At 36.1% G+C, this 121,120-nt stretch overlaps 9 protein-coding genes and 1 long non-coding RNA gene across 12 annotated transcripts; 5 read left to right on the top strand and 5 right to left on the bottom strand.

Moving 5' to 3' along the window:
- Window positions 1–3,832: 3,832 nt before the first annotated feature.
- Window positions 3,833–8,362, top strand: LOC136812356 (F-box and WD repeat domain-containing 11-B-like). Its single transcript, XM_067068851.1, has 6 exons — window positions 3,833–3,844; window positions 4,723–4,841; window positions 5,486–5,759; window positions 6,802–6,983; window positions 7,681–7,807; window positions 8,195–8,362. Exons 1-6 carry the CDS (start codon window positions 3,833–3,835, stop codon window positions 8,360–8,362), a joined length of 882 nt encoding a protein of 293 aa, XP_066924952.1.
- Window positions 8,363–13,771: 5,409 nt separating this feature from the next.
- On the bottom strand, window positions 13,772–14,629 carry LOC136812386 (uncharacterized). The gene is made up of 3 exons (XR_010847344.1): window positions 14,524–14,629; window positions 14,198–14,311; window positions 13,772–13,954 (listed from the first exon to the last, which is right to left on the bottom strand). It is a non-coding gene; the product is annotated as an uncharacterized lncRNA (long non-coding RNA).
- A 2,496-nt stretch (window positions 14,630–17,125) lies between these two features.
- LOC136812354 (uncharacterized) lies at window positions 17,126–17,926 on the bottom strand. Its single transcript, XM_067068850.1, has one exon. It carries the CDS (start codon window positions 17,924–17,926, stop codon window positions 17,126–17,128), a length of 801 nt encoding a protein of 266 aa, XP_066924951.1.
- Window positions 17,927–25,947: 8,021 nt separating this feature from the next.
- On the top strand, window positions 25,948–26,944 carry LOC136812353 (uncharacterized). Its single transcript, XM_067068849.1, has 2 exons — window positions 25,948–26,052; window positions 26,481–26,944. The coding sequence occupies exons 1-2, from the start codon at window positions 26,019–26,021 to the stop codon at window positions 26,942–26,944; spliced, it is 498 nt and encodes a 165-aa protein (XP_066924950.1). The 5' UTR covers window positions 25,948–26,018.
- An 8,650-nt stretch (window positions 26,945–35,594) lies between these two features.
- LOC136812403 (putative diacyglycerol O-acyltransferase MT1809) lies at window positions 35,595–39,040 on the top strand. Its single transcript, XM_067068896.1, has 2 exons — window positions 35,595–36,503; window positions 36,811–39,040. Exons 1-2 carry the CDS (start codon window positions 35,627–35,629, stop codon window positions 37,419–37,421), a joined length of 1,488 nt encoding a protein of 495 aa, XP_066924997.1. The 5' UTR covers window positions 35,595–35,626; the 3' UTR covers window positions 37,422–39,040.
- Window positions 39,041–39,948: 908 nt separating this feature from the next.
- On the bottom strand, window positions 39,949–44,814 carry LOC136812352 (dimethylaniline monooxygenase [N-oxide-forming] 2-like). Its single transcript, XM_067068848.1, has 4 exons — window positions 44,310–44,814; window positions 43,789–43,897; window positions 42,185–42,342; window positions 39,949–41,088 (listed from the first exon to the last, which is right to left on the bottom strand). The coding sequence occupies exons 1-4, from the start codon at window positions 44,791–44,793 to the stop codon at window positions 40,154–40,156; spliced, it is 1,686 nt and encodes a 561-aa protein (XP_066924949.1). The 5' UTR covers window positions 44,794–44,814; the 3' UTR covers window positions 39,949–40,153.
- Window positions 44,815–52,082: 7,268 nt separating this feature from the next.
- LOC136812351 (capping protein inhibiting regulator of actin dynamics-like) lies at window positions 52,083–59,945 on the top strand. The gene is made up of 7 exons (XM_067068847.1): window positions 52,083–53,804; window positions 54,300–54,506; window positions 55,304–55,561; window positions 55,757–56,318; window positions 57,140–57,376; window positions 58,136–58,401; window positions 59,051–59,945. Exons 1-7 carry the CDS (start codon window positions 52,276–52,278, stop codon window positions 59,943–59,945), a joined length of 3,954 nt encoding a protein of 1,317 aa, XP_066924948.1. The 5' UTR covers window positions 52,083–52,275.
- Window positions 59,946–70,007: 10,062 nt separating this feature from the next.
- Window positions 70,008–71,608, top strand: LOC136812350 (lipid droplet-associated hydrolase-like). The gene is made up of 2 exons (XM_067068846.1): window positions 70,008–70,431; window positions 70,724–71,608. The coding sequence occupies exons 1-2, from the start codon at window positions 70,272–70,274 to the stop codon at window positions 71,605–71,607; spliced, it is 1,044 nt and encodes a 347-aa protein (XP_066924947.1). The 5' UTR covers window positions 70,008–70,271; the 3' UTR covers window position 71,608.
- A 1,143-nt stretch (window positions 71,609–72,751) lies between these two features.
- On the bottom strand, window positions 72,752–81,180 carry LOC136812402 (uncharacterized). 3 transcript variants are annotated; one of them, XM_067068894.1, is made up of 12 exons: window positions 81,060–81,180; window positions 80,324–80,389; window positions 79,926–80,000; window positions 79,273–79,359; window positions 78,696–78,899; window positions 78,091–78,222; window positions 77,417–77,548; window positions 76,878–76,979; window positions 76,068–76,190; window positions 74,443–74,574; window positions 73,949–74,035; window positions 72,752–73,030 (listed from the first exon to the last, which is right to left on the bottom strand). In XM_067068894.1, the coding sequence occupies exons 1-12, from the start codon at window positions 81,109–81,111 to the stop codon at window positions 72,900–72,902; spliced, it is 1,323 nt and encodes a 440-aa protein (XP_066924995.1). In that variant the 5' UTR covers window positions 81,112–81,180; the 3' UTR covers window positions 72,752–72,899. The 3 variants fall into 3 exon arrangements, with proteins under 3 accessions (XP_066924995.1, XP_066924996.1, XP_066924994.1); XM_067068895.1 differs by having other exon boundaries at window positions 72,753–73,030; window positions 78,091–78,225; window positions 79,926–79,982; XM_067068893.1 differs by having other exon boundaries at window positions 72,754–73,030; window positions 78,091–78,225.
- Window positions 81,181–84,241: 3,061 nt separating this feature from the next.
- On the bottom strand, window positions 84,242–103,500 carry LOC136812401 (nitric oxide synthase, inducible-like). The gene is made up of 26 exons (XM_067068892.1): window positions 103,395–103,500; window positions 103,006–103,160; window positions 102,610–102,699; window positions 101,964–102,126; window positions 101,288–101,379; window positions 100,659–100,800; window positions 99,883–100,022; window positions 99,279–99,389; window positions 98,909–98,972; window positions 98,219–98,320; window positions 97,361–97,487; window positions 96,619–96,751; window positions 96,157–96,409; window positions 95,229–95,341; window positions 94,726–94,900; window positions 94,310–94,502; window positions 94,112–94,190; window positions 93,542–93,732; window positions 92,660–92,790; window positions 91,825–91,869; window positions 91,278–91,403; window positions 90,844–90,928; window positions 90,252–90,339; window positions 89,788–90,061; window positions 85,378–85,569; window positions 84,242–84,822 (listed from the first exon to the last, which is right to left on the bottom strand). The coding sequence occupies exons 1-26, from the start codon at window positions 103,464–103,466 to the stop codon at window positions 84,658–84,660; spliced, it is 3,501 nt and encodes a 1,166-aa protein (XP_066924993.1). The 5' UTR covers window positions 103,467–103,500; the 3' UTR covers window positions 84,242–84,657.
- Between the last annotated feature and the right edge of the window lie 17,620 nt (window positions 103,501–121,120).

The raw sequence follows: 121,120 nt of genomic DNA, 5'->3' as shown, positions 1-121,120 counted from the left end.
AACTCCATGGTCTGCACGCCCGAATAAATCAACTCTATGGGGGTGTTATCAAATGAACTCCTAGAGTCAACTCCATGGTCTGTACGCCCGAATAAATCAACTCTATGGGGGTGCTATCAAATGAACTAATGCTCCTGTCCCAGTGGTGCGCTACCGAGCAAGAAAATAAGGGTGCCGTGTGACAGGAATCGTCTATATACGAGCTCATCGGCCATTCTGCGGAAACATCAACCATGATTTGAAAATGCCCGTATTGACCAACTCCATGGGTACTATCAAATAGGCAACAATGTGTTGTAACATGTGTAACAGTTGTCTTGTCCAAGTACTATCCAGTAAGAAGAGGAGTATGAAGTAACCCACTCTTCCCTCTGGAATCGTCATTAATCTCATCAAAGCCTATCACTCCATGTCGTGAAAGCAACAGCCTAATAAATGTATTTATTCATCTTGCAGTAGCAACTTCCTCAACATCGTTCTGTTTTGTCCCCCAGCAACAACAATAGGAGACCATGACAAGGCAGGGGAGATATTCAGCCATGTTCCAAATGAAGGAAAACATTCCAAGATTTGTTGTCATTCTTTCCCAAAGAGTAACTTCAACTGTTGTCATTTTTGGAGAAAAAGAAATTATTATTTTTTACTGCGTGAATCTTTTTTCTCTATGGATGGGATTATGTTGCCTTATCACTTTCAAATTATCAAATTAAAAAAGTTACTTTCAACTGATGCGAAATTTTGATTGTGCTTGTCACGCTAGTTGGGAGCATCGATTCACTTTGAGGCGTTGAAAATTATTTCTGTCATTTTTTTTCGTTGGGCAGAAAACTACATTACGGTTACAGAAATTGGTTGCTGGGATCGATGTTGACCAATCTTCCGTTTAATTTTTATTTGGAATATTATTAAAAATTTATATTTCAAAATTCAATGTGCCAAAGGTATATTATTATTTTTCTACCTTTTTGATATAACTAATATAAACTTATTTTGTGCCTTTTTTGCGTAACATTTCAAATTACAATAGTATTTATGTAAGTTTTAGTCCCGCTACGTGGCATGATATCCAGTTACCCCCTGCGAAATTCCCCCACCGAAAAATAATAAAAATCTTGCACTACTTAGTTTTCTACAAGGGGGGGGGTCGATTTATTCTTTAGAGAAAATCTTGACTGCTAAACATTTCATCATACAGTCAACTTTCTCTAATTCGAACCTCTCCTATTCGAATCCTTCTCTAATTCGAAGAAAATTCTTGGACCCTTGAATATCGAATTAGAGAGAGAGACAACTGTACGTTTATTTTACAGTGGTCATAACAAAACCGAAAGTGATAATTAATAAAGAAGATCATTCTACTTTGCAAATTTTTAGAATGTTTGGAGTCTAGGTTTTCTGGTTCCCGGTTTTTGGTGAGAAACTCGCTTTTGAGTCCAGCCCCGTCCAAGCCTTTGAGTCTTGCTTGTTTTTCTTTTACTTTAAAAATCACATATGATGGGGGGGGTGGGGGTTAGAAGTGTGCCGTTCTTTTCCGTGCCTTTTGTAAGACTCCCTCAAAATTGGAAATTGCCCTTGTGGTAATCGTCCGGGGGAAATTTTCCTGAGCGGTATTTGAGCGGGGGGATTGTCCAGGGTAAATTTCCTAAAAAGTTAACACTTCATAACCTAACACTGTCTCACTATATTTTTATGTTCTCTTTTAAAAGATTTGAATGTGAAAAAAATGCAGGATACAATTGATAAGCCAATCAAAAACATGAAAGATGAAATTGATGTTGGATCTTTGAAAACAAAGAAAACTCGTGCTAGTGCAGAAGGTATCACTATTCTTTTAGCATTATGTTGGATTAGAATAATTCTCAATTTTGAATTTTTAATCAATTTCGACTCTTAAGGCTTGGGGACACAAGACGTTTTTTCGCATTGGTGCAATGCAACATGCTCCACCCCACCAACCTGAAACGCTTTCTCGTGTCTCCACCCCATTTTTATTTCTCCAATAAAAGTGAAAAACACGTTCAATAACATTTGCGTGTCTCTCACTTTTGTCCCTGGGACAAAATCGACGTGTCTGTTGGGTATTTCCTTCACTTTTTGTCCCATGAAACAATAAAAAAACCCTGGGACATGCACTTTTTTCTTGTGCTGGTGGGATGGGGCATTGCACCACGCGAAAAAAAACTTCTCGTGTCCTCAAGCTTTTACCAGCAGCATTTCTTTCTTTCCTAGATCTTGGCCCTGTACTGGAATTAATTTTCAAATATTTGGATGCAATTTCTTTACGAGCTGCTGAGAAAGTTTGCAAGAAATGGTTGAACTGCATTATAAATAGTAGACTTTGGAAAAATCAGATCAAGGAAAAAGCTCACCGAGAGATTGTATGGAAAGGTCTCGGTAAACGCCGTGGTTGGATGGATTCATTGAACACTTTATCTGAAGAATTCGATCACAAATATTTTCGTGCTCTGTATTCGAAGACTGAGAAAGATATTAAGGTTTGTATTATAATCAATTAAATATAACCGAAGGCTTGAGTAAGTGATGCACGTTCCAAGGCACAAGAAAAGTTGCTGTTCGCCGGTCTAAAAATTCCAGCTAACTGAAGCTCAAGTACATATTCACGCTAATAAACCTTTTCATAAATTACGAGTGAACGTAATTGGTAATTTGTTGGTCTAGAATCTAGAAATGCCGGAGTTACTTTTTCATTCGCCAGCCTATCAAGATAAAAAACCCTGTCAGCTTTAAGATTTGTGCTGCATATCAGACGAGACAGTCCTTCTAATCGGGCATTTATAAATCGCCGTGTTAATTTAAGACAGACTTATGTCCAATTTTTTGAAAATTAACTTAAGACTATAACCCCCTATTTCAGCATGCACGCTTTCCAAAAACGGCCTTAAGTCCACATAATTCTAATGGGAAAGAGGTGTATTTTGCAATTCAAAAAAAGAAAAAGAATTTAGAATGTTCCATAATATATGAACCATAAACAGCCTTAAGTCCTAAATTTTAGGGCAAATTTTATTTTCTATGAAGCATTACCATGAAATGTGTAGCCTTAAGTCCAGCACATCTCAACCTTTAAAGTCAATTATCTCAAAATGTAAAAAATGGACTTAAGGCTGTCTTGAATTGACACGGCGAAATGTTATAAAATACGGTTCATTTTTAGAGATTGGTTTGTAATTGGAGAAAAGGGAGATACCACGTGGACAGATTAGATAGTGGAGGTCTGGGTGTTAATTGGTTACAATATGATGACCAAAAAATCGTCACTGGTCAACAAAATGGAGAAATAAAGGTATGATCGGTTAGGCAAATTGCATAGAATAGCAGGGCTGCAAAATCCCACAGCTTTAGCGTTCCGAATCCGTAACGTTGTCAATTATCGCAGCTTATCTGCTGTGAAATTTGAAAACGCTTGTCATTGAACCAAGAACGGGATCGTAGGGTGACGGACGGGGTCTCCAAATCATGTGCATTTTTAGAGCAATTTCGTTGCGGAATTTTGCATTGCTGTCATTCCATGCAACTTGCCGAAATGTGATGGAAGATTCTAATAGCCTTAAGTATTCATAGTTGCTTGATTGTTCAAAAATCTTGGTATAGTTTTATAAGGTGTCGGCGAAAGTAACCAACGTTTACCGGTTCAAGCCCCCCGTTTCTCTGGTTCCAATCAGTTTGATAGATTTGCTGAACCAGTTAAACGAATGACCTTCTTATAGATCGATAGAATCGATATCTTACGTGAAAAGCCCAGTAATCTAGGACTTTTAGGCAGTCTTTCGATTGCTTTTACGGGGTCCACGACCAGCTGGCTCGGCTATCTATGAACTCTCGGGTAAGTTATGGCATGACCTAAACTTACCATAATTTTTAGATCGCATTAGCCGACAGAAAACAACCAAACTAATGACTGAACTTTAAAGGTACTATGATGTAGTTTCTAACCTGATGTGTAGCCTAATTGTTTTTTCGCTGATTTTTGCGAAAAACCGCAAAAACTGACTATGACGTCATAATCGATGACGTCATAAAAATTAAAAACTGAATTTCTCAAGAATGGTTTATCTAATTGTCTTAAAACTTTCACCAGAGATGTATTGCACTCAAGTCGATCATTTGAAAAAAGAATTTTTTCGAAATTTTGATGACGTCAGCAGAAATTAGTAGAAAACGAAAAATCCTTATATTTTTTTATGGTAATTTTAAGTTTTTGAGACATGCCATAACTTACCCGAGCTGAATGAAAAATTTTAAGGAGCGGAGATCCGAAACGTGAACCCCTGGTTTAAGACATTGATACCTTTTGACCACTTGGCTATCGATCTCTAAATTACGCTACTTATCCCACTTATCCTACTGGCCAATATACTTATAGTAGTGGTATATTCAGTCGGCGGACTGTCGGCGGAGCCGGAGTGTGGGAGTCATTCACTATTCACTTTTCTATTTGCACTAGACCTGCGAGGTCTGAGGTGGTCACTCAGTAACTTACCGCCTAGATCAGATTACCCAATTTCACATTCGTGGAGTTGGCAGTGAATGGGAATTGAAACCACATCCCTTAGATTGTAAGGCGAATGCTCTACTGACTGAGCTACCTGGCCACACTTTTCCTTCCTTCCTCTATTCGGATTAGCATTTCACCAATTTTTCAGCGTGATGAAAAATTACTTAAGTGGTTTATGATTATATTTGTATCATTTTATTTACAAGGTTTGGGACCGACACACTTTGGCATGTAATAAAGTTTTGGATGGACATACAAAAGGTGTTCTTTGTTTACAATATGATGGAGATATACTTATCACTGGTTCAATTGATGGTACAGTAAAGTAAGAAATTTCCTTTCTGAGAGTATACACTTGCCAACCCTTAACGGCGCGGTCGATTTTTTAGGGGACTGGTAATGGATTTTCTAAGGAGATTTATTCTCGGCTCACGGCATATTTAGGCAACAACTGAATCAAACCAATCAAATTCCCACCAAAACTGTAGACATATTTTTCCGAGTCTCAGCAATGTAGTGCAAACTATTTTTAGCATTCCAGCCATTCTAATTCGCGTCGGCATTCGGCTATTGCCGACACAAATACCGACGTAATTTGTATTTTGCCGACGTAAGAGTGCTTATTGTACTAAAAAACACAGGATTTTTACCGACGCAAAGAAATCTGAATCAGAAAAGTTGTCGGATAGCTTAACACTTATCAACCTTTAACGACGCGGTCGGCTTTTTAAGGGACTGGTAATGACTTTACAAGGAAGGTTTACCAATGCATTTCTAGGCTACAACTAAATCAAATCCAAGCAAGTCTAGCCAAAAATCTAGAGACATTTTCCTGAGTTTTGCGGTAGAGGTAAAAAACGCTTCACTATTCGGTACGCTCCCTTATTCGATAAAAATCTAACCCCCTTTGAAAATCAAATTAGAGGGCACGTCAACTTTAATTCTTTTAATTTGACTATTTTTTTTTAGAGTTTGGGGTCTAACTAGTGGTGAATTAATGAACACTCTTGAACATCACACAAAACCAGTTGCCATTTTAGTATACAAACATGGCGTTCTAGTTACGAGCGCTGCTCTTGAAAATGTCATATATGTATTCACTGTTCATTCGTCCAAAGATATTAAGCTGCGTTCGAAGCTACTTGGATACCGCACGGATTGTCTCGCGTTAGATCTAGATGAAAGATATATAGTTACCGCTGCAAGAGATTTTCCACAACGCTGTGGAGATACAGATATCAAAGTACGTATATCCTGGTATATCTTTGACATTTTTTATGACTTAAAATTTATGGTGCAGTAGTGTAGTGGTCATCGTTCTTGACTTCCGTGATGGAGGTCAGGGTTCGATTCCCACTCGGTGCTGCGATTCACTTGGCAAGTGAATGTACCGTAGCCCGGGTCAACCCATACCATGTGAGGGGAATAGGGTACCATCACTCTGATATAAGAGTATGGGGAGATATGCTGAAAATTGAATGTGATATGGTGGTGGTACTCATATGTTCAGTACCTGCGAGAACGCAAGGTTCTCCCGTATTGTGTGAGTACCATCATCGATACAGCACGGCTCTGATGTGTCGCGAGCACAGAGTACAGTGTCTGGTAAGCGCTGTGATTTCCCTATCTAGGGGTAGGAAACTATCCTGGGATAGGGTCCGGTCTGATGATATCAGAGGGTTTGCTTCTCTTCTCTCTTCTCTTAAAATTTATGTATGAGTTTATCATGTTCGACGTAAAGATTTTTCATGTAATTTCGAGCACTAGATACTTCATCTACAGTGTGTCTTAAAAAAGTGGACAAATTTCATCATAACAGTAAAATCCTCAAAAATCACTATCTAAAGTGTGCCCTGCCTATTTTATTTGTTAGAGTAAGAAACAAGTTGACAGTAAGTTAAAATCTTTGCTTAAAAAAGATAAAAAAAAGCCATTGCATTGGCGTCAGAAACTTCTGGATTTTTCTAGATCTTGACTCACTGAGAACGATTGTAAACCAACACTTTTACCGTACTCAATGTTCCAGGCTAGAGTCGCGGGTTTTTCCAAATCGCTTCAGTCACTTTACCGTTCTCAAAAATGAAAATACATGAACTCGCTACAATTACAGGACAAGGCAAAAATTTGGCCGTCTAAACCACAGCTACCCTGTACCAAACTCTTCTTCACTAAGTGAAAAGATAACACGAAGAACACCTTCAAAATATAAAAAACGCCCGTGGGTAGGGTGGTACAGGTTAAACTACAGCTATAGCTAACAGATCATTTTCTCTATTTTCTCAAAGGTTTGGAACACCAAGACATGCGAGCACGTTCGCGACATTACTGGAAGTGAAGAAGGCACTATCACTTTACAATATCGATATCCTTTAATCGTCACCTGTTGTTTCTCTTTTGATATGAAAGTTTGGGACGTCGAAAATGGCACCTGTTTGCGAACTTTCAAAGGACATCCTAAGCTTTTAGGGTATGTATGATTGCTTTATTGTATTAGAGTTTTAGTTTTATTGTCTAATTGTGAAGAAATCATGTTCTTTACTATCTTCTATTACTGAGGTTAAGCATACAAGGATAATCACGACGACGGACGAAAAATGTAATAGGCTAGTGAAAATACGAAATTTGATTGGTTGAAACTCACTAGTCTGTTAAATTTTCGTTCGTCGTCGTGATTTTGCCGATTTACTTAACCTCACTATTAAAAACACCTACACGGTGGCTGGATGCTTTTTTAAATTGTAACTTTTAAATGGATAGAGTCGATAGTTTAAGAGGATAGCCCAGAGTCTTTCGATTATTTTCATGCGTTTTAGCGACAAGTTGGCTAAGCGGTATGAACTGAACAGAACATTGGAAGTAGCGGGGATTCGAATCGAGGAACCCAGTACTTACGAAATTTGTAAACAAACTGTATGCTACGGATATAAAATCAAAACAAATGTCACATGTCAAAATAAAAAATAAAACCAAATATGGCTAATTTTGATTGTTCAATTGTTTTACAAGTTTGTTTTGGACACGTGATTTTAATTGTTCTCTTTAATAACACGTGGTTCGCGCAATGTTTACATTTTACTACTTTTATGTCCCTTTAACGTTATGTGGACGTTGTGAATGTTAGATAAACGCTGAAACAATGTTGTGTTCTAGCTTTTCATTTTCAGGTTTTTACGTTTCAACAACAAATACATGGTGAGTGCTGATGGTGACGGAGTTTGTAAAATCTGGGATATGGAAGCCATTTTGGATCAGCAAAGAAAGGAGGAAGATCTTCTTTTGGCATCCTTTCAGGTTTGTTTACATAAAATGCTTTGGAACTTTTCAGAATCTTTCTCTAATTCGAAGAAAATTCTGAGACCCTTGAAAATCGACTGGGGTGAGCTGACTCTACTTTGTTTTAGCGAGGCAAATTTTACACGTTTTTTTTTAAGAACAAACTATATAAGAACACAAGGCTTCGCTTGCAAAATTCTAAGAACAAGTTAAGAACACTTTAAGCTTTGTGGTCTCAAAAACACTATATTTTTTAGGAAAATGGTCAAAAGTGTTCACAAAATGGTCAAAATAAGAACGTGTTAAAAACATCTCTAGGCTTAAAACTCGAAAAGTTAAGAATATCCGAAGGCTTCAAAAAATTTGGGTGTTCTTATAAAAAATGTGTATATTGTCATACCTTAGGAATATCACAGCGATGGTAGCATACTTGCAAATACTTTCGCAAACACCAATCACTTACAATTTGACGACTTCATTATAATGACTGGGAATAGTGATGGCACGATTATGATATATGATTTCGATGAAGAAAAGATAAGTCAACATCAAGGCCGTAAAAATAGCAAATAGAGTCTTCATGGTTCCACACATTGTTAAGAAAAGACTTTTGGCGTTCGATTCCTGCCACCGCTTGAAGCTGAACACCTTTTTCAAAAGATGGAACATTTTTTTGACAGCCATTTTTTACACATATAGTTTACATTGATTATGAACACTTTCTTATGTTTTTTATATCTTAAGATTTTTGAATTAAATATTTGATACAGAAAACTTTCAGACGAGAGGGTCTGGTCCCTGGTGGGGCTTTGCCTCCAATAACCTTTCGATAGCCATTTTATACACATATTATAGTTTGTATTGATTTTCGTAATTTCTTATGTTTTTATATCTTTAGATTTTTGTAGCTGTAAATAGTTTGATACAAAAATTACCAAAAGGTACTGGGGGTGCCATAGAGTGCGAAGGGACTTGATGATGTTTTGCCTCCAATTATTTTTTTGAGAGATGTTTTTTTAAGGATTTTCTGATAAATACATATTTTTCCTTCTGTTTCTCCTAATGAAATTTAGTTTTATGTGCTTTTTCCGCCATCTTGAACTTTTCAAATTTTCGCCCCTCAGTCCAAACCATGGTTGTTCAATTAAACCTAAACAAACCCTCGCTCCCAATATCAAAGCTTCCTACGACATTTTATTGGATGTCATTGGTGGGTTTTTCCATAAAAGCTTATTGCATATTTCAACCCCCTTCTCGTACCGGGTATTGTAGGTTTTTTTCAGCCAGCGGGGGGGAGGGGTAAAAATAACGAACCAAAACTCAATGGGATTGATACTCCCATGTTTTTATGTCTGGGGATTTGAGTTCCATTATTTCCTGGCCAGAAAATTCAGTGAGGATGGAAAAATAGCACAATATTTTGAAGTGAGGATTATTTTCAGCGGGGACAAAAATTAGAGTATAATTTTCCAATCGGACGATATTTTGGCCAATTTGTCCAGGTGGAACGGTGTATATTTAATTCAACAACTTTTTAGCATAGATCAAGATAGAACAACTTTTTTTGTTTTTTCAGAACTAGATACAAATATAAAAAGAAACATTTAAAAAGCTAATTAATGTGTAACAAATGCAATTGATGTCGGACCAATTTTAAAGACAATGAAAGTTATATTTACAAGGTATCTCATGCTTTTTACATTTATAGTAAGCTTGTGTTTGTTTGTTTCTTAGCATTTTTAATAGGATTTGTGCCCAAGATAAATCCTTAATAAATAATTTCAGTTTGAAGTTAGAATTTTTTCGTCTCCTATGTGAATCTAACCTTCAATTTTTTTATTCCAAAATTTTTGAAGATTTCTCGGATGTTCGTAACTTTTTCGAGTTTTAAGCATAAAAATGTTCTTGTCATGTTCTTATTTCACCATGAGTATTAAAATTAAAGTTTTGAATTCCGCAAAGCTTTAAAATTTATTCTTAACTTGTTCTTAATATTATGGACATTGAAATGAAAATTTAAAGTTCTTATATAGTTTGTTATTATAAAAAAAACGTGTACCAACTTTTAATGTGCTATCTGACCTCCTACGTTTAAAGTGTATTCCATCTCTCCGATCTTAATTTTCACTGTTTTCCCTCAGATCTATGCCATTGGAATTAGTTTTCAAATATTTGAGTACAACTACCCTAAGAACTGCCAAAAAAATCTTCCTGGAACGTTTCAACTGCATCATAAAAAGTTCGCTTTAGAAAAATAAGATTGGGCTTTTCCAGAAAAAAACTGTATACCCCCTGTTGAGGAGGTCCATCATTTTGTGGCTGGAAAGATGCAACCCCCTGGAATTCCAGGCAATTTCAGGCTTAAATTCCTTTGCAATTCTGAATTTTAGTAGGATTTAAAAGGCCACCCAGTTGACACACAACGTTGTTTTAACGTTCATCTAACGTTATATGGACGTTGTGAACATAAGATGAACGTTGAAACAACGTTGCGTGCCAGCTGGGTACCCCCATAGAATTCCAGTTATTTTTGACAGATTTTTGTATTTCCCTATGGAATTCCACCACATATCAATTTTTCTGGAAAAGCCCAATAAAGAGAGTCAAAGAACACAGCATTTCATAAGAAAATGGATAGAAATACTCAGAAAATTGCGAAAATAAGAACATGTTAAGAACATTTTTAAACTTAAAACCCAAAAAGTTAAGAATATCCCAAGGCTTCGAAAATTTCGGATGTTCTTATAAAAAACGCTATATTCTACATTTTTCCAGACATTGCATTGTAATTGGAGAAGCGGGAAATATCACGTGCACAGATTAGATAGTGGAGGTCTTGGTGTTAATTGGTTACAATATGATGACCAACAAATCATCACTGGTCAACAAAATTGGAAAAATAAAGGTATGATGGAAGTTTTGTTTCTAATGGCCTCAGACATTTTTTTCTTGATTGTTCAAAAATGGTGGCATAGTTTTATAAAGCGTCGGCACTGCTAACCAGCGTTTACCGGTTCAAGTATCGCGTTCCTCTGCTCTGGCTCCAATAAGTTGAATGGTTTTTAATCGCCTCTACGTATGGACAAAATGGACAAATAATAAAGGTACCCTGGAACCCATGTGGCGGTCGGTGCTGTGGTAAGGCTTATGTTTTGTTATATTTTTTATTTTATTGTTCAAAGTTCACTCATTTTTTTTATCCTTTGAAGATTGAACTAGAGAGAAAGTCAACTGCGTATATATATATTTATTTTTCTATTCACCAATCACCCGGACACCTCTAGTCTACAAAATAGAAAGCACCAGGCTTTAAGGCCTTACTCTCGAGTAAAAGTTTTACGCTCGTTACTTACAGCTTCAGTCAACTCTCTCTAATTCGAATCTTTCTCTAATTCGAATAATATTTTTTGGCTCCTCGAAGATCGAACTAGAGAGAGTCAACTGTATACCTTTATCTTTTTAGTTACCAGTCTTCCAGAGCCTCGCATGTCAGACGTGAAAGAAATCTTTGTTGAAAAGGATTAAATGTTTACAGTACAATGGAGATGTTTCGGTCAATAGCACATCTACTGTAATAACGGTAAGTTTTTTAATTTAGTCATTTTTTTATTGTTACTTTATGAAATAGCTACGAACTTCAATCCCAAACCTTCGAAAATTCTTATTATTCAAGCACCGTAATGTTAAGTATATGGCATGTCAACCTTGTTCCTTGTGTATTACAGGGAACTCCAGTTTTTCATGGTTACTTATAGCGCCAGATTACACCCTGGTACTGTCTGTTTTCGAATGCGAAAGATTACATAATTTTCTACACGGGGACGAGGCTGATGGCACGTTCGACGTTTGAAATAATGTCGTGTTCTCTGCAATTTCTTGACATCAGCTCTGAGTGAAAACACTTTTAGCACTATGGTTTATATATTACGTTTTATAACTCATGCCGAATTAACTTACTCACTTGTGCCAGAAACTGTGTGTCAGCATCACAAGCTGACAGGCAGTATAAATCGTGTCGAAGATTGTTGTCTGGAGACTACTCTTAGAACCCAAGGGTCTTAATCAGGCCTGGTGAACGGCGAATTTCGCCGGTCCAAAGCACGAACAAAAATTAGAATTCGCCGTTCGAAAAGTTCGGTTCGCCACCTTAAGTACATATTTACGCTAATCAATACACTGTGCTTTCTAAGAATTCGCCGGCTTAGAATCTAGAAATCGCCAACTGTTAAAGTTTTTATCAGAACGTAAACGTCTCTTCAGGAAGAAAACACAACAAGAACTACTCTACAAGAGAAAAAAGATAGTATCGAGCGTAAAAAATGCTCTAAAAAATAATAGCGCATATTACGCATACTATGGTCGCGACAGTGAACTCATTAATTATTTAACACTCCCACTTGACAATATGATAGTGACATGTCATCATTGTCACCAAGTCCAAATATCCCTTAAATGGGTTAACAGTATAAAGTTTCTACTTTTGTACTCCAAGTAATGTTCGCAACTGTTCAAATTTTACTTTCGACAAACTTTTCGTGAAAATGTCAGCAACCATGTCGTTAGTTGGACAATACTTCACTTGAACAACTTTCTCATCAACAGCTTGTCTGACATAGTGATACTTTATGTCAATATGCTTCGTTCTGGAATTAAGTTTCGGATTCTCGCTAAGTCCGATAGCACCTTGGTTATCCTCATATAACGTTGTTGGTTTTGTTTGTTTAAAACCAATATCACTTAACAATTGACGTAGCCATACGGCTTATACAAAAAACGTGTACTCGTTTACTAATGATAGATTCTTTTAATGAGTTATCCGCTCGAAAGGATTGAATCATATTGGTTTTAAATGAGGCCCCCAAGAAGTTTTTGTGATGACGTGATAGGGAATTTTTTCTAGCGTTATTATACGTGATTTGGAATTTTTTTCGTGATTGCGTGATTAGACTAGAGGTCAAAACGCGATCGTGATTTGAAAGATTTTTGAGCCGTGATGCGTGATTCGGGCTTTTGTGATTATCCAAATTGTTTTCTGATTTAGGTGATCGCGATTTAAGACAGAAAATTATCGTGATCAGACTTACCACTTGGGGGGGGGCTCTTAAATCTTATTACATGACTTCTCGTTAAGAAAACACGCATGATCGAACAATATGCTTTTTCAACATAACTATTTTATCTTGATTCTTTGACGAATTTGACTCAGTTTAACCATAGATCTATAAAGCCCGAAGAGCTAGATGTCGGGCTTTAAGCCATTACAGGCAAAAAAAAGTGATCAACATAAAAGGGGTTGCGGAACGAGCGTTCTGTTTTCGCAAAGCGAAGAAAGAGAATTCTGAGAACCGATTTTCCGTGCTTGTCGGGTTCAACTGCCAATTTTTTTAGGCTACCACAAGCAGAGCAGTTGAGACCGACTGGTGAGGCAGCACATCAAAGGACGACTACCATCCCTCTCCGATGGGATATTGGCCCGCCCCTTTAGAGCTACAGCGTGGGCGGCCGCCAATACGCCATCGGAATAACAGATAAAGAATTTTGGTACTTTTATTTCTAAATTGTGAGAAAGGTATTTCGATGTATTTAATTTGATTTAAATTGACAATTAAATGAGAAATCTTCCCTTTTCTGTTTACTACTCTAGGGTATAAGCGTCCCCGCTAATTAATTTTTCGAAAATTTTCCACCCAGGACATTCTTATTCCACCCCCCTGTCTATTAGGTACCCGATAATATGCATTTTATTGAAATAAGGTGTGATTTGGAAAAATTCCTAATAATGGAAATTAATTTTAATTTACCTTGCCTCTATTCGCCACAATAGGCATTCGAATATATCATTTGGTCTAATAAAATGCCTTTTTACTTGGATTCGATAATAAGTGAAGAACAACGAAGTTAAATTTTATTAATAGAAAAGTAAAAGATAATCTTTATACTGCACAATAAACTTTACAATTACATGATAAATTTACTGTGTAGTTAATAATCTCAAAAAATGATTTGTTCACAATAATTGAATTAAATTGTAGACAATAGCTTCCAATCGTTTATTTGAGATGTTGCGTATTAAATGATCCAAGTCATAGATTCAAGAAAAGGGAACAATTTGACCATTAAAACACCAATCTTTCTATCTCAAGCCATCCGTTGAAACAACAAAACCTGAAATGTTATTAATTCATTGTTATTGAATCAGATATAAATTTAAAGTAATATTGAAAGTTTTGATGTACAAACACATTTCAGAGAACTTTTACAAGGTCATGATTCTATTATGCCCCAGGGTTAATTATTGCACTTATCTTGGATAAGAGAATGTACAAAAATTATCTAAAAAAAGAAAAGACAAAGACTTAAATAATAGTGAGTGTGCTTAGCTATATAAAGGAACGTAGATAGACTTACTAGTACTGTATATGGAGATATCGAAACCATTGTAAAATTTATGTTCGATTTCTTGATAATTCGATACATGGGTACTCTTGGATAATCTTTCAGACAATATTCAACCAAACCAATCTGAAATAGGTAAAAGTTATTATAAGAAAGGGAAAATAAGCAATATGGTTACAAAAAGTTCACTAAAGTACAAAGGTTGCTCTTGGTAACTTTTTTACTCTTTAATAAGCTTGTTTACCTTGGTAAAGTGAAAAACCTGTCATTGTGAAAATGACGTATATTGGACTATATTGTTCTTTCGTCAGACGATAAAGTGAAATTTCTATGCTTACTGTTTGAAATTATTGCATGATCTTGCAGTTAGAAATGCTGATTTCTATTTCCTGAATGTACAGTATTTGATTGATGTGTTATTCGTTATTTGTTATTCTTGTTATTAATGCTGAAATGAAATGAAAGTAACAATACAATTGTATTCACTTAAATAATGTGACTAGAAAAGTTCCAGATTATATTCCAAATCATATAATATTCATACCAATGTTTATTAAAAAAGGGAGAAGGAAAAACAATGCTGAAATTTTTTTATGTTTGATTATGATAAAATTTGATATTTAGATAAATTAAAAAATGCATTAAATGCTTAAAATTCAACACTGGAAAAAATACATAAATATTCCTTTTTTTTGTTCATGATTTAAATCAAAATTAGTTTATAATTTGATAATAATGATAACAATTTGATATTTAAATAAATAAAAAATGCTTTAAATTCAACACTGGAGAAAGTAAATGGATTAATTTACATTGTATCTAGAAAGGTTTACACTCCTTGTGAATCGGAAGATGCGATGTATCCCCAAAATTTGGTAGGTGAACCCAACTCAACTAGTACCAGTGCCACTTTTTTTTTTAAATATGATTTTTCTAAATTATTGAATATCTTTTTCAAATCTTAATGTTTCCCCAGACGTGCATGATAATTTGGGGACATGTTTGTAGAATCAGCCCTTAAAATTTTGAAAATTCAATTCCCCATAGATATTTAAAGGGGTTTAGTTTAGCCTCCCTTCCCCGTTAGGGATGCTCTGAACAAGTTTCAAGAGTTAATTAATAACGGAAATTCATCATATAGAGCTAAACTATACACAACTATACGCAACTAAAAGTTATATACTATTAAAACTCCATTATATAAACAATATGTACACTATTCAACACGTTCAACGTTATCTAAACTCAAAGTTTTCCAGTATGGAGAGAAAACTGTATTATAAATTTTAGTAATAAATTCTTTTCAACAGTGAGATTCAAACTGTTGTATGTTTTTGAGACCCAATTATTGCTACGTGCCATGATGACATTTTCATGTTATCATAGCTATAGCTGAACACCTACAGAGTTCTCTCCATACAGGTTTACATTGAAAACTTTTTGTAAAGTCACCGACTCTCTTCTGACTACTACTGCCTTTTTGACCTCTATTGTTTCTTTCTTTGTTGTTGTTGTTCTCTTTACTTTTGTCGTTTTTGAGCCAAGAATCTAAGAAACCTGGCTCATCTTTACACCCATTGGCCGTCCAAAATTTAAATGAGGAAAAAGATCTAGGCCCCCCATTTGCCCTTCTCATTTTTTTGTATTGTTTGTAAGCATTAAATTTCTTTTTATTATTATTATCATTTTGATCTTTTTTCTTTTCATCGTTACTTTTATCATTAGTTTCCTGCTTTTTAGTTTTTTTGGATTGTTTGAGCTCGGTCTTTGAAGCAAATCTTTTCTCTCTTTGCTCCTCGGCTGCAAGTTCATCAGAAAACGAATCGTTGGATTCCACCTCCATTAACTCATCCTGCAAGCTCATATTGTGTGTTTTTTTTAAGATTTTACACTAAGAAAGAAAAGTCTCTATGTTACCATCAAGTATGATAGCAGCTGATCTATCCAAAAGGAGATAAAATTATAATGACCGTTTAAATTTAGCTACCACTGTTGTTTGAGTAAAAATTTCAAAGATCTTATCACCTTTTGGATAGCCTTGGCTTTTTAGTTGACATTTTCAAATTACACTTTTACTGCTTTGAAAATGTGGAACAGGGTACACCACGTGAAGGTAAGCCATAGGATTTTGTACCCCATCCTAAAAATACTAATTACAAAAATAAAACAATTTCTTTAGGGTACAAGGCTGTTCAGCTGCTTTTGACTTTAGACAAAAGTTGATGTACCCCCTGAAACAAACAACTATCAGCATGTTCCAGGGTGGCATGGATAAGACCACACCACTATGAAAACAACTATCAACATTCATAGGTAAAAACTCTGTATGTGACAGACAACTATCAACATGTCACCAGAGGGTGGAAACAACTTTCAACATCCACTATTGATGGAAACAACTATCAACATCCATCAATCATCAACTTAAAGTCATTTGCAGCTTGACAGACAGAACAGCCTTGATTTAAACTAATGATAGTGAGACAAATTCAATTACATGTTTTAACAGTTCCTTTTCAAAAGAAGAAAAATTGAGCTTAGATGTTTATTATTCAAAAAACATTTCAAGCTTAGATGATTCATAGCCTTCAAAATACTGCCGAATTAACGTTTGTTTGAGTTGATTTAGAGCCTTCATTTTCCCATGTTTAATTGTTTTAATAGTTCCTTGATTGAAATACTCAGAATTCTATCTTTGAGCTTCTGTTCCATTCATAACAGTAACATTTGAAAATGTCATGCATTGTTAAAAGGTCTTACATCTCTGTTTTAATGTAGAATAAATTAAGTTATAATTGTTGTCTTAACTTTTTAAGGTTTTATCAGTCTTATTTATAAAACATGTAATTGAAAACGCCTTTCTATGCTAAGCAGAAAATTTAACAATTGCATATAAAAAAAGCATTACGATGCCCTGAAACGATGTTGAGGCAATGTGATTCAAGGGTCTTCAAAACATGTTAGACCATCATTGACAAAGCGATCAAATTCACATAATAGTTCTCTGTAGGTATTCAAATCGCTGTAATGGCCATATGTTTGAAGAGTCTCGCCACTCAAAATTTTCAATCTTTCTTCTTCTTCCCTTCTTCGTGGCATCCATGGATGGTTATTGATATAATTTAGCCTATCATATGGCACTTTTTCAACCAAAGCAACATTTTCTAGCTTAGATGCCCTACTGAGGGCTGTATAAGTTATGCCAAGGTTAAGTTTCTCCATAAAAATCTCTTTATTTAACTTTATCCGAATATGAGTACATGGCTCATTAGGACCTATTGTCATACCTTGGCTTTTTGATATAGGTATACAATAACCAGGCATCAAGGGAAACCCCCTTCTAGAGCAACAGTTAGTATCACAACGTGCTTCATTGACAGGTATAGGAACCCATGTTGGGTGTTCTGGAAGCCAGCTTGGGCCTTTGTATCTTGGAAAATCTACAAAACAACTGCTTCTGGGAAATGATGGAGGTGCTTCTCCCTCAGCATATAATATTGCAATCACTTTCCCAATTGCTCCTCCATTATTCAATCCAAGAGGTGTTAAGCTGAGCTGATTTTTAGTCAAAAGCACACGACTTCCAACAGCAATGTGAGAGGTTGCAGGAATTTGACCCATCTGATTAACAGATTGAGTGTGATGACGTCCTTTTCCTTTGCTTGGTATAGTAGCAACAGGGATCCCCAAATCAGCTAGTTTGTTGTGGTTCTCAACATTTACCTCTTGCCACGTTTCCATAACGGTCAAACATGTGTCTGATCTAAATCCCTCTTTGGCACTTTCAGGAAGCTCACCTTCATATCTTGAATTTTATTGTCTTCCAGTCATTCAAATTGAGTTTGCCCTCTCTGATTCTCAGCAACATTTCCAAAAAAGACAACTGATCTGGGCCTTGTCGCATAGTTTCATTTAACAGAATACAATGTGAAAATGTACGATAGATTCCATAACCGGCAAGCTTATCTGGGGCGTCTGAGGATAATGGCTCAACATGCAAATCATGAGAATCAACTGGACCTAGCTGCCCTAAATCTATCCAAAAAAATTGACAGTTGGTATTGCACCAAAGTTGTTGAAAAAAAATCACATGTTGCCTCCTTAAAACGTTGGCTACACCATGCTAACATACGATGACTATACATACCTCTTTCATCTAAATTCAAGGTCATCAATTTCATAGAATTACCTTCCAGAGTGCTACCAGTTAGTTCACGTAAGGCAGTGAGAGATATGCTATTCAATGGCTTATCAGTTAACTGCAATGTTTTGGATTCTTTTCTCTTCACTCTTGGGATGTTTGTTGTTGAGTGAACAGTTCGTCCTAAGGGTAGGAGAATAGATGCTGCTCCAGTAGGTGCTAAATTCATTACAGCATTGTTTCGATTGCAAATTCTTCGCGACAAATAGGTCAAGGCAACAATTGTAAATGTTTTACCACTTCCAGCCGTCCCCTGCACTAAGAGACGCACTTTATTTTGGTGTTCATTATTCACAACAGACATAATATTAAGAATGTTAATAGCTATTATTACTCTTTGAAGAGCATTAGCCTTCAATAAATCAATATTTGGTGGCAAATCACAATTCTGATTTCGAGCCTGTTGCTGTGCAGCTGCCACCTTTGAGATGTTTTCTAGCCAATCTGAAGCATTATCAGGCCAAGCACCTCCAAAAGATTCAATTGCATACTGATGCCAATCAAAAACCTTCTCCACCATCAGGCAGATCTCTAAAAGCATTCAAATCTTCAAAATCTTGGGGTCTATTTTCAGCCAAGTATCTTAAAAATTCATGTTCGTTTCTGATTTCATTCTCAAACTCATCTTCAGATCCAGATTCGTGGTCAATAGAGCTATCATCAACATCAAGGTTTTTCCTCTTTTTGCTCTTTGACGATCCCTTTCTAGTTTTTTGTCATGCTCTAATTTTGCTTTTTTGACAAGTTCTTTCACAATCATAGGACATAGGTCACTTTCTAAACTCCATGAATGATTCTAAATAAGAGTCTTTTCCGTTCTTAAGGTCATTTACATTTTCCCATGTTCCCAACGAGTGAATCATTAATTGACCCTTACAATAGTCCTCTTCTAGTGGCCATATGGGAAGAGTTGGAATTCCAGTAAAAACAGGAACATGGTTTTTAGCACACTTAGGGGTGCAAACACAAATTTGAGCCCAATTATACAAAGTCATATTGGGATAACGTATTCGACGTTTTTCACTCAAAAACTTTTCTAGAGGTGTTTCTTTTGTTGCATCCCCATCGGAAAACTTTGAATTTATTGCACGAAAACCACTAAGACCAATTCTCCTGAACTGTCGAGTGCAATGAAACAAACGACCCCCACAATTCAGAAAATCAACAGCAGCTGCTGGCATATCAATCAATCCTATAATTTTCAAAATTAGTTGTTGGGCAATACTTCTTACAGATGCAACATCACTATTAACATCTAATAAATGTTTATATAGACGAATGAAATCGTCTGTAGATTTGGCACCCTTGCAGGCATACTGAGTGATGTATCTTAACAGAGCCATTAAGTCTTGATCAATGATGGCTTGCGTGTCTGAGTTGGCTAACCATGTTAACAGGCGTGTTTTGACATGAGATATCAGAAAAGAATGATCTCTGTTGCCTTCAAAACGTGGATGTTCTCCTGGTGTTATTAGTGAATGGAAAGGATGAGTTTCTTTCCTTCTGAAGTTCTATTTTCGATATCAAAACTTACCAAAATGGAAACGACAATATTTTGTTTTAGCACCATCAGACTTCACATTTAAGCAAGTATTATTACACTTATGCAAGCCCACCTTATTTGTCAAGCATATGAAAATCTCTCATGGATTCTTGGCTTGAGTGGTCAGAGAGTTTTCTGACAATGGATTATAATCTGGAGGTTCATAATCTCCATCAGGTTTGGGCCATTCAGATTTGTTGGGATCCAGACCCTTTTGCCATTCTCGTCAATTTCTTCATGGCCACCTGCAGGGTGCATAGATACAAAATTAGGAGAGTGAAAATCTTCTGTATTTTGTAAATCAGTCGGAAGTAAACTATGAAGTTCAAATGCTGCATCAGATGTATTTACATTACCTTTTCCATCATCGGTAATCAGAGCCATTGCATTTTCTATTTTTCTTTGCGTGTGATTCACTAAAAACAATAGCGTGACTATGAATCTCACCACGACCTTTTGCAAACTCATACCTAATCCACATGTCAGATGTTTGAAAAGTTCTTTCCCGACAGTTTTGTAATAATTAAGGGTCCTTCTCTCAAAGTACTTGGTGACAATATGGAGATTTGACAAAACTAATTTACGATGGTATGAAAAATCATTATTAATGCACTCAAGGACGGTCTCGCGGGTACCCCTTTAACAACAGATTCATACTTGGCAAGCAATTGCTTAAGGGGATCCCAGTGGTATTCAGCCATAGAGTTTGTGTCAAAGTAGGCTGGAAGGTCCCCATATCCAATCTTTCTAAACAAAGCAAGGTTGTCAAGTTCAATTTTCCTGTCTCGCAAATATGGATCACTATTAGCAAACTTAGCACCAACACTTATCAATTTTCTTGGTACAGAAGTATCATTATTCTCTAAATTTTCACGTAATTCTTCAACAGAAAGATGTGCGTCATGAAGTTGTTGTGCAACAATAAATGAACCTTGGTTTAAAGCCCTTTCCCTTAGGCCAAGATTTAAAAGAAAAAATCGAAGTGTTGGATGGGAGCTCACACGGTTGTCACCGCAGTGGTAGATATGATCCACCACTCTTGATAATCAGGGGTTGTTAGTTGAGGAATGGTGATGTCTGCTGAACCATTGATAAATATTGTTGGAAAAGCCATTGCAAAAAAACCACATGTTTTCCTTTCGGGCACAAGTTCACGTTTTTCACTTGTTATTTCGGCCACCCCAACTCTTTGAAGGCGTACAAGATCTTGTACAGTCTCTTCATCATCTACAATTTTCTGTAAAAGTTTCTCAAGATTCTTATCAACATCATTAGGTTCAAGTGGTGAGACAACACCTGAATGTGTATTTTCCAAATCTGAGGATCCTGGTTGACCTTCAGATAAATTCTTATTCAAGTTGGGAACCTTTGTTTTGTATTCAAGATTTGGAACACCTGGACAAATTTGTCGGCCATCATTAGGCAAATTCTCTAATCTTACATGGTCAATTATAACATCAAAATAAAAAGGGTTGGGAAGCCATAGAAAAAACCTGCCTTTTAGAGGTGTGTTAATATGATCTGGTCCATCATAAACTTTAGAACTAGGAAAGGCAGTACCCATTCCACCATGTGGAAAACCAAAGACGAGCCCTTTCAAAGCCTGTTCAACATTATCTCGTTTGACAATAAAGTCTTTCAAAACTTCCCCATTCTCGCCTTTCTTTCGAACCAATATAATTCCTACTTCTTGGGGGAGGCTTGGCAAAGTCTTTGCAATTTTCATGTCATGTGGAACTGCAATAGAATGGCCGCGTCCTTTCAGCATGCCGTATTTAAGGATGGTAATATTAGTTATTATGTTGATTTTTGAAATCATGGCTGTTTCCAGAATACTCAGATTTTTCAGGTATGGGGGAATTTCTTCAAAATGCATATTATTATGTAATGTCCCATCTCCATGACTACTACTATCATCATTCCCGTACATGGAAAAAATACCAGAAAATTTGGGGGCGGCAGGTGGATTTTTTTCTTTTACGATTATTTTTTTCTTCTTGGCGACATCTAATGCACTTACCATCCTCCCCTACCGACCATGAAGCTGGGGAAAACAAATCATTGTTGTTCAATTCAGGCTCAACATGAACAGTTTCATGAAAAACAGGTCTAACTTCATTACAAATTTTACATCGATCGATGTTGTGTTTTAACTCCCCTTCCTCAAAAATGCTCGCTGCTTCAACTACCCTAGGATTAGAATGTAAACAACTGTTATTACTGAGAGGTCTTTCTTCAGCATTATGAACAGATTCTGCTGCTTCAACAACCCTAGGATTTGAATGTAAACAACTGTTGTTACTATCAGACCTTTCTTCAGCATTATGAATAGATTTTTCTCTCATAACACGATTCATTCTATTTCTACGATTTCTTTTTTGTTCGCGAACAGTTTCATTATTAGAAGGTGCAATGTATGCGATACCATCACGAGCACATAATAATTTAAGTTCTTCTTCTACATTGCTCTTTTTTTCTTTGCACTTGTTATCTTACTTCTAAGAGATCTTCTTCTTTTCCGCTTGTCTGAAACAGACTCTTCAGCAGAAGGCTCAATATATTTCAAACCATAAAGGGTACACTTTGCCTGTATTTCTATTTCAGGGTCAACAGACACCTTTTGTAAAGGAGGTTTTCGTATTTTATTTTTTTTGCTGGGAGGAGCTGCTTGATCTTTCTCACCTTGAGACTCTCGTTTTCTTATTATCTCTACATTTTCAATCGAGAAGTCAACAGTTTCTTGCTGGTTAAAATTGGCTAAAATCCCCCCATCACCAGGTAACAATGATTGGAAATGATTATTGTTAATTCCGGCCAAAAGAAAGTAAGAGCTGACCGGCATTTCTACATGAAATTCTAAGTGAGGAGAATCCCGGAAACAACTTGTAACTTTTAGGGGATTATTTACGCTGCAGCTTTCAGAATTGATGCATATATTTCTACCAAGCAAGATAGCTGCAGCATTGATAAAGACCTCTGTGGTGTACACAGTATCACACAACTGCTGGGTTAAAAACTGCTCCCAAGAAAATCCTTCAGCCCTGCGAATATCAATTGCCCCCTGTTCAAAGAAAGTTCTATATCCAACAATGTATGGAGACTCCTCTACAGTTAGACGACTTTGATCGCGCACAAAATTGACGACTGCCTGGCGTAAGATAAGATGGTTTGGATACTGTAACCTTAAGGCTGAAACATCACCAAAATCTGTACGATCGTTAAGTTGTTCTACAATGGCGTGATAAAAGCAATTACCATCTCCGGGGGTTTCACTCACACAAAAAACATTTAAGCCATGGCTACGGGCAGTTCTTAAAATCTGGGGAACACAACTATACCTGGGCCAGACTGTTCTTGGAAGTTTTCTAAAATTCCCAACAAGAGTTCTTCTGGTACTCCCAATTAAGTTTCTAATATTATCAACATTAAGGCTGGGGATAAACATTTCAAAATTATATGTATATATCTTTGAGACGAAAATAATAATACTTATCTAAATCTTGTAATGTTCAAATGATTACACTTCTGCATACACTTTTTTACACTTCTGCATACACTTTTCTTCTTGAAATACTTTTCAACATTCAAAATTGTGATTTGTTTGTGAAATTACAAACTGGAGGGTTGGATCTAACATAATCTCGCTAATTTGGACCGGCGGGAAAAAATGAAACAATTTACATCACAAAAAGTCGCACTTGATTGGATAGTCAAACTCGATATAACTTTTATTTTATAAGATAATGAAAAGTCTACTTTGCTCGGGTTTTTTTCGTGAACCAAATCGGTAGCATTTCTTGAACATATACAAATTTACGTCCCGCGTACGCAGATCTTGCCAAAGGATGCGGAACGCGCGTTTGAGCGCGCTGCGCGCGCTCAAACGCACGTTCCGCAAATATCGGAAAAAAATATTGTTGCTTTTGTTTTCGAGCTTCAAGCTTCTGATTGGTCTATCGCTGAAATTCTATATAGTAATGTCACGTAAATTAGGTAGGATTTCCTACCTAACCACAGTACACTTTTTAGCAAAAGCTTTACATCTAGCCCTTCGGCCTTTATAAATCTATGAGTATTAAAATATCCCCTTCTCACAGACAGACGATTTTTTCAGCCAGTGCGGATAAAAATAATGCACTGAAACTCGATGGGGATTGATGTTCCCATATTTTTTATGGCCGGGGATTTAAATTCTTTTGTTTTCAAGTCCGAAAATTGACTGATGATGGGAAAAATAACACAATATTTTGAAGTGAGGATTGGTTTATTTGATTATTTTCAATGGGAACATAAATTATAATATGTAAGTATAATAATTCTTCAAAAATGGTTGAAATTTAGCAAAATCAAAAACATGAACGAAAAAACCGACAAAAAGCAAGAAAAACAACCATTTGAAGAAGCTAAACAAAACCAAACATGCACTCCCACCTCCTGCTCAGATGATGATGACCAAAACCTTCTAAAATGCCGAAAATGCCACCGCATGGTACACTACGAGTGCACACAATTACCGCTTTATCAGCTGCAAATTTTTGCCAACACTTATAACGAACAATATCTATGTCAGAATTGCGTGCGGATAACACGATCTCTAATGAGTAAAATAGGTGAGAACTCGTATCATATGATGCAGAGGGAGATTGAGAAGAAGGACGACGTCATTAAAAAGCTCAAAAACCAGCTAGCCAAGAACCGCAGCCTTAAGAACGATATCGAAAACATCTTAACCAATAAGATGGCTGACTTTGAAATAAAAACCAAGCAGATTATAAAAGAAGAAATAAAGCAAACGACGATTACATAGAAAAAACATCAGAAAAAACATACGCTGAAATAACTAAGAAACACAAGGATAATTTCAAATCAGCAGTGAGAGAACACCAACAAGAAAACAAGAATGAAGAAAGAGACATCGAATCAAGAAAACGAAATATTATTATACATGGAATGGTGGAATTAGAGGTAGACAACAAAGAAGAACAACAGGAACAAGACAAAATAGATATTGAAGGTATACTAGGTAACATTGGCGTCCAAGATATCAAACCGTCCCACCATCATCGCATTGGACAAAGCCGAAAAGGGCTACATTGGCGTCCAATCAAGTTGATCTTAAAAAGTATAGAGGAAAAAGAACGGATAATGCAAAATCTGCATAAGCTGAAACGATTCAATGAAATTGGTGGCTTTAGCATCACAGACGACTTCACCATCAACGAAAGAAAAATTATTAAAGATATGTGCCAAAAGGCGAATAAAATGAATTTAAAAAATGATGATTTCGTTTGGCATGTAAGAGGAAGCCCTAGAACAAACCTTCGCCTAGTTCGAAAACCTAGGACAAAGACCAAAACAACGTCTTCTCTTCTGTCCATATCTTCTGACGACTGGACGACAGATGAAGAATTAGACAATTTATAAATCTAAAATTATTTCGTAGAGGTCGATAGACCTGTGAAATATAATTCTATGAATAATAAAATAAGGAACATTTTCCACCCAGGACGATATTTTGGCCACTTTTTTTCAGTGGAAAGGGGTCCCAGTGGGGCTGTGAGAAGGGAGTGTATTTAAGGGCTAAATGGTAAAGTCAATTTAGTTTTAATCAAAAACTAACTTAAAGTCCAAGTTTGAAATAGCTAGTATCTGAAACGATATAGCCGGTTGCTAGGTGGCTCTTAGCAACGGTCTAAAAGGGATGATAGTTAAGTGGAAATTGAAAGAAATATTACAAATATAGAATAAACGGAGGACGGATATGACGCCGTGATTCAAGCAAGTTACAAACAAACTAATTATGTTCATCAAAAATATTGTAATGTCTGTAAACTGCCTCCTGTATGTCTCCCATTAAAGTAATTTTCTTTGTTCCGGCCTATATTTCATCTTCGAACGCGAGAAATCAGAAATATTATCATGTAAGGATGTTTCATTAATTATCTCCATGGACATATATTATCTCCTTACGAAATGTGATTATCTCATCTTGGTATAAAAACGTTGTTTCTTCGGGAATCAAAATCATCATCAAACTCAAACAACAACACTAACAAGCAAACACTGAAGAACAACCAAAAAAACCGAAAATGAAGACCATCATTGCTCTTGCTCTTATCGCTGGTAAGTTTATTTCACATTGATTTTACTGGATATGTCTTTTAAAATGTGTTTATTTTTTATTTTATGTTCTTTTAGATTATCATTTTTTCTCGAAATAGGTATTTGATGTTCATTAGGTATTGACGCAAGCTAGTAAAGTTCAGTGGCATTGACTTTCTTATATTCAGTTGACGCTCTCTAATTCGATATTTTCAATAGAAATTAAATTGTTTCATCGAATAAGGGAGAGTAGCGAATTCATGATATGGCATCACTACATTTTTCTGACATTACACTATAGGCCGCCAACAGCTCATTGGTTGCAAGTGACATATTGACGGGTTTTTTATGAGAGCTTCTTGTTGACGGTGGCTTTCAATATTATCGAATAAACGGAGCGCATACCAAGGCACCGGGTAATAACCATTAGTTTTATTTTATTTTTTCAGCTGCTTCAGCCATCACCAACCCACCCATCACTGGAACAACACCACCAGCTATTGAATGTCCTAATTCATTATGTAACGGAAAATATGATGGCAATTTTGCTCTTGATTACTACACAAACTACTTCGTCCAATGTGTCGGTGGATTAGCTTACTGTCAAGCTTGCTTCCCTCTCTCTTTGGAATTCAGTCAAACTTGCAACCAATGTTTGTACAGCAAACACGACGACTGTGTCACCACACAAAAATGGCACCCAGCCACCACCTTTGAATGTCCAGACAAATGCCCCCATTATGGACCAGAATTCAGTGGAAACATTGAAGACCCAGCTCAACCAAGACAATACGTTGCTTGTTGGAAGGGAGTCACTGTTGGATGTGTTGCTTGTCCAGGAAACTTGAAATTCAACCAACAAGAAAACGCTTGCTTGTACGAAGGCAAATACCTCACCGAACCATCCCACTAAATAATTTTATTTCAAACTTTATAAATTGTTAAACAAATTTTCTACTTAAAATGAAAGAGATTAAGTTATTTACAGTACTAAATTTTGGAAAAAAAACAATTCATTCAACACCCTTTCTATACTACTGTTTGCAAAAGCGTGAGGATAAATGCTGTGCCATTCAACTTTTTTCCTTAATATAGTTCAACGTCAAAGATGGAGTATTTTCGATTATTTTCATCTAGCTGGTGCTTGGTTTATTGATTTGAAACGTTCCCATTGGATAAAATATTCTGATTGATAAAACTTGCCTTAGTGATTCTTTTAAGTTGTAGCATGTATACCAGTCAGCTAGCACACACACAACGTCGTTTCGACGTTTATCTAATGTTCACAACGTTCATATAACATTAGATGAACGTTGAAACAACGTTATGTGCCAGTTGGGGTACCAGTCATCATTGACTTGTATCATCCAATCCATCAAAAGTCAATTCTCACATTACTGCCAAACAACGTCCAAATAACGTTCTCTTAACATAAATAATATCCAGATGGCGCTTGAACCGCTTGTTCAACGCTGTGTACCGGCTGGGAGATGTGGATCAGGAAGAGCTCAAAATAATCAAGGGTCCAATATTAAACTTATTTTGGCTGTCAAACTCCCTTGAAAAGTCTTTGTAGTCTTAGAATAAACATTAAACGATTGTTATTGATGTTTCTTTCTCCAACTCCAAGTAGTTTTATTGTTATTTGGATTTGTAACATTTTCTCTCAAAATGGTGACCTCTCCAAACGCTCCTAGTCAAAAACTGGAACTGGAACTAAAACTAAACACTGGACTATCAGCGTCATAAAAAATGATCAAAAAGCAAAGTTCTGCCAAAAGTAAACTCTAGTCTAACTTGTCCCTTCCCAGCTGGCACACAACGTTGTTTCAATTAACGTTATATGGACGTTGTGAACGTTAAATAAACGTTGAAACTACGTTGTGTGCCAGGTGGGTTGAAAGGGTTTTTAAAACGTCTTTGTTGCCATCAGATTAAGCATGCAATCCCATCTACACTGATGACATAATCTATTTACACATTAAGAGGTATTTGAACTCGTAACGCGAGATTGTGTTATTATCGCTTGCTCCTATTTACTGCCACCCAAAATTTTTTCTCAATTCTTTGAGTTGTTTCAGACAAAAATATTTTCTTCTCATAAATCATTTTTACCAATAAGATCTTTTCAAACAACAACTTTCTTTTCTATACATATGACTCCACAATTTAATTCCAAACACAATAAATAGAATAGGAACTTCGATCATAGTTGTGATTTTTTGTTTCTGTGTGTTTCCGCATACGTAGTACACCCCTGTATCACAGCCCACTGGAAAATTTGCCAGAAATGTCGTCCCCGGTGGGAAAATATCCTGGAATGGCAACCCCACTGGAAAATTAACTATGATCATAGAGGTATAAAGAAAGACAGGAGATGAATTTGTCGGTAATTGGTCGTTAAAGTCTTTTGATTTCTTTTATGTAATAAATCAAAAGAAATTCTAGGCTCGCCCGAAGAAATACGACTTTTTAGTAGAACTCAAGTTTGCTCTGAACATTCTTACTATCAGCATCGAAGATTTCTAGCCTTCTAATATACGAGAATAAAATAAAATTTAGCTCCACGAAATAAGTTTGCGTTTAATTTTGTCATCCATTAAATTTTGTTTTGAAAAGATATTTTCTCCAGCCAGAAAATTAAAAGTTATGTATAAGCACACACAATTTCAGACCCAATTTGTAGACAAAAAGTCGCTGGAGAATTTTGGAGGAAAGTATTAAGCAATAGAGTTCACCTTGAAGAAAATGTTGATCGAAAAATCTTGTCATTTGATGAAGGATTACAAAGTTTACAGGCCTTTTTTAATCCAAATATTTTCTTACACCAATGTCAGAAACAATGAATCTCGTCTCATCTTATTTCCAACACTTAAGTTAGCCAATAAGATTTCACCTATCAACAAAAGAGCTCATTAAAAATGCACGATATATGAGATTATGAGCATGCATACCTCGTAATTTTTTTAATCGTAGGGCGAGCATGGTTACAATAGCATACTTCTCCTGTTTCTTTATACCTCCATGCTATGATTTCAACCCCGTTTGAAATTCAATGTTCAAAAATTGCACTCTAAAACCATTCCAACTGGAATTTTTAACCATGGAGCAATAAAACTTCTATGCCCATTGGGATTTAAATAAGATTTTTTAACCCTACTGAGGAAAAAGGTTCCACTGGGGTCGTGGTGTTTAGTCATTAGGTCTGAGTGACACGTTAATTAATGACGCGTGCAATGAGCCTGTGTATGACGACGATATCTGTTTTCAGACCATAAAGGTAAAGTGATCAAATTAAATATTTTCTGAGATTTTTGAAAAGAAGTCAGTCTACTAAAAACATCATGAAATCGTCTTAAAACCTTTTCAATTTAGTCTCACAAAAGAGCTGATTTTAGATATTATCCTCACACTTTTCAAGTAAAATACTCCTCGGGATTCCGTTATTCCTTTAGTTTCTTTTAGTTTTAGTTCAACCTGCACGCTACGCGACTATATTTTGTATTTTAACTCAAAAAACATTATATGATTACGTCACATGGGATCATGTGAGAGGCCTGTTCAAAAGATTGGGTTTATATTACAGACGCACCAAATCTGTGTTTTGTTTAGTAGAGTTTATAAGCACTGTTGCTAATCAAAAGTAACCAAATTTATATTTAAGAGCTCTTGATCTGGAGCTTCAAGTGGTCTTAAAAGATTTTGACACCTAACTTCAAGCAACTTTTTTTGTTATTTGGATTTTAAACATTTTTTTCAAAATGGCAACCTCGTCGAATGCTTCTAGTCTACTTCACTCGTCACATCGTCATCAAAAATTATCAGAAAGCAAATTTCAATCAGAAGTAGACTCAAGTCTAGATATCTACTGATGTTATGTCGGAAAGAGTGGTCCAATTTAGAGCACCCATCGGCTTGGAATTCATTTTAAGAAATCACGTGACTCTCAGCCATCATTTAGTTAAAATAGTGACCTTAGTACAGTGGTAAAGCATCCGGCTACGGTTCGCAAGGTTTTGGGCTCAACCCCCAGCCGGGTCATACCAAAGATTCTCAAAATTTTACTTCACGCCTCTTTGTTTGATGCTCAGCAATTAAAAGAAGGATCAAGGGTAAGTGGTAAAATCAAGGGAGAAAGAGTGGCGCCCTCCCCTACCTTCGGGTAGATAGCTATCGAAAGAGGAGCCTTCGGATCGCCTCTGACTGCGGTCACAGACTTATTTACTTATTTACTTTAACGGTGACTTCAATGCTTCATACTACTTTGTTTGAATCTTCTAAATTAGAACACATAAATAATAAATATTGAATTGTATGTTCTTATAAGCAAATTGTCGCGTCAACTTGTTCAAAAAGAATCTTGTCCCTGAGTTTTGATTGATGTCAACAATTTTGTATGAGGATTTCAATGATGACAAGTTGTATGAGATCAAAGTTCAAATATCTTTTTTGCGTTTTTTATTTGAAAAGGCCAGCAGAATGCACTTCCCTGTTTAGTTCACTCAAATAGTTTAGTGTTGTGCGTTTGAGCTTGGTGGGATGATTTTCGTATAAATAATGTATGGAGAGCTTGTATGTTAAGTTCCTAATATACGCTGTACATAACTTAACGTTTTAGTGGTTTGGATTTTGTATAGATCTTAAAGGCCGATCTCCACTTGTGTACGCTGTGGTCGCACTTTTTGGCTTCAATCCTTTTTGCTTAGAAAAAAGATTACGTCATAAAAATGTAGCGCGCGCTCGAAAAAAAAAGTTGAACACATTTCAACTTTTTTCAATCGTTACGTCAGATCGCGCCAATGGAGTTGCTTCATTTTTCTTTTGACCAATAGGTTGGAAGGTTTGTTCGAAAAAGTGCCACCGAAGTGCGCACAAGTGGAGACCGACCTTGGAATAACGTGGTCGTTTTAACGTCGATTTAAAAGGGTTTTTTTTATCCTTTTTCATTATTTTATCAAATATTGTAATGTATCGGAAACATAATTGAATATTTTTGAAGGGTATTTTTTCTGCTTTGAGGTTTTAAAACGTGCCATTGAAGGTCAAAAGATCCTGAGATTTTTCTTTTTGAACGGACGTTTTCTGCTATCAGGCACGGAGAATGAGGCTTAGTATTATGGCAGGAGATATGGTGATAAGTTTAACCTCGAGCCCAGGTTAATGTTTATTTAAGAGTTTAAATTAGAGTTTAATAGCTTCCGCCCGACGTGGTCCACCTGGTCCCGTCATTTTAGTGCTATTCTTCTTTGGTTCTTTGGCTATACTCTGAAAGCACTTCCAAGATCCGAAATAGAGGCGTACGAGTCAAGTCGAAAGTTATTACCACCCTCCCGCCCTACGGATATTGGTTGCCGCCAACCCTTTTCTAGTTTATGTTAGTTTATCACTAGCAGGGGGGATTAATTTTCACCAAAACTGATTATGGGTTGACCAAATATTTCAATGTCAAAACTTAAACATACTTGTCTCAGTCTACTTTGCTTCCCCCATACCAAGTTGTATGATTTGGAAGTTAAAGCCCAATTTTTGTTTAAATGTTATTTAATGATAGTTATTGGCTTGTTTTCTCGGAGAGGCGGGTTAATATTACTTGCGAGGATGAGCTATTGTGCGAAGTTTTAATTTGTCGGGACTCTTCCCTAGGCGGTTTGCGTGAATGCGTAAATGGACTTTTTCACTTGCATGAAGATTTTGTGAATGCGTGAATCTTGAAAAAGAATTGCGTGATTTAACGTGGAACGCCTTGGGAGATCATTTTTCTTTCGAAAGAATTCCTGCGGATATGGTACTTTTCCTAGCCAAGAGAATAGACCTTTTCATAATTTACGTCACGAACATCGTTTGCCTCATTTTAGAGTTATTGCCATGGTAATTAACTCTAAGCGGGTTTTTATTAAAACTAAGTTTCTATTCATAAAAAATAATTTCATGTCTCAATTGTTTGAATACGAGGCAAGTGATGTTCATGACGTAGTTTATAAAAAGGCGTAGACGCTTTTTTTGTATAAGAATACACTTTATAAGAATGTCCATGATGAAAATGGCCAAAAAATTAAGAATATGCTAAAGAATATCACCATCGTGGAATTTTGCTACTCAAGCTAAGAATGCCATTTTAAGAGCATTTTCAATTATAAATTATGAATTATCCCCAAGTTAGGCTCACTCATTTTACAAAAGTGCCATTTTATGTTTGAGACGTATGTAATAAATGTTAAATCTAGTCTGAATTAGTATCCTAACCTAAGAATGTGCTGTAAGAATATTTTAGGATGATTTTCCCAAAAAAGTTAAGAATATCCATGATGAAATGGATTTACGCCATTCTTATAAAAAAAGCGTGTTTTCCTCTAACCGTTTCGGCGTTTCGTAACGGTTTAAATCACAATCCAATATGTGCGAACTTCAAAACAATCGCAACATTTATCCCTCCGCAAATACGACAAGACGACAAACAATGTCTTCATATCTTGTTGAAATGTAAGACCTCACATAGAGGAAGGTTACACAAATCAGAGATGCAATGCAGGCATTTTGTATCAAGTTGAAAAAAAATGTCAACATTAGAATATTGTTTTACATTAAACTTGGATTTTGTCATTATTTTTTGTTATCTTTGGGATAATTGAAAGTCCCACACAGAAAGGGTAGATGACGGCATACAAAAAAAAGGATTGAAAAAACTTTGAGGTTGCTACCGTTGAGTTTTAACCCGAAGAGGAATCTTTAAACCTCTTTCAAGCGAGAAAAAGTGAAGCCTTTAAAATGTCACGGTATTTAGAATAACGGATTAAATCTATCGCCTTCTTTGTTTCTACGCGGCACACTTTTCGAAATCTAGCGATGGGTTTTACTTTCAAGCCGGTGTTTGTGTGAAGAAAACAAAACACGCGGCGGCTTTATTTGCCATCCAAGAATTTCATTCCTAGGCCCTTGGGGATTTTAAACTTAATGTTATAACTCCTACTACCAAAGTTGATCCGAAACGGAGGAAATAGGCTATCCAGGAAAAAAACTAGCAGCGTTTAGCTCTAGTTTTATATTCAAGAAAAATGCAAAAATCTGAATACATAGTGGAAAGCGATCAAAGATTTGCGGTAAAACTGACCTTTGATTAGTACCTTAGTAAAAAATTTTATACTTTCGGCAAATAATTTTCCCCAGTGTACTCTGGAGAAAACCATCCATGTACTAAACATCACTTATAAACGTGAAATGACAAGATTTGATGACGTCATCAGAAATGTAAACATTCAAATCGCATGTCCCGTCAAAAAGTAAACCGCAGAAGAAAAATAAGGAAATAATTTCCCGTTCGTGCTCTTAGAACTGGATACTTTTTATTACACAACCCTTTTTACAATTATACTTACTTTCTAAGTTACTTTCAGTTGCATCTTTCCTAGCTACAAAGTTACATCGAGCTCTAAAGAGTCTGGAACACGCACAACTCCACAACTGTCTCTGTTACCACTGGATCACAGTTTCTAAGCAATCTTTCCGAGCTGAGTCAAAATTCACACACTCACGTGAATTCTTTACAGAATTCACACAAACTCGAATTTTGAGAACATCGGGGACTCGGGGAGAAAAACTCTGAGCGCGCTACAAGAACCAAAATCTATTGCCACTGGAGATAAATCCCATGCAGACAACTTGAACGGGAACGGGGTATTGTACAAAGCAGAGTAGCCTTAAAATCATTAAAACCTGCAGAAATCGGATACATTTGTATAAAATTGAGGAAAAAGGGAAATTCGCAAGGATAAACTTTAACGCGCAATCGAAAGTGAATTTTCAAGTTCATGCTATTTTTCACTCCGCCAATCACGCGACGAAAAATGCCCATTCACGCATCCACGCAAGTAAATATAACAAAACATTTACCAGCCAATAATGAGATTAGGCCCTGGCCTTGGTTAGGGAACATCACCATCTAGAATCTTATACCTGATTTCTGGAATATCAGTAAAAAAGTAAAAAGCAGCATTTTAACTTACTGTTTAAGTTGATTTAAAGGGTATCCTAGTTGAAAGAGACTTTTGAATGAATAAATATTTTTGTGACAGTGATTGGCCTGTGACATTAGAAACTTTTCGTCATTCCCAAAGTTCACCTGAAATAATAGATTTCCTTGGTGGGTATAAAAATTCCTATTGAAATCCCAATGGGGGAATAAATTCTATTGTTCAACGGTTAAAAAAAATTCCAGTGGGGATGGTTTTGGAGTACAATTTTTAAACATTGAATTTCAAATGGGGGGATAAAACCAAAGTCATTTTACCAGTGGGGCTAAATTTCAAGGGTATTTTCTCGGGACGGAATTTTCGCTTAAATTTCTAGTGGCGCTGTAGTACCAGCGGGTCTAATACTCCTAATAACCAGTAATACTCCTGTAACCAAAAAAAATACAAAAAAGTACACATCGCATGTAAAAAATTCTCTTACTTCAAAGGGGGGCCGTTCATGTATCAAAAATATTTATTTAACAAAAAAAGTGACACTATCCCCTTCTATTTGAGGACTATACGCAACAAAATGTATTGAAAGGAATGAAATGGTACGATCTACGACTAAAAAAGCAGAACACCCAAGGGTTCTATATAAAGAGTTGAAACTTTATACACATATTAACTGTGGTGAGTGATGCACTTTGATATATGTGGATAGTTTTGGTGATATAAAACTCACAGGTTGGCAGTACGGGTGACAGTTTCATAAAATTGTTATATTGATTGAATAGTGCTTCTGCACTCTTGATTTGATATCGTTGTATGCGGGTCGTCGGTTTTATGGATATGAAATACAGTCAACTCACTCTAATTGGAATCTTTGTTATTCGAATCTTTCTCTAATTCGAGGGAAATTTTTGATCCCATGAGTATCAAATTAGAGAGACTTAACTGTAAGTAGGTGATCCATATGGGTAGCTTTGAATCAGGAAAGGCCTTGGTTTGATACAATGCTGAAGGGGTTCATGTTTGTAGATATGAATAGTTGCGTTTTTTTGCTCAAGATTGTGACTAAATGTGACTGTCGACTGCGACTGACTGACTGACTTACTCTCGGGTACATAATAGCCGGGGGGATTGGAATAAGCGGGGGGGGGGGGGATTTTGGAAAAAATCTCAAAATTTAATAAGCAGGGGGGTTGGAATAAAAATGTCCTGGCTGGAAAACTTTTGAAAAGGAGGCTAATACAGCTGAATTAGGACAAATAAGAGGGAACTTTCAAAAACATTTTCCCAAAAATTAATAAGCGGGGGGGGGGGTGGAATAAGAATGTCCTAGGTGGAAAATTTTCGAAAGATTAATTAGCGGGGGGAGACGGCTATTAGGTAACCGAGAATATGTATAGAAACGAGATTGAAGATACATCTGCAGAAGGCTATAGGCAGTGTTAAGTATTCTACCGTCTCAGACGGTAAAATTTATATTTCACCAAAGTTTCAAAAATATGTGCTAATTTATTGTGTAAAATCCAATTTTCGTCTCAGACGAAAATCTTGCTTTGACCACTGTATAAAATAATTTGTTTTTTCGAAATTTATTTGTTCTGTTTCAGGTAGCATATTAATCCAAGAAATATTTGAAGATGTCAATGCTATATCTGAAATACATTGATTCTGGATTGCCCGTTCTCATTCATGCTATCTTATGTATCTTGGCTTATTTGGTTTGGTCTGTTGCCGCTCTCTTGATTGGCCCGGTGATTTGTCTTTTCCGGACTTTCAAGTTCTTCGAAACAAGCTTGATCAAATATAAACGGTTTGGCACCATTTTCAGTACTTATGACGTGCCGTTTCTACATGAAACTGAAAATAACCGGAATTATATAGTTGGGTTGATCCGAGTACAAGGTGAACCTAATATTACCGAATTACGGAAATGGGTTTTGTACCGATTATTTGAGAGTAAAAGTGAATTGGACGAGACTTATAAGAGACTTTCACAGCGAATAAGAAGACGATATCTTTCCTACGTTTGGGAAGATGAAGATTGTTTCAACATTAAACAACACATGAAGATGTTTAAAGGTGCCACACCACGAACTGAAGCAGAAGAACAAAAAATCTTCGAAAATCTTGCGACGGAAGATATCTCCAGGAATATCTCACCGTGGTTGTTTAAAATCATCCCAACAGCAAATAAAAAATCGTATCTCATTTTCGTTAAATTTCATCATACGATCGGCGACGGATTCGCAATGGTCGGTTTATTATCCCGACTCGTTGATAAACGTCCGGAATTTCTCAATTTCTCTAAATCGACACGAAAAACGAACTTCATGGCTAATCCAATCAAAAGAGCAATCACCGGAATTATCACCGGACCGTTAGCCATGTTGGTTTTAGTGTTCTCTTTCCGCATAAAGAACCCTTTCCGCGCCAAAACACCGCCCGTGAAAAAGATAGTTAGCTGGACACCGCCCATCAGTTTGGATTTAGTTCGAAGGATCAAGACTAAGACAGGTTAGTTTTAAATTTTCTTTAGCCCCATTAGCTAAATTTTGGAGCCGTGCGCAGCTTGTAGGGATAAAAACTACTTTCACTTTCGTTATGAGGCGGTATGCGTATTTTTTCTAAGTCTGAAAATTTAGACTCTTTTAATACTTTTGATACTGGATCAGTGACCACCCCCCTTCAGATCATAAGATTGTTACATATGAAGCTGTTGTCTCGGTATGGGCTAAGTCTTTGGCGTTATATTGTCGAAGCTCTTTTGCAAATTTAACTAGGATGCGAATGTATACATTTTCTATTCATTCTTTTATTCTAGAGTCGACAGTCAATGATGTCATGATGTCTTGTTTAGCAGGTGCCATCCGTCGCTATCTTTCAGAAGTTCGTCAAAAAAAGCCACAAGATTTCCCAATCGCTATGACCTTCAATGCTAGATCGAGTTCCGCAAAACTCGCTGACACAATCCCGCTCGGGAATAAATCAGGAGGATTATTCTTGAGTCTCCCGGTCTCAGTTGAGAATCCAATCGAAAGATTAGATATCACAAGAGCACGTTTAAACAAGCTAAAAACTCTTTCACATCCCCACTTATTCTCCTTCCTCTATTTCTCAGTCATCGGGGGACTCCCCGAACTCATCGGCCGAATCTCAACATACTCCATCAATCGCCATGCGTCTATGATCGTATCAAATGTCCCTGGACCTACCGAACCGATCTTTATCTTGGGATCACCGATAGAGTCGATTGTATTCACCCCACCATTACACGGTGATGTTGGAATGGCAGCATCGGTTTTCAGTTACAACAAAAAGATTAGAGTCACCTTAATGAGTGATAAAACCATTGTGAGGGATTTGCCTCGATTAACCAATTTTTTTACTCAAGAAGTTCAAAGACTGGAAGAGATTATTCTCTTAAACGATTGAGGCGATATAGCAAGATGCACTCATTTTTGTGATTAAGGAATTAGATTCTTGATGCATCGCTCTTGGGAGAAGAAGGAATGCATACATAGGTGCATAGTACAGTGTATTCTTAATATGTTTAAGTCAAGATGCCAAAACACCTTGGTGTCAAACCAATAAAATAACCATAGTCATCAATGGGCTCTTCCAGAAAATATCCGTACATGGGGATGGAGGATATAGTGTCCGGGGGTAGTAAAAAATCTACAAAATTTGCCTTTTCCGGTGGGTAAACTTGCTCTATTTGGGGGTAATCTTGCTCTGTTTGAGCGTAATTTTGATTGTCCATGGGGTCAACTAATGATATTCCGGGGGGGGCTAGACTTGCTGCCCGGGGGTCAAAAGTCACAATGTAAGGGGTAAATTTTCAAAGAATGTTATATCTTTCACCTCCCATATTTAATTTTTTTCTGGAGAAGCCCAATTTTAACCAACAACGCAAGGCTTTTCTCCAATTTCCACGTGATCTATTCAAATCACGTGAATATTAAGGAGATAAGCTTCGTGTTGTTGATTACAGTTGTTGGCTATATGACTTGGATTTGACAGCCAGGTTACACATGTAAATCAACAAAAATCGAGTCTAAAATGAAGTAATAGAAATTGAGCAGGATTATTGAAATAACATTTAATACATAAATATGTTTCAGTCTAGTCAGGTGAAATGTACATCAGATGTTTGTCGATGCTCGTAAAATATTTGGTCAACTCGATTGTCATATCAAGTGACGTTTCATCAACAAAATATTTAGATGTAGAAGCTACACTGTCAAAACACTTCGTCCTTTTTTGAAGTATTATCGATATGCAAACATGATGAACAAAAGACTCTTACATATGTGGGTTTGGTTACTGGCTTGAAAAGACAGGAATTTATTCATGTTTTGCACTGCCTTTCCATGAATCTGAAAGCACTTCAACTTTTGCTTTCAAAAAAATAAAAGTTGAGTCAAGTTTAGGACGAGGGCCTCTTATTGGCACAATAATGATACCCTTTGGTCGGTGGAGGAGAACCCTCTGTCCGGGGGGGGGGGAGGTACTAGGGCAAGATGGGGTACGGGGATGCTCCGCTGGTCAGGGTACCTTTTTTAACCTCCACGAGTCCCAGGTAGGGTCGCAAAAACACCAAAATTGAAAAATCAGTCCCTCGTAGGGTGCCTATTTTCGAAAATTTTTGGGAAAAAGTAGAAAATTTGAGAAAATTTTGGAATTTCACTCCCATTCAGGGTCACTTTTTTTCGCAAATTTCTTTCGAACCTCAGCGGAGTACCCCCGTCGGTCGACAAGGGTAGTACCCCCCGGGCCTCTGTCTGAGTCAACATCCATTTAAATACTAAACTCTTTTTTTACAAGAATCATAAAATTTTGGTCGACGCTCTGCTCTTCTTATTTTCGTGGCACTTTGAGCCTCATATTGTTCTTATCCTGTTCTTATTTTGGGAAAATTGAGATTTTTTAGGCTTTATACCCAATTTTTCACTAAAAAATTGACAAAATATCCAAATATTCTATGTGTGATTTAAAAATCTTAGGGGGGGGGGTCTAGATCTTTTTATAGCTTTTCTATCTTTGATATTATCATTTTAGGAATATCCAGCGTAGTCATCCCTTGTTGACCTTCCCACCTAGAATGTCTCAGTTTAATGAAAAATGCGCATAACAAGATTTGATATACAATATAAACAAAATTTTTGATGTTTTATATACATTTTACGTACAAAATTATATCTTAGATTCTATGAATTATGATAAAAGTATTTTTGACTTGAAATTTAATTTATAAAATTATTAAACTGTGTGTGTATAATAATTAGTGAATTTAAAAAAACAAAAAGAAATTAACATATTTTCTTGCAGTATAAATTTTCATCACTCTAAAACTACTTTTTTGCGTTCTTGATAATGTATACGGAAATGAGTGTAGAAAAAGGCTCGACCGATTTATAATCCAAATGATAAAATTCTTGGAAAATTTTGGGGTGCTTAAGTACAGACGGTAAAATTACCAATAGTCAAAACTGAACAACATTTTTACCAGATAAATCTTTTAAACAGTTAAAAGTTTTAATTTTACATAAGTGTTCCCGTTTCATATCAGACACATGTTTCATATCAGGACAGTGTCTCCCTATTTTTATATTGTGCTGATATAAGCAAAAAGATGTTTTTCTCTTCCTCTTTCTGACCAATCTTGCTCTACATCCGTGTCAATTCAATACACCTTTTCGACCGTAGTCGTGCGGTCATTTTTTTGTCCGCTTTATCCCATTAAAACCGCCCAGTCCTTTTTTCGCACCTATAGACAATAGAAAAATGCGTCAAAAAAGGACGGGAGAGAGTTTTGTGGGATAAAGCGGACAGATTAAAGTTGATGAGTAAGCTCTTATACTTAAAAACAAAACCTTTATATGATGCTCAAAAATAAGGTATTCTCCAAATTCACCCATACTGGAATCCCTTAGCCTGCATAAGACATAGCTTCATTCGTGTTATTCCTGGTTGGAGGAAGAACTCGTTGATTTCTAGAATCTGGAAATTCCGGTTGTAAAATTTATAATTGGAAAAGTCCCATTCAACCAGCTAGCACACAACGTTGTTTCAACATTCATTGAACGTTATATGGACGTTGTGAACATTAGATAAACGTTAAAACAACGTTGTGTGCCAGTTGAGTAAGGTATCATGCATGAATATTATCTAGAGACATTATCAAATAAGTACCGTTTTGGTGTACACCATACATAGTCTAAAAATTTCATGAGCCTCCATTCTCGAACGGTCTGCCATCTTGGGTTCGTTTGAATTCGATATTTGACAGCACCAAGTATATCACAAAACCAATCAAACAGAATTAATCGCAAAAACAAAATGAAAAACGGATTCCAAAAGTTCATTGTATCTTTCGAATGTCTTTTCAAAGTCTCCAAGGCTAGTTTCTCTTGTTGTGGCTCGTTTAGCCTGTAAGAGCAACCGTTATAAGGCGCAAAATAAGCGGTAATCGCCGCAGACGGGTTCCGTTTAAACAGTGACCAATAATCTGGGTAGCAGTGACTTAATTTAGCAATATCGTCCAAATAAGTGTAACCTTCCACTAAAGTTCCAATTCGATGTGACGTTTTATCAAAGTATTCTAACCAAAATTTTTGATCTTCATATATCACCCTATGGCGTTCAATTTTACACGCCATTGGAACACGCCCACTTATCGTCCGGCAAACCCAACGAGCATTCATTTCCGCTATACCGGGAATCGAGCCAACTATAGGCCGAACGAAACCGACAAACGAGAGTGTAGGATCTTCGGGATTGAAAACAAATTTGTATAACTCGGTGGGCTTGAGTTGTTGTGTTTTTGGTAGAAACGGAAATGAAACTTCGTATCCAGTACACTGTATGATAACATCCACATCAACTGATGACCCGTCTTTAAAGATCACGTGATTTCCTGTGACGCATTCGATTGGTCCTTTCGGGATGACTTTTTCATAATCGATATAATCTAACGCGTGTGCGTGTTTATTGATAAACGAATGAAAGAAAGGAGCCTCGTTTCGGAATTCGGGGATTCCATGACCTTGGTAGGCTGTGATTGATCCGTTTGTTGTCCATCTGCAAATCCAGGCTAGACCTAAATAAATTATGCAATTACAAAGATATAACAATCCTGTAAATATGTCGTGAAAAATCATTTTGGAGGAATTTTATCAAGTTCATAGTGCACTCTTATTTTGAAGGGACCGGTAATTTATTTTCAGTAAAATCACACATATTAATTTCCCTTTAAAACTGAAAACGTTAAGAACATCCAAAAGGCTTCAAAAATTTAGGGTGTTCTTATAAAGAAACGTGTACCTGGTTTGCTTCTAGTGTGGCAAAAATTTAAGCATATGCTAAACATTACCCCCGACATTTCCTTGAGCCTACATTTTCCGATTTTGGCTGTTTAGGACTGGAATTTTACAGATTTTGGGTTTGGGATAAAGCATCCTTATATTTTTCAGCCTTTTCAAGCCCTCGACCTAAGCATCTCCGAGCCCGTTTTCGAATTTTTGTATGTTTATAAAAAAAACATGTACATAAATTCCACAACCCTGCTCACCGTAGCTGGATGCTTTAACTCCACGCTACAACCGTATATTTTATCGGTGACTAAAATTAGGGCCGATTAAAATTTGGGCCGACTAAAAACTTGGGCCAAATTAAAAGTTTATTTTTTATTATTTTTTCCTTATTTTCCAGTATTTTAAGCTTTCTCCTATTTTTCATCTGCTTGTAAATTTAGAATGGCCCGAATTTTTAGTCGGTCTTAATTATTAGGGGGGGCAGCTGGGCAAAAGGACCGACGGGTATGTGCGGGTCCTAAGGGTACCTTTTCCAATATGTTTAAAATGCACTGTAAGGGTCGGAAAAACTAGAGATGCACTGTAAGGGTAGAAATTTCAGAAAATTCTTGAAAAATCTAGATATTTTGACCAAAAATGCTAGAATTTTGACCATTTTTTGCACGAAAGGGATAGAAAATTTGGGAGAAAATGCGCTCTAAGGGTATAATTTTCACTGATTTTTGCTGCACTGCAAGCCGTCAGTCGCAAACCCAGTGCCCCCCCCCCCCCGGGCGAGGTGACTAAAATTAGGGCTGACTGATAATTAAAGCCGACTAAAATTATAGCCGACTAACTTTTGGCAGACTAAGTTTTGGCCGATAAGGTATTGTCAAAACCTACCTGGTTTGCTTCTAGTGTGAGGTGATACAAGCTTCAATGCTCTTGATGATGCTTTATCCAAAGCTTGTGGTTTACGGTTCGGTAAAAGCTTAGCGTATTTACGGAAGAAATGTTGGCCACGTGGTATACACCAGATGATGGAATCCACGTTCGGGTACCTTGCAATGAAAAAATTGTAATTTTGAAAGTTTGTTTTTTGTTTCAAACTCGAACTCAGTCCCTTAGTTTGCTGTTTTTTATTATTTAATATTAAAATCAAAAAGTATTGCAAGTGGCTCTGCAGATTGAGATGAGATTGTTACATTGTTTGTTTACAAGACAAATGTGGGCACTCATATGCACTCATGGCATGTACCGCCCTTAAGCGTACATTCTGTCGATACCTCAGACACGTTTTTGGGGGGCTCCAGAAATATAAGATATGTAATCAAACTGCAATGTAATTGAGAAAAATTCGGTAAAATGCACCTTTTCACTGCTCAAGAGATGCAGTCAATTTTTTGCCGTTACATGAAAATTTTACTTTAAACATCAAATTTTACGTCCAGACAGGTGTTTCAGACAGCAAATTTCGGTACTGTTGGAGGGCTCTCTCTTATTAGCTTATTTTATTTTGGAATGAAGCGGTTCCAAGCGGTTACCTGTTTACGGAGACGTTTTCAGGACGTAAATATTTTTGTGTCAACTTTTAAAGTAAAGGTTAAAACACGAGGGAAATTTTGATGGTAAGGGGAAATAAAGCAAGGACGAATTGAAATTTTGGATTAGTAATTTTAATAACCATCAAATTTGTTCTTTCCCTTCTTTTTTCAGAGTTTTGTTGGCATTTGATGTCATCTAAAAGGTAAAGACTGTGCGAATCTTCCCGTGATAACACCAAGTGAAAACAATGAAGTAAAAAGGTATGCTACATATTTATCCTTACACCCATTGAGGGCTAAACGGGCTAGAGACCGCTAGAGAGGAATCTTCAGCCTTAAGAAGCCTTAAGATTCGCGCTGTTTGCTTTTAAAATGACGCTTCGTATCTTGCTTTATTTTTACGTGCTATATTTTTTAAAAAGACGGTCTATTTCATTTTCGATCTGGAGTTTGAGTGAAACCACGCGGGTCGCAATCCCCACCATTTTTATCTTCCTAAAACAACTAGAATCTGGCGGACTATTTTACGATGCAAAAGCTCAAATTGAGAACTACCATACTACTAAAGCACTCAAACGCACCATCCAGCTTATAAAAAGGCCTTTCATCGACCCCGGGGCTATGAAGTCTGAATTGCAGACCTCTACAAAACCCCAGGTAGTATAACAGAAAATTTAAACATTACGTAATGATATAGTTGTAAGCCCTCGCCATCTAAAAATGTCTTTAGCCGTATATCGGCTAAAGGCGACAAATCACTGGACAAAGAAAATATCTCTTATTAAGCATCCTCTGTAAGGAGCACGAATCCGTTAGCGGATGCAAGCTGCCTAAAAGCTATGCTGCCCAAATTCTGTCAATGAAATAACTTCTATTTACCCGGGAGGGCACATTGCTATACATTGTAACTTCTATTTAAAAAGTTGATAAAAGAAACTCTCTCCTCCATTAGGATTGTCTTACCATTCATCCATAATATCACTTGCAGTCTCTCCACCTCCGATGATCATTAATTTCTTACCGCGATGCTCCTCCGCAAACTCTTTCAGATTGCCTGAATGCCGTAAATCACCTAAAATATGTGAATAGATATTTTTGATTAGTCCAGGTGCAGTTTCGAGGAGGAAAATTGCTTGAAAATAAATCTCGAGCAGCTTTCTTCCGATACAACAAACAAATTAATAAACAAAAATTTTTTGAAGAACTAATATCCACAAAATAACATTCAAACAGCTGACACGCAACGTTGTTTCAACGTTTTTCTGACGTTCACAACGTCCATATAACGTTAGACGATCGTTAACACAACGTTGCGTGCCATATTTCTTTAACGGGTAGTTGCTTTTGGACATTTTGTCAATCTTCTCATGAAACCCTACATTCAGCTAGATTCACTAGCCTTTTCCCATTGGATCATGGGAAAAGGCTATTGTTATCCAAGATCTCAAAATCCGCAACGGATACTGAAATGCATTCAAACTTACCGGTAAAATTCTTCAACAACCCAGTCTCCAGATCTATGTTTGCTTTTTGATGGACACCAGAACACACAATGACGTTTTTGCCTCGATATTCTTTATGATTCTCAGTCTCGATGTTCCAGATTTCGTTGATTTTATACATGCGCTTGACTGTCGTTTTAAAATGGATATATCGTCGTAATTTATGCTCATCAGCAAAGTCATTCAAATATTGGTTTATATCCCAGTGTTTTGGAAATTCCCCAATGCTTTCTGGCATCGGAAAATCACTGATTTCCGTTACGGTGCTTGAGCTTGATGTGGTCGAGTTCCGCATTACGGTCGTGACATTAGGGTCGTCAGAGAATTTCCATACTCCGCCTATGTCTTCTCGTTTCTCGAGTACCCGGACTGAAAGTTTCTCTTCCAGAGCATATTTACATGATAAAAGACCGGACCAGCCGGCTCCTATTATGATGACGTCATTGACCTCTTCCACTGTTGCCATTTATAGCTTTAATATTAAATACTTTCTGAGAAAAAAAAGATATATCCATTAGTATGATTTCATTCCCAGCCGGCACATAGTGTCAAAACAACGTCCATGTGACATTCATAGCGTCCAATAGCGCACCGCGCTGAATTTTAAAAATAGATTCTATTTTTGACATACTGTAATCATTACTCTCGATGTGTTTGTACGAGTTCCAATCCCATCAACCTTTGCGTTAATCTCTTTTGCACGTTAATTGCATCGTTTGACGCGCAAAAGATATATAACAGCCTGCACGTATCTTTAATTGAGCCGCCTGGAATTGTAGGATTGCAACTCGTAAAAATGTCAAAAAAAGTGAAAAGTAATATTTATGACGTATGAGTTGCGGAGCGCTATCAATGTTACTTGAACGTTAAAACAACGTTGAGTGCCAGTTCTCACATTCCCAGGGAAACATTCTCGGTGCATTTTTAGCTTGTTCCGCTTTTCCCCCGGTAAAATACCTCATCAGGGAAAAAATATCGGGGCAAAGTGACAAAATTTTGAGGGGGTGACGAAATTTTTACTTGATTAATTATTCCCCGACATTTTTTTCCCCGATAAGGTATAATCTATTTTCTTCTTACAGATGCATGGACACCACGCAAAAACCCCTGCACTGACAATCCAACAGTTCAAGTTACTCTTGTACCTTTACAGAGTCTTAGTCTTGTTCTGTTGTAAAGTCTTTCCCGGAAATGAAAAAATTAATAGTTCAAAGATTCACAGAACAAACTCATCTTGGACATTGTGAAACATTGGCATTCTTGGGCTAACTCTAATATACAAAATCCTTTCTCCGTTCTAACAAATTTCTGCTACATGCTCATCATTGACAGGTGGGTACTAATAATTAAGCAAACACCTGTACTGATAAATGCTGCCTAGTCTCTGCAAAGTAGTATGACTATACTATAAAAGGAGAAACAATTCCGTACTCTGAGTTTTAACATTAGACTTAAACTTAGCACTTTAGGATCTCAGGATCTAATAACTCAAAAATGCTCCAATAAGACTGAGAGTATAGCCTGGAAGCCACTTAATCCCTCCTAAATTGAAAAATCCGATGAAACAAAGTGGAAGTACAGAAACTGCAATTCTCACCCGACCTTGAAAATACCCAAAATTGCCATTATATTTCGTCACCGATTGTAGCAGCCTAAATGCTGCCTTACTTTTCCCCTCAATACAACCTCGCACCTAAAAAATGATATCTGTCAGTGGAGCTGTCCTTTAGAAGCAAAAGTAAATCATGAATGGCTCATTTTTGGTCCTACTTTTCCTCTTAATCAAAAAGTAACACAATTTGTTTTGTGTTTTATTGCAAATCCAAGGAAAATGTAATGGATAAATCTTGACCAAATAAGACCAAAGCTTGTTGTAGATTTTTCTTAAGCTTTCAATTTATTTCTCATGGATTTGTAAGATTTCTTTTCAAGCACCTTATAAAATCTGAGTAATGAAATTGCTATGCCTTGAATTTTAAATACACGTTTTTTTTTTATTTTTGAACCCTTCAGATGTTCATAACTTTATGAACCCTTCAGATGTTCATAACTTTCTATATTTTAAGCCTAAAAATATTCTTAAAGTGTTCGTAACTATGTAACATCCCTGTCTCAATATAATCCGTTAAAATTTCTCCATCGGGATTGAATCCAATGCACCATTGCAATGTCTTCCACGGACCCAACAGCTGATTGGTTGAAAGTGACGCTTTGTCTGGTTTCACATCGCTTACAACCAATCAGCTATTGGGTATTATTTGGGTATTATTATAAGTTTTGGAAAAACATTCTCTTTTTTATATATTTTTGGGTATTTTTTTTTCACCTGAGCCTACTTTCAAGTTGGTAGGAGACCAAGCAACCTGGGTCAAACGTACGAGCGTGTTAAATTTGTTTGTTTTATCTGATTATATTTTCATTTTATATTTTCACTTCGTGGATATTTTATGGATCAATTTTTCAGAAGATATTGCTTCAGTGTAGTCTCCATAGCTCGAACACGCACGGGGAACACAAGTTTGTTCAAGTTAAGGAAGTTTCGAGTTATAAGGCATGAAAGGAACTAGAAAAGTGGTTTGAGTTCAGGAGACACTCGAGAGTTAAAAAAAACGTTTCGGGTTATAAAGCATGGTTAACTGAAGCGACCATAAAAGTGGTTCGAGTTAAGGAGACTTTCGAGTTATAGAGGTTCGAGTTGAAGAGACTCCACTCTAGAAACTTATTTAGAATTTTTTTATTATATATTTCCGAGACTGCTTATAACAACAAACATATTCATTATCCCGCATAATTGATTAAGTATAATTAACGTTTCGACTAATGTAATTAAAATTGTCCTCTATCTAAGTTACAAATTGTTCAAATAGCAGCTGTCTACTTGAACTTTGCCCTTATTGAATTAGCAGAATGTATGTATGTAGTATGTCCCGTAATAAGCTCCAACGGACTTTTGATACTTTTGATAGAATTCAAATCAGATAAGGGTTTTGTATGCGTTGAAAAGATTTTTATGAATGGGATATCATAAAAAAAAACATTTAAGAAATTTGAAAAATGAAGATGAAAAATGATTCCGAGCTATACTGCCTAACTAGTGAAAGTGAAACAAAACGTTAATGATTTCTGTAGGTTGCAAATCCGTCCCACTTTCCATTGACACGCTATACTTCACCATTCATTCATTCATGCTTTCATCATTGAGTTTAAAGCCCTGAAGGGGCTAGAGATGAATTTTTAACCTTTCTCAACCAAACAAGAAGCCTCAAGATTTGAGCCGCATTGAGAATGACGTATTGAATCTATCTCTTCCTTTGTTTTACGCGGCATATTTTTCGAAATCTGGCGACGGACTTTACTTTCAATCTGGCGTTTGTCTGGAAACCATGCGGGTCACGCGTTTTGAATGGGGAATAAATGGGCTCATTCCCCATCCAGGAGTTTCAAGTCCAGCACCTTCGGGGTTTTGAAGTCAAGGCTTCGATTCCGTCAGCCTTTTGGCAATAATAAAAAAATTTGTTACAGTACATTCTGAAACTTTTGTCATGAGCGATCGAGATAAAATACACCGTAAATCAATCTAAAAAACATCAACAAATAATACGTTCTGGATATCCAATGATACCATAGACTAGGAGCAATTGCGGAGGTTACCATTTTGAAATAAGAACAAACAAAATCCTACAGTAGTAACAAAAAGCAACTTGCAATACCCTATTTAAAACAAAGAACTTTCTTCGTCCATTGTTTACCTTTCAAAATTAAGTAAACTCTGGTGGACTGTTTCACACTCCGCTTCAGCAAAAGCCCAAAATTGAGAACTTCCATATATTACCCATAAATTTATAAAACCCGAATGACTAGATGTCGTGCTTTGGCTGAAAAGCGTGCCGAGGTTAGGTAGGAAATCCTATATAGGCCACGTCATTACAATAGAATTTCAGCGCTTGACCAATAAGAAGAGTCGTGGGTTTTCAAAAACAATAGCATCAATAATTTTTGCGATATTCACTTTTTTTTGCTCGGAAGAGCTTAAAGCACGACATCTAGCCCTTCGAGTTTTACATAAATTTGTGATAAAACCGGGCCACTTAATCGTGCCATCCGGGATATCAAAAAGCCTCAAGTGGACCCCAGGCTAATGACACGGAAAAATCGCTATACAACTTTCTCAATCACGAAAACAGACACCAACCGATCTTTTTCATTAAATGAACGACAAACGACGAAGAGAAAAAGCATCCAGAACATAATTTTGACTAAATGATTGTCATCATTGTCATTTTCTCTTTTATTCAGTTATTACCTCAAGCCATCATCATGCCTCGTATAGATAATGACTTTCTTTTACACGTTTTTTTACATAAGAATATCCAACATTTTTGAAACCTTGGGATGTTCTTAACTTTTTAGGTTTCGAACCTAAAAATGTTCTTAAAAAGTTCTTATTTTGACCATTTTGTGACCATTTTTACCCATTTTCCTAAGAAAACGGGCGCTTTTGAGTCCACAAAGCCTTAAAATGTTCTTAACATTTTGGCCATCGAAGACTTATGTTCCTGTATGTTCTTATATAATTTGTTCTTTTAAAAAACATGTATTAAAAGAGTAATCCCATGTTAATCCTTTGAAACATTTTGATGAGATGAAAAACAAAAAAGAATGGACATTAATTAATTGTAATTACTCCCTTGGTGATTTTATGATGATGCGTAACTTGCTTTATTATGAAAATGCCTCGAACTGGCTGGTGGCAAATATTTGGTTTTCTATAAGCATATTATCCAGGAAATCTAACTCGAGATATAAAGATTCATAGCTTGTCTTTAAAGACATAGATGGTTTTAGACCCTATCGAGCTTATCAGGGGAAGGGATTTGTAAATGTAATTTCATTGTCAATTAACTAGCGTTGTACTCCTTCGCATGTTTCCGACGTACTTGCTCTATTGTCTTAAATCCGCCAGTGAAAGAGACTCGACATCTACGGAAATTTCCGAATTTATTCCCGCGTAGACACATATACATTGCCGTACTACACTACGTATGTGCGTTACACTTAGATAAAAGGTAGTTCATAGCTGACCCTTTTATAGCCTGTGCCACCCCACCCACGGGCGTTTTTTATATTTTGAAAAAACTTGCCGTGTGTCGCTATATCTTTTCAGTCAGTGAAGAAGAGTTTGGTACAGGCTAGCTCTTTTAGAAATAATTAAGTCTCTCCCAATGTTTAGCCAGCATTCTACTATGAATCGAAACGAGTAAATGTTCTTAAATAGAAAATCTCTTTGATATATTTTCTAGAATTTACTTACTATGCATTATACACCAAAGAATTTACTCCTTTTTAAGATTTGAGGAAATAGAGAGAAGCTAGGTGGGACGAATTAAGATCATTTAAGGATTAAAAATTATTGCATTATTTATTTTAAACGGAAGTTTAATACCTTTTAAAAGGGGGAATACAGGAAATCGGCAAAATATTATACACGATCCTTTTTTGGTGATGTATTGAATAATGACTGTCTCATATCAAATGACTTTAAAATCTTAAAACGAGTGATACCTAAGAAATCAGGTTAGGCAAGTGAGGGTAGGAGTATGTGCCGGGTTGAAAAAGGGTTGAAAAATCAGAAAATGAAATTTGGAAGAATTAGTCCCAATGAGGATCATAAAATTCACAAGATTTTCGAATTTTTCCTCCCTTTTAGTCACGCTAATGATCCGAGGATTGAAAGCCGGGTGACATGTCCGTCATCCTGTAAAACCTAGTACCTCTTCCCCAGGAGAAAGCAACACTGATTTGTTAGAGTCTTGAGATATAATGGAACTAACACAAACGTTGGACGACATATAACTATGATCTTTTCCCGAATCCATTCCAGGGCAAAACTGCTTAGGGGTCCTGAGAACAGAGACAAGACAATTTTGGATATATGTTTCTTAAAAACTTGTGTTGTGAAAGGTATGATTTGGCAAGAAAAACACTTATCGAAGGTATTAAAAAACTAATCAAATTACGAGCCCAATTTGTTCCAATTTTTTGTCATGCGATTTTATCGAAGTCATCTTGTTAATTCAAAGGACTGTTGCTAAGTTTGGTCAGTAAAATACCATTACAACCACTGACCTTTATATATCCCTGGACCAAGCTATATTCGCCATCTTTGATCGTAGTTTTTTTGGAGAAACTCAGTCTCTCAAAGGATCGATTTTCAAATTTTTGCTCAGAAATACCCGTCGTCTCGCAAACCTATTACCCCACATCGGCCTAGTACTGAACTCGGTCCTTTCCTCTAGCAAGTAATTTAGTTTTTTCGGAGTCTATTGGCGCTTAAAGACCGCATAATGCGATTTCAGTGATTTTGAGTCGGCAAGGTCTTAAAATGTCCTTATAATGTTTTTATTCCATAGTATGATTGCAGTGATTTAGAGAATGCAAGGCTTTAAAATGTCCTTATAATGTTCTTATTCCATAGTACGATTTCAGTGACATTGGACCTAACACATTGATGTAAATAAAGAGCTAAACATACATAGGATTTAAAAAAATGTCAGAAATTTCCTTTTAGTAGTCATTTATATATTTTTAGAATGAAGCTCATTCATTTATCGTTTCAAAGGCCTTAAATACAAATTGGTTAATGATATGCAGCAAAGGGATATTAATCGCTCTGTAAATAGGTGTTCAGTCATGATATAGTACGATATGGAAGAGGAGAATTTTATGATGATTAGGTTCTAAAAGTATTTTACATCCCTCTGTCACAGACCCACTGGGAAATTTGGCAAAAATTTCGTCCCCGGTGAGGAAATACCCCGGAATTTCAGCCCCATAGGGAATTTGACTTTGATTTCATTCCCATTCGAGATCCAATGTTTAGAAATTGCACTTCAAAACCACCCCAACTGTATTTTTTAACCTTGGAAGAATAACATTTCTATCCCCATTGACACTTGAATAGGAATTTTTATCCCCACTGAGGAAAATATTCTACCGGGGCTGTGAGACAGGGGTGTTATTTTGATCATTACTATCTGTTACCCCAATCCCTATGTACAGAAATTTTGCCAAATAGAGGCATTGAGCATCTTTATACCCCTTTCACATCAGGGCCAATTGCTACGTTATAAGGCCACGGGGCTGTGAGGGCTCTGATTTCCAAAACATTGTATAATTTTGTCTTGATTTTTGAACAGGGTAAACAAAATTATTTTTGATATAGATTTCTATTGTTTTTAAGCCATTTGTCCCGTCAGAATTCCGAAACTAAAGAATGAGATCTCCTCATTACCGGGATTTTGATGTAAAAAGGGCTATTTCTGATACCGAACAGTTTAATGATTTCAAAATACCGCAATAAAAACGGTCTATTTCTGCAGTACCAAAATTTCGTACGCTTCCATTCACGATAGATCAGGATCTAGGTAAATGTGTTTCAAGTGGGGAAAATGTAATGAGGTCCCGCATGCCAATGAGGTGAAAATGAAAGAATTCCAGGGGTGAAGACAGGAACTTAACATTTAATCTTCAGTATCACAATGTCTGGTCTGGTCTGGCCTCCGGTGAGCCTGCTCAGAGCCTGAAGAAGTGCAGATATATTTTAGCATAAGTAATTTGAAAGCAATTACTATTCGAGACAATTACAATATGTTTACCAAACAAAAGAAATAAAGAGCACACTTTCAGCATTATATCGAACAATGTTTCGAATGTTTATATAAAAAGAAAGAAAAAATCATTCTGAATGAAACAAAATCAAAATTGTTGTCAAAAATGGCTGAGATTTTATTGTTTCTTTTGTGAAATTTATCGGTACATTATTATAGTACTGTAAATCAAATATTTGATTTTGGAGCATGGCTCTAATTTGACAAATCTGTCATGTGACTTGTGATTGGGGATTGAAACTAGTAGAAGAAAACTCCCAGAGATAAACCTTTTTAACACGATGAACGCTATATCCATTGTACTGCTGGCTTGCTACTTTGGCTTGTTGAATTGTTCACCCTATCTTTCCACTAAAAGACATTTCTCAAAGCGAAGGCTGAAAACCATTTCAAATCACATAACTGTCGAGAACGTAGACCCTTATTTTAACAAATTCAAATACAAACGTTCTCGAAATGGGGCGGATGTTGGAAATTTTGCTAACGATTTGGCAGGTGATATGTTCGGTATCCACCCTCAAGATTCGGTTCGTTTGATGCCGGACGAACGTAATGGACCTATTGGGAAAGCAACGGAGAATTTCGTTGACCCTTTTAATGATATGGTTGATGAACCACAGTTGAATCAATATGCGTATAAACCCCAGCCTAAAGATTACAGGTTAGACAACAATGTGGTAAAAGAAGCTTTCCAAACGGAACCGAAAAGCTATAAAGTACCGTTAGGGCCTGCTGAAGATGAGATGAAGGAGGCTTACCAGCCTGAACCTAAAGAGATTAGAGTACCATTAGGGCCTACTGGTGATGAGGTATACTATACAACAAAGGATTCTGTTGGGACACAAAATCAGCCTTCTGCCGACAGATCAATGTCTGCGAGTGATATTTTTCATGAACAGGTTAGTCTACAGGAGCCTCGTAATTCTGAAAACAAAGGAAACGTCCAGAAGCGTAAAACAAGTATGAATAAGGGTAAAAAGTCTGCATCGAAGAAGAATCCTAAACCTTCTGTGAATGAAATAAAGAAACTACTACAAGCTACAGACAAAGATACAGAAAAGGGACAAGAGAAAGGTAAAATGTTGAAATATATTAAAAAGAAACATAAGAAAGAGACCAAGAAGAAGAAGAAGAAAGTGGACAACAAACAATTCGCTTATTTAACGCTGCCAGATACCCAGTCTGTTGATATCACACCAATGAAGCCGAAACAAGAAGAGGATGATAGAGAAGAATTCACCAAAGCTGAGAGTGATTCTACAAAAACTAAAATATACGCAATGACTAATAATGAAGGTAACAAAGCTCACCATGAGCCTGAATCTGATCAAAAATCACCTCAAATAGAACATAAGGCACCTTCAGAATATGCTCCTACCACAGAGGTTGACACAACACCACCTTCTGAAAATGCTGAAGTTGTACCTTCAGAAGTTGTAGAGGTGAAAGAATCACCTGAGGACCAGCAACCGAGACAAGGTGGCGATGAAATGACGACGATTGTCAATACTGCAACAGCGTCACCAACAACCTCCAAAATCACCAATAATTGGATCGCTGTTGATAGCAATAATTCAACACTAAATAACCAAGCAATGCTAAAAAATGAACCAAAAAAGGAGACATCTGCCGTAAAGAGCGAGACTGTGTCTTCAGCTTTAAATGAAGGTTCGCCAGCTTCTTCGCCAAACTCCATTCATATGTTGGATCAAACAAAACCGGCCCAAGCTCCTTTGCCGCCAGCTCCAAGACCAAACAAAGTCATCGATATCAAAGAACCAGATTTGAATGTTTCCATTTCTTTTAATACGTAAGTCAATTAACAAACTTTATCATTTAATTAAGTCAACAACCCTATATCATTCAACACCCACATCTTTTGACTCTCCAATTCAACACCTTGTATTTTTCAACAACCCCTGCATCTTTCAACAATCATTTGAATCATTCAACAACCCCTTGTACCATTCAACACCCTCTGTATCATTCAAAACCATCAATATTATATTCAACGGTGCTGTATCATATTAAATGCCCCTGTTTTATCTTAACAGCATGATAACATTCAGGATCATAGTTAGCACCTGTACGACCTGCTTGTATTTTACTATTTTACAGAAATTTGGCCAGAAACTTTCTGAAAAACATTTGAAACTGCCTAACTTTCTGAAGCTCATTTCTCAACTACCTTGAGTCCTGGTTTTTCCCCACTAGAAAAGTGACAGTGAAATCTTAGTCTGGGAAGTAAACAAACGACGGAACCGATTGACCATTTGATTAATATTTTCTTAATATTTCTCAATAGGACTGACAACCAAGATAGATCAGTAGAGAGGCTTGAGAATGTCATTAAAATGGTGAAAGGAATGAAAGATGGCGGAGCGGAACCAAAACCACAACAACAACCACAACCATCAGCTTTGGTTAATCCGAACAAATTATTTTTGAAGGAGGAGATGGGAGAAACAGTCGGTGAAACTAAACACGTCGTTGAAGTTGATCCATTGAAAAGGTACTACTTTTTTCAAACGTAGTGGGGGATGGAGAATCTCGGGTATGTGCGGACCGGATCTCCGGAAAGTGACCCTTAGAAATATTTCCTTACCTTAAAAAGATGGTTTTTTGACTTTCTTCAAGCGTTAGTGGGGAACACTAGGAGGTCTCCCCAGCGGTAACTCAGCAAAAAAATTGGATGATTACGCATCACTTTGGAAAAGTCCAAATCACACATCACGGCTCAAAAAATTTTCAAATCACGATCACGTTTTGGCCTCTGACCACGCAATCACGAAAAAAAGATTTCTAAATCACGTAATCACACTAGAAAAAGTCCCTATCACGACATCACGCAAACCACTCTGGGGGCATCTACTAGGGATCTTAGAAAGTTGACCCTGAGAAAAATTTTCTAGATCAAAAGAGATACTTTCAAATCCTCGTGGCTTTTGTACCCTCAACGGCTTAAATCGACCAAAAGCAGCAAGAATCACCTGCTTTTTATCTATGAAAAAATCGAAAAATCTAGAAACAGATTTGAACTCAGCAAGATTCAAATGTTCTAAAAAGTCTGATGTCATGATTTTTGAGCCATTAGAACAATTCTTATCAGTTTTTTCATCTTCACTTTTCTTCTTTAATTTTCGATATTTCGAAATTCTTTTTTTCTATCTTTTAAATTATTCTTCCTGAAATATCTTTCCAATGTTTTATAACTTTTTAACATAGCATTAATATATGCTGAGAAATTGTCAAAAAAGTAAAGTGTCCATATACTTTTGTGATAAATTTTAAGTAAACTTTTTCTTTCAGTCTACTGGAAGCAGCAAACATGACAAACGAATCACAAGGTGCACCAGAGAAAGATTCTTCGTACGTTATGCACAAAGGAAGCCTTTATAAAGTAACAAAAGTTTCACCAGAAGAAAAAAGCATCAACAATGAACCCGCCAACAGTCTTGCAGCTTTGAAAAACGAACCTTCCAACAGTTTGGAAGCGTTGGATAACCAACTCTCGAAACTGGTTACGGATACGGCGAATCGAATGTCCATGAGTCAACCTAATGATAGGTAAGTTGCAAATCTTTATTGTGAACTTGTATTTTTATGTGAGGTTAGCTGGGATCATATTTTGTGTAGGAACTTTTGTTTTCTTTTTCTTTTGCTTCCCGGTTAGGTGACTCTAAATACTTTAAAGCATTTTTGTTTGGGTTAAAATCGGGAAAAAGAGGATAACGTTTTGATTTTCTTTACTTTTAACTTTAGGTTAGACGACTCAGTACCAAAATTCAGTTCAACGGAGGTAAAGAAGAAGGGAAAAGATAAGAAGACAGAACACTTGAACATAGAATCCTTCCCACTGAAAGACCAGAAGAAGACAAAAAAGAGGCCGAAGGGTGGAAAAGATAAGGAAGCTGAAGAGAAAGTGTTCGGGGAGGGGGATACTACCTCAAATGAAGAAGATACTGAAGATAAAGTTGATGAGGAAGACGTGACAAAGTCTGTCAGGAACAAACATTTAAGAAGGAAGCATCCTGACGCAGACGAGAAGGAGGGTGACGAAGAACAAGGGGAGGAGGGCAACAGACGACATCATCGAAGGCTTGAGCATCGTAAATTGAGACACAGAGCAGGCAAAAAGAAACATCGTTTGTCTAATGAAGATGCCGATTTAGAAGAGGGAGAGGATGAGGAAGATTTTGGTTTGGAATATCATGACGAGGATGAGCAGGAAAATGAGAAAGTTCCCTTCCCAACAACTAAGAAGAAGGAAGGAGGGCGAAAGAAAAAGAAGAAGAAGTTTTCTGATGACGAAGAAACAAACGAGGTACGATAATAACTTTTCATAAATTATTTTAAGAGAAACGACTGCCTCGTTATGAACCATTACTAAAGTGATCAAATCCCTTGTGGCGTCCAGTGTTACTTTTTTGAGGTAACGAGGTAAGCGTTGCGCGATGTAATTTATAGGTCTATTCAGACTGGAAACATCGGAAAAATCTCGATGCTGCTGCTTCCCGAAAGAACACTTTAAAGAGAGTTTGTGGTGGAAATTTTATTTTGGGTGTTCTCTGACGTTTGGACTTGGTTTTAGCACGTGCACCCGTGGGGTAGAGACTGTCTAGTTTACAGCATAAAGAAGCTTATTAAAAAAACATGTAAATGTTCTTAGCGGGCTACACGACTTTTTGCGCAATGCAATTGGTTCTTTTCGCATGACGATGGGCCTACATTGTCCAGAGTTGCCCGTCGTTAGGAAAATTCATTGTGACGTCACTTTTTCAAAGGAAAATGAACAATGCGTTGACATCATTTCTCTCATTTTTTATTTCTGACGTCAGAAATTATAACAATTTTTTATCTCTTTTCGCTTGTTTTTTTTCGCTTTATTTTGCTATTTTCCTGAATAAAGCACTAAAAATCAATCGAAGCTGAAGGAAACAGTTAACAAATACAATAATGACCGGTTTTTTTCGGGCTGTACTGAAAATATTGCCCTCGGTCAACGCAACAACCTCGCAAGCTCGATCGTTACTTGACCTCGGGCAATATTTCTCAGTACAGCCCTCACTAACCGGTCATTATTGTATTAATATAGATCGTTCTTATAAATAACGTGTATATTCTTTATTTCTTTCTTACTTACAGTCAACTAGCGAAGATAATGATGAAGATTCATCAATGCACCCCAAGAAGAAGAAACGAAAACATCGTTTTGACAAAGAAGACAACGAAGAAGAAGACATGTCAATTCACATGCTTGATAAAGTGAAAGGACATGTGACGTCAGATGAAGAGAATGAGGGGCTTGGGGAGGAGAGAGATAAGGAGAATGGGAACAAGTTACAAGGGATGGAAGATACAATCGAAGACTCACATCTAGAGGTATGAGTGGTGTTTAATTGAAGTGTTGCCATTAGGTAAATATGAAATTTTTAGCATCTGCTTTGATGACATACTAATATCTTCGGGCTGATTTGGATACTCTGCCGGGATTGGCATCAGTAAGACTTTTGAGTTTCCATTCACATTCAGCTTCATTATTTTCGAGATACGTTAAATATTCGTGTATACTCAAAGGTAAGGGGATGTGGCGAACTAAAGACCATTGGTCTAATGTCGACATCCCTCTTCTAATCCCGACACACTTCTTTAGACATAGGAATAGTAAGAGGATCGGAATTACTGGTAGACAAAATATTTTTTCTCTCTGATCGATAAGCAAAGAAATATAATTTTCATCAGTGATTCCGACCATCCTATTATTCCCATCTCTAAAGAAGGGTGTGAAAATTAGATGAGGGATGCTGACCAATGAAGTATAAAATCTCCTTGGTAGGATTTGAAGCCGTATAATCCTACCAAAGTCACAAGGCCTTGAGCAGGCCGCATGGTTTTTATACAAAATACAGATCGAAACTAAAATTTCCCGCTAGATTTAAAATAATATACCACTCGCAAACAAAGAAACCACTAAGTTCAATCCGTCGTCAGAAATATGGCGTATATTATAAGGCTTCACTTTTTCTTGCCTGAGAAAGGTTACAGATTCTAGCTCTTTGGGCTTATACTTCATTAATTGATTCTGACATTAGACCAATTGTACTACAATTATTTAGTCATTCTCGTTCGATCGTTTTCCAGGAGGGAAAATCAAGCAAAGATGACGAGAATTTCGAAGAAGAATCAGTCGCCAGTGTGATCCAAAGTAAACAAAAATCAAAAAAATTGTTTGGTGCGTCGCTAAGGAGATTCAAAATGGCGCATCAAGCTGCAGCACCGGTGACGGGAAGGCAGAGAAATATGACGTTTTTTGTTGATGATGGTGGTACTGATGCGATCATGAAGACAAAATTTCCGGTTAAAGCTGGTGAAACGATTGTGATGGGAGAGAATTTGAGCAAAACCAAGTTAGTAGGGTTTTTTTACAATAAAGGTTTTTTTCTCAGGTTGATTTATATCTTCAAAGCTTAAATTTATCAAAAACCGTAAAGGCCGATCTCCTCGATTACATCATTAAAAAAGTTTCGAGCAAAAAAATAAAAAGCTAAAAGAAGCTCAACTTTTTTAAACTGTCACGTCAGATTTGCCATATGGAAATGCTTCATTTTTCAAACAATGACGATACAAATATGTTAAAAAGTTTTCGCTCATTCCCCACAAAAGCGGATACCGGCCTTAAAATATTTTAATTCTTAATTTCAAATTTCTTTCAGATGTAATTTCAATTTAATTGTAGTAATCCATATTTACTAGTAACATTTTATTTTCGTTGGAGGCTGAATTCAGTCCCGCTAGGACCCCCGGTGAGAAATACCCTGAAATTTCAGCCCCACTGGGAAATTGACTTTGATTTCATCCCCATTCATGTTTAAAAGTTGCACTCCCATCCCCACTGGATTTTTTAACCTTGAAACAATAGAATTTCTATCCCCATTGAGATTTCAATAGGAGTTTTTATCGCCACTGAGGAAAAAATTTCCACCGGGGCTGTGATACAGGGCGGTGTTCGAAATAACTCGAATAACTCATTGTTACCAATCTTTATTTTACACGTAGGTTGCTTGAAAAATCTTCACTATCTGAACCGACTTCACCAATCAACTCATTAGCCCCTGGTTACACTATCAAACTATTTACTAATCCTGAACAACACTCACGAACTTATGAAATCAAACATGGTAACAGGTTTTATACTGTCGTCGAAAGTGATGGTGGTCAAGGTGAATCTAAAAGTAGCTTGGTAAATCATGAAGTCTTTGAGAATACTGGTGGACCAGATCCAGAACCAGCAGCTCCGGTGAATACGAAGCCTGTTGATAAACAACCTTTAATAGCAGAACCTAAACAAGGAGCTTCGATCACCAATAAAACTGCTGAAACGGCTTCCGTAAATAAAACAAATCTCACGATACCGGCCCATCAATCTTTGACAGAAACAAAACAACAATCAGCTATCGTTGAACCTTCACTTGCAAAACCAGATCTGTCAGTCGCTTTAAATTCACTCAATCAAAAAGGGAAAGATGTTCCAATAGATGACAAAAAGCAACATATTGTAGCATCAGTAGTTCAGGAGGAATTTAAACCTCAATTATCATCAACATCTGAAAACTCTGGTAATATCGACAAAGAGAAATCTGGAGCACCATTACAGTCTGGTGCTAAAATATCATCAAAAACTTTCGATGTGATGGCAACTGAGTCTGTTTCTTTAACAAATTCAGGTCTGAATAGACTATCAGCGTTGAAGACTATAATTCCAGCACTGATTGGAACGCGAAAAGCTAGTCTGCCTGTAGACCCTAAAATAACGGAGCGTAAAGATTCACCAACGAACACTTTGAGTCGTGAAATAAAGGGAGTTACAAGTTTATCACCGTTGAAGGAGAGTAAACCTATGCCGTCTGATGACTTTGATAAGACACTAAACGAACATATCGTGCTAAAATGAAAAATTTATCTCATTGGTTGGTAAATTGATATATTCATACAGCTTCTTTTTAAAGGAGTGAGGAGTTATAAAAGGCGTCGAAGCTAAAGTGTGTGACCATTTTTGGGATCTGAGCAACAATGGTATTGGTGATCATCGTATATTGCTGATTGTTAACCCCTGTCATTGTTTTTCATCTCAGTCGAGATAGATAAGACAGGAAAACTTAGCTTGATTTAACATTAAAGCCCACAAAACCTAGATTTTTTTACTTTAAAACATTAGAGGAACATTGGAGATTCAATAGTATCATAACAAAGAAAACACATGCTACTAGTATCTATCAGATTTTTAGTGGACAGTATGCTCTAGTTTAGACGGCCCACTAATTTAATTGTGAAATAAATAGGGCATAAAATGGGCTGTCTAAAATGATGTATAGCCCTCATTTGACGTCAATGCAATGTCTTCTTTCAAACTTTTACCAAGCAAAGAATTTAACAACCAACTTCGTGCCCTCTTTCTGCCTATTACTCTGCCTATTACTCTAACAATTAGAATAGGCAGGGCAGAAAGTCGGCGGTCTAAACTAGAGCTATGATTTATTTCATAAAAAGCATAAGCTCGAAAATAGCCCATATCGTCTTTTTTTTAGCTGCTGGATTTCCTACATGTCATTATAAACATTCAGAATGGAATAAAACAGCTACATCAGTGGGTCCGGAGGGTTATAGTAAATGTTAAAGATCTTTTTGTAAATATTGATAATAGGTTTATTTTCATAAATAAAAAAAAATTATGAAAAAATGAAATATTTTACTCGGAAGTAATAATACTTCAATTACGTGCCCATGGTCTTTAGCCAGTCAATGTCAGGCCTTTTGACCTTCATATTTTGACACTAGTGATTTACCCTACGGTGATTCTTTTAAAGATTTCTGAAGTATTATCGATTTTTTTCATAAGAATAGTGTACTTTGGATGAGGGTCAAGTATTCTTAAGAAAGTGCCAAAATTGAGGGTGAAATATTCTTAACGTATTCTTACTTTTTTAGACTTGACTTTTTTACAAACATGAGAAATGATCAATTTGAGAGTTTTGGACTATTGAGTGAACATTTTGGTTAAAATTACATTTCTTCCTCAAAACTTAAATTTATCTCTAACAAAGGAAGCATCTTTCTGTTAACCAAATACATAATGACTGTATTCTTATTAAATTCTGTAAAAATTCACCCTAGAGGGTATTCTTAGGGTATTCTTACGATTTGGCCAATTTTCACCCTGATATTCCTATAGAAGATATTCTCATAAAAAAAGAAGCGTGTATCAATTTTTACTTCCCATGTCAAGCTTTTGTTATTATTAAAGAATGGTAACGTAATTTACGAGGCCACAAAATCGTTTTACCATGTAACTAAAGACAACCGTTACCATGGTTTTTGACGAACTGTGGGAAAGAATACTACAAGAATATAAGCTTGGCTACAAAAAACGGTTTCAGAATCTCCTAGCAATGAGGGTTGTAGGATTAGCTGTGAAGAGGAACAAGTTTTCAATCATTCTTTAGGTTTATTTATAAGAACAAAACTGTTCATGGCTTCAGATGTTCTTAAATCTTTGAGTTTTTATAAAAAACTAATTTTCACCTTTTTCGACTTTTTTTGTCGTAAGTATTTTCCGAAAAGGATTGAGTGTTTTATTGACCACAAAAAAAACCTAAAAATGTTCTTAACTTGTTCCTATTACATTTTTGCCATCGAAGCCATATGTTCTTGTAAAATTTTTTCTTATAAAAATCTTGTACCAATGACACATACATAAAAATATTATTGCCTAAATTTGCAGTGTTAGTAACTGAAGATCTGTTAAGCTCAGATGATTGTAACGTTTTGAGCTTAGCCCACCTCTTTGAATAAGTCTGAATCAATTTCGCGTGAACAAAGTAACTACATGTTTTTTATAAGAACATCCAAAATTATTGAAGCCTTCCAATCTTCTTAATTTTTTGAGTTTTAAGCCTAAAAATGTTCTTAACATGTTTATATTCTCACCATAATTTGAGTATTTTTGTCCATTTTCCTAAGAATTCTGGTGTTTTAGAGCCCAAAGCCTTATAATGTTCTTAACTAGTTCTTAAGATTTTGGCCATTACTGAAGCCTTTTGTTCTTACATAGTTTGTTCTTTTAAAAATCTTACCATCGACGTACCAATGACGCATACATGAAAATACTGTCATCTAAATTTGTTGTGTTAGTAACTGAAGATCTTTTAAGCTCAGATGATTATAACGTTTTGAGCTCAGCCCACCTCTTTGAATAAGTCTGAATCAATTTCGTGTGAACAAAGTGATATCTAAGTTTTTCCAAATGTAGAGAGAAAACTGACTATTCACAGGTGTTGATTAGATTGTTAGCTAGTAGTTAAGGGGAGTAGTCATAAAATTAAATTGACTCATTTCTTAATTAATACTGTTATTCTTAAGCTCTTTGTTTTGGAAATACCTATTAGACTGGATTAGAGGGATGATGACTGGATGCTAAAATTACTTTTGGACCAAGTGTTAATTATTTAAAAACAAATGTTAGCTAAGGCTAACATGCCAACTACACGTTTTTTATAAGAACATCCAAAATATTTGAAGCCTTTGGATGTTTTTAACCTTTTGAGTTTCAAACATAAAATGTTCTTAACATTTTCTTATTTTTTTCATTTTATGAGTATTTTTGTCCATTTTTCCTAAAAAATCAGGTGTTTTAGAGTCCGAAAGCCTTAAAATGATTTTGGCCATCGAAGCTTTATGTTCTTATATAGTTTGTTTTTATAAGAAAACGTGTATTTAAGTGAAGTTTTTCCAGATTTAGAGGGAAAACTGACGGTTCACAGGTGCTAGTTACATTGTATTAGCTAGTCGGTAAGGGGAGTTGTCATAAAATTAATTGACTCATCTCAATTAATACTGTTATTCTTAAGCTCTTTGTTTTGGAAATACCTATTAGACTGGATTAGATGGATGATAACTGGATGCTAAAAGATGACACATTACTTTGGACCAAGTGTTAATTATTAAGATTCTAGAAGCTAATATTGCGAACATGCAAATTAAGTAAGTCATTAAGTTTGACAACACTTCTCCGCCTAATTAATAAAAACGAGACCTTTAAAGGATTGATTGTAGTACCCCCCCCCGTACTTAAGCAAAATGGATGCCGGGTATGTGCGAGCCACAAGGGTCCCTTTTTCACACTCTCAAAAGTCCCTCAAAGGGGTAAAAAAACCATTAAAAAGCAATTCAGTCTCAATAAATTGAGGGTCATAAAGTTCTTAAAATTTGGACTAAAATTTGAAAATTCTGGCTGAAATTTGAGGAAATTTAGTTTTCAAAAATAGTTTTCACTCTTAGGGTGGCAAAAATGTCAAAAAATTGACAACATTGAAAAAAATAGTCTCACAAAGGGTCGCAAAAACGTCGAAATTCAGCCTCTCCAAGGGTCGATTTTCGAACTTTGGCTCAGGCATACCCGTCATCTCGCGAACCTAGTACCCCCCCCCCTCGGATCTACATGCAGGAAATTTAAAAAACGAATTTTAAACCTTGGATCTGGAGAAAAGACGATCATTCATTGGGCTTTTCCAGAAAAAACCGTATATCCCCTGTTGAGCAGGTCCATCATTTTGTGGCTGGAAATGCTGTAACCCCCTGGAATTCCAGGCAATTTCAGGTTTAAACCCCTCTGGAATTCTGAATTTTAGTAGGATTTAAAAGGCTACCCCCATGGAGTTCCAGTTATTTTTGACAGATTTTTGTATCTCCCTATGGAATTCCGGCACGTATCAAACCTTACCCCTTTGGAACGGAAATGGACCTCCTCAACAGGGGGTACTATATCGGGGAAAACTTGGTCGGGGAAAATTTTCGTCGGGGAAAAATATTCGTCACTTGGCCAAAATTTTGTCACTTTTCCCCGACGAAGTTTTCCCCGATAAGGTATACGGTTTTTTTCTGGAAAAGCCCATTACTTGAAAAATATTGGAAATGTGTTTTTCCTTCAAAGGTGGAAGTTCTTCATTAGTTTGCGGTGTAGATAATAAAATCATTATCATTCGGTTGTTTCTCAATTTCCATAGCAAAATGAATTTACATAAAAAAACTAATGATTATAGGAATAATGTAATTTTTGGACTGTAATTTAAAATCGTTCATTATTATTCAAAAAATGCCGATAAATTTCCTGTTACCATGGATGTTAACTAATTTCAGTACCACACCCATTAAGTTGGGAAACTTGCTGTTTGAATTCAGGAGTTTTAAAGCGTGTACCCAGTTCTTTATCTCCTACTTTAAGATTCTGAAAGCGTTCACAATTGTGCTTCTTTTTTCTGTAAAAGAAGCCCCCCCCCCAGCAGTTTTCGTGATGGCGTGGTCGGCGTTTTTTCGAGTTAGTGATTTCGTGATTTTAAAGTGCGTGATTTGCGTGATCAGAGAAACCAACGTGATCAACGTGATCATGATAGAAAGGGAATTTAACTCGTGATAACGTGATTTGGAAATTTCTTTTGCATGATTGTGATTGAGTGATTTGAAAGGTGACTGAGGGGGGGTCGTAAAACTTTGGAGCAAGTACCTCTACAACAGACAAGAGGTCCTTGGTGACCCATACAAGTAGAAAATTATAAGCTACAGAAACATAAAGATTTCACGTATAACGCCCAGCTGGCACACAACGTTGTTTCAACGTTCATCTAACGTTATATGGACGTTGTGAACGTTAGATAAACGTTGAAACAACGTTGTGTGCCAGCTGAGCGTTTGCTTAGTACGTACGGTAACTTACGTCAATTAAGTCCGAAATTTCACTAGATATCGTGTTTCGTTTACAGGGGGGTCTTACTCATTGGAACGGTGAGTCTACCCACATTTTAGACCTGAAAAAGTGCGGTGGAGTTGGTCAATAAACTCGAAATAAATGCATTCTGTTTGGAACAAATTATAACTCTAACCAAAGTTCACATAAAAAACACTGGTCTGGAAGCTTATTGTTTTAACTTTTTGTTAGCTTTTCCTTTGTTAATATCAAAAGATAAAAATCGATTTGCTCAGTTTTTGATCGCGTTACCAAGTACTCTTCTTGGGATTGGTTTAAGATTTAATCACATATTCAAAAAGTTAGCAAAACAAACTAATTTGTCAACACAAGTTCAAGTAAGAAACAATGGAAAGAAACAAAAGGCTTCCAGATCAGGGTTTTTTTATACAGACTATGCTCAAACAGGTGGCAGACAGCGGAAGAAACATATTAGTTTTATCTGTAAATCTTTTGGTGAGGTTACGAGTAGAGTAATTTAGCCTGCCTACGCATATTTCTTGTAACCAAAAACGTCAGAGAAATTTGATGAATTAATTAACAGAAATCGAATTAAATTGACTGTAATTAACTCGAAATCAATAACTTCGGATCAGAAATACAGATTAGTGGACACGTCGTTTTGTTAATGCTGGTCGAAACTGTAAGAATTGTCTGTCTGTCTGTATGGTAAGTTAAGCGAGAATCTAACCGAAGCGGGATAAAAAGGTATCAAATAGAGACAGATAGATCAGCCAATAATCTGACGCGACTACAGCACTCGGGCGTATTAAAATGTGATAAATGGAGGGATGTAGGGGCGTAAACTTGTAGACATTTGAAATAACGGAGCGTGCGTTCAGGATTGTTACTCAAGAGAAATTTTGTTACTGCAAGAATGAATATGCAAGAATCTGCCATACGTGGAGATAGAGGCAGATAGATCAAGCAATGACCAGACGTAACGTAAGCACTCTACGGTTTCAGATAAGTTTGTAAAGGTAAATTTAGGTTTATTAACTATCAAAGAAAAAATCTTATAACGAAAGAATCTTTAAATATTTACGGATTTTGTTAGTTTATTCTTATGGTGAAAATCTGATAATATCGATATCGGTAGTTCAGATCTTTTGTGATGGAGCATTGACGTTGACGTCGGAAAGACGGTGACGAAGTTTCGTGCACATTTGCGAATTTTGATTGAAAATTGGAAGCATCATTAGTGATAACAAGATTAAATATGATGATACGATGCTAAGATAAAAACTTTAAATGTTTAGTTTGAATGATCGCAGTTTAGCTCATCGTAACGGTTGAAGTTTTTGCGATTTTTTGGTTGGCTATTTTTAAGTTGATCAAAGTTCGTTTAATGTTGTTTTCTATCATATCTTGTAATTTCTATACAAAAAAGGCCCCGAGGATATCAGGGTGTTTGGAATAGACTGGAGTCGTTTGAAATGCGCGTAATACAGTAGTACAGGCGTTACATAATACGATTATTGTTACGGGATTAAGTTTGTATAAACTAAAATTTGTTCCCTTCCATTACTTTTTGCTTTATTTCTACATGTCTGAATCAGTTGTCTAGCTTGCTAGACAAGGTTTGGAGAATTTCAATTATGTGCGGACCGGACCTCCGCGCATTCACATGTAAGACGTGTGGCTCTTGTTTATACTACAAAAGAGTGCTGTGACTGCATTCATTCTGTAGCCCAGTGGCACCCATTGATCGATTGAGGCAGGGTATATAATTGGGATTTGGTAAAGAAATATAATTTTTCAATTATTCCTTACACAACCTCTTCTTACAGACCCGGTAGAATTCTTTCAACCAGTGGAGAAAAAATAACGGACCAAAACTCGACGGGGATTAATATTCCCATGTCTTTTATGGCTGGAGATTTCAAGTCCATTGTTTTCGAGCCAGAAAATTCAGTGGGGATAAAAAATAGCACTATTTCTTGCAGTGAGGATTTGCTTATCTGATTATTTTCAGCGGGGCGAAAAATAAAGTATATTATTCCACTGGGGACGCGGACGATAGTTTTTCCAGTGGGAAGGGGTCCCAATGGATATGTGAGAAGGGGAGTGTATTTATCGATTTGAAAGTTTCGGAAAATTGAGTGGACGTCAGAAATACGGTAAGTTTCGTGCAAACTTGCGAATTTTGATCGAAAATTGGAAGCATCATTAGCGGGTGATAACAAGATTGAATCTGATGATTCGATGCCAGAGATAATAAATGTTTGTAGATTGTAGTTTTTATCATCGATTTAAAAGTTTGTAATATTGGGCTTTTCCAGAAAAAAGATTTACCCCCAATGTTGAGGATATTGATTTTTCGAAGTATCGAGCCCCCTGGATATCCTACCTTATTAGTAAAGGATATCCTCTCTTAAATATATGCTCAACCCCCTGGATATCGTATTTTTTTTACTTTAAAAGACACTTTACCCCCTAGATATCCGCTCCCTCGTAGATATTTAACCCCCTGGATATCCACTTTTGAGCAGAAATCGTTAATCCCCTGGATATCCGATATTCTAACAGGGGAGCACGGACTATTTCTGGAAAAACCCATTGGAAGTTTAAGTGGTTTTACAGCAAAGATTTAAGCGGTGTTTTCTCACTAAAGCGTATCACTACTTCGTCTCGGTCTTTATATACTTGGCAAGTTTTTGAGACATGGTTGAAACTGGTGTGTATAATTGAAAATTGGCATACAAATATGACTTTCAATTCATCAATCAATATTTAGTGGACAAAAAATGCCAGTCGTGCCAACGATGCCAGCTTTCACCATGGTAACAATGAATTAATGATGAAACAATTTTCCTCAATTGCTATTGTCTATCTATAAGTCGGGAAATTAACAATTTTCCTTCGGCTCTAGGACTTTAAGGTATGTATGGTATACAAAATAGCTTTTAATATAGAATTTTGAATTTGAAAGAATAAAAAGATTATGTTTTGTGACGGTATCGATTTATGATGTCAACGTGACGTGAAATTTTGGAAGGGATATGACCTTCACTAAAAGAATTCATGATATTCATGACGTAATGTTTTCTACGGAAATACCCTGGTTTTAGCCAGTAGTGGCTAATTTAAACTAGACAAAAGTTGTAAAAAATTTGCCATTACTGGCAAAAACCGGGGTCTTTCTGTAGAAAACATTACGTCATGAATATCATGAATAGCTTTTCGAAATCAATTTGATGCCTTCTTCATATTTTTTGTTTATTCTGTGTGAAAGAGGCAGATTTGGTGACATTCGTATTATAGAATTTGTGTACTCTACAAGGTGGAAATAATGGCGTGTAGAAGGAGGGGGGCCTTACTATAATAAAGAAAGTTTTATAACGTTGATGCTTCCTCCTACATTCCTGAGGAAATAAAATAATGAAAAAATACAACTGGAAATTGTACCCCCTGTGTTGAGGAGGTCTATTTTGGGAGAGGTCAACTCCTGGATATTTATTCAATTTTTTAGCCCCCTTGGATTTTCTCTCGGTTTTTGGCCCACCCTGGATTTTCGACCTTGTTTTACTGACCAACCTGGGTTTTAAACCTAATTTTACTGACAATTTCACGTCTGGATTTTTACACTCGAAAAATCAGACCCCCTGGATTTTTTTATTTTACAAACCACCCTGGACGTCACACGTCAACATATGAGTACAAACTATTTCTGGAATTGACCATTTCCGTGACTCAAACTTTTAAATGTTTTTCCTGCTCTGATTGCAGATAGCATACGTAATTTACATTCGATATTAAAATATTTTGATTCCTTCTTAATTTCTTTTAATTAATACAGAGATCGTTTCTTTTAAGTGTTGACGATAACATTTTTTTGATGATTCTACTTTTCTGGGATATGAATCTAGGAAATGAGAAATCTGAAAATTTCAGGTATTCGATAAATTTCTCGATAACGGAAAGTTTGATGCCTCAATCTCATATTCATTATTAAAAGTGCCCATTTTCCATTTTAATTATATTCTAGGATCCCATATTAGGACGTATAAAACTCTTTGATTGATGTCGGCTTTCATTTATCTTTCATGTAACTAGGTCAACCAAGGGCTCTCACTTCCAACTGTTTCTGAATAGCCGGGAAATGAAATAATCTCAAAGCCCTCATATTTTATTTCGGTACCCTTACACGCTTTCCGATTGGATGCTGATCACCTCTCATCTCTAAAATTATAATACTGACCAGTTTTCTCTTCCCGTTAGTAAATTATCATAAATCCTTAAAGATCGTCAGCTTTATGATGTATTGACTACACAGATTAATTGAGAGGGGAAATTAAGTCGAGAATTAATGGTATGGTACTTAATCGGTATCTAATTTTCGTTAGTTTATTAATGAGAAATCATCACATTTTGCTGAGATACAGAGACGTTATGAACTTTATTGTCAGCCGGATAGTTAGACTGGAGAATCTTCAGAGAAAGTAATGGGTTCAAACTTTTAATTTGTCTTCCCGTTAGTATGTTATCATAAATCTTTAAAGATCATCAGAGGGGAAATTCAGTGATTAGGGAAAGTCGAGATTCAATGGTATGGTACTTATCAAAGTAAGGGCATTATGAACTTATTGTCAAACAGATAGTTAGACCGGAGAGTATTCAGGGAAAGTAAAAGAATCCTTTAAATTTGTCAATGTTTGATGACTATGAGAAAATTCAAGTTAGAATCTTGAGAAAAGCTCCTTATTATAGACTTGAACACAAAGTTCTTTGAATCTCTTATTAAATCAAAGATGTTCGATTTGTATAACCGGGGTAGTTTCTGCTTTCTGTCATTTTATTAGAATATCATCTTCATTTTATAGAAAAATTTAATACATAAATATGAAATTCAAGATGATAATTTCCATCAAAGACAGTCCATTTGAGGACGATGTTGAGCAACAACCACAACAACAACCAGAGATGTCAATCACAATTACAAGACCATCCATCAGTGTATCCCTTGGTTCGATTGATGAACATTTAGCAACTGATTACTCACTTTTAAAACGCAGCAGATCACCGAAAAATGAGTATGGAAACAGAAAAATCCAAGAATCTATAGATACAGAAAGGACATGTTCTAGATTTGAAAGACTTCATGGGATAACTGTTGATACAAGCAACAACAATGATCGTGGGATCTCACCTAACGAAAGATCGCATCATTTAAGTCTTGTAAGGCGAAACTATAACCGCTCTACGTTAACCCCTCCTTTGAGCAAGCGAAGATTCGGAGATGTTGAAGATCTGGTTACTAAAACCTCACGTAGCTTATCGACAACAAATCTCCCAGATAATATACCATCTCATCGGTTACCACCCAAAATCAGAGCTAGTAGCCTGCGATCTTCAAACGCTAGCCTGGGTTCATTACGTAAACAGAATCTAACCTCAGTATCTTCAACCCAATCATTTAGCTCTTTATGCTCCGACAGACATAACGGGATCCAACACAGCGCACTTAACATCAATGACGTCATGACCTGGATCTCATTCATCCTTCCTGATTGTAAGGATAACTCAGACACTGTAATTGTTGTAATACCTGGTAACCCAGGAGCAATCGAATTTTATGATCGATTTATGGAAAATTTGTTTCAATATTGCAAGCTACCAATATTTGGAATCTCGCATGCAGGTATGACCAGATTCTTAAATCTTAGCTTGATAATACCAGATGTAACAGAATATTTCTAAGGGCTTGACCAGTGGCATTTTTAGGAAAGCAATTCCAATTATTAGTTTCTCTACAACTTTCACAGATATCATACTTGCACTATCCTTTACCCTTTCTTAGGCGCTACCGATTACAAAAGTACTTGCGGCCAATAAATTGGCCTCCCCAAATTAGTAAAGAGAGCATATTTAAGCTGGACATAGACTTAAAGTTTTCAATGTTCTATAACAACACTTAATTACTTTCGTTTTAGGTCATAATTTGATTCCATCAAAAAGTTCATTAGTGCGTCGTGTGTACAAGGAATTAAACCCGAACATCAAATCAAGTGATAAGCATGTGTTTACACTAGAAGAACAAATCGAACACAAATTAGCTTTCATTCGTCAATATATTGACCCCAACAAGAAGATAATTCTCATTGCTCACTCATTAGGCTCTTATATAACGTTGAAAATGTTAGAGAGATTAGACTCAGAAGAAGCTGATAGGGTAAAACAAATTATTCTATTGTTCCCAGTCTTCGAGCGTACGATGGAGACCCAAAGTGGCCGCAAGTGGGTGCCACTAACGCAATTCTTGCAAAGGCCTGTTATTCGAACCACAAAACTGGTTGAACTTCTTCCACAAACTGTTAAAAAATCATTAATCGATTTCATTGCACATCAAAGACGGTTTTCGAACGATTCGAAGAAATCATTATCGAATGGAATCGATTCGTTGGTCACTCCGAATGGTTTACGAAACATGTCACAAATCGCGAAAGATTTATCGAAAATCGGGCGAATCGGAGATCTTGAAAACGTCATCGAGACATTTAGTGAACGTCTGACTTTTTATTATGGAGCAAGTGACCTTTGGACTCCACTTTCGTTTTATGAAGAGATGAAAACCCGATTTCCCGATATTGATATCCGATTGGACGGTAAGGGAATTGACCATGCTTTTGTGTTGAGCCATAGCACACTGGTGGCACCTATAGTCGGGGAAATCTTACAAGAAAAAATAATGATGGATCAGATAGCCGAATCGGGTTCAATTGATTCTTATCGGGATTACTTTTTCAATTTTGGATTTAAACGATCTCAAATGTATAAATCAAGAGCAAGTATAAGAAGAATTTCGAATCAATCTTGATAATCTTAGGTTCTAAAAAAACTGTATTTCTGTTTTATGGAAATCTTTTTATTAAAATACTATGACAAAAATGCTATTTAAAAGCATTTGCTAATTTCGGGCCTACGTGTTTTACACACTTGCTAGACTAGTAAACCACGTCGTTTTATTTCACTGCAGCTTAAGCTTGCAATGGGCTCTATGTCTATATGTTCACTGAATACTGTCTTTCCAAACCACTCTCCCGCGGCAATTTCTATTTTTTATAAGAACTCTTATTAAGGACTATTCCTGCGTTCCTGTGTCTAAGGAAAGACAGACGCTTGCTAGTCTACACCTTGCCAAATTTTCCAGATGTTTCAGAATTTTCAAGGTCAGACGAAATAAAAGTATATAGTTTCCCTAATATTTAGAATTTGATCATTTTATTGCAGTCTTTTCAAGCGATGGTTGTTGTCTGTATAGCACCATCTGATAAAGCATAATACATATCATGAAATTTTTGACGTAAAATGATTTATTATCCATGTTACTACGAGAAAGTTTTCTTTAACAAAAAAGAAAAATACATTATATACCTCAAAATCTATATACATCTAGTCTTTCTGGACCCTAGGGCTTGATCTCAGACCAATATATCAATAACGTATGTGAGACCCACTAACTTCACGATTCATTCCATCTTGGGTATAAAAAATTCTTAACAAAAAAATTCTTAAATTAGGATCCAAACTGAATCTAAATTATTTAACATGTAAACACACATTCCTCAAGAAAAAATTATGACATTTTTGCGAAAATCTTAACGTAAGTAATTTGCAGCTAAAAATGCTTTTAGAAAAGGGCATTGTTTGGTTGAGTTACCAAATTCCATGATAACATAATATTCTCAGCATATTCTTGTTTTTCTGGCCCATTTCATCATGATAGAGTACGCTCCAATGAAGTAAAAGCTCGAAGGGCTAGAAGCCAATCTCATACGTAGGATTTGAAGCCTCTAAATTCTACCTAAGTTGCACTCATTGAGCGCGTGGTTTTTATATAAATTCTAGATTGAAAGTAGAATTTCCAGCTGGATTAAAAAAGTATATCACTCGAAAAAGCTTCACTTTTTCATACCTGAGAAAGTTTAAAGATTCGCTTCTTGCCCTTCGGGCGTTTTCTTCATTGGCACACTCTTATAAACAAAAAGCTTGTAATCAGAAACTAAAGCTCTATCATAGCGTGTTCTACACATCAAAAAATCTTTATTCAAAATATTCAAAAATGATAAGGCACTATTCACACGCCGTTAACACGATACTACTCCATTTTCATTTGGTGCAGAATTTACACGAACCACCACAGTATTTCCTCATGAACGCTGAGTGTGTTTTACAAACACGGTGGGCGACCAAACGTTTGCAATGCTTAGCAACGGGTGACGTAATGTCATCGTGACATTCTATAAAGGAAAAATATTACAAATATTATTGACTAATGTGTAGTGAACATATCTTTAAAGGATACCAGTTCACGTATATTATACCGTAGTGCGGTGGTAAAGCATCTGGCTACGGTTCGCAAGATTGTGGGTTCAACCTCCAGCCAGGTCATACCAAAAACTCTCAAAATGGTACTTGATGCCTCTCTGCTTGATTCTCAGCAATTAAAGAGACGGATCAAGGGTAAGTGGAGCAATCCAGGGAGAAAGAGTGGCGCCCTCCCCTACCTCGGGTAGATAGCTATCGAAAGAGAAGCCTTCGGGTCGCCTCCAACTGCGGCCACAGACTTACTTACTTATCTTACACCATTTGCTTACACAGCATCTTTAAACAAAAGAAAGAACAGCCTTGTCCCAGAGATTTTGAAAGGTCAGATGACGCGTGCCTTAAAGCGCTCTCTAAGCAAAAAAAAAGTGAATACCAAAAAAATATTGTTGCTATTGTTTTAGAAAACCCGCGAAGTCTCTGATTGCTCAAGTGCTAATATTATATTATGTGACATGACCTAGGTAGGAATGTAACCACGGCACACTTGTCTTGTCCCCTTTCGGCGCCGCTCGAGAACAAAATTTGAGAAATTATATTTTTATGTTCTTCTTTCCCTGGTCAAAATTATTTGCCAAGATTTTACTAAGATCTTGAAAGTATTTCTTATCAAGATCTTATCAAGAATTTTGACCAGGGTTGTCAGCATAAGAGACGCGCCTCCTTTCTATATCATAAGATTATCTTAAAAAATTTCCCAAGTGTTAATCAAGTCAGCTAATGACTATTTGCAATCCAATGCACCAAAAAATACTCATTCAAGAAAGGAAAAAACTCGTGCTTTGCTTGAAATATAATCTTTGAAAAAACAAAGGATCGATAACGAAACTCACCAGGACAGCTGGAATTTGAAGGATCTTTGGCAATGGTTTTACCATTTTCACAACATCCAAAACGAGTGTCTTTGCAGTCGATTGTCGCTATAGAAATAAGATTAAAAGATAAAAATCGATTTACTCAATTTTTGATCACGTTACCAATTATTCCTCTTGGAATTAGTATAAGAATTAATCGCATGATCAAAAAGTGAGCAAGACAAACTAATTTATCAACGCAAGTTCAAGTAAGAAACAATGGAAAGAAACAAAAAGCTTCCAGACCGGGTTTTTTATACAGATTTGTAAGTTCTGTTCCGCTTTTTTTCGGGACACACTATATAAGGAAAACCCTGACGTAAAAGGTGTAACGACTGATTTGGATGTTGTGAAATATGCTATCGATTGACCTAAAAGAAACTACATACCTATGCTCTGAACAGAGCTCTGAACAGATATAATCAGAAATAGGCGAGGCAGGAATCTTGATCAAAATCAAGAAATCCTCGTACCTTTATGACAGATATTGCAAGTTTTAGGGCAATTGTATTTCATGGCGTTGAACATGGATTGACAAGCACCATCATTTCTCAGCAACCCACAAGTGTCTTGTAAACGTGGATTGTCTGCACACTTCTTGAAAACTGTTCATGAAAGAATCAAAATTAATGTGTGAGTTTGCGGTGTAGTTTGGTCTAATGGGTGCCAGGTATGTGCGAGCCATAAGGGTTCTTTTTTCACACTCTCGAAAGTCCCTCAAAGAGGTACAAAAGCCACCCCGGGTTCTTTGTTCAGGGTAATGTCGTACGGAAAGTATAGAGTCGTAGACGACTGGTACATGTTTTTTAATAAGATAAACTATATAAGAACATAAGGCATAGATCTAGATAATAGGAACACGTTAATAATATGTTAAGACATTATTATAGACTGTATTATATGGACTGTAAGACACCCAATTTCAAACAATTAAGTATTAAGAATATGTTAAGAACATTTTTAGGCTTAAAGCTGAAAAAGTTAAGAACATCCGAAGGTGTCAAAAATTTTGGTTGTTTTTATAAAAAATGCGTGTTTAGAATATGTAGGGTATTCTAAAAACACTAGCCGTCCCGGCGTCGTCCGAGACGACTCTTTAACATGATTATTACGCTCGCTTCGCTCGCTTTCACTTTAGAAATTACACATATTTTGTTTACTTATGCGAAATATGTTTTAGTAATGTAAAAGGAAAATTTCTACGAACAGTTAGTTATGTTTTCCAAGAACATAGTTAGACATATTTCTTGTATTTCAGGAAATACCGAGTACGATTTATGTATTTTCCAGGAAATACTCTTATTATACACTTTTTTGTATTTCCCAAGGAATACCCGTACATTTCTTGTATTCCAAGGAAAATCATCTTATTTACAGTTTGTATTTTCTCAAGGAAAATTAAAAAATTTTGAATCAAATAAACGCTTGTATTTTTTCCGAGGGAAAGAAACTCTTTTGTTAAAGAAATGAAAACTATTTGATACTTCTTTCACATTGGTTTTAAAAAACTTAAAATAGAGAAATTGAAGCAAATTAATGAACTGCCTGGGAAAGAAGATCTTTCATTGTAACTTACCCAATGAAAATATCTTTTAAATATATTCTTTGTTTAAGTCCTTTCCCATCGTGGCTAGCTCGGGGGTAGAATCGGGGTGACTTTGAAAGACTTTGATAGCTTTGAATAGCTGAAATTTGAAATAATATTCAAAATGAAAAAAAAAAGAGTCTTCAATTCAAAGGCTCCGAAAATTCAAAAAAGAGATAAGAAAAAGAGACCGATTAAAGTTTTTCCCGGTTTCAATTTAGCGAAATTTTACTAATGTAAAAACCAACACAGAAAAGGCGCGAAAAAGAATTGCCGTCTGCTTAAAAATCGCTAGCGAAAAAGCTTCATGCGAGAATTGGAGAGTTCCGATTTTAGCGTATTATAATATAGATGAACGAGTAGCTGAGTTGGTCCATATAAAAACAACAGTAAATTGTCCTTTAATCATCCCTTTACATTTTGCTAGATCACTAGAGACAACCACGTGATCTTAGGCTTATTTAGATTCCAGTCTTTTCAAAGGTTTTTTACAGAGCAAAAGAACCACCCTACCTCCGCATCTTTGGCATGTCATTGGACAAAGTGCTCTAATTTGTTCTCCTTTCAAAGTGTATCTTTCTTTGCAATCTGGTTGAAAGCTCTTACAGAACTTCTCACCTCCATAATCCCTGCAAGCTGAAAATATGAAAAGTATTGGAGGAGAGAGTGATGAACAAAGTTAAAAAATATACGAACAGAAACACGAGAGAGAAAATCAAGGCCCATCACCCAAGTGGATCTTCAATTCACCCAATCACGAAATCACGAAATCACGCAAATTCTTTTTCCGAATTCACGCATTCACGCAATCCCTTTTTCGAAATTCACGCTATTTCTGTTCACGCAAGGTTTTCCGATTCACGGGACTCTATCAAAGAACCAAACTCGAGTGTCAATCCCTAAGTTTGCTTTTTTATGGTTCTTATAGTGTTCGCCGAAAGGTTTTTTTTATCAGGTCCACGAAAAAAGGGTGCAAGTGGCTCTGGGTACGAGATTGTCAATAAATGTCAAACAATAGAATATCTAGGCTAAAATATGGCAAAGATTTAAGCATCTGCGTTACCTTGAGCCTACGAAAAAAATATTATCCTGATTTTGGCTGGGATTTTACGGATTTCCGGAATTTCTGGAAGTTTTGCTAAGGACAAAGGCGTCCTTTTAAGCGACTTTCAGCCTTTGTCAAGTTCTCGACCTAAGCATCTGCCAGCCTGTTTCTGAATTTTTGTATGCTTATAAAAAACATGTACTTTTAATGAATACGTAAATTTGCTGCATATAAGTTAAGCCATCTTTCTTTTTACCGGCCCTTTTGTTTCAACGTACCTGGGCAGCCATCTTCCATGGTACCGATATGGAATTGTGCAATGGAGCCATCCCAACAGCATCCATATTTGGATCGAATGCATGGGACCTCCGTCATTGCCTCTATTGAAGATAATTGATAAACAAAATTGTATTAAGAACATCATCAGAACATTTAAGACATACTTGAAAGCCTGGGATTTTAGACTGGGATTTTTTAAACTAGAAAAATAGAAAACCGCTCGACCAAATACAGGTTTCTTATATGAAAAAACGATTCATGGTCATACTAAGGTTCTCAAAGTACTGGAGTCTTCTTTTAAGAATTAATTGTTACTAGTTACCTATTTGTTATTTTGAGTCTCTTTAACTCGAATTTTTATAACTTGAATGTCTCCTTAACTCGAACAAGTTTCATTGTCCTTCAGTTGACAATGCCTTATAAATCTTACTCCATATCTCGAAATCTCCTTAACTTATAAGTTATAACGAATAAGGACTGGAGTTCTTAAACATTTCCTTAAGAAGAAAAACATCATAGAGTATAGATGAAAACTCACTAGCACAATATTGACATGTTTTGGTGCAAGTGATTCTCAGGCGTTCATGGGTGTTCGCCATTTGGCATATACTCATCGGATTACGTAATGTTTTCAAAAGTTTACACGTCTGTGATTTTTCATTGTCCGCACCTGAAAAAAACAAGATATACAGTTTACTTTCTCTAATTCGATCTTCAAAAGACACAAAAACTTTTCTTCGAATTATCGAAAGTATTTTATACTAATCTTAAGCCTGAGGGACTAATTTTTTAGTTCGAATTATAGAAAGATTCGAATAGTACAGGTTCGAATTAGCAAGAGTCCTCTGTAGTTTGAAAGTCCTTAACTCGAACAAATTTTAATTTCCCTTGCTTCAGTTAACAATGCCTTTTAAACCTCCATAATTCGAAATCTCTTGACTTGAACAATTATGTATTCCCCTTGCTTGTTCGAGTTATAGAGATTCCACTGTATTTTCATCTGGATAATAGCATAAACGGATTTAAACGGCTTTGGGCCAATAAAAAAGAGCAGCTCATGTCATTATTCAGAGAAAGTACTTTAAAACAAAATTAATTTTCACGGTAACTAATTTTTGCGCGTTTTATGGGTGTCTACCACGAAAATTAGTTCCACAAAAAAACACAAATTTCGTACCCTCGCATCGCGAAAATAAAAAGATTTCTACTTACAACATACACGACAGGAACGTTTACAAACTTTCAATGTTTGTTTACTGGTCTTTGGATCTGTGCAGCTTCCATTGTACGCCAAATCATAACAATCTTGTGTTGACAGTTCGTCTTCACAGACTGGCTCTTCCACTGCTACGACGGAGAAAAAAATTTTATGACAAAGACAACTATTGTACATCCTCGTCTCGCACGCCCGTTGGAACTTTTTCACACATCGGGAATAAAGATTTATACCGAAATCCCAATGAAAATAGAAATTCTATTGTGAGCTTAAGATATCCAGTGGGGATGGTTTTGGAATGCAATTTTTTACATTGAATTTCGAATGGGGATGAAAAAAGTCGATTTCCAAGTGGGGCAGGGTATTTTATTTATATTATTTATTTAGGGTATTTTTTTCCACCGGGAACTATATTTTGGGCAATTTTTCCAGTCGGTTCCAACGGATCTTTGACATAGGGGTGTTATTGTGTATTACTTTTTCTAGCTTGATAAAATCGAAGGAGAAGTTGTAGCGGAGAAGCAAATTGTTAACGAAGGATTAACGTATTTATGAACGAAAGGGAAAACGAAGAAAATACAAATTAACAAAAATAAGAAACCTGCTTCGTCCTCCTTTTCCTTCTTTCCCACAGTTTCTACTCCATCTTCTTGCTTTTCCACAGCTTGTCCATATTCTTTCTTTTCCACAGCTTGTCCATCCTCTTTCTTTTGAGAATCGAAGACTTCTTTGAAGAGTTTGGCAATGTATTCAATATCGTCTGCCTTTCTCTTTTCCTTCACAGCTTGAACATCTTGTTGGCTGTCTAACGATGTGAAAGTAAGGAAGCATATTAATGGAGATGATGAAGACTTGGAGGGCAAATAATAACGACAGTTAAATTCTAAGTAGGATTTTTTTGTATGCCGAGTTTATCGTTCTACATCTGCAATTTGAGCTTTATAAGCTCATTTGAAGTCAATCGATACTTCGATTATCAGCCGGATTGAGAGGGCGAGAGAGTGATATATGAGTGAAGGTAGAGAGTTTATCACCATATTTCCCTAACACCCTGCCTGGAAGTGCTTGGGATTCGAACACAGTCCATTGTTTGTTTTTTTTGCTGTAGGAAATGGACGTCGCATAGAAATTCTGTATAAACAAGAAGATAAAGTAAAATATATATATAAACTCCCTACTCTTTTGCGGCAGTTCATCATTTAGGATTTGTTGAACCATTTTCAACCCTTCTGCCTTTGAACTTTCCTCTTGTTTGTCAGTTTTCTCTAAAACAAAGTTGAGGATGTTATGGCCATTATGGTTTTACTAATTTTCCTTGCAAACCTGGAATGGACACCCAGGGAATTCCTAGATATGTGTTACGGGTATGTGTCGCTCGTTAGCAGTAGCGTGGTGGCAACAACTGTAAAAAACGAATTTTTTGGGGCGAGCACCGAAAGACAAGAGGTGAAAAAAGGCGCTTTTAAATATAATTCACGCCTTAGAATTAGCAGTTTTCAGGCAAAAAGAGAAAATATACCCAAAAATTTCCACTTTGCTCGCCTAACTTTTACAAAGATATTTTATTTCAAAAGGGGCGCCAAAATCCCAACTGACGAATTTCAACTGAAATAGCGAAATTAGGTCAAATTAGAAAAAATTTGCAACAATGAGTCTAATAACATTAGTCGGCTGTTTCCCCTCCTTTTCAGTCCTGACTAAGTAAGAGTCCCAGGGTCAAAAGTCGGACGGCACATACCCGTCATGGCTTGCGACCCTACTACATCCTCCTGTCATAAAGATATCAATTTATCAATTGAAAAAGAAAATTCTTCGTTGCAGCCTCAATTACCTTTTGTTAGTTGCTCATAAATCATTTTATCAATGTCTTCAAAACTCAATGTTGTATCTATAACAGTTTTGGAATCTAAAAGAAAATTGGTGTCATGTTTTATCTGTAGAAAATTTGCCGGCAAAGAATATTTGGTGACAAAAAATATGCCTTTTTGCTAAAAAACTTGTTTCTTTTTTGCCGTTGAATAGTTTTTGCCGATGGATCATTTACCAGAGTAACGTTGGCTTTTTAGAAGAATTGATCCCAGGAGCTGGCACACAACGTCGTTTCAACGTTTATTTAACGTTCACAACGTCCATATAACGTTAGATAAACGTTGTGTGCCAGCCGGGGAAGCTGTAAATATCAATAAACTAATAAACTTATTTAGCAAAAAGTTGACACATCTAGCTTACTTTTCGAAGACAAGGCGTTTTCCATTTCATCAAGAATCTTGAAGTCTTGGTCATCCTTCATCAATACTAGATACAAGAATTCGAATATAATCATTTATAATTGTTGACAAGCCCAAAAAATCCCATTAAACACTCACCATAATGATTGAAAATTTCTTAAAGAATTTAGAAACTTAAACTAAAATTCAGCTTTTTCACATTTTTAGATTTTTCACGTTTTTTTGTAAGAATATCCTTGTATACAGATGCCTTCGGATGTTCATGACTTTTGAGATCTAAGCCTAAAAATGTTCTTGAAATGTTCTTAGTCGACCATTTTGTAAATATTTTTGTGCTTAAACTTGGTCTTAATATTTTGGCCATCGAAGACTTATGTTCTTATATAGTTTGCTCTTATAAAAAACTTTTATATTTAAACACCCCCTTCTCACAGACCCGGTAGGAATTTTCTAGCCAGTGGGGATAAAAATAACGTACGAAATCTCGATGGGGATTTCAATTCTTTTGTTTTCAAGTCAGAAAGGATAAAAAGTATAATATTTTGCAGTGAGGATTTATTTGATTATATTCAGTGGCGACAAAAATTGTAGTATAATCTTCCACCGGGGACGATATTTTGGCCAATTTCTCCAGTGGGAAGGGGTCCCAGTGGGTCTGTGAGAAGGAGTTGTATGAAAATCGATTAAAAAGGCAAACAGTATTGTATCTTGTCGAAAGTCGAATATGAAAGACTTACCAGAGTTAGCACAAATAACCAACAAACAGAAAATAAAACCTGCAAACTTCATTTCTTCTGTGGATCTTTTGGTTAAATGCTTTCAGATATAAATTATTGATTGGAACTTTAAAGATTGAAAATATTTTTACTACCCTTGTTTCCGATTTTTGATAAGCTTTTATTTGTCTGCCAATACCCTCCCTAAAAGGTTTTAAAAGAATATCGCAAAACTTTTCCCACACAATTATATGAACAGTGGTGGACCCCCAGAATGCTGGTCAAATATACATTGATTCCCAAGACATCGTAGCATTTTGTTAACACATTCAACAAAAAACCTTCTCTAAAACTTTTTTTTACGACCTTCAATCAACGATTTACGTCAGACCTTGGATCTGCAGGTCATCACTCTGAAATCTCTAAAAGAGGAAAGATGAACTCCAGTTCCTTTCTGGTTTGGACGAGATGATACTCTTGTCAGTACTTGCTGCCACTTGAAAATTATAATGTTTAGGTAACCATCATCGTTACAACTCTTCTTCTAGACATCGTTTATAATGACAATAATTTGTCTGATAAAAGACTTTGTTAGGCTTTTGCAAAGAGAGATTATAAAACCAATCAAATGTTGAAAATCTGTCTGAAACTTTCCCACAAAAATGATTCAAACTAACTCGTCAGTCATCAAAGTATCAAAAAAACTTTTGAAGATACTTTAAATTCAGCGTCACTAAATTCTGAAATTATAATTGACTTAAATTTTAAGCCTCGGCTAAAGTACTTTTTGTCAACCATCAAAACACTTTAAAGTAAGGTTTTTGGGCGTGGCTTATTAATAGAAATTATGTAAAATTTTCAAAAATAAATGTTGGGTATTAAGTAACCATAAATCTTATCAATCGATAAATATGGTTCTAAAGCCATGTTTTATCCATGGTATACCTTAAAGCTGATTAAAAAACAGATGGATAAAACACGATTTTTTATAGGAACATCCAACATTTTTGAAACCCAACCGAAAAAATGTCCCTAACATGCTCTTATTTTCACCATTTTGTGAGCATTTTTGCCCATTTCTCTAAGAAATCGGGTATTTTAGAGCCTGCAAAGCCTTAAAATGTTCTTAACTTGTCCTTGAAATTTGGGCCATCAAAGCCTTATGTTCTTATATAGTTTGCTCATTATAAAAAGCAAAGTATTTTAGGTATTTTCAATTATTTGTTGTATGTATGATTTGACCTTCTAGACGTCACTGTAGACTAATAAGATTTCGAAAAACCACAAAAGGGATAAGTCCAAATGTTTATAAAATTTATCAAAAAAATCTATACTCGTTGAAAAATCAAAAATTGATACGTCATATTAAACTTATAAACCTCGTCCCCATGTCTAATACCTCAGCCTTTCATTTTTGTTCTATATAACCAATGTATCGATGAATAATCTCGCCGACGAGGGTGGTACAAGCCCTAGTCTATTGCGGGACAACTGTGCTTTCTATTGTTTCTAAGATAGGGGAATCCATGGAATTAACAGGCACCGTTGACCCTGTGCTCGTGACACAACTGAGCCAAGACATATTGGCTGACACTGATCCCCTTTTATGATGTCAATAATGTTATCCATTACATCAATACAATAGGCTCTTCCAGAAAATGTCCGTACATGGGGGGGATATAGTAGTGAAAATCTACAAATTTGCCTAGTCCGGGGGGTAAATTTGCTCTGTTTGGGCGAGGGGTAAATTACTCGAAAAAATCTCGTACACTTCTTAGAAAAATCACAAAAAAATCACAAAAAAAATCAAAAATCACAAAAAAATCACAAAAAAAAAAAAATCAAAAAATCAAAAAATACAAAAAAAAAAACAGAAAAATCACAAAAAAATCAAAGCAAAAAATCAAAATCACAAAAAAATCACAAAAAATCAAACACACAAAAATCAAAAAATCAAAAAGAAATCAAAAAACAAAAAATCACAGAAAAAAATCAAAAAATCAAAAAAATCAAGAAAAAAAAAAAATCACAAAAAAAAAAAAAAATCAAAAAAAAAAAAAAAAAAAAATCACAAAAAATCAAAAAATCAAAAAATCACAAAAAAATCACAAAAAAAATCAAAAATCACAAAAAAATCACAAAAAAATCAAAAAATCACAAAAAAATCAAAAAATCACAAAAAAATCACAAAAAAACAAAAAAAAAAAAAATCAAAAAAATCAAAAAATCAAAAAAAAATCAAAAAATCACAGAAAAAAATCAAAATCAAAAAGAATCACAAAAAAAATCACAGAAAAAATCAAAAAATCTAAAGAAATCAAAAAAAATCAAAAAATCACAAAAAAATCAAAAAAAAAAAAAAAAACAAAAAATCACAAAAATCAAAAAATCAAAAAAAAATCACAGAAAAATCAAAAAATCACAAAAAAATCACAAAAAATCAAAAAATCACAAAAAAATCAAAAAATCACAGAAAAAATCAAAAAATCACAAAAAAATCAAAAATCAAAAATCATTTCGTACGCTTTTTTCGAAGTGATTTACCCCTCGTGTTTGGGAGTAATTTTTCTCTGTTTGAGGGTAAATTTTGAATTTCCAGTGGGTCAACTGATGGTTGTCCAGGGGGTTAGACCTGCTATCTGGGGGGTCAAAAGTCACATGTCCGGGAGGTGAATGTAATATCCTCCACCCCCCGCCCCATTATGAATTTTTTCCTGGAAAAGCCCAATATGAAAAGGAATTTTTGAAGGGTTAAAAGGCGTTGTATTGAACCATGGCGTCATATATGTATTTTGATGTTTTAATATTTTCGCGAAAGTGTCTGTGCGTTCGGTAAAATATAAATTTAGTACAAAACTTAAATACTATTAAACTATTTTTATAATGCTATAATATAATACACGTTGTTAAATGAAATAACCTATAGTATTCTAAAATTGGTTAACTGCTAAAAAGGGTAAGATCAACTTCAGGGGGATTTGACACAACCACCACGCTTCTGGATATTTAATTTAATAACTCCCTCTTTCTTTTAAACTCATCCCAAGCCCACCTGTCACACAACGTTGTTTCAACGTTTATCTAACGTTCACAACGTCCATATAACGTTAAACGAACGTTGAAACAACGTTGTGTGCGAGCTGGGAGCGTTAAATCAACCAAATGGAGAATTAAGTTCAAAATAAATTGATAATTTTGGGTATTTTAACATTTTCAAGATTCAAAGTTCGGGCGAAAACTGGGCTTTTCTAGAAAAAACCGCATACCCCCTGTTGAGGTGGTCCATCACTCTATGGCTGGAAATGCTGTAATCCCCTGGAATTCCAGGCAATTTCAGGTTTACCCCTCTCTGGAATTCTGAATTTTAGTAGGATTTAATAAGCTACCCCGTGGAATTCCAGTTATTTTTGACAGATTTTTGCATCTCTCTATGGAATTCTGGGCTGTACTGTGAAATATCACCCTCGGTCAACACAACAAACTCGAAAGCTCGGTCTTTACTTGACCTCGGGCAATATTTCTCAGTATAGCCCTCACTAACCGGTCATTATTGTATTATATTGAAATAGTTTTGAGATTTTACATGAGATTCCCAAATATTATGACTTTCATTGTAACACTAGAGTGATGACGTCAACTTTGATTCATTACTCCACGGATTAAAGACGGTCGATGATCGGCCGCCCGGATGCATCGAGCGCCGCCTGCTGTACATAGGTTTATTGAAATCTCTTGTGAAGATATTATGTGTTCCAAATACTTCCTCATGATAATGACCGCTGACCTGTATAAAAAAAGTTGTATATGAATTCACGTTGGCTCCTTTGGTCTAAAAACCAGGGTGTCAAACCTTAGATTGTGTCTAGAATCTCTTGTTCTAAAAAAGGAGGTATTGTTCTCAAACCATTAAGAATTACCGAACATTTCCCTGGCAGGCGTTTCCACGAATGGACATTTCCCCGAATGGACTTAGTTACGTTATGATAATAAATTAACTGAATAAAGTAATCCTCGACTATTCGAATCTTTATCTAGTTCGAAGGAAATTCTTTTTCTCTTAAGTGGTACTCTCTACTTTCACTATTAAATGAATAATTTTTGAGATTGTGTTTTACTATTCACCCCTGATCTCTCTCTCTAGCTGAATTATTTGGTCGAGAGTAATCAGGATCATTTTACGAAGTCTTTGGCACGACCTGGCAAGGGGTCAAATTAACAACGGTTATACGGTTACGTTAATTAAATGTTTTATTGACGTACTTCATAGATCTTAATGTTTGAGCTATAACATTTTTATAGTATTTATAATGTGAAATAAATTTCGATATAAAGTTCTTACCTTCAGATTTTCAGTAGCTTCCAGTGCATCAAAATAATCAATCTTTGAACATTCTTGGATAATTTCGACGATACTTTCTTTCACATCTTTCGCCATCTCAATGCCACCGCACACAAAGAGATGACCGTTTCTTTTGCACAGTAAATCGTACATCTCTCGTGCGTTCTGCTTTATCAAATGTTGAACGTAAATCTAAGGACCAGAAAAAAATATTTTAAATTTCTAAAGGGCAAACAAGAAGTTTATTTACTCTAAGGTCATCAGATAAAAAAATTCACTCCATTAAGAATTAGTGAATAAGGCTTCGGTCATTGTTATTCCAGATAAACTAATAGAAAGGGTGTGGTGGGAATCCGACGCACTAAGAGCGGTACCACCACACCCACAAAGATCAAGATGATGGTGTGATGTATTCTGGAGTGGTTTGTCTATAGAGGTCATTTGTCAGCAAGAACCCCAGTTCTTCCGCAATGGCAATGGCGAACCAACAAGCTCCTGACCCAGGCGTGTCGCGAACGCCTGTGCCAATTCATCGAATACAAAAAGCGAAAACAAATGTTGTGCAAATGATATCCCAAAATGTACGTGGTTTGAAATCAAATGATCGTGTTGAGGAACTAACCCTATCACTCAAAAATATCAAAAATAGAAACATTTTCGTTGCCTGTCTACAGGAAACCTGGAGAACTGGAAAAGAGGCTATCGATTGTAACAATTATAAACTTATACTTTCCGGAAAGGAGCGGCAGCTTAACAACAGAGGTTCCGAAGGTGTCGGTATCGTTCTTTCCACAAAAGCTGTTGATTGCTGGAAAGCAGCTGGATGTGAGATCCATCGTATCAGCTCCAGAGTTATCGCAGTAAGACTTTTGTTAACTGATAGACATGCTAACGATGTAGGCGTTTTTGTTATCTCAAGTTATGCACCTATTGGGGTGGCTTCAGATATTGAATGGGAGAATTTCTTCGATGGACTTGATGATTGCATTTCGAAAAAGAAACCTAAAGACATTTTGGTAATCGGCAGTGATACAAACTCTAGCATGGGATGTAACGCTCAGTTGAACGAAGGCTACCCCATCGGAAAATTCGGTATAGAGCATGTCAATGACTCTGGAAGACGATTTTCGTCATATCTTGCTATAAACAACCTACTCGCAGCTACCACTTGTTTCCGTAAGAATAGTTATGCAACTTGGACGCATCCTCGCTCAAAGCTGAAACACCAAATCGATCACTTCATTGTTCGGAAAGAAAATTTCAAATTTGTGATGGATGCTGGTGTTACTGAACCTCTAATTGACTCTGATCACATAGCAATCAAATGTAAGCTACGTTTCATTATTCGCCTGAAAAAGAAATCTGTACCAAGACAAAGACTTGTCCAATTAGATTATTCTAGATTGAAAATACCAGATGAAAGGAACAATTTTTGTCTGAGAGTCAAGTCCCTTTACGACAATGACAACAAACTTCAAAATAGTACCTACAGTAGGGTTGCTGAAGCAATTATAAAAACTTCTCATGAACTCTTGCCCCGAGCTAGAAAACCTTCACCGGGCTGGTTCCAAGCCTCCCAAGATAAACTGTTACCTTTAATTGATGAACGTAACAAAGCTTTGATGAGAAAAATTGACCGTCCGCTTCGATCTACCGTTAAGAAATACAAACCGTCCGTAAACGTCTAAAGAAGGCAGTATCGAAAGCCAAAAACGAATGGATCCAAGCCCAATGCAACGAACTAAACCGTGTCCCGAAAGCAGGTACAAAACGATTTTGGGATACAGTGAATAAAATCAGATCTGGTCTAACAAAAGTTAAAAACAGTAATGAACGCTCAATGAGAAAGCCAAACGGCACTATATGCACATCACCGGAAGAAAATGCTACTGTCTTCCGTGATCATTTTCAACAATTGTATAGCAGAACGCCCGTATTTGATGCTTCCGTTTTGAATTCTCTTGATCGCAAAGAGACTGTTAATGGTATTGATCATCGTCCGGATGATGAAGAAATTCGGAAAGCCGTTCGCAACCTCAAGGAACGAGCACCTGGTGACTCTGGAATCACTCCCCAAGTATGGAAAGCACTCTCGGAGAATGAATCTACCTTTACCTTTTTAAGAACTATTGTTCGTAATTTTTGGGACTCTGAAAACCCCCCCTTCTGAATGGGAAACTGGTCTTCTCAAGATTCTACCAAAGAAAGGAGACCTAAGCCTACCGGGAAATTACAGAGGGATCATGTTGTTGGAATCTGCCTACAAGATTATCGCTATCATCCTTCTTAATAGACTCAGCCCAATTGTAGAAACCCTTGACCATGAACCCCAGTGCGGCTTTCGTCCTGGGCGTGGATGTGTTGACGGGATCTTCACAGTAAAAATGGCAATGAAAAAGCGCAGGGAACATGGCCAAGAGACTTGGATATTATTTCTCGACCTGGTCAAAGCCTTTGATCGAGTACCGCGCGAGCTTCTCTGGGAAGTGTTATATATTTTTGGTGTCCCTGATAAACTTGTACGTCTGCTTAAATCAATTCACGCAAATGTGGAAGTTAAGTTTGTTGTAAATGACATCACTAAAAGGATCGAAAGTATAATTGGTGTCAAACAGGGTGATATACTGGGTCCACTCCTTTTCATTTTCTACCTTGCTGCTGTAATGATATCTTGGAGAACCACTCACACACGAGAAGTCTGTATCTTTCACACCAAGTTTGACGATATCCTAACCGGTAGACGACCTTCAACTAAAAAATGTGAACAGTTTTCGTTACCGGACTCTGAGTATGCTGACGATACCGGAGTTCTATTCACATCAAGAAGCTCTGTCGAAACCTACCTTCCACCACTAGTCAAGCATTTTCTAAGATTCGGTCTAGAAATCCATGTTGGTAGCGAAGAGAAAAGCTCTAAATCTGAAATTTTGTTTGTTTCTGCCCCGAACCAAACCTATACCGATCCCCTGTCTTTCGATAATACGAATCTTGGTAATGTCAAAATCGATGATGCATCCCATATGCCGATCGTCGATCGTTTTTGTTACCTGGGGTCAATCCTATCGCGTGATTGTAAAGATACCCTTGACGTCGAGTCGAGAATAAAAGCAGCCAGCAGTGCGTTTGGAGCTTTGAGAAATTGTTTATTCCGTTCTACTAATGTTTCGTTCGCAGCAAAAAAATCTGTCTACGAAGGCATTGTTCTGGCGATTTTGTTATATGGCTCTGAGCACTGGTGCCTTACTGAAATTGTTTATAGAAAGTTGAGAGTTTTTCATGCTCGTTGTGTCCGCACCATATGCCGTGTTAACTTAAATCATGTGAGATCCCACCGAATTTCGACGGCTGAATTGCTTGAGCGCACTGGTTTGCTCTCTATTGATGTATATGTTACACGTCGCCAACTACGCTGGTTAGGGCACGTAACCCGAATGCCCTCTGATCGTTTGCCCCGTAAGATGCTGACATGCTGGGTTAGCGAAAGGCGCCCACGCGGGGCCCCTGAATTCACGTATGGGCGTGGAGTTTACAAAAGTTTGAATAAAGTTGGTATATTGAAATGTGAGTGGTATGGGAAAGCTTTGAATCGTGTGGAATGGAAAAATGTTATTGATAGTTATATTTAGTTTATCATTTGCACTTAATGTTTTCGTTTTTTTTTACTATACTTTTTATTTGTCATAGCGCTGTGAACCCTAAGTTAAGTTAGGGCCTATTCCCTGTGCTAAGGGAAGGTTCACCTCCTCCTCCTCCATCAGAATGTATACTTTGATAGGATTTTAATTTTCACGAGGTTCAATTTCGCGAATCAGCTTTTTGAAGAAAAGAATAGGTGGGTTAATTTCGGGATAGATAATTACAGTGTCATAAATATGTTGCAAAAATGTTGCACCCCCTTGTATAATTGAGTTTTATTTTTTTTAGCGACTGACTTAACTGTAGGACAATCGTCTTTTCGTACTCACAAATCGGAGGATTGAGCGGGATAATAATAATGAACCACGAGTATAGTTAGGGATAACCTTTAAATACTTTGCTTAGCGAACGTTGCGAGCGTAAGGCGAGCGTTAGTTTTAGCGTGAGTCGTAGGCGACTATGTTAATGTCTGCCTTCTCAGAAAGTTTAGTACATAACTTATAGCCTATACTAGACGTCACGGTTTTTTCTCTAAGCAGTAATGTCTATTCCACTTTGCGACTTTTTCGAATGTTTTAAGCCAAGGGTTTTCGGGCTCCAAACATTCGATTTTTTGACGTCACTTTAAACTTTCGAAGCTCCTAACAGTAGCGAAAATATCGAATTTGCGTCAAAGCACTTGAAAGGCTTCTATTTTTCGAAAATCATCAAAGTGGAACTCACTAAGAAGCGGAATGAAAAATCAAGTTTTGGTGAGGTACTCGCTATACATACCTTTGCCTTCCCACGAACTCTTGAGAATGCGCAATGCACTTTATTTAACACGCCACTCTCATGGCATCTCTGTATTTCCTCTTGAAACAGGAAATCTTCTTGTGGACTCCGACATCCTGTGTATAAAACAACTTCCGGTAATTTAGTCCCATTTTGTTGGTGTTTTGATTTGTATAGGAGTTCTTGCCAGAAACCACGGAAAGGCGCTATACCAGTCCCAGGGCCAACCAGAATAAGTGGGTCACTGGTTTCGGGGAATCGCAAACGGTTTGATCTGAAACAAGAGTGTAAAAATTGTTTAATTGTCAATACTTTCTTGAAAAATTAAGCGAAAATTGGACAACCACTTTAAGATTTATGTGAAAGTGCAATGTTTTAGTACTGGTGGAATCAACCGACTAAAAAATGAGCTGATACGACTTTTTTTCGATTTCATCTAACTGTATGTGCTTAAAGATACTTACTTTTTAACAAAACATGGAACAATATCGTTTGGTTTCAAATTATTCAGCCATGAAGTGCAAACACCTCTTCGAGTCATTCCGTCTCCTCCTATAACATTTGAAGAGAAGATGTTACCGTTTATTCACCGTGCTGACACACCTGATATCACGTACAGTGGCAAAATTTGGGCAAACTGGGAAGGCAAATTTAGAAAATATGGACTTTGGCGCCCCGTATTAAAAGTGAAATATAATTGTAAACATGACGCTAGCAATGCAAGCACGAAAATTTATAGATATTATTTTTCTTTTAGGCTGAAAACTGCTAATTTTTTAAAGGTGTAAAAAAGCAAAGGGGTGCCGAAATTAGTAAGTAGAGGCGTATTTTTGCGCCTCCCCCCATAAAAATCGGCCGCTTTGGAGGAGGGGTTGACCACCCTGCCACCACGCTGCTGAAACACAACGTTGCTTTAACGTTTATATAATGCCTACAACGTCCACATAACGTTAGATGAACATTGAAACAAAGTTGTATGCCAGTCGGGGGTGCTGGAGAAAAAGGTAATATCAAAAGTCCCCATGAGGAATAACCACTTTGACCAATAATACATACCTTGTGTTTTGTAATCGAGCAGTGCAGCCGTCAAATGGATCTCATTTGGATAACATCGTGGTGATGATGAAATTGAATAATATCTCTGGATAAAATAAGTACATTACAAATTCTTATAAGCAACTCCATTTTTTGGGTCCAGCCTGAAGTGGCTTAGCATTCTAGATCTTTTTATGAAAAATGGGCTTTGACTACCCCTGATATTATACCATATTATATGCTTATTGGGTCAAGGCTATCGTTTGCCATATGGTTAGACTATCTAAAAAGATTCTACTATACGAGATTTCCCAGACATGATTCTCCATTATTCATTTAAAAGGGAACCAAAATTTATTTGAAATAGAAATTGCATATCATAACAGCTTTCGGGCTGAATTTATAGCACGTTGGAACTCACAAATGCTATGCTTCATAAGGAGACAGGTACTCACAGGTTTAAGTAGAGGAATTTGTGTGATGAGAAAAGTGGCAGATATTTGTACGGACGAAAATTCGTCCAAAACATCTGCAATTGTCGGACAGTTGTAATTTCTCCATTGTTTATATTCCATTTCATTCTGTGAAAAGAGAGAAAAACAAAAGAAAAATTATAAAATTGGTCTTGAATTGTAACCATTTGCAAAACCACATTTAAGCCAATTTCGCAAAGAGCCGTTTGGACTACTTTTTGATATAGCTCTACTTGAAAGAGAATACACGTTTTTTTGGATGCTCTTATTAAAAAACGTGTAATAAGATTTAGCATCACGGAGAGTGAAGTATAAGATAAATAACTATCTAAGACTAGCTCTAAGTTGGAGGAACACTTCATGAATGGTTTTGCTGCTGAAACAAGTTTGGAGATTCAAGATTACTGCTTCAATTCTTCCATACTGTTATGATCGGGTGTTAACTTTGCACCTACAAGGGTTTGGCGTATGGTAAGAAAAGTATAGGGTACTAAAGTCAAAAAATAAGACTCAACGAAATAAAACTTACCTCGACAAGTTTTTGTAAACCATCTATATCGCTGGGGTGTGTTGCCTGTGAAAAGCGAAATGTTATGTTTCATGAAGGGGAAATAATCTAGGATATCCTCTATATTTTTTCCCTCGTTTCATTGACGACCCAAAACTCGAACTCAGTCTCTTTTCTTCACTTTCTTATGATAGTACTCACAAAAGGTGTCAATCAGTAAAATCAAAAGTGGTGTGACTGGCTCTAGGTACACAAATATACCTCGGAATAAAGTCTTCGAAACAAATCTTCTCAAAAGACGTTCATATTCGTTCAAAATAAGCCAATATACCAACTCCTGACCACTTCTGATTTAAAGGGTATAAATGCTTTTAGAAAGAGTATAAAAATACCTTTTCAATGGTACCAAAACCATTTTCTAACTCTCAAGGTATAGAGGAGGTAGATTATGACAATTTGAAATTTTGGATTTCAAAAAAAAAAGTTGGAATTTTTCACATTTTTCAAAAAAAATGTTGCGCGCTGGAAAGGTTAAATGCTTGAGGTGGAGTCAAAATTAAGTAACATCCCCCTCTCTTTGCTTCAAAGGCACAATTTAAAGGTTTTGTTTTTACATAAGTGTTTCCTTTCTATATCAGACACATATTTCATATCAGGACAGTGTCTTTCTATTGTTATTATGCTTATATAAGCAAAAAAATGTTTTTCTTTTCCTCTTTCTAACCAATCTTGCTCCACATCCGTCGTGTCAATTCAATGTGAAAAAGCTTGTAAATGAAAATTGACGAGTAAGCAAACGTTATCACTCTTATTTAAAAACAAAACCTTTAACAAAAAGATTTCAATGGAAACTTACTTTTGAACATAACAAGCTGAGGAAAGACTGTGTAGGTGGTGTGTTTAAATCCAGTAAACTTTCAAAGATGGTAGCCAGAGTCGTGGGCGATGATATGCGGTCATGGTTCACCCAACCACATATACTGTTCTCTGTGAATAAATATCGAGTTTATTTATCGGAGGATATCGAGGGCGACGGTAAGTGAAGTCGACGCAAAACAAAGTCGAGAATTGATGTGCGTCTCTATATCGCCATTGCTCACCTAAACAGACGACGGTATTTTGGTGTTTTTACCGTCGTAGGGCAAAGTGGACGGCGATTTTGGCTACATGTCAACTTTGCTTTATACCGTCTCCTTCAATTTATCTCGAATACATAAACTATTAAATAACAAGAGCGAAGATAATCCTATAATATTCACCATTTTGAGCTTTATTCGTAAGGGGTCAGATTTAGAGGAAACTATAACTATAACTATAAGTTAGAATTAAACTATAATCCTGAGTCCTCATTTGATACTCATAGAAAAGGTTTGACTAACATTTCCAAAGGGGTATAAGAAGAAAGCTTTTCTTTGTTTTTTATCCAAAGAGAGTTTGGTTTAAGTCGGGAAATCAAAAACAGTGCTGACGACTCCCAATGAAGAGACGAAATGCATACACCTGTTCTGTCACACGTATCTACTGAAAGAAGATAGTTAGACAGAAACTCAATGAATTTCTTCAAATATGTACTCTTTTTTTAGCCCATGTAGGGTCGAGGCTTTCCTCCCTCTTTGGGTCTCTTCAAAGCTTGACTCCAGAGTGCGGAGTCTTCAAATATACATCAAATATTCTAACTAGAATCGAGCTTTTTCATTCCAAAAAGACGCAAATTAACGGACAAAGATTTGAGACTTACTGCGTTCATGATATGCGTTTATCTCTAATTTGATTGGTTCATCTGGGTCAAAGGAGCTTCTGCATTTTTTCAACACTCTTTCCACAAGCTTGTGATCGTTCTTGGGGAAGATTGCCAGAGAATCGCCGATGTCGTACTGGAGTTGTTTGTGGTTCTCTTGGATGCTTAACCGAATGAAATTCGTTTTCCGCCTGGAAAAGAGATTGATCAAATATTAGGCTGCTGGCATCATCTAACGGGATCGTGTTCCTCATAGTCTATACTACTTGCGGTTTTTTAGAGGTCTGTGATTCAGACTAAGCCAATAACGCGTAAATGGAGCTGCTTAAAATTTGAACATTGCTGAATATAAGAAAAAAATGCTTAATGAAAATGCACCATTATAATGTCTTCCAAAATTACATCACGGACCCAACAACTGATTGGTTGCAAGTGACGTATTGACTGATTTTACGTCACTTAAACCCAATGAGCTGTTGGGCAAAAGGTCGAAGACATATGTCGAAGATATTGCAGTGATGTATATCATGAATTGAAAATTCAGTTTATAGTATAGTTTATAAGTCCTACCTTGACTGATGTGTTTGAAGGTTTTCCACATCGATCACTTTTGATGGGACCACATTTTTGCGGTTGGTTTCAGAAATTTCTAAAGACGAGAGAAAAACACAACTTGAGGAACTCTACATTTCACCAATAAAAAACAATTCAAATACTTAACAACAAGAGTGATCAATCATTAGATGAAATGGAAGGATTAAAACTTACGGTCGCAAAGGCTTTTGATTTGTTTTCGCGCTGTGTCCGCGCGCACGATTCGGAATTTCGATTCGCTCCATTGGGACCGCCGGCCATCAATCAAGATATTTTCCTTTTTTTCTGAAGTCAGGAGATTGTTGTTGTAGGCGTCTGCCATATCAGTATCGAAAGTTGGAATGATATCAAAGCTGCTGCACGATTCCTACGGAGAGGGAATGGGAGAAACTCAGACATGAAGGAAGCTATTATAGATAAAAATGAGATAAGATAAAGGATGAATGAATGAACGATTGGAAAGGCAGTTTCAAATTTCCTTGTTCTTCAACTCTCGAAAGGGTTAGAAACCACAGGTAGGTTCTAAATAAAAGGTGAAGGAAGGGCCAATAAGATATTCCAAATGAAAAATGAACAAACCACCGGCTTACCATGTAGCTTTCATCTAGCCAATTCAAAAAGCTTTGTTCTTGTCCATTCAGTTCATCACCTTCTCCGATACCGTAAATTTCTTCTGCTCCCAAAGATCTCATCTTATTATTGACGTCATGTCCAAATGCACAGAATTGTGGGTAGGCGCTTGAACCCAGGGCAAAAACAGTATACCTGTGAAATGAGGAACTCAAGTTAAGGCTAAATGGCTTAACCCTATTTGCGACTTTGCCCTACTTTACGCTAGCCAGAGAGCTGTTTGAAAAAAGCTTTGAAATTCATGTCTCTGATTCAACGAAGATACATAGGCTCGATGTTGGAGCCGCTTCTAGCGCAAGGCTATAATTGTATTCCCCAACGGCCACACAATGTTATTGTAACGTTTATCTAATGCTCACAACGTTCATGTGACGTTAGACGAACGTTGAATCAAAGTTGTGTGCCAGCTGGGTTACTTGTTACGGTATGCCATTTGATACAAAATTTTTATTTCCGTTATTACTTGTAATGATCTAGAGGCTTTGATTGGTTGATATCGATATTGAGCCAATTATCTTCTTGAGTACAATGTACCTCACTTTCAATGACCATTTGTTTCAACTTCATATCAAACAACTAAAAAAAAAGAAGAATCAATATAGAAAAATCGCTTCCGTTACAAGACTTGTCACAGACTCGGTAGGATTTTCAGCCATTTGAGGTAAAATGAACTGACTGATATTCCCATGTTTTTTTATGGCTGGGGATTTGAATATCTCTGTTTTCGGGTCGGAAAATTCGGAGGGTGTCCCACTTTTTCCGTGAGAAGGCATTGAGGTGTGTTACAATGATGTGTTATGTCGGTCTCGAGTTCTGATAGTTTTCAGTTTGTTAATTTCCAGATGAAAAATGATAGATTCGGTTTTTCAAGAACTGTCAAGTCGTTTTCGGCATCTCTGACCACAAGAATTCCTAGTCTGAATCACAAACCTCTACAAAACCGCAAGTATATACCTAAGAAAAGTTTGAAAATCTCTCATGGATCAAAATACTACCCTCAACATAATCTCAGCAAAAGCTGAGACCATCAAACACCATCCCACCCCAATTGCTTGACCGACAATACCATCAAATATGATACAAAACAGACAAAACACTGACATAAACAACTATACAAAGAAAAAGAAAATAGCAAGATGAAGACAAAGCCTAGAGTCAGGTGTGGTACCAAGAGTAAGCACTCTCAGGCGCCCGCGAGCCACCCGGCAGCAGCACGAATCCGTTAGTAGGTGCTAGCAGCTTAAAGAAGTCTGACCTCAAGAATGACCTCAAGCGGAGATTTCTTTTGATCAATGTAATTTATAATCCGTTATTCAAATCGACACTTGCTAAACTTACAGGTATTCTGGTCTGTGAAATAAACACACACTTTGAGAAGAATTAATCTTAACCTCTGCGTTTGAAGGCGCTTCTCCATTCCCAAATGTTGACGTCACAATGGCTAAGAATTGTGGTTTTGTTGAATCAAGAACGAATTCATATTTATTGAGACTCGAAAATTTTGTCCAAAACGTCACATTAAACGTACTCTCTAGGTGGCGTGCGAACCGTTTGGCGTGCCCGCTCTCCGAGCCGTATAGAACTGTCAGTTGCGGACGCTTGCGTAAACACTGTAAGACCATTTTGATGCAAATCAGAATGAATCTATAAAATACAAAAAACACTGATCATAGTTCATAGCATGATCCTCTCGCTCTGAAAGGGTCTCAACAAAATTAAGAAAATTTAAAAGTTTCGCTCTCAGGGGTACGATTTACAAGAAGATTGCCTTCTGATAACTTTATACCCTACCACTTAGTTTACCTTTACTTATTGAAACCTTGAACTAAAGGTAAAAAACTGAAAATAATTACTTTGATATTTGTTTCAGATTGGTGAAACGTCTTTTCTTCATTCGATAATATCTCCATGGCTTCTCTTGGTATTCATAACTTGGTTTCAGTTTGTAGTTGACCATCTCTTGGTGGAACACTGGCAATAAACTTCCTGTACAGAAATAAACGGGTTCATAGCCTTGCTATTTTAACAACTCACTGAGCAGATATAAACAATGACAGTTTATCATCTCATGGTTGAACATACTGGCAATAAACTTCCTACAAAGAGGATTGAGAAAACTTGTTTATGACTTTTTAAATTTGCAAGATAACTCAGTTGAAAAACAGCGTTGTTACAACGTTAAAATATTTCGACAAGCGTCTTTCTTGAAGTTTAATTAAAGAACTAGAGTTGGAAAAACATAACCTTAAATGTTATCCAGACCTTCGAATCAAACTTCTAATTAAACTCTTCCAGCTGGCAAACAGTTGTTTCATTCAACGTTTATCTGATGTTAACAACATCCATATGACGTTTAAACAACGTTTTGTACCGGCTGTCTTAAGTCTGCGAATGCGAAGGGGAGGGAGCCACCCTTTCTCCCCGGATTGCTCCACTTATCCCTTAATCCTTTTCTTAATTGCTGCGCATCAAGCAGAGAGGCATCAAGTACCATTTTGGGAATCTTTGGTATGACCCGACTGGGGGTTGAACTCACAACCTTGCGAACCGTAGCCGGATGCTCTACCACTGCACTACGGTCGCCGACTATCTTACCTGATATAGGAGGAACTATCCACACCCAATCAGCTGGACATCCTCCTCTGCGACTCGATTCTGACTTCATATGTTCACAGAATTGTTCTGATAGTGAATGGTGGTCAGATATTGTGACTTGAATTTTCTGCAAGGAAGTTAAATTAGGAATACAGTTGACTCTCTCTCTAATTCGATCTTCAAGGGACCAAAAGTTTTCTTCGAATTAGAGAAAGATACGAACTATATAGAAATTATTTTAAGTGGGTTTCTCCTTGACGTAAACTTTGAATAAGTTCGAATTATAGAAAGATTCGAATAAAATTAGTTCGAATTATAGAAAGATTCGAATAAAATAAGTTCGAATTATAGAAAGATTCGAATAAAATAAGTTCGAACTAGAGAGAGTTCACTGTACTTAAATTTACGTAATTTACGATTTACGTAAAAAGATAAGTCTGTTCCCAACTGACAGAGAACGCCATAAAAACGCCCACCTGACGCCCTTAACGTTTATAAAATGGCGACCGGTAACCGATGACCTGCTATTTAACCGAGCTCTCGTCTAAATGGTAGCCGATAAGGCTAAACAACTGACGATCGGCTAATTTTAACATAGGCGGTTTTAGACCCTGTGGAACTTATCAGATGAAGAGATTTATAATTGTAATTTCATTGTTTTTTAACGAGCGTTGCACTCCTTCGCATGTATCCGACATACTTGTTCTATTGTCTTAAATCAACCAGTGATCATGGCAACAGCTCGCACACACAACATTATTTGAACGTTTTTGAAGTGTTCACCACTTACATATAACGTTAGATGAACGTTGGAAAAACGTTGTGTGCCATTTGATTGTGTGTATCAGATGTTATTACCTTGAAACTGTGCAGCACAGCGCTCGTCATCTCAATAGCTGTTTTATCTTTCCATAGTGTGAGATCTTCACTTGTATCAAGGTCAAAAGCTGAAGCTATTGGCTGAAATAACAGAAAAAATAGAATAATAATGGATATAATACTTCTTCTTCATCTAGTACCGACCTTCCAAGAGTGATATACCTGGAGCAGTCTCTTTTCTCTGTCGCTCCCTACCTATCTGAAAACAACGTTGTTTCAACGTTTATCTAACATTATATGGATATGCATTAAATAAAAGTTGAAACCTTGTTGTGTGCCAAGGCTATAGACATGCCCAAGAAATTCACCAGGTCTATTGTTTCAATTTTTACCGTTACTTTTTAGCTTCGTGATTTTTGAAATCAAGTATGAGATGTATGTTTTTATAAGAACATACAAAATTTTTGAACCCTTCGGATGTTCTTAACTTTTTGAGTTTCAAGCCAAAAAATGTTCTTAAATTTTCATAATTTGACCATTTTGTAAGTGTTTTTGTGGAATTCTATAGGGAAATGGGTGTTTTAGAGGTTATGAAACCTTAAACTTGTTCTTAACATTTTGGCCATCGAAGCCTTTTGTTCTAATATACTTTGTTCTTATAAAAAAGTTCTACAATATAAATCAGCTTTGGGTGCGGAAGATTAGAAAGAAAGAAAAGAATTCACTCACTTTTATCAAATTGTATCTTTGTTTGTCGAGAAAATTTCGAACACCAATTTCGGTAGCCATGTACCTAAAAACGAATACTGTTTTATTCTCTCTAATTCGAATCTGTATTATTCGAATCTTTCTGTAACTCGAACTAAGATATTGGTCCCCTCAACTGAAAAGTGGTTTAAAATACTCTCTGTAATTCGAGTCTTTTTCTATCTCGAAGAAAATTTTTGGTCCCTTGAAGATCGAATTAGAGAGAGTCAACTGTATATTCAAATAAACTAATTATTGGAGTTTTTAGTAATTCTGTCATCAGTCCGCGAGATAAAATATGTCAGGAAAGCAAATCACTGCCTTGTATTTGAAAAAGAAAAACACTATTAACCATCCATTAAAAGGAGCGCACGTGAATTCCAGACCACCACAATCTAAAGCAATGTTAGTGATTGCTGGCACAGCATACCATTCCAAACCAAGCTCTGATAATTTTGTATATCTAAAGGGAAAATGAAATTGTAGTGAAAAATACACAGATTTATAAAGCCCGAAGGAAACACGAAAAGGCAAAAAAAAATTGAATATCGGAAAAAAAATATTGTTGCTATTGTTTTCGAAAACCCGCGAAGCTTCTTATTGGTCAAGCTCTGAAATTCTATTGTAATGTCACGTGATTTAGGTAGGATTTCCTACCTAACCACGGCACACTTTTCAGCCGAAGCATGGCATCTAGCCCTTCGGACTTTATAAATCTATGTATGTGTAATACTTTTTTCATATTTTATCAGATGCACAAAACACGCGTTTGTCACCTCGTAAAACATGGAAAGAAGAAGTCTAACAATTTTGAGCCTCACGAATCAATCAGGGCAACGTAAGTCAAACAAGGTAAGAAATGTTGTCAAATAATTAAGGCAAAGAGCGTCTAAAAAAGTAGCGAAAAGCTGTTTCCAACTGAAACCTCTGGACTCAATCCCCTAAGCTCAACTCACTTTGGATGTGATATTTTGACCCTTAAAATGTATTCCTCTGGTATTTCAAACAGCTCTGGCGGTCCACCTTGATATTGTATGACTATAGGTAATACATCAAAAGCACCTCCTTTTCCTTGCCAACCCAGTGTTTGGCAGACCTAAGAAGATGCAATTACGATATTTGAAACAATTCTTGGAAAAATAATTGTAGATTTTTCTGGAGAGAATTACAGTCGACTCTCTCTAATTCGATCTTCAAAGTGACCACAAATCTTATTTGAATAAGAGAAAGATTCGAATTGCGGAGAGTAATTAAAACCATTTTCCAGCTGAGGGGACTAATATTTCAGTTCGAATTAAAGAAAGATTTGAAACAGAGATTCGAATTAGATGGAATTAGAGAGAGTTAACTGCATTATTGTAAAATGAAAAAATAAATTTTTCTAACATATTTAGCAAATCTTTATATCGATGCGAAAGATGAATATCCCCAAACTCGAACCCAATCCCTTAGTTCGCTTTTTATGATTCTGATAGCGCTCACGATTATACCACGTGTCCATCAGTAAAATCAGTGGTACAAGTGGCTCCGAGTACGAAATTGGGATATCCCTAAATTTGTAGGCGGTAGTCTGCGGGGTTTTCTTCTTTTTTTTTTCACCACTGCTTGAATCCTTAAACGTTTTCCGGATTATTACAAGATTTTCTACCTATTATATCTGTCAAAAATTGGAAAGTTTTGGTCCCAAATTAGAGCGTCCACCCAGAAGAACAATAAAATGTCCGAAACAAACCTCGGTAAACTCGCAACTGTCCGGATCACCAATAACTGAACCGTCCGGTTGTGTATACCCCGCATATTTGATCAATTGTGAATTCCAGATTCTCGTTTCTTTGTTATTCTCTGTTCGCTTCTTAAATACTGTCAGTGTGGATCTTAGAAAATAAATGAAAGGGAGAGGGTTATAGCGTATCCTGTTAAGTACTTAAATTATATAGCGCCGCCTGTGCAAGGCGTTTAAGCTGGAATATGCAAACCTAGAGTTTCTCTGCTTTAAAAGACGGTGGTATGGAATGAGTTATACACTTTCAAACTTCTTGTTTTTAGATTTAATTTATATATTTAGGGTAATGATTTTTGACTTCCCCAGCTGTTTAAATGATATAAATAGATAGATTGAATTTTTACCAGGGTCAAATTGCCGAAAATCCCATAATTGAGAATTTTTCTTTTGCCCGGCCAACAAAAATATAAACATTAGAACCATTTCACTTTAATTTTCAAGCAAAAAGCAACCTCCAACCTCTGCGTGGTGTGCGCAGAATGGATGATCTATTTTGTGGTTCACCCAATCAGAACCTAAATTTCTAATGATCAATAAAAAATAAAAAACAAGTAATAAAAAAAGCAATTAAAATATACCTAATCAAGCCTCCATTAGTAGCATACTGCAAGTGTTGAAGACAACCTTTGAAAATTTCTTCCGCGCTTTGAACATGTCTGTGATCAAAGACCTAATATGTAGATGTAGAACAGCAAAGCTACCCAGCTGGAACAGAGCGTTGTCTAATGTTTTATGCGGAACGTTTGGGACGCCATATGAACGTTGTAATGGCGCTCTGTGCCAGCTAAGCTAGAAGTAGGCTTTGTTATCAGCCAAAAAAATTCAGACTTCAGAAGCACGAATTTGTTTGAACGCTCATTTAACCTTATAGAGACGTTAGAGGTGTAAGATGGACGTCAAAACAACGTTTTGAGTCGGCTGGGTAAAATATTTAGAATAGGCTACCTGGTCAAATTCTTGATAAGATCTTGGAAGAACTTGTCTTGTAAAGTCTTGCCTTTTCTTTCATAATCTTGGAAAATGTTCTTGTAAGATCTTGTAAGATTCTATATTATCCAAAATCTTGGATTTTCTTAGCAATACCTTGCTAAGATGTTCTAAGATCTGACATATCATAAGATCTTGAAACATCTTACCAGATTTTACAAGATCTTAGCAAGAATTTTGACCAGGGAAATCTTCGTATAACGTTTTATTGATTGTATTTCACAAAAGGTCTTGTTGCAACTTTTTAGAAGATTATGACCGACCTACCTTTAGATTAAGCCATTGTTTTCTGCCGATACATCTAGATGCATTCCTCCAAGCGAGCTTGGCGCCAAAAGCTAATTCTTGTTCAGTCAGTTCGTAGGTTCCAGTCTCTTCGATTGACCTCATGACTTCACGCATGCGCAGAGCTTCCTCGTTGTCATGGAGACTAAGAGAAAATTAAAGAACTAATAAAGAACTTCAAGGTTTTCTGGGAAACTCAACCGTTACAGCCGTTAGATCTCGATCATTTAGCATCGTAGTCCATGGGGGATGTGGGTTTGATTTCCTAGTCACCACAGACTCATCAAATAGCTCAGATCGAATAGATTTTCAGGTCTGAGTTCAATAACTTGTTGCAATAGGTAAGATGGTAGAGGTCGACTCATTCAGTCCACTACACTGACAGCAATGAGCCGATTAGACTGGGCTATCCGTGCATTAGCTTTAGACTTGAAGTTATTCGCCTTTTGGCATATACTTCTCTTGAATTTAAATTGACTGAAAGGTAATGTTGAGTTTGGGTTTCTATGAATAAGTAATCCAGCTGGCATCTAACGTTGTTTCGACGCCCATCTAATGTTCACAACGTCCGTATAACGTCATGTGAACGTTGAAACAACGTTGTGTTCCAGCTAGGAAGCAAACTAACTGATTAATCCAAGTATTGACTTGTTCTGTAACCGAACTCCTTCGTCGACCAGGTGTGTGGATGGAAAGCTCACTTGATGCTCTTTGAAATCTATCGGAAAATTTTGATTGCAACTTCATGTTTTGTTTAGGGCCGTTTAGGGCAGAATTAATGATTCTGTATTGTGGCTTTTTATTACTATACAATCATGGCCAGAATATATGGCAAAAAAGCAATTTCAAAACCGCAAGTAAATTTTAAGTGCCTTAATTAGAAAGTAGAGTTTTAAGTCTGAGTTTTAACATGAGACTCAAGGCTTAAGAGCTTAAGATCCAAAAGCTTGTTAATGGTCCCACTAGGCTGTCCCAAATCGAAATATTCGATTAGATAAAGAATCAAGCTTGGTTACCACCTTACTTGTGTGAATTTTCTTTAAAAAACTCCTTAAAAAATTTCATTGCATCTCTTTTCATTTCTTTGATTGGGCGTAATTCTCCGTACGCCCTTTGCTCGCCCGCTGGAGGTTGAACCAAAGCTCCAGTACAATAGTGATTGGCTCCGCATTGCACGCCCTAAATAGTAAGAGATTAGGAAAAAATAAAATTTTCAGCGCCTCAAATTAAAGGAGGATTTTATACATGCCATCTTACTACCTTGATACCACATATATCTCATGGTAGCGTTTTGCAGATTTATCCAATTTTGAACCCAGCTGGCACACGACCCCGGGCACACGACGTTCATTTAAGGTTATAAAGATGTTGTAGACATTACATCAGATAAACGTTGAACGAATAATGACTTACTTGAGCTCGTTTATGAAGTTGGTCTTTCAAGAAATGACCTTCAGTGAAATGATAAAGTTTGATTTCTTGCATTTTTCAATATGGATTTGACCTCACATCAGACGTACTTTTAAAGAAATTAAATCATAATCGATGAAATGTGTCGATTTGAGTGTGAATAATAACTCTCGCTAATTCGAACTCGAACGGAAATCTAACTTATTTGAATTACAGAGAGATTCGAAAGTATTTTAAGAGGGTTCCTTTTTGGAACGGCGGGGGCTGGAAATAAGTTCCAATTATAGAAAGATTCGAATAATAGAAGTTCGAATAAGAGGGAATTTACTAGTACTCGTTTTTGGAGAAAACTGACTTCCCGATTAGCTTACATACATAGCTTTTATTCTTGTTGCTTTCTATTATACACCCCTGTGTCACAGAATCACTGGGACCCCAACCCTACTAGAAAACCTGGCACAAATTTCATCCCCGGTCGGAAAATACCCTGGAATTTCAGCCCCACTGGGAAATTGACTTTGATTTCATCCCCACTCGAAATTCAATGTTTGAATAATTGCACTCAAAAACCATCCCCACTGCATTTATAAACCTTGGAATAATAGAATTTCTATTGCATAATTTCAATATGAATCTTTATCCCCACTGAGGAAAAAGCCCCACCAGGGCTGTGAGAAAGGAGTGTTGTTATAAAAAATCATTCCTATAAGATGTGGCACCCTTGATGACAAAACCACTACCACCTTGGTCTATTGCAATGTAATGGGTAATCTCAACCTCGTCCCCGTGGCTTTGTTTACGTCTAGCGCTATCAGTAACGGCAAAAAGCTGATAATGCACGAAAAACGAGATTGGGATAATCTCAGATAAATCTACAAGAATAAAAGCTATGCATAAGCTAATTGGATGAAGACATCCACATATATCAATTTCAAATCTAAACACATAAGAATTACACCAGTAGCCTGTATGTAGTAAAAGAACAAATATTTTTGGTAATATTCTCAACTAGGGTTAACCTCTTAAACAAAAACTTCCTTCGGAAATAATTTAATCGTGTCACCCTACGTATGATCTGCAGTATATATGTATAGTAGTCTCAATAATGTCGAAATACATATGCTCCTTAATTCAAATCTCCTGAGTGAATATAGTTGAACAGAAATTCAATTTCTTCACATATATAAACAAACAAACACAGATTGGTATGTCTTTCCAGCCGCGATGCCTCATAAAATGATAAAGCATTGCGTAGTATCTTTTAGAATAAACTTTCTTTGTTGCCTAGGAGACCATTTGTTTGCATTTAAATAAGGGGGCCGGAGATATGAGATTGTCCATTATTTGTAAACTTTTAAACGCTTCATACTGAAGTCATAGTTTTTATTCGTTCACTGTTTTTAGTATAAAAAACTCTGTCAAATATTGATACAAGTTTTTTTTATAAGAACAAACTATATAAGAACATAAGAGTTCGATGGCCAAAATTTTAAGAATAAGTTAAGAACATCTTAAGGCTTTGGGGACTCTAAAACACACGATTTCTTAGAAAAACGCACAAAATTGCCCACAAAATGGCGAAAAAAAAGAACATGTTAAGAACATTATAGGCTTAAATCTGAAAAAATTAAGAACATCCTAGCCCTTTAACCGCCGTTCGCACTTTTCAAGGTTCGACCTATTTGCCACGGAAAAAATAGAAGGTTCGAACTATTTGCCAGATTTCGGCATATGCCGACAAAAGCGACCTCAGAGCTTACCATCACATTAAGCTTTATTTTCTGAAAAATATCAGAAATATAAGTGATATGTGTTTACTTTGAGTTAAAATATGTATAATTATGAAAAACATCTTTGAAATATATTTTAATTATTCAGCTGTGCTATTTAGTGTAATCTAGTTCAAAATCAAACTTTCAATACACTTAAAAAAACCTCTGGTAAATAGGTCGGGATCTTTCTTGTCGGCATATGCCGACAGCGGCACTGAAAATGCTAAGGCTTTAAAAATGTTGGATGATCTTATAAAAAAAACGTGTAGAATACCTATGAAAGTTATATATACTCCATGTTTTTAGTTATCAAACTCGATGTGATTCGTTGCACAATAAATAATCAATCAATTTAAATCTTTAACTTAAAGGTTAAGTATTAAGATGAATGAAATATTTTAGAAAAATAGCATCAGTCAATGCGAGATAATATGCTTACAAGGCATCTCCACTGGAATTATATAAGATAGCTCTACATAGAAATCAAATCTTTTGTTAAAAGCGCATGTGTATTATCGTGACTACAGCTCACAAAAAAGTATAACCTATTAACTCGAAGCTTTTTTGATTTTTGTAGCCCCAGGGGAGGGGGTAGAATCTACCACCTTCGATTATTTTTGATCTACATACAGGGTGTCCCTAATTAAAGTATCGAGTCGAAACACAACTATGAGTAGAAAGTCTTATGTGTGTGTTCACAAAATTGTATTTTAAGCTCTCCCTCTTTTTTCTTTGTCATTACGATTAATTTATACGTTGTAACTACCTTTTGTAATAAGCCTGTGTGATGGAGAACGTTCTTATATTTTAGCTATAACACACACAAACTTTTCTACTCAATCGCATGTTCAAACTCGATACTTTAATTAGGGACACCCTGTAGAAGAGCTATGGCCATGAAAATTGATATAGATGTTCTCCGTCGTGACACTAACTTCCAGGAAAAAAAATTTCTTTGATGACGTCATCCAGAAAGCAATGACGTCAAAACAAGATTTCTACCTCTCGGAAAAAAGCCCAAATGTATGGTTTACAAAAATGTCTGTCACAGTCGAACCAATAAAGATATTCAGATTCGGTTTGAGATTCTGGAAGATAAAAGGTTGATCTTAAGCATAAATGCTGTTTTTGCATTTTCCATTAAGATTTTTGCCTAAAATCTATATGGCCCCTATATAGAAGATGAGCAAAATTTTCAAAATTTGATAACTTCATATATGATGCCGTGATGATGATCATTTTTCAAAAATTTTGTATTCATTTTTTGAATTAACATTGTCAATGCCTATCACGTGTCAAAATTTGAAAATGATTGAATAAATAGGTCAGAAGTTACCAGCACACAAAATTTTGAGTTTTAAGCGATTTTAGCTGGGTTTTATGTCATGTTTTACAATAAAGTCGTAGAACCTGATCTAGACAACCTACACGTTTTTTTCATAAGAACATCTAGAACTTTTGAAGCCTTCGGATGTACTTAACTTTTTGAGTTTTAAGCCTAAAAATGTTCTTAACTTATTTTTGACCATTTCCCTAAGAGTTAGGGTGTTTTAGAGTCTACAAAGCCTTAAAGCCCTTGACCTTTTACATAGTTATAATGAATGTTGATTCAGCAAATTGAAATAAATAGAATCTTTTGTAACGAATAAAGAAAAATGTGGAGCAAGATTTTTTTCTTCCTTTTATGTACAAATTTGAAAGGACTCTTTTATTAAATTTTTGCTGAAATCAGTTTCAGACGAGTCGGGTGTATATAACACCGTATAATTCCTTTAAAATGTTCATAATCATAACTTGTTCTTAACATTTTAGCCATTAAAGCCTTATGTTCTTCATAGTTTCTTCTTATAAAAACGTGTATACACAAAAGAATACCCGTGTGATAGATTCTACCCCCCCCCCTGGGGCTAATAAAGTTAAGTAAAAAGTTTGATTATTACTTCATGTTACCTTTAACCTTACCTTTAGTCTTCTGAATATCAGTGCCGTAGGAAGCATTTTAATTTTGGGGGGGGCTGAAGTTTCGTGACACCGCGAGGGCCAACCATGGTTTGGCCCGAGGGGGGGAATTTTGAAAATTTGAGCTCTAGATTGCTTAAAACTACACTCAAAATTGACAATTATGACAAATTAAAAAAGAAAAACTTTGCATTTTGCAAAATAATCATTTTTGAAAAGATTATTGGGGGGGGCATAGCCTTCCCTGCCCCCCCCCCCAGTTGCTACGGCACTGGAAATTAAAGTCATATTTTTGAAAAAGTAAAATTTTCATTAAGTAGTTAATGTGTTGCATAGATAATTAGTAAGAAAACATTACAAAGCTGAGGTTAAATTTCCTGGAGAAAATGTTAAAGTAATAAACAAAGTAATTAGTATCTACACACACTGGTGCTAAATTGGTTTTAAAGTTACAAATAAAGTCATCTGGTATTAATTGAGTTCCAAAAAGTAGGAAAAAATTCGAAGAAAATTATGAAGTTCATTCATTCACTCAAGGAGTTTTCCAGCTTTGATTAAAATATTGTAGAAAAGATGAACCTCCCCCCCTTAAAAAATGACCCCAAAATCATTTTTAAGAATTAATATGAAACTTTTAACTTACATCAGAAAAATGATGTTCACGCCACAAAATATGACTTTGATAAGTTCATAAAATGTTACATACTTCCCTCCGAAAATGTCTTTATAACCTTCGATGGTTCACATTTTGGAAATGTAGTTAAGTTTCATCTGAGTACGAGATTGACTTTATTCGGCTTTGCGGTTATGCTTTGATTTTGAAAGCGGATGTCCTTGAAGCCTCAGAAGCTAAAAACAAAAATTGATAATAGTTTTTGAAAGCCAAAGGTTATAAGCTATACAATTTTATTTCTTTAGTTTGTCTTAGATCATGTTCGCACGTAACCCCTCCGTTTCGTTCCGAAACGAAACGTTTCCGAAACATGTATGAACGTCAAAAAAAGACCTAACAAAGAAAAACAGATCGAAACGGTTTCGCTCTACTTTGTTCATCGAAACGGATTCATCGGTTTAACTGTTCCGTTTTCTTTCCGAAATGAGTATGAACGCTTTCTATCCGTAATAAATACTACACCGGAGTCACAGGAAAAAAGTACTCCCGGAAAAAAGTACTCCCCTGTACTTATTTCCTGGTGATAAGTACTCTCCAGTACATATTTCCTTGGACAAAAGTACTCCCTAGGAAATCGTCACCCCCTCCAGGAAAAAAGTACTCCCCATAATTACTACTTTAAGGACAGAAACTTTCGCATTTTTGGCATTTTTTCGCGAAAGTTTCTGCCAGGTAAGAAATTAAACAAGAAATTCAATACCACACCGTATACAATAACCGTAACGTCTGAACATGGTCTTACAAGTTATACTTCCCTTAAGGGATCTGACCGTAGAAGGAAATTGATTTCGGATTTAAAGAGAAAATTATTACACGTTTTCCTATAAGAACAAACTATATAAGAACATCAGGCTTCGATGGTCAAGATATTAAGAACAAGCTAAGTACATTTTGAGGTTTTGTAGACTCAAAAATACCCGTTTTCTTAGAAAAATGGACAAAAAATGCTCGGAAAATGTTAAAGATGAGAAGAAAAGGTTCCTAGGGTCATTCCATGAGTTATGAGTCCCCTTATGGCTGAGCTACCAGGTTCATCTTTTCTTCATTGTACTCAGAAAAGATAAACATAAAATACTGTACCACGTTGCCACGCTTTTTTTGTCTTTTTACCTCAAACTAAAGTTTATGTTATTTAATGTAAAAATTGGCTATACATATTTTTTTCATGTTTTTGTCGTTTTGACGTTTTATCGAATAATTCGAAAACTAAGCGTTTAGAAAACAAAAACGTGAAAGAGAACTTTTTTTATCTAAGGAACACGTTTATGAGAAACTTGAGGCTGAAAATGGTCCAAAAAATAGGGAACTGCTAAGGCTGAGAATAAGAAAACAAGTTAAAGGTTTTATTATTACATAAATGCTCCCGTTTCATATCAGACACATATTTCATATCAGGACAGTGTCTTGCTATTGTGATATTACACTGGTATAAGCAAATGTTTTTCTTTCCCTTTTTTCGACCAATATTGCTCTACATCCGTGTCAATCCTATTTGAAAAAGCTTGTGAATTAGAATTGATGAGTAAGCGAACGATATCACTCCTATTAAAATTTTTAAGGAACAGAGAGTTAACTTGAAGTTGCACATTCACAAAAGCCTAGAGAAGAAGAGGGTAAAACATTCACGAAACAACATTCAATAAACGTCTTTTTCTATACTGTAGTACATTGTTATAATTAGATTAGCCCCAGGAGGGTTACTTAGGCAAATCAAGGGCATCGGTATGTGTCACCCTTAAGGTTGCCTTTTTTGGGACCGTAAAGTCCATATAAGGGTTGGAAAAAGCAGAAAATTAAATTTAAGTCTAAGGGTCGGAAAAGTAGGAAAATTTCTACTTTTTGCTTCTTGAAAAATTTGTTCAAATTAGTCCCAATAAGGGTCGTTAAAATCGCAAAATCTTCCTATTTTTCTCCTTTTTAGTCCTGCTATAAGGGTCCGAGAGTCAAAAGTCGGGCGGCATGCAACCCTAGTAACACCCGCCCCAGATATTAGTCTAGTATAGCATTTTCGGTGCTTTAAAGATTTTTTATATTTACCATCAGATTTAATCTAGTGACTGAATCAAATTAGGTTAGATTTTTAGGCTTTACTTATATATAAGTTGTTTTATTAAAAGAAACATTAGTAACTTAGCATATCCAATCTTAGTAGCTAAAGTAAATAAAAGGAACTTGACAAACAACTTCAAAGCTGAAATTCTCTGCAAAAATAAGAAACTCCAGGCTTGGAGCTAAGTTAAGTTACACATTTACAATAAAGGTCATAATATTTTGATAATTTTGGTTATTTTAACGTTTTTCAAGATTTAAAGTTCCGGCGAGGAAGACGATTTTGGGCTATCTCTTTAATTTAATGGAATATTTCAATTCGGAAGGGGTTGGCAGACTTACAGGCTATATTCTGAGCCTTATTGGACTATTTTTGAACTTTTGGATCCTCAGATCCTAAGGTCCTAAGTGTTAAGTCTCATGTTAAAACTCAGAGTTAAAACTCTACACTTCCAACCTACTTTGAGCACTTACAAATCGCTTGTCGTTCAAAAACCTCCCGGTGTATTTCCCTCTTTTCTTAGTCTAGCATGCTAGACGACTTAACTCAGTAAAAAATAGGAAGTAGAAAACTCGACAGGAGCATCAATATAGTCGTCTAGAATATTTTGTGCACAACAAACTTTTCATAAAAATTCTCTTTTTTCATGTTTTTGGATAACATTTTAGGGGGTCTTGTTGGTTTGATTTGGTTTTTTTTTTTTCTTTAACTTAGAAATTCTCATTGGCTGAAATTTTTTTTTTGTTTATATATTTTGTTGTATATGATTGTTTTCTCACCCCGCAGAAATCTGCGGGCCCTGCTTGAACTCCCGTAAGCTACGGAAACCACCTTAGCCCAGTCGTTTATTTTAACCATATCCCGACATAAAAATTTCCCGCTTTCAACAAAAACGTTATAAACGACTGGATTCCCAGTCTACTCTTTTCTCAAATATTATGACCTTGATTGTAGGTAAATGTGTACCTTAAAAGAACATTTTTAGGCTTGAAAACTCAAAAAAGTTAAGAACATCTGAATGCCTCAAAAAATTTGGAGGTTCTTATAAAAAAAACATTTATGTTGGTATGAGAGCAAGGTCTCAAAAGTGAAACTATAAACTTTTTTGTTGACCAGTGAGATTTTTTTAACAAGTGGGGGTAAAAATGGTGGACCAAAACTCAATAGGGATTGATATTCCCATTTTGCTCATTGGGGGATTTAAATTCCATTGTTTTTGAGCAGGAAAATTCAGTGGGGATGAAAAAAATAGCACAATAATCTGCAGTGAGGATTGGCTTATCTGAATATTTTCAACGGGGACAAAAATCAGTAATATTTTCTACCGGGGACGATATTTTGACCAATTCTTTCAGTGGCAAGGGTTCCCAGTCAGTTGGTCTGTGAGAAAGGGGTGCAGATATGGAGAATTGCGAAATGTCATTACGTATAAATATCTAAATAAATCTGAATTTACGCGTAAATATATATCAATGGTGGCCAGCGACCCTTGAATTCCATGAAACCTTTGAAACACCCCTTATTTTCTTCCTGTCCTTAAAAGTTTCCTTGAAACCCTTGAAAACATCAATATTATCTTGGGCACCCTTGAGGTGCAAGATAGAATGGGTGGTTGTAAAATTATACTATCTCGTTCTGATTTGTGTTAATTTTCAGCCAATCTAAAGCACTGAAAATCAAAGATTCTTTACGTTAACTATAGCTGGGCCCTCCTCCTTTACCACAACTATATAGAAAGTTTCTGCTAAAGAATGGTTTTGAGGTTTTGTTTGATTTGTTCGAAAGATTTCAAGATTTTTATGATTTTGTTAAAGAAAAAGTCTTAGGGGTATTTTATGCATTTTAAGGGGTAGAAGATTCAGCAACTTGAGAGTTGAAAATTCAACAGATTTCCTTGAAATTCCTGAAAACTAGCAAAGATCAACTAAAAACCCTAAAAACCCTTGAAAGTTTGTGGTAAAAACCCTTGAAACCCTGGAAAATTAGTCAAAAATGACCCTTGAAACCCTTCAATTTGTTGAAAAAGAAGTGCTGGCCACCATGATATCCCTAAACCTATTAGAATACAAAAACGAAAAAGTGTGCAAAGTTAAGACTTGGGCTGGGGACACGAGAAGTTTTTTTTCGCGTTGGTGCAATGCAACATGCTCAATCCCACCAACCTGAAACGCTTTCTCATGTCTCCACCCCATTTTTCTTTTAATAACATTTGTGCTTCTCTCACTTTTGTCCCAGGGACAAAATCAGCGTGTCTTTTGGGTATTTCCCTCACTTTTTGTCCCATGAAACAAAGAAAAAACGAGAGACACGCACTTTTTCTTCTTGTGTTGGTGGGATGGAGCATGTTGCATTGCACCAACGCGAAAAAAACAAGCCTTTATCTAGTGCGATTCTATTTTTTTTGTCATGACGGAGTAATCAAAGTTTCTGTGTAGCACGTGGTCAAGATTTCAACTTGACGCGTGATTGAGCGAAAATTTGAACCGTTTGGGTAATTTAAGTTCCATTGTTACAACATTTCATGTTGCTTCGAAACCTACGCTAAAGAAACAAAGGCAATTATTAATTTCGCATCAGCGATCATCAGCAAGAACTTTTATGATTTTATGATTTTATGATTTAGACACGTTAAAAAGCCATTAGCTTGAAAGTTTCAGTGTGAATGCACCCTTAGGCTCAGTCCTTGAAAAATATGTGCCCCAATTACTATTGAAAAACAATGAAAGTAATATCATTTGTCTGAGTTTCTCTCGTATGTGCTGAATTTATTGTTTTTGATCATGGAAAAATTGTAATCATAGTAATTAAGTGAAATGTTAAAAGCGGTTAACGAACAAAGTGTTAAAGCCAGCTGGTACACGACGTTTTTTCAACGTTCATCTAACGTTGAATGAACGTTATGGACATAAGATGAACGTTGAAACAACAACGTTGTGTGTGTGAATAATCTAGGTTAGCCAGGCGCTTGATTTCGTGATAAAAAAAGCTGATCGGGAAGTGAGCTCTTAACGGCTTTTAATGACTTTTAATGACTATTATTGCCATTATGTTAATTTGCATACATTACTACACGTTTTTTTTATAAGGAACACGTTTATAAGGAACTTGAGGCTGAAAATGGTCTGAGAAATAAGAAATTGTTAAGGAACTGCTCAGGGTGAGAATAAGAAATCAAGTTAAGGACCATCAAGAGTTCAATTTGAACTTGCACACATTCACAACAACCTAAATAAAAAGACGAACAAGACGACTTAAAGTCGAAAATTTCGCATAATACTTGAACATCAACGACGAAGACGCGTGAAACGTGACTCCTGCAGCATTATGCATTTTGAATGAAGCGTTACACAAAATATACACAATGTATTGTACACACAGGTCATAGATGTCATAGATATCCTGTTTTTTTATGAAAAATCTCAATCCATTAAAAAAAAGATTCCTTAAAAAAATTAGAGAAAGAATTCTATTCTATAAAGCGTAAACAAAATCTTTCAATTCAGAATAATTCAGAGAACTGCATTATACTTGAGAAAAATAATCTAAATTTTTTTTGAAAACAAAGAAGAAAAAATGAACTTTTCATTCTTTAATGCCAGAAACCTCATTTTGTGCTTTGAAGGAACTTGTGATAAAGACTTCTTTCACTTGCGCAAAGTTTATACATAGAGGTATAAAGAAAGACAGGAGATGAATTTGTCGGTAATTGGTCGTTAAAGTCTTTTGATTTCTTTTATGTAATAAATCAAAAGAAATTCTAGGCTCGCCCGATGAAATACGACTTTTTAGTAGAACTCAAGTTTGCTCTGAACATTCTTATTATCAGCATCGAAGATTTCTAGCCTTCTAATATACGAGAATAAAATGAAATTTAGCTCCACGAAATAAGTTTGCGTTCAATTTTGTCATCCATTAAATTTTGTTTTGAATAGATATTTTCTTCAGCCAGAAAATAAAAAGTTCTTTATAAGCACACACAATTTCAGACCCAACTTGTAGACAAAAGGTCGCTGGAGAATTTTGGAGGAAAGTATTAAGCAATAGAGTTCACCTTGAAGAAAATGTTGATCGAAAAATCTTGTCATTTGATGAAGGATTGCAAAGTTTACAGGCCCTTTTTTAGTCCAAATATTTTCTTACGCCGATGTCAGAAACAATGAATCTCGTCTCATCTTATTTCCGACACTTGAGTTAGCCAATAAGATTTCACCTATCAACAAAAGAGCTCATTAAAAATGCACGATATATGAGATTATGAGCATGCGTACCTCGTAATTTTTTTAATCGTAGGGCGAGCATTGTTACAATAGCATACTTCTCCTGTTTCTTTATACCTCCATGGTTTATATCAATTGTGACTTTTGATCTCCCGGACAGCAGGTCTAACCCCCCCGCTTCGGACAAGCATCAGTTGATCCCATCAAGAGCAAGTTTACCCCCCCCCCCAGGACAAGGCAAATTTTGTAGATTTTTCACTACTCTCCCCTCCAGACACTATATCCTCCACCCCCATGTACAGACATCTTCTGGAAGAGCCCATTAAAGGCAAAAAGCAGTTGAGCACACTCATTTTTTTTATAAGCATACGGTAAATTCCGGCTGAAGCTCACTATGCTTAAGTAAAGCTCAATTTTGAGACTCGAATTATGCTTAACCCTATGCTTGGTAAAAAAATTATGTAAGTTTAGATAGTGTACATTCTTAAAAGACCAAACCCTCCCCAATCTCTTGCCGATCATCCCGTGAAAAATATATAGGGGAAAGATTCCAGAAAAGTAACAAGAATCTTAGTGCGGAAATGGGAATCTTATACAAACAACGTACCATGGTTCAAAATGAAAATCCTAATTAGCAAAAGATGTATCAAGATTGGTGAAGTTTGATTGAAGCTCGATTAGTTTGATTTATTACCTTATTGCCCATTCTTTTTACATTCCAACGGCTTATTAGCAGACGCCCACGTTAAAACTTAAAGAGCGAGCCAATATCTATCATCCCATCGGGGAGGAAAAGCTGTAACTTTTACTAACCAAACTTATCGAACACCAATCAAACTTCATCGAATAAAAAACTGTCATCATTAATGAGGGACCGCTGTATATACATTGTACAGTGGTGTACGGTGGGGCTGGATCTAAATGTCCTTTGTACAGCGGTGAAAATAGGTTAATTTGAAATCTGCTGTATTATCTGTACACCCTACCTTACCCACCGCAAATCACTGTACAATGACAATGTACGGCAGTGTCGTAGGCAGGGTCGTTTCGATTATACAAAAATGATTGCTGAATTTCAATTGACATGATTTCTAAGAAATACCGTGAGATCGGGTAACTTGCATAAGCCCTCAAATGTATTACCCATTTGGTCATTAAAATACAAAGTTAAATCAAAACAAAAATGGTAGGCTAGAGCTGCAAGCGGAGCTGCGTAGTTCATTTGTTTTGAAATTTTGCTGCTTTGATTGTCATTTGATGGCTGTGCAAGTTACCCTCCACTGATGCAAGTTACCCGACTTCACTGTACTTGCTAAAACTGACTGTTTGTCACAACTGGTTTCACTATTAACACATAACTATCTGGTGAAAAAAGAAAAAAAAGATCATACCTGTGCTGTTTGTAGTTTTGATGAAGAAGAAGAAGAGAAGAGAGGGTTAATAATGTTGTTGTTTGTTGTGGAAAATTAACTCTTTTTGTACTACTTACTGATCAATTTATTGGTGCATTCACTAACTACACAAACATAAAGTACTTAGTAGTAAACAAATATTAAACCTCTTTAAACACTCTACAAAAGACCAGAAAATATGATAAAAATTTACAGTATACAGCAGCAGCAAGTTTCAAAAGCAGCCATTAAAAAGTTCTCACGATGAATGTTTATAAAGGCTTGGTTACCCTTCTTACCTTTAGCGTATTTTATTTATTAAGAAAAGCCCTGTTTTTATCACTTTTTATCTTTGTGAGTGAGTCCACCTTTAGAATATTTGCCGTAGTACGCCCGCAGCCAAACGCCCACGCCATAATCTTCGCCCCAAAAAAATTCTCCCCCGCCGCCGCCGCAGAAAGGCTATCGTAATACTTTCGCTAAGCGAAATTAAAAATGTTGATAAACAAGCTACATTCTTAGCAAATCCAAACTTAACAGCTAAGTAACTAAGGAACTCGATAAGGAACTTTGAAGCTGAAACTCTCTGGCAAAATAAAGAACTCCTCCAGCCTCGGAGCCAAGTTAAGGTTCCTTATAAAAAAAACGTGTATCATCGTGTATTATCCTTAGTCATGCTTACATTACTTAACTTAACTTAACTTAACGACCATCCTGAAATACGCCAGAATGGCACGCGAGTAATCTAGGATGACGCAATGGAGCCTATAAAAGACAATCTCCAGGCTCAAATCTTCAAAATATAAATTATTCAAAGTTAAACAAATTTGATAGTGAGGTAAGGTTCATTTTATTCATTTTACACTATTCTAATTAATTTCAATTAATGGAATTGGATAAATCCGTACTATTGGAGCTTTATAATGATCAATAGGGGGTGATGGTAGCAAGGGAGTGACTTCCCTCTCCCAGCAGTTGTTTTTTTCGGGGTTGGGGATGGCGTCAAAATTTAAGTCATGGCAAATCTACCACTCTACTGACAAACTGGTCTTTGAAATCAAAACTGTGCACAGCTCCGATGTAAATTTTTCCCAAATTTTTCTATTGAAATTCAATCAATGGGGGAATTTTTAAAATTCAAAAAATCTGATGGGGATGGTTTTTGAGTGTAGTTTTTTTCAATCGAATTTCAAATGAGGATAAAGTGAAAGTTGATTTTTCAGTAGGGTGAATTTCTAGAGTATTTTCCAGCTGGAACCGAAATTTTGGCCAAATTTTTCAGTGGGGAGGATGTTGGACCGGGTCTGTGATACAGGGGTGTCTCAAATACAGTGATTAAGACATGATACAGTGGGCTCACGCTAATTCTAGCTTCTATTATTCAAATCTTTCTATAAATCAAACTAATTCTCAGTTCCCTTCAAAGGGAAACTCTCGTAAAATATTTTCTATAATTCGAATCTTTCTTTAAATCGAACAAAACAGACTTCCCGATCGACATCGAATTAGTGAAAGTTATATTTTTATTTACCGTTTCTTATTATTTAGTTTCCGTGCTTAATTAGTTGAACCAGGGATATGTTATAGCGGAGCTGGATAACGCACATTTAAAAAAGCCTTGTTCTATCTCTGTCCCTGACATTAAAATTTTATATGAAATTTAACTTTTTTAATTACAAACTCGTGAAATTTGGATTTCCTCTTAGCCAATGATTCTGCTGCTGTATTTATCGTTCACGATTAAAAACTTTTAATTATCAAGAGGGTCTGTAAAACATTGGTGAATGACAATTTAAAAAAATGAAAAACATTGATTTCATTTCATTTCATTAGTAAAGTTATAAGAAGTTTCTTCTCTAAGATTATAAATAGTACTTTTTCATTTGAAATACCGCGCTACACCGCGGGGTGCCTCACTTTCTAACTGATATTTTCAGATAGCAAGTCGGTATGTCTGATTATGGAAAAGATTTCAAGTCAATTGGAACAATATTTGTCAAAATATTTACATCCGAAGTTTTTAAAGAGAAATCATAAAAGCTTCTCAAATTCATAACACACGCTGATAAAAATAGATTTCATATACAAAGAAGCTTTTGGAGTATCTTCTACAAATATTATTTTGATGAAAAGCGGGAACATCATAGCAAAATATGTGCAAACGTACTGCATGAATACTTTGTCTGCTTCATTTTTCTTATAAAAACAGAACACTCAAGGGGACAGAGATGGATTTCTATTATCAACAGTTTACAATAGAAAAGACAAAGAAGCAATCCGCTAAGGAATTCTCGTCCTTCATCCAGCTCCGCTATAACATATCCCTGGTTGAACGTTTTGATACACGTTTTTTTATAAGAACATCCACATCTTTGTGAGTGTTTTTGTTCATCTTCCTAAGAAATCGGGTGTTTTTGAGTCTTAATGTACTTAACTTGTTCTTAACATTTTGATCATCGAAGTCTTATGTTCTTATATAGTTTGTTCTTATAAAAAAAAGTGTTGTACGTGACAAATTTTTTTTTGTCTTGTGTCTTTTCTGACGTTCTTTCCCAAGAAAAATAATCTCTAATATATATGTTAAATACCATATTTGTTTGTTGCTTAGCTATACTTGGCATAGTTCTTTTTTTGCCTTGTGACTTTTAATCTTATTTTCGAAGAAAAATACGTGTTTTTGTTGATACATGCGAATTTTATAAGACAAAATTGTTTCAAGGAATTTCATGATTGGTCAAGTGCTTTTAAAATCCAAATGACACAATAATCCTATTTTGATTTCCAAATTAAGTCATCCCAGAAGATAAGTCATCTGATAATGCATGATAGGAAATAGCCCTCCCCCCTCCTGGCTTTTCAATTAATTATTTTCAGTTTTATTCTATTCAGTCAATCATTTAATTGTTTGATAATCTTTTCGGTTTGGTAAAGATTTTGGCTTATTTTTTCGGTACTTCACTTTCTCCGTGTATTGGTATCATGCTTCTAAACTCCGCCGCCGCTGGACTTCGTCGAAAAAATTGACGTCACAAATAAAACAGAAGATGTTGCACTATCTTAAAACGTCTCAATTTCACTTTTTTTTAAGACATTCTAAAAACTGTTGGAAAGATACCATTTCAAAGTTAGTTTAAAGAAGTTTGCGAAATGTGCCTACTGCTCTGATAAAATCCGATAAAATCCAATATAATCAAATTCTATGCTCGAGTGAAAAAATTTACTTTCTCTCGATCATTCGTTCCGTCAAAACTATTCCCTACGCTAGCTTGATGCATCCTCTCATCCTCTCATTCTCAATTTTATTAAAAACCGCGCCCCAATCTCACCTGAAAACAAAAGTCCCTTTCTTCTAACGTCAAATAGATGATAACGTAATATTTACGTTGCAATTCTAAATCAACCAATCACAGCGCACATGATATCGTTCAACTCGAAGATTACGTACGATTAAGGCTATTGTAAACAAGATTTATTGCGAGTACGTGCTTGTTATCAAAGATTAAATCGACTGCAATTACCATTAGACGTGTCTGGTTAGGGCCTTTACAATGAGCAATAGATTAAAGTCTATTCGTTTTAAATATCATGCAGTATATTTTGCTTGCCATATTTGAACTGATGCTTCAATTCTAAGAAGTATATACTATTCTGTGCTTTATTATAGGGGGTTATTATCAAACCCAAAATCACTTTATAATGACCCCTCTCCCCATTTTATGACTTTTTGCCAAAAAGTGTGCATAACCTTCATTTTCCTAGGAAAATTCAATGAAATCACTACAAAATAACGTGATTATGACTTATGACCCCCCCCCCATTTTATTTTATTTCTTCCAAAGTTCCACCTGCCCTGGCTTATTTTACCCCCTCCCCCTTCAGAAGAGAATCGTTGGAAAGATATTTCAGGGTACAATAATCTTTGACAAAAATAATTTATAAAAAAATTAAAAATAGAGATAAGATAAAAAATGAAGAAGAAAAAATGATGTTAGAAACTTCTTTTTGGTTGATAGATGGCATGGCAAGCAAAATAATAATTAGTGCAAATTTAGGCGAATTGTTTGCTAAGATTAAAAGTGCCCTTGTAAATAGCCCGTAATTCCTTCGCTGAAGGGCGGGTCAATGATAAATTGCCTGAAAAGTTTCTTTTTTAAATCATCTCCAATGTATACACCTAGGATGACACTCAAGGGAATTGGACCTCGATGTGCGGCCCTGAAGGATATGTTTGTCAAGATCAAAGAAATACACTGTCAGGCTCGAAATGAGCGAAGATGAGTGAAAGTGCACTATAAAAGTGAACGATGCATTTTAGAATAGCTTTAATTTTATTGCCTTAAAATGGACAAAAATTTTCAAAATAATGCATCGTAAGAGTCGATTTTTGACACTCTGACTAAATTTTCCTTGTTAGATTTGAAGTATTGGTTTGGAAATGTCAAGCAAAACAAATATTAGTTTAGTATAAAGACAAAAATTACTCTGTTTACGTTTGCCAAGATTTAAATTGTTCTTGGAAGTTCTTTCTCAGAACCTCTTTTCCACGTGATTTTGTGTTGTTTTTTTACAATTTCTCAGAAGGTCTTTAAATGGGATTGGGAAAGGACAGCTTTTCACATTTTTTATAAGAACAAACTATATTATAAACAAACTATTATATTTAAGAATAATTAAAGAACATAATTAGGCTTAAAAATGAAAAAGTTAAGAACATCTGAAAGCTTCGACAATGTGGGATATTCTTATAAAAACGTTTATTGCTAATTTTAGTAGTTTATTTGCGCTGACTTTGCACTGAATGTCAGCAAACAGCTTATGACGTAAATACGCGAGTTTTTGCGAATGAACATCCAAAATTTTTAAAGCCTTAGAATGTTGTTGACTTTTTGAGTTCGTTTAATCTAAAAAACGTCTTTAACATGTTCTTATTTTCACCATTTTTTGATCATTTTTCTCCATTTTTCTAGGAAAATGTGTGTTTTAGAGTCCGTAAAGCCTTAAAATGTTCTTAACTTGTTCCTAATATTTTAGCCATCGTAGGCTTATGTTCTCATAAAGTTTGTTCTAAAAAAACATGTCAAAACACTTTGTTTGTTGTTGTCATGGTTGCTTTTATTCCCATTAACATGACTAAACTTTTATTAGAATCAAGTTCATAAGAACATTTAAGGCTTAAATTTTATAAAAATAAGAACATCATAGGAACATTGCCAGTCTAAGAGCTAAAAAGAAATTAGTTAAATTTGCTCAAAATTATCTGAGTTCATAAGAAACGTTCACTTTTGAAGTAAATCGTTTACTTACCAAATTATAAATTAGAGTAGATTTGATCACATCGAAGGGCTAATTTCTTTAAACTTAAGTCACTGTGTATTTCAAAGGAATTTTTCTTAAGACCAAATAAGAACTTTCCAGGCCCAAAAATGTCAAAAAAATAAGCAAATCCAGGCTCAGCCAAAATAAAGACGTTCTAATAAAAAAATGTGGAGTACACAGTTTTTTTATAAGAACACAAGGCTTCGATGGCCAAAATGTTAAGGACAAGTTAAGGACACTTTAAGCCTTTATGAGCAAAATCTTAGGAAATCGCCCAAAAATACTCAAAAAATTGTAAAATTAAGAACATTTTAAGAACATTTTTAGACTAAAATCTCAAAAAAATTAAGA

Source organism: Clytia hemisphaerica, unplaced genomic scaffold (genome assembly GCF_902728285.1).
Source record: "Clytia hemisphaerica strain Z4C2 unplaced genomic scaffold, Clytia hemisphaerica genome assembly, whole genome shotgun sequence".
NCBI classification, from domain to species: domain Eukaryota; kingdom Metazoa; phylum Cnidaria; class Hydrozoa; order Leptothecata; family Clytiidae; genus Clytia; species Clytia hemisphaerica.
This window is presented reverse-complemented; position numbering and strand designations above follow the sequence as displayed.

Excerpts from the sequence above, each read along its gene's own strand:
- LOC136812356 (XM_067068851.1), top strand. Across the intron at positions 6,984-7,680 it reads GGACATCCTAAGCTTTTAGG|GTTTTTACGTTTCAACAACA; the intron begins GTATGTATGATT and ends TTTCATTTTCAG. Across the intron at positions 7,808-8,194 it reads TTCTTTTGGCATCCTTTCAG|GAATATCACAGCGATGGTAG; the intron begins GTTTGTTTACAT and ends GTCATACCTTAG.
- LOC136812354 (XM_067068850.1), bottom strand. The coding sequence starts at position 17,926 with ATGGAAACGTGGCAAGAGGTAAATGTTGAGAACCACAACAAACTAGCT.
- LOC136812353 (XM_067068849.1), top strand. The coding sequence starts at position 26,019 with ATGAAGACCATCATTGCTCTTGCTCTTATCGCTG. Across the intron at positions 26,053-26,480 it reads TGCTCTTGCTCTTATCGCTG|CTGCTTCAGCCATCACCAAC; the intron begins GTAAGTTTATTT and ends TTATTTTTTCAG.
- LOC136812403 (XM_067068896.1), top strand. The coding sequence starts at position 35,627 with ATGTCAATGCTATATCTGAAATACATTGATTCTGGATTGCCCGTTCTC. Across the intron at positions 36,504-36,810 it reads AAGGATCAAGACTAAGACAG|AGTCGACAGTCAATGATGTC; the intron begins GTTAGTTTTAAA and ends CTTTTATTCTAG.
- LOC136812352 (XM_067068848.1), bottom strand. The coding sequence starts at position 44,793 with ATGGCAACAGTGGAAGAGGTCAATGACGTCATCATAATAGGAGCCGGC. Across the intron at positions 43,898-44,309 it reads GTTGTTGAAGAATTTTACCG|GTGATTTACGGCATTCAGGC; the intron begins GTAAGTTTGAAT and ends CACATATTTTAG. Across the intron at positions 41,089-42,184 it reads TCACACTAGAAGCAAACCAG|GTCTAGCCTGGATTTGCAGA; the intron begins GTAGGTTTTGAC and ends TAATTTATTTAG.
- LOC136812351 (XM_067068847.1), top strand. The coding sequence starts at position 52,276 with ATGAACGCTATATCCATTGTACTGCTGGCTTGCTACTTTGGCTTGTTG. Across the intron at positions 54,507-55,303 it reads GAAGTTGATCCATTGAAAAG|TCTACTGGAAGCAGCAAACA; the intron begins GTACTACTTTTT and ends TTTTTCTTTCAG. Across the intron at positions 56,319-57,139 it reads ATGACGAAGAAACAAACGAG|TCAACTAGCGAAGATAATGA; the intron begins GTACGATAATAA and ends TCTTACTTACAG.
- LOC136812350 (XM_067068846.1), top strand. The coding sequence starts at position 70,272 with ATGACCTGGATCTCATTCATCCTTCCTGATTGTAAGGATAACTCAGAC. Across the intron at positions 70,432-70,723 it reads ATTTGGAATCTCGCATGCAG|GTCATAATTTGATTCCATCA; the intron begins GTATGACCAGAT and ends CTTTCGTTTTAG.
- LOC136812402 (XM_067068893.1), bottom strand. The coding sequence starts at position 81,111 with ATGAAGTTTGCAGGTTTTATTTTCTGTTTGTTGGTTATTTGTGCTAAC. Across the intron at positions 78,900-79,272 it reads TGATGAACTGCCGCAAAAGA|ACAGCCAACAAGATGTTCAA; the intron begins GTAGGGAGTTTA and ends TCACATCGTTAG. Across the intron at positions 73,031-73,948 it reads TTCAAATTCCAGCTGTCCTG|AATGTCACGATGACATTACG; the intron begins GTGAGTTTCGTT and ends TTTCCTTTATAG.
- LOC136812401 (XM_067068892.1), bottom strand. The coding sequence starts at position 103,466 with ATGCAAGAAATCAAACTTTATCATTTCACTGAAGGTCATTTCTTGAAA. Across the intron at positions 102,700-103,005 it reads TTTAAAGAAAATTCACACAA|ATTTCAAAGAGCATCAAGTG; the intron begins GTAAGGTGGTAA and ends ATTTTCCGATAG. Across the intron at positions 102,127-102,609 it reads GTCAATACTTGGATTAATCA|TCTCCATGACAACGAGGAAG; the intron begins GTTAGTTTGCTT and ends ATTTTCTCTTAG.